General features: G+C 38.3%; 5 protein-coding genes across 5 annotated transcripts; 3 read left to right on the top strand and 2 right to left on the bottom strand.

Annotated features, from left to right (window-relative positions):
- Positions 1–50520: 50520 nt before the first annotated feature.
- Positions 50521–79852, top strand: LOC139740133 (S-adenosylmethionine decarboxylase proenzyme-like). The gene is made up of 12 exons (XM_071650715.1): positions 50521–50559; positions 51464–51694; positions 55665–55751; positions 57372–57495; positions 62286–62388; positions 64093–64135; positions 64741–64795; positions 66212–66292; positions 68630–68722; positions 71967–72041; positions 75411–75491; positions 79546–79852. Exons 2-12 carry the CDS (start codon positions 51516–51518, stop codon positions 79678–79680), a joined length of 1056 nt encoding a protein of 351 aa, XP_071506816.1. The 5' UTR covers positions 50521–50559; positions 51464–51515; the 3' UTR covers positions 79681–79852.
- An 11413-nt stretch (positions 79853–91265) lies between these two features.
- On the bottom strand, positions 91266–98263 carry LOC139740132 (uncharacterized). Its single transcript, XM_071650714.1, has 4 exons — positions 97766–98263; positions 96600–97004; positions 94290–94914; positions 91266–93380 (listed from the first exon to the last, which is right to left on the bottom strand). The coding sequence occupies exons 1-4, from the start codon at positions 98099–98101 to the stop codon at positions 93106–93108; spliced, it is 1641 nt and encodes a 546-aa protein (XP_071506815.1). The 5' UTR covers positions 98102–98263; the 3' UTR covers positions 91266–93105.
- A 3393-nt stretch (positions 98264–101656) lies between these two features.
- Positions 101657–105413, top strand: LOC139740131 (LYR motif-containing protein 2-like). Its single transcript, XM_071650712.1, has 3 exons — positions 101657–101701; positions 103858–103998; positions 105325–105413. The coding sequence occupies exons 1-3, from the start codon at positions 101657–101659 to the stop codon at positions 105400–105402; spliced, it is 264 nt and encodes an 87-aa protein (XP_071506813.1). The 3' UTR covers positions 105403–105413.
- Positions 105414–109462: 4049 nt separating this feature from the next.
- On the bottom strand, positions 109463–118411 carry LOC139740120 (zinc metalloproteinase nas-6-like). Its single transcript, XM_071650702.1, has 7 exons — positions 118102–118411; positions 115913–115975; positions 115223–115426; positions 112315–112435; positions 111291–111411; positions 110360–110678; positions 109463–109756 (listed from the first exon to the last, which is right to left on the bottom strand). The coding sequence occupies exons 1-7, from the start codon at positions 118409–118411 to the stop codon at positions 109479–109481; spliced, it is 1416 nt and encodes a 471-aa protein (XP_071506803.1). The 3' UTR covers positions 109463–109478.
- A 6113-nt stretch (positions 118412–124524) lies between these two features.
- On the top strand, positions 124525–126147 carry LOC139740119 (uncharacterized). The gene is made up of 3 exons (XM_071650701.1): positions 124525–124892; positions 125724–126020; positions 126143–126147. Exons 1-3 carry the CDS (start codon positions 124625–124627, stop codon positions 126145–126147), a joined length of 570 nt encoding a protein of 189 aa, XP_071506802.1. The 5' UTR covers positions 124525–124624.
- The last annotated feature ends 18032 nt before the right edge of the window (positions 126148–144179 follow it).

Here is a 144179-nt window from a genome sequence, read left to right as displayed (position 1 = left end):
GCCGGTGGAGGAGGATGAGGAGGAGAAAAAGGAGAAGAAAGAGTTACATCTCTTCTGCAAGCTGAGTCAAACTCATCAACTGTACTGGGAGTAAACACAACGTTGAACAGAGGAAAACGGTGATTTAATCGATAAGTTTGCCGATTGCAACTTGATGACTTTAATAATGACGATGATGATGAGGATGATGATATCATATCATTGTTGTTAATACAACAATGAGCATAAACATTATCAGTGTGATGATGACGACATCGAATGATATGAATATGATAACCAACTACTTTGTGTATTACAACTCTTGATACAATCTATTTCCTTTTCTTCGATGCCGTTATCATTGCGCTAAGTTCAGATATTACTCGATCTTCAGCAGCGATTATCACTTTTTGGAAATACTGTCATTGGTCATGTTGGCATACTAGTCACTGTCACATCCACAATGGTTGCCCTGTATATCGTATACGCCTAGAAGAGATAAATATTGTTTGCGAAGCATACAATCTAAGAAAATAGAGCAATATCAGACACCTCTTACCATTTGACATAGTTATGATTCAATCGTGTGCAACAAAGATGCAAAGCAGAGTTACCTATAATGTAATATGCGCGTTTTCAACTGGTTAATTCATAACAAAATATTTTCTTTGGCAAAGTATCAGATGTAATTTGCACGTTTTCAAAACAATTTCACAAATTTAATTACTATAATTTGTGAGTGACTGTATAAAATGAAAGATGATCTCCAAATGATTATAGTAACCTGACCAAAATGATAATCACAGGACTTCTTTGTTGGTCCCTTGTAATGGTTTCATCAGCGCGGAAAATGATTTTTATTTTTATTTGACCTTGGTGCTCAATCTTTTCCAACCCTTAAAAAAAAAAAAAATAGCCATATGAGCCGTACTAACCCTTCACTGCAAGAATTTATCTCATCTCTTAAAAATTCGTCTTAATGAGACCATTATAGTGTTTAAAGGTGAGTAAAACACAAAGAGCTACTGAATAGTAGAATCCTTGTGGTGGACTGTCGCGACCATAAAATGTGGAAACTAATACGACAAACACAAATAAAGCGAAGGACTAAAACAAATTAGGGAAAATCATTATGGAGAACGAGAATTAGGAACAGAAAACTTGAAACTAGACATCTATAGACAAGGAAAAAGAAAGAGGAAGAGATAGAAATATAAAAGGAGATAGCATAAGAGCGAGAGGGGGAGGTGAAATAGAAAAATAAAGTGGTCATGCAACATAAAACGGAGAATGTTTGGTAAATGGAAGAGCGAAATCCAGAGGACGGCGCCGAGTAGAAAACAATGTGGAATGCACGGCTAATTTTTCTCGATTGCTTCGAGTGTTGTTAATAGGAGTTTAAGGGAATGTGAAGTGAATTTTGAAGAACACTTGAGGGCGATTAAGGCACGAGGGAGAAACGGTGGCATTCAGGTTGACTTCTTTTTGGAGTTTTTTTTTTAATGCGAATGACATTTACTACCGTATCGTTTTGCCTTCTTTTCTAAGACCTTTAGGATAGTTGAGTACATTTCACCTTTTGTTTCACCTACTTCCTGTTAAACGTTTTGTTTTTTCATAATTATGTTTATAGTACTTTATGACTTCATGTGAGGCAACGTCTATTATTTTAATCTGCATTCAATTCAATTACGTCATCTGACTGACTGTTTCTCCAACCCATGTTTACAGAAAACCTAAAAAAAGTTATAGAAAATTACGGATTGGAAAATGCACAAAATCAACGATTATGGTAACAGTATTCTTATGTTATAAAGGAGGGGAATTGCATTACCACCAGGTAAGAATAATCACAATTCTTGTGTGCAAATCGTTATGGACATCTATATAAGGAGTTATCACTGCTGCTGCAGAAATGTCGGAGCGCCTATATATATATATATATATATATATATATATATATATACATACATATACATATACATATATATACATATATATATATATATATATATATATATATATATATATATATATAAACAAAGAATCAAATAAATAAGATGATTGAGTGACTGATATGAAATTAACAAATAAACATCCCATATAGAATTCACTACCAAAAACCTTTTGTTTATACACACAAACGCGTGGACAGTTACATTTAGCATGTTTTGGGACAAGTGTTAATGTTTCTTATTCAGTTATATAAAAAATATGTAGTTATTTATTACTTCTTTACCTTTTCACTATTCTCTATTCTGATGTATCCATTTATTCATGCAAATTATGAATTTCATTACTTTTGTATTCCTTGATTATCTCTTTTTACTGCTTTATTCAGATTGGAAATTTTTGGAAGTATACATGAAATATATTAAGTATTTGAAACTTACACATACACACTAAAAAAAAAATCTGCACTCTCAATATGGCCATTTTTTTTTTTTTTATTTGAGCCTTCATCTAAAACAACACACATGATGAGAATATATAAACATAAAGTTATATCTTCTTACACCCACAGAATATTTTTATCATATAATATTTCTACATGCATTGCGCAACAAATCTCTAACACTGTCTTTTATGACTGAACGGAGAGTATCTTTATGTAAAAGTACGTTAGGACTATTCAAAATCAAGATGATCCTACGCAGTATATTGCATCATAACTCTTAAAGACTTATTTGCCTCTTAATAGAAGAACAATGACTGCTCTTGAAACAAAGGAAAGGGTGTTTTCCCCTCAATTTGGTGATTTTCACAGAACTGTGTGGTCGCTCGGTGAGAAACATAGTCCCTCGTTAGACTCTGGGGTTTAACTCACGAAGTAAAACCAATCTTAATAGTACCGCGGACCTCTGCTGATGAAAAGACGTACGTGTATTCCAGCTTGGCCATTCAAAACTGAACATCATAAAGACTTAGTTTTTCATTCATTCATTCATTTATTTTTCATTTCCAACAAAAACATATAAATATATTACAAAAATTGAATACAGTGCATAAATTTCATCATACAAAGTAAAGGATAAATTTACAGAAAACTTGTAGGTATAGGAAAATGTTGGAAATGGGGAGGAATGCTAAAAAGCTGAGCTTGTAGGCTGCATTCCCCCCACACGTAATACAAGAAATTATATGATCGATAGACTGATAAGCATTGAAAATGGATGAAACAAAGAAACTAAGACAAAAAGACCTATAACCTAACTTATCCGAAACAAAAACCCTGAACAAATCCCTACACTACACTAAGTCGCTGTCATGCCGGAAAAGAGAGGAGAGAAACAAAATAGTATGTGTGTGTGTGTGTGTGTGTGTGTGTGTGTGTGTGTGTGTGTGTGAGTGTGTGTGTGTGTGTATGAGAGAGAGGGGGGGGGAGAAAGCAGCTTAATGCGTGGTGTGAAGATAAGAGACAAAAAAAAAATAGAAGGACACGAGAGGTAGTGGATGGATGGAGCCGCTTAGCTGTAATTCCAATAGAATATAAGGTTGGATTTTACACTTCTTTGCAACCAATAAAGAATCAACAATTCTTATAACTGTTCAAAATATTTTTCTTCAGAGTACTCTTAAAGGAACTTAAACTTGGAGATGTCCTCAAACTGTTAGAAAGGTTGTTCCAATATTTAGGTCCAGCAAATGTAAATATAGAATGTGTAAACATTGTTCTAGTTAAAGGCAGATGGAATTCATCTGAGTGACGAGTTGGATATTTATGGAACGAGCGGTTTCTCGCAAACATGCTTGTGAAGACAGACGGCAACAAATTATTAGAAAGTTTATACATAAATTGGCCAAGACAATAATAATAAATATCAGTTATCTTTAAAATTTTGTTTTCAGAAAATAAAACATCGGTGTGGGCTCTCCAAGAAACATGACAAATTATTCGAAGAGCTTTTTTCTGGAGACGGGACAGTCTGTCGAGATATGATGGATGTGTGTTCCCCCAAGCTATGATGCCATAATTCAAATAAGGTAAAATCAAAGCTGAATATAACATTAAAAGGGTGGGAATAGAAAAATAATATTTAACTCTATTAATAACACCAATATTTCGAGATATTGTGTGACAAATACTATCAATATGTGACTTCCATGAAAGTTTATTGTCAATAACCAAACCTAAAAACTTCATTGATGCAACTTCATCTATAACTATATCATCTATTTTTATATTATTAGGAAGATTATTTAAAGTATTACTAAATAATATACATTTAGTTTTAAGAAGATTTATAGACAATTTATTTGACCTTATCCAACATAACAATCTCTTTAATTCAGAATTTAACACATCCACCAAAATATGAGGATCTGAATGAGAAAGAAAAACATTAGAGTCATCAGCAAAAAGTACAAAAGATAAAATATTAGAAGCATTTATTATATCATTTATATACAAAATAAATAAAAGAGGTCCCAGTAAACTACCCTGAGGTACACCACAGGTGACAGATTGGTTGCAGGAGTTTTGACCAGATAGAAAAACATACTGTTTACGATCAGAGAGGTAACTCCTGAACCACTCCAAGGCCTTGCCACGTATACCATAGTGACATAATTTATGAAGTAATATTTTATGATCAATGGTATCGAAGGCCTTGGAGAGGTCCAGGAAGACACCCACTGTGTGATGAGCCCTCAGTAACAGGACTATATTATATTCGTTAGTATATATCACGTGAGCTATACTGTGGCTCCAAAAGCATATGATAGATACTGAGTATTTGGACTACAACTCTACTATATCTTCCACGTCTTTCCCATACCCAGAGAGACGCGTTCAGATTTTGTTTTAACTGCTGGGAATGACATACGTTAGGATGTTCTTTGTCCCCCGGATTAAAGGACTGACTGAAATTGAGTAAGGGATTAATTAAAACATGTAAGAAGGGGTGAGCGCGTGCCAGTGCTCAATACCAACTTTTTTTCCGAGGATGCATCAATATACTTCCCTGCTCCCCATTGTCTCCAGATTACCACTAAAACGGGGGCACGCGACTTTACTGACCCGTGTGTAAAGCCCATGTCTTTCTAACAATAGCTCCATTCAGTCCCCTCCCTGAGAAAAGACCTCTTCCACCACCACCTCTTCCTCCTCCTCCTCTCTCTTTTATGTCTCCTATATCATCCATTTCCCCTCATGTTCTGTTCATTGGTCCCTCTACTCACCAGCACGCAGCCCACTCGACTCACATCGATTTATCGCGTTACGTAACAATCTAAATCGGTATCGAAGAGACAGTCCATAGTAGACTAATGAGAAAGCGAACAAGTGAACACATTGACATCGACAAAGACCTTGGATTCTTTGTTTGATAGCTGAAGAAGACCCGCCCACACTGATGGACGCTAAAGGTATTGCCAAGCGCAAACTTTCCCTCTCAATGTTGTGAAAATTAGCGACCGTGTCATCAACGTAAGAAAGTACACAGTGGCATAAAAGGTGCGTTGGGTGGTAGCTGCCGTTTTTAGAGTTGTCAACTTGGTATCGACAAAGACAATACATTCTTTGTGTGTGTGTGTGCGTGTGTGTATGTGTGTGGTAGGATATCGTCACAAAGGATGGCACAATGTGCGTATTTCCAAGCAGGACAGTCTTGTCCCAGACACACAGGCACATACACACGCACACACACACGAACACACAAACATACACACACAAAGAAGATAAGGATTTTTCGCTCATGTCGATCACTATGGATGCGAAGTCATAATAGCTTGTTGGCCCTGATGACAGTAGGCCCTGTACTACCTGTCTGGTATTTTAAACTGATATTTCTCGATTATGATTTTTGCTTCTATTGTAAATTTTCCTGACTTTGACAATATCTAACATCTTTGGAATAACTTTAAACTAGAAATTCACAGTTTTAGATTTTGACACTCCCAAGCCAAACATCATCATAATACCAAGCTAATCATTCTTTCAATCTCTACTTCTATAGCTATTTCTTCCCAGTTACAAGCTCGTGCTATCTCCATTGCAGAATTTTAGAGTCTGGACTTAAAAAGGAGTAATTGAATAAAAAGTTATCTAAATCAGACTTAAGAGATTCGGAAGTGAGCGAAGCATGTCTAAAAATTTGACTCGTTCTCACGATGATTAATATACCGATATTAGCCGCAACCGCTCATGCAGAAACGTGGTTCATTGACGTCATCAGTCAAACATGGAGTGATATTTGACACTGATGTAAATCCTTCTCTAATTTGAATAAATCAGGAGTGTTGACTAACCATCATTTACAAAAGTCTACACAGTTGCATGGTTTTCATTGTCGCAGTTTAACTCATCTCAATATCTTTCTATTATGTCTATCTGAACGACAGCATTACACTCAATGTCATCTTCGATGGCTCATCATTACTTGTATAGGAATGACATGAGGTTAAACTAGATAGAATTTAGTCCAATTAAATGATGATAATAGTTGCTTTGTAGTGATGAATAAGAGAAATATGATAAATCTTTAAAAATATATATGTAGCAGTTAGAAAGGTATACCACTATTAAAAGGAGAAAGAAGTTTGGAGAGATTTTTTTTCCAACCGACACGTCGTATTCATTCTTTCGTGTACGTTTACCTCGCTTCGTGAGACATCAGATCAGCTTTATTTCCTTCAGTTTCTACCACGATGATGAACATCTTCGTACTATTTTTTTTTTTTTCGGAACGATCTTTCATAATTTAAACGAACACAGATAGAAGCAAACTTTGTTAATTATATGTATATATATATATATACATATAAATTTGAGTTGCTCAATAAACTCTATATTGGCGAAATATTGCATTACCGGTTTATTCTTCGTTATATATATATAATCGAACTCGAACTTTCCGTATCATGCAGCAAACAACATCAATATCAAATGGTACATGAACATGTGCATGCATGATGAAACTAGATAAATGGAACCAGAAAACCAGATGAATACTAATTGAGTCTCTAGCATACAAAAAATCATGCTAATTAACACTTCATTGATGTACATCTCAAGTACAATACGTTATAGCTACACCAATGGCTAAAAGAAATGTTTTCACATGGGCGTACTACTGGAGTGGATAATTTAAGTCAAACGTAATACTCCTAGTAATTTGAATAAGGAACGAGGAGATTGAAAAGAAAAAATGATATAAGTAGCAATGCGTAGATATTTTTTCATTTGTTTCTAAAGGCTTACACTCAGGCTCTAAAAGACGTGTATATTATGATGGCTTCCAATAATGACTGGAAGTTTGTTCCAACAGATGATCAACGAAACATTTCCTTTCTGAAGTCCTTATTTTTGGCACATATAAATCACAATTCTATCGTTGTCTAGTTTAATAGTTGTTTAATATCTGTGGTCTCTTAAAGAGTAGCGCGAGAGAACAGATGAGATAGTCTTATTGTTTAAAGGTTCATACATCAAAGTACCTTCGAGGAGAATAATGAAATTGGAAGATATTAAGAATAGTTGATGCTAAAGAGTGCCTTGGAATTCGTCACAACTGAAGAAAACGTGATAGTAAGAATCCCAAATTTCTGGCATAATAATGATGAGCATTTCAACCAGTTTAATACGCGCAATCTCATATTATTTTTCTTTCATACACCACTCACCTTGACAACTTTTTGCCAACTTCATTGTACACTTAAATACTAAAATAACAACTGTCCCAGGGTATGCCTTCTAGGTGTTGATATCTTTGTCCCAATTACTAACGAACCCCATATGTCACGTCATGTTATCGATGTTACAATCATCGACACAGTCGCCCAAAACAGTATGGGGTATATCATGTTCTTTATCAATTGACTACAGAATAATTATATGCTTCTACATCCACATAACATTGAAATACTCTTCACAGAAAATTACTGTCATTCTACTATTTCACCGATGCTCCATCCACAACGCTACAAACCTGATTGTCGGCCGTGAGATTTGAGAAATCAGTTCGTCGTGTCTGATTTTCAATATCGCCGCTCTGAAAAAGGTGACTGATGATAAGCACCAAAGTGCGGTGGGCCAAGGCTTTCTAGAGTGTGCCGAACGGGGTTACGTTTACCGCGCTCCGACTGAGTGATTATTGTCTATTACAATTTCTCCCCCTTTCTGTTTACACGTCTGATCAGAACACGCGTAAGGACTCTCTTGAAGAGCAGACAACGCGCTAAATATCGTGATCGCTCGATACGTCCTATCGATTAATGTAATGACCGCGGGCTGGGGACGGGGCACGATCGCCGGAATTCGAAAGTGTCGGCCCGGACAAGGTCGAAATTAATCGGCGGGTTAGCCGCGAAGAGACGCAAATACATCACAATTGCGCTCCTATTTGCGAGCTGTGCGCGTCTTTGTTTGCTCGCTTATGGTGCCGGTGAGATCTTAATGAAGCGTGTCCCCTTTAGCGCGCATTTTACTGCGTGGATAAATTTTCCGAGATATTCCCGTTTCGCGCGCTTTCCGCTCTCAGATGATCTATGACACTGCAATGATCGAATTGTAGTGAATTTTCATTCTGTAGTGAAATACCGAGTAAGGATATTCATTATACACTTCTATTTTCAATGACTTGGAGACTAATAACAGCACAAGTGCGCATAGTGGACATTATTGATTAGTTCCCTTATTCCACAGTAGCCCTTGTAATAAATATCATAATTAATTGGATCATAAGCCGTCTATCTCAAGGATTCGTCATTTGAAGACGTTTTGAAAACGACAGGAGTTCAAGGAACGTTTGGTCACGGTTGATTGATTTTAGCCATATGTAACAAGATTGGCTAGGCTATAAAATGAGTGAGCAAAATGCTAACCATTGCCAATATGATTTTTTTTTTTGAGGGGGAGTTTATGGCAAAGAAATATCTTTGAAAAGTTACAGAATAAAACAGAAAATTCATTGCAAACTGACATTGCTTTGAAGGAAATTAAAAGTAATGAAAGCCAAAATTTAGAACGGGATTTTAGCGAGATCGTATTAGTGTTAAATATTACGATACTCCGAGTATCCTGCTTTATCACTCTTCCCATCTCGCTCAAAAAAAAAATGCCTTTCGCTGTTGATTGTTCCACTGAAGTCAAGGACATTAAATTTTTCCTGGTTATTTTTGAAGTTTAAGTCCCTGTCGCAACTTGCTGGTATAAGCAAACCAAATTGTTATGTTGATCACGTAATAACAACTGTGCAAGGATGTAACATTGTACTTTTTGAGATCTTCAATTATGTAAGGATAAGACACAGGAATGATAATAATGACTTAACATATCTTCAACCGTGCAACTCGGATGTCACTAAAATTCTCTAAAAGCACTGGAAACAATCTATGAATTTTTGTTCATTTTTGTGCAGATTGCAGGTTTTAAAGAAGCTGTTAAATGACTGTGAAATAATGATACTTGGTGAAAAAAATAAAGGTTAAAGTATCTTTGTAATCGAATGTTATAAGTCATTCACAAAAAAAAGAAAAAAAAACAAGCAGTCAAGCTATGTCAGGAAATTTACACTGTACTTTTTCCTCATATATAAATATATATGAGATTCATAAAAAATGAAATAGGAAAACAAAGAGAACCAATGGTTTTGAGAACATCGTCCTGTTTTTCTTTTATGTTAAAAGAGAAATCTTTATAGTTACATCATTGTCGATAGGAGAAAGCTTCATAGCATGAGAGAATGTAAGAACAACGCCACAATCATAATGATTCGCGTCAGATAAAAGAAAATAGCAGGTTTTATAATCATCTAAATCTATTTATTGCCATAGGAACAGAATGTTCATAATCCCATGAGACCATTTGAATTGCATTATCAAGGCTACTTGCATTTAAGATAGGGAAACTAACAAAAATTAGTGTCATACTCTATGACTTGTACTTCGTACAAATAATTGTTATACTAGGTGTTACAAAAAAACATTTCCCACTTTTGATCCTTAATAGTTCAAAAACTATATATCAGATAACACTGACCTTGATATGAGCAATAGCAGAATAGTGTACAATTTCGTTGAAGGCAATTTCAAAATTACAGCATAATTCAGTTTCATTAAATTAAGCATTAATTGTTCAGTTAGGCTTCAGATTTTGATCTATTTTCAACCCTTTGTACTGAACTTTAACTTTGCACAGAAGTCAATTGGTGTGTATGGGAGTGTGTAGTTGACACCCAGACAATGGTCCTGGACAATGCCCAGGATTTGAATGTTCATTATTTATTCATAAGAAATTCCACTATCACAGCTAGTCTTTATTCATTCTGAAATGTGGTGTATGCAAGCACATGGAAACATGTGCTTACTTTTTTCATGTGCATGCATTTCACCCTTTGCTAGGAATTCAGACTAGCAGTGCCCAGGCAATCCATCATGAATAATTAATAAAGCATTCACGTGCCTTGGCGCAGAGCTCTGAACAGGTGATATCCAGGTCCATTGTTCAGGGTCATTGTTAGTACACACTCACATACACATCATTAGTTCCTGTCTTAAGTTCAGGTTTTTTACAGAGGGTTAAAATTTGACCAAAATCTGGAACCTAACTTTAAAATTAATCATACATTTCATGAAACCGATGTAGGTTTTCATATTCAAATCACCTTCAACTAAATTGTACACTATTCAGCTAGTACTCATATCAATGACAGTTTTATCTGATATATAGTGTTTGAGCTATCAAGCATCAAAAGTAGGATTTTTATTGTTGTAACACCTAGTACGATATGACTTGTCAAATGTAAACTTTGTATAATGTATTAATTTTTATTGGATGTAAAAGACGTTTAATTAAATTGAAAATGGTAAACCATCACCAAAACAGTCGTAGAAGTAAAACTTACACACACACACACACACACACATATATATAATTATATATATATATATATATATATATGTATGTATATATATATATATATATATATGTATATATATATATATACATACATTTACATACATAGAAATTATATATATATATATATATATATATATATGAACATAATTATGAAGGAGGTGTGCAGTGCATTATGTATCCATGTCTTGTTTTTTTAACTCATGTGATTCAAAGTTCCTTGAAATATTATATACTGTATATTGCTTTGTATTATTTCATGTGGAAATAAAATCGCTTGAATTGAATTGAATTGAATTGAATTATAGTGCTAGATAAGACGGAGGATTCATCATTGTGTATATGTAGGGTAACATCAAGATGATGGGGAATTCTCCCTCCCTCCCCCCCCCACACACACACGCACACACACACACACACACACACACACACACACACACACACACACATAAGCCCTTTACAGAAACGTCATCTTCCTTCGAGAGATTTTTCAGGGGGTAAAAGTGGAAAGAGGGGAAATAGAGATGGAAAAGGGGCAAGAAGGAAAACAGAGGTGACGTGGAAATTGTTGTTTGCCCCCGACGGTTCCTTCCATTGATTAGCGGAGTTGCAAAACAAACAGCGACTATTTACTCGCCCGCCGGCACGCCCGATTGCCCCGCCGTCCTACCAGGGCCCTCGAACTCTGAGAAAGGGAACGAGAGGAAGCTTTGCACACCGCGGTCTGAACGGTGTGTGTGCCACACCATCAGCGATTACTCGAGATATCGTGTAAGACGACGCACTCATTCGATGCATTGAACTATTAATTACTAGGAATAGAATCATCTCTTTGGGATTCCAAAATACAAAATACATATCTATTACCACATCATGAAAGCATAAACTTACATAATAGTGTATATATGTAAAGAGAGAGAGAGAGAGAGAGAGATGTACATAATACATAGATATTTATACATAAATGGATATGTTTGTGCGAGTGTATGTGTACATATATAAAATGTAATCAAATTATATAATTGATAATTGTGAGGGTACATTTCTAATACATATCAAATGAGCATGAATATAATAAATCATCAATATAGCATAACTGAGATGAGATCAGTGTTCTTTTTATCCTGATTGATGTTTATTTCTAGGATACACACAGGAGGGCAAAATGGAGCTAAAACCATTAGGAGAGGTATCCTGCCTGATTTGATCTTCTTACTCATTCAGGAACATGAAGAATTTTTGTTTTATTTCTCTAAACAGGTTGATATACACATATCCCTGTAAAGAATATCAACTAGCGACATGTATATTTTACACTTTCCCATTACCACAAAATACCACGGAAAGTTTATGAAGAAAAAGTAAAGTGTAAAGTATTATCATTGTTTATTCAATTTAATTTAATTACTGTATTTCCGACGAACAAAAGGCGATGCATGATAAAGAGTATACAAATAGAAAAGTAGAAAAAAAGTATACAAGTGACAAAATATTTTAGAAAACATACGTACGAACAAATGTATAGTAGAAGAGAAATAATGCATTCTTTCAAGAAAATGTGTGAGCCATTGAAAGGCATAGTTTCAATAGTAAGACGTGAATCACTCCATAAAGAATAAATTATGCAAATAACATATCTATCTAAAATTTTGTACGTTCAGCTTGAACATTAATTTGTAAACCGTTATGATGTTTTAATCTTTTAGTCATTCAATTGGTTGTTACTCACTTACGTATTTCTTCCAATATGGTCATGATGGTACTGTTGCATTTTCGTTGGTACATTGTATTTGTTTGTGGAAAAAAGTTTCAGAAAGCAAAAATGAACTTGAAATTTGAAGAAAAAAAATACCTACAAAATTCAAAGTTATATAACCAATGCAAATTTTGTACATTACATTGCAAGATCAGCAGTAGCATTGATTGAATGTACTTTACTATCATCACTTCAGAGCATCCGATAAAATCCAAAGGTAACGTAAAATGAAAACCCCAATTGAATTCTTGGGGAAAAATAAAAATATCTGAAATCTGAAATCTTAAGTTTATCATACAGTTGGTAACAAGACAGTGATTCGAGAGAATATCAGGCTTCTTGACTTTTACAGGCCACGTTAGTTCATCGTCACACTAAAGCTGCGTTTACACCCAATCCGGCACGGGTCACGGAACAGATTTTTGCTATGGTGCGCTAAAAGGACCATGTCTGATTCTGTTACAATATAACTTCTCCGCTAATAATTTTGTTACAAAATTATCTTCTACTGTTGATTTTGTTGCTTTTTCTTTTGACATAGGAATGACATTTTAGGTAATTTTGTACCGAATTAGTCCTACTGATGCTTTTTTAAACAGAACTAGACATGGTTCCTTTTGGAGTACCATACACATAACAAAAACCCGGCCCGTTGCCTGCCCGGTGTAAACGCGCCATAAGATGATCAAAGCGCTTTCGTTCACGCGTTTTTCACTGTGTTGACGTCACAGAGTGTGGAGATAATGGCGGGCTAAGCACAGTTTTTGAAACAGGAGAACTAGGCAGTGCTAGCCGGACAGAATCCGCCCCAATCCACTGTAAGCCGCTGAGTGGCCAGTAAACCACGTCGCATTAGTTTTCTTCTGAATCAACCACAATGTGTGTCATTCGTATAAATTCTGACCAGCTTAGAAGAATCATTTTCCGAGCAGAATCTAGATAGGTGATCATATTTAAAAGAAATTTACGTCTGAGAAGTTAGTACCAAAAAGGCAACAGTTTAGTACATTAATGCATACTTATGGTAGGTAATGGCTTGAGATTTTGTCAGCTTATGCATGCCAGTTTGATTGTTATCATTTTTATAAAGCAATTCTTTGCAGATTCATTTCCGTAAGAATTCCCAACCTTTATCTGTTCTTAGTATAGTTATCATTTCCATAACATTATGTGGTTCTGAACAAAAAAATCTACCACAATCAGAAAATATGTTTGAGAATAATAGCTGATATACATAAATGTATTTGTGTGTGGTGTGTGTATATACAATAATATGTACATTTGTTTTATTTAGGTACTTATACACGAAGCCATATATAGATATAGGAGTTATGGATATTATAGGCCTCCCTATTGCTAGATAGATTAAGGGAGAGAGGGAGAGAGAGAATTAAGAATACTAACGCATATATAATGTACATCTGTGTTTTCAAAGATTGTTTGAGTTGGCCCTTTGTAAAAATGTCTGCGCATGTGCAACAATATCTTGCCTTCGGTTTGGGCACAAGAACAACGACAACAAAACCAATGCCCAGTATTTGCGGACAACGACATTTTGACCATCTGTCAGCTGGTCACTTGTTCGGTCACTCGACCTGACCGCTCCAAATAATGTTTATAGTCAGTCGGGGTCGCAGTAAACAGAACAAAAGATTCTGGCCAATTTTCGCCGGGTATATGGCTATTCGCGATAATTGTGTCGGGGCCCATTTACCCCTCGTGGTCAATACGTCGAAACGGCCTAATACAATTAGCGCCTACTGATGATTCACCTCTTGACAACGGTATTTGAGAGCTACGATAGGTGATAAATTGCAAGAAAACCCGGCTAACAGAGAGTAGAAATACCCCATGAGAGGAAACGGGGGGGGGGGGGGAGAGAAAAAGAACACAGGTGGTGTTTGTTCGACTGTTTAAAATGGTACAGGGAAATACGGGATCATGGGTTTCAGTAAGTATTACATAAGTCAAAGAAAATTTATAAATAGGGTAAATCATAGTAAAATCGTAAAAAGACATGTGCCCCATTGTCATTCTCATTATGGCATAGTAACTACTACCGGGATTTTAAAACAAGCTTCAAAGGTTTGTATTCATGGAGTGTGATTACAAGTGTGTTATTAGCATCTAGAAATGAGTTTTATTTTTCTTTGCTTTGGAGAAAACAGCGAATAGTATGTCTAAATATTTGATAGTTATTGTCATCGCGGGAAGCTTAATATTTCATTTCCCGTTTTGGTCTGTCTTTTCCTTTTCCTATCCATTTTCGATATCATTCCTTCCTCTTCGTCGTCTTCTTCTCTTTCTTTCATTTTCTTCTATTTTTCATGTGCTTAAATGGTCATCAGATAAAACAGTTCAGACATTCACATTTTGGCGCAGAGGTTTTATCCAACGCCCTTGGGACAGAACAGGCAGACGCCAACGCATCGGTCATTTCAAATCAGCAAAAGGTGGTTTGTACGTCGCAACAACTCCAGCGCATATCCCGATGCGTGCCGTTGAAGAGCGAAAAATTTGCCCCCAGTCTACACCTATCAAAGCTCATGCAGCACTCGCGCGTCAAACTTCGTCACGTGACCAGAATGCGCGTAGGCTCTCATCGATCATCTGTCTGTTTGGGGTCAAAGGTTAAAAGCACACGCTTTCTCACTATCACTTTCTCTTTCTCTCTCTGCCTGACATAACTATGTACTCCTTTCTTTCCATTTCCCTTCACGCCGTGAGATGTCGTGTGAGTAATATCCTCTTCTCACACACTGTTGTTTGTCATTAAAGGATACTGTCACGCCGAGCCCTAAGTCGGGTGGAGGAAAAAAAAAAAACCCAGTTTGGATGGAAAAGGAGAGAGATGAATAGAGAGGGGGAATATATAAAAACGAAAGAAAGATACAAGAGAGATACATGTAGACATTAACAGGAAAAGACGTTGTACAGAGACCTAAACGGAAAGAGAGAGTGAGAGAGATAAAGAGAGACGAGGAACACAAAAAGATACATAGCTGGGCATGAAGAGGGGCATTTAGATTCTGCCAAACGCAGTCTCTTTGAGCTCTTGAAGAGAGAACTACTCAAAGTGTGATGTCCCTAAGGAGAGACATGGGCCTTATAACACTATATTTTCGGTGACAAGTTTTCCAAGCTGACTAATGGGGTATTGATAACATCCTTGTCAGTTTCTTGTTGATGAGTGCATTTAGTCATGGTTTTTGCCCAGTTACAAGTACTGCGCACAATATTATGAAGACGTGAGCTGTCTTGTTTTGCTTTTCATTTTCTCTTATTTTGTTTGTGATTGTCTTCCTTTTTCATTTGTTCAGCGTCTATTCAGACTTTGAATAGAATAGAATAGAATGACCAAGCACCGTGACGTGCTGGAATGGAGACCCAAACTATACAGGAAATCCCTCTGATGTCATTTCTTATCAGAGTCCGATGTTATAATGCCTTCTTTTATTGAGTCACTTTTACTCCTCATGGGAGTGAAACGAAGAATGAATCTTCATGGCAAGGTGTTGATTTTCTTAGAAAAGGAAGTCTTTGGAACAAGTTCATTTTGCTGACGTCTTAATAAATAGGCAGACAAGTAATATATCTTGGAATATTTAATCAAATACTCATCTTTGAATAGATTAATGGCTTTTTAAGTACCACTTTTTTGAATTTACCTTTCAAAGGTTCCCATTATGACTTGCCTATAAGACTTTCTTTATTGTTTGTAGTACCTTGTTGGGCAAGGGCCTCCTTTATGAATGTCTGTAATACCTGAAGGGGCAAGAAAATATCTTTTAAAAGCACTATCAAATTGATGTTTCATTCATATTATGAAGATTACTTTATTCGTATAACATTCATGTACAACATTTATGTATGCGCCTGGAGCATTTGATTGAACTAATTTGGGGCAATAAGAATTGCAACTATTTTTATCATTAAAAGTGTACAATTATCTATATTATCATGTGTGATGTGTATTCATGTTTGGTGATTACATCATTATGTACATATACATAGCATGCGTTGGGCACGCTCACGCATATGTGTAGATCCCTTCAACCAAGTTATGTTTAAAGGTATACGCATTTTCAAAATGGTCGTTTCTGTTACGCAACTTCCAGTTGTATCACTGAGATGTGGATTTGGAAGTTTTCAAAACAGGCCATGAGCCCCTCATACTTTCGCTCACTGGAAATCCACAGACATACATTTCTACATCATCGCATGATATATAGTACTGTACATTATTCATCTTAGCCCTGATGAGGACTATAGACAGATGCATAGAATTTGATTAAAATTTGATCAAATTCTAAATATAACTAAAATATATCTTTATCAATCAAATAATGATTGATAAAGTTATATTTACTTCGTGAAAACATGCTGAAATCAAATCGAATGTCCACAGTTGCAATCATTACAAACGCAAAGGTACAAACACACACACACACACACACACACACACACACACACACACACACATACATACATACATAAACGCACTACCTTGCATGTATTCAAGGAGGCACATGATTAGCAGTAATTTGCAACTAGATGGCTAAATTGCAGAATTTTGTACATTTCCATTGGGTAATAGCAATACTTCAATCAAAATATAAAACTATGCAGTCATCATATCAGTAAAGATTGAATGACGAAATACTGAACAAAATTTCAACATATATCAATTATACCTGTACATATGCATTAATACAACCACTACACAGGCAAGTAAAGCATATTTCACGATCATACATTCATACACATTGGTTCATTATAGATGAAGATATTTCAACTGAAGTGTTTCATGTGAATGACTGAATTATTTTGAATATTATTTGCCTCTTTCTTTCATTCGTCTTGAGTAACAGGAAATCATATGAGCTTTGTAGATTTCTCAGGGATTTAGAAATGATGAAATGATGAACAAGGGAGCTATGTTTTCTGGTTTTGTTTTTGTTTTGTTTTTGTTAGATACATAAAGGTGATAAGACATAGAATGATAGGTACCCATGCATGAATCTTCATAACTGGACTCCAGCTTACGACGTGTGCTTTGTTCTTATTCAAACATGATTTGATAACAGTATGAATTCACTGTCAACGACCATCATATGGACACGCCGGGAAAGTACTTAACGGAATGTGAAATGTCCCGACAATTAAATAACGCCAGCAAACAACCCTAAAAAGGAGATTAACATTATTGTCTTTGTAATATCGAGATACATGCATGCAGCGTACTTCTTCAATTCTAGCGCGCTCAGAGCTATCCAGTAGGCCTACCTCCCACGTTGATCATTGTTCTTCTTCAGATATTCTTTAATTTCTCTGCGAGGGGAAAGCCATCCACTTTCTCCCAAAAAGCAACCCGGTCCTTTAAGCCCACGGGTTGATGTCAATTAAAGATCAATACCCAGACACAGCTTCCAGTGAGGGTTAGCCTCGCCCAAAGACTTAAAGCTGCATTGTGGCTTAAGCATCAAAACATTTTTTTTTTTTTTTTGGTCCGGAGAAAATGTCCTACTTTATTTCATAGAAATGATAATCTAAGAAGGAGAAATATATTCCCACAGGACCAAATCGATATGGGAGTCCACTGAACTAACCACAGAAGCAGATGGACGAGATTTATACGACCGTGCCCTTAAAGGGTAAAGAGGGAAGAGAAATCCAAACAATTATACTTTATCTCCCCTCTCTCTCTCTCTCTCTCTCTCTCTCTCTCCTTTCTCTCCCTCTCTCTCCTTTCTCTCTCCCTCTCTCTCTCTCTCTCTCTCTCTCTCTCTTTCTCTCTATTTATTGAATGTATTATCATATATAAATATCGGTAAACGTCACATTTGTTTTCAGCAAAGTCTAATATCAAATAAACTTTTAAGATACATGTACATCAAATTTAGAAAGGAAGATGACTTCGTAAAGACACGTTATACATTCAAGTAAGTTACACAAATTTTTGTGCATATATATCTGATATGGAAGGGGGAAAAAGAGACAGAATGAAAAAAGAAATGAAGAGAGTACGGGAATTGAAGATATAATTCACAATGAAAATATAATGAATAGCGTTAAAATCCCTTCTATTGCTAATCCTCTGTTTATAGTTCAAGTTTCGTTATATTATCTTATTCAAGAGAGGGGGGGGGAGAGCATAATTCTTTGGATTCTTCTGTTTTCTGGCTTATCCTGAATCTAAATCTCTCTGTCCCTTTATCTCTCCCTTAATGCAGCTCGCTATATTCTCTGTGTTTTCACCTGAAGGTTTATCCCCTTCCCTGTGTGCAAGGAGATAGAACAAGAGACTGACGAGTGGGATGAGGAAAGAGGCTGGGGGATAGGGAGGGAGAGAGGGGGAGGGGGGAGCTGTACTGGTGGGGTCAAACACCGCCCCTAACAACACACCACCACACTGTCTAATGCGGTGTGATTCACGAGTGTAGGTAGGGGGCTAGGTATCCCACCCCCCCTGCTTTCTTTTGTCCTGTATTTGTTTTGACAACCCTTTGTTCACAATCTATAATTAGACACTCTTTCGTAGAAGTCCGAGTTGATATCATATTAAGCAAGTTATTGTTTCGTGTCCATTTGATTAAGATATGATGAGCAGTGTCCGCTACTTTAGTCTTAGTGAAATTGAAGTTCTATCTTATCAACAACGATCTGATGATGATAATAATAATAACAATAATAATAACAATGATAATGATATTGATAATAACAATGATAATAATAATAATAATAATAATAATAATAATAATAATAATAATAACATCAATCATCATCATCATCATCACAATCTGATCTTCTTTATCCAGGGTAGCCTCTTCAATGTTGCCACTGCTCTACCAGAGGGCTCTGCCATTATTATTACCCGGTACCTATTTATACACCTGGGTCGAGAGGGGCGTGGTGAGTAAAAACAACTTGTCCAAGGATGTAAGCATTGGGCGGGAATTAGCATATCATAGAAGTAGCAATGATGAAATAATAAGTGTGTGCGTGTGTGTGTGTGTGTGTGCGCGCGCGCGCGCGTTTATTTGTAACAGAAGCCTTTGTCTTCTTCCAAATGCGGTTGGGTTTTTAATGTAACCGTTTTATATTATGTTAATTATGTTTATCTAATAACATACAATCAAGAAATGCACAGGTAGAATGACTGCAGCAGGCATATTGGATATATTGTTGTTTTGTATTCTTGTCATATCATATACTGCAATTAAATGTTAAAATGTAGTCGAGGGCTCACTACTGAGTAGGAGTAGGGACACGTGTTACGGATATAATGTGTTGCTATCTACTTTAGATGCCAACGTAGTTGTGACTGTGTGGGCGTATAGCTTTACGGTGCTTCATGCAATCGCAGAGAAAGGTGCGGACTTGTTTCCCAATGGGACCTTTATTCCCGGTGCCGGACGCCAAATCCAAGCGGCTTTTGAGCACCATTGATATTCCGAGAGGGCCACAGTAATAATTGGCTTCCAGGCATGGCAAAGAAAGTCCATTACGGACGAGCAGGGTTGGGTTGGAGGGACAGGCTCCGCCCAAGCTTTTATCCACCGTGCCTCATCTTCCCCTCTCCGCCGAGAGTGAGACGTCGAGGTGGCGACTCGCACGTGCTGCGGGGTGATCAACGGTCACGGCCGATACTGGGGCGAGGTTACGTGCGCCTCCATCGGAGCATCGATCGTCGACCCACGGCCAGCCGTCGGCACGGGCATCACCCGGCCGTTCGATGCGACGCGCGAAACCCGACACGGCCTAACCACCTCAGCGCGCCTTTCCAGAGAGTAAAATGAAGAAAAAGATAAGAAAAAAGTAGAGTAGAGGAAAAAAGCAATAGACGTGTGGCGAAGGCAGGAAGCTGCCTTATTTACGGGGTCTGTGTGTTTGCTTGCTCGAGTCTGGGTCACCATAGGGCGAAGCTATGCCATTCCTTCACAAGTTTTCCCCTCCCCAACGCCGAAAGGTGATGTCAGTGAAAATCTTGTCAACAGCCGAATATCATGTCCTCCCACTCGTCTGCGCATCCCCTTGGTAATTGTATGGTCAAAAGAAATGTAATCAAAAGATGAAAAATGGTCCTAAGAATGAATACACGTCAGAAACGCTTGCCAGTATTCTTACATGACGTACTCTCACTGAGAAATTCGCAATGCCATATAAAACCGAGCACCAAATGTTTCTTTATCACGATGACAAAGAACTATTAAACAAACGAGATGAGTTTCCATGGGGACAAAATATCGTGAGACTGTTGAGTCTAGCACTCATCATCTAACAGTGGTAGAGAAGCCTTTAAGGGAGTTAATAACCCTTGGCTGTGGACCAATCGAGGAGCGATGCCAAGTCTAATGGACACTCATACCACAACACAAAGAAGGAATGAAAGTACACGTTAGGCAGTATCAACAATGAAAATACAGAACAGGAGATGAGAGAGGAGAAACTATACAGGCATGTGTGGGAGGGGCAGAATAGATGACAGAGATTATAATAAAGATAATAATAATGAAAATAATAATAATAATAATAATAATAATAATAATAATAATGATAATTATTATTATTATTATTATTATTATCAGTATTATTATTATTATTATTATTATTATTATTATTATCATTATTATTATTATTATTATTATTATTATTATTATCATTATCATTATTATTATTATTATTATTATTATTATTATCATTATAATAATAATAATGATAAGGTCTTATTTACCCAGGGTAGCCTCTTCAGTGTTGCCACGGCACTACCAGAGGGCCCTGCTATTATTATTACCCTATAGCGTTGCCAGGTACCTATTCATACTCCTGGGTGGAGAGGGACATGGTGGGTAAAAACATCTTGTCCAAGGACGTAAGAACTGGGCGGGAATCGAACTCGGGTCCTCCGATTGGGAGTCGGGAGTCTTATCCACTATGTCACAGCGCCCCTACGATTATGAGGGGAATGGGTGTGTTATTTAAAGCAAGAGAGAGGGAATGCATGGTGGTGGGCTGAGGTTGGAAACCAAGAAGACACGTTTAATGAAGGATAGAGGCAGATCGTGTAATCGGTATAGATGCTACCAATGTCATTGAATGGGGTGAGGATAGATTCTAGATGATAGGGGAAGGAATAAAGGGAGCAGGAGACAACGGGTAGGGTTTGCTGACTCAAGAGAGAGGATGAAAGGGGATGGGACATTGATACCTTCGAACCTTGTTACAGGGAAATTAGAGAGGACAATAATAATAGCGGAATGACGTTAATGAGATTGGATCGGGCGCGGGATACCACATAAAAATTATCAAATAGATTGGATGGAGATTACAGAGGGAGGTTTTGAGGGTATCGGAAAGACAGGGTGGGACAGCGGGTACTTTGAGAGAAAGTTGTGTGTTGCAGGAAAGATACAGCCTCGAGAAAAGATAATCATGTTTTGTCTGTCCTGTTTCACCTTGATTTGGGGATCTCTAAGTATACCCTCCTGCAGACGTTTTTGATGGAACATCGTCTCTCTTTCCTGATATTCAGCACACGGGCAAACAAAAAATGCGGAGGACTCGATTTTCTTAGAATCAACATAACAAATCTTGAACTACAATATGCTCCTGTCCACGGAAAGTCGTGTGTAAGGTGAAGGTAAAGATGTACTTGCGACGTTTTAGTCCTAAATTGCCGTGCGTCCAACAGCTCTGGTGGATCATCCTTTAATGTCTGTTATTCTCTCACTCCTTTTCATTCTCGTTGGTTCGTATTCGACGTCTAAGCGTGATCGCCAGTCTAGCGTGTGGGGTGAGAGAAAGAGAGAGGACAGAGGGGGCGAGGGACAGAATAGAGACAGAATAGAGGCGACTGCGAGATGGAATGGGTTAAAGGTGGGATGAGGGGAATACAGACGGGAGAGAGATATGATACAGGTGGAAGAGGGGAAGAAGTAATGGGAGGGGGAAGATGTAGGGAAAGGGGGTATAGAAATTGGAAAGAGTAATGGTAGGATGTTTTAAGAGAAGGATGAATTATATGCCTTGTCGTACAGACTTATTGTCAGTCTTTGGATAACATCAGCTGCAAAGAATAGAACAAGTTCGTGAAATAATCGCTACACCTCTGTTTCCGATCCAAGGCTTTCATCCCACTTTTGTATTTTCAAACACTGTAAGTTCTGCAAGTCATGTTTCGCTTCCCAAATAGCAAATGTTGCCTTATTGTGCATAAAGAATGTTTTCTTTATATAATAATTCCTTGTTGTTAAAACGTCCTGTATTCTTTATTCTATTCTTCTTTCTATTGAAAGTTCTAAAACTCATGTCATTTGCCTCCTCTAACTAACCGTTTTTTAAACCATTACCCTCTAGCTAATACTTCACGTTTATTTATTAGGATTAATAATAAATCAAGAAATGAAGGCAATATAATCCTACCTTTGCATAACCTCGCTCAATCATTGACTCGACTTCTTCACTTTATGCTTTCTACACACTAATTCACAGGCCAAGAATGATCCAAGAAGGGAATTGCCAGCTTAATTGTACAATGAATTAACATTCTGAAGAGTATAGGTAATACAAGAATATGTAGAGGCATGTACGGTGCATGGCTAAATGGTATACAGAGGACTGACGATTGGGAATCATGGGTTGCTGTAATCGCTTTATGGCGATGCTGTCAAGACGTGCGATAAACACTTTAGACATATATTTGAATAATGTATCATAATTTAAAAATGTCCAAAAGTTAACATTGTTGTATTATATTTCTTCAAGTCAGAACGCCAGTATCAAAAACCTTCGCTTTCGGATTGATGTCATGCGTCGTTACTTTCCTCACAGCTCGTTTAAATTCAATGTCAACCACCAGAAAAGTTTGGCCAAGGCCAAAAAGTCTGCGATACCTTGGATATCGCTTCCGCGATCAAATTTGGTAAATCGATTTGTATCGGTCTCTGTCGTCTGCCGTTCGTGTTTCTGGAGATTAGCTATTGAGTGAGGGTAGCAAGGTCGTGGTGGAGGTCGACGAGGATGGGGGGGGGGGAGGGGGGGCAAGGAATCCTAGCGGGGGAGGAATGAACATCACGTGATCTAAAGCTCAGCTCACATAAAGAATGCTACGTAGACTAGGTGTGACTGTTAGTCCATGAATGCCACAGATATGTAGTAGATGAGAAAGGGAAAGAACATGGAAAGAAAATAGGAATAGAGGGAAAGAGGAGGATACAAATACTCAGAGATAGAGAGGAGAGAGAAAGCGCTTTAGAAAACTACTACAGAGTGTGTGTGAGAGAGAGAGATTGAAAGATAGGAATATATAGAATGATGCAAAATGATATACCTCACAGACAGAGAGAGACAACTAGAAAGATATGGATAGACACAGAGGGAGAGATAATAAAAGAAATATACAGAGAGGTAAGGAGAGAGACAAGAGATGCAGGAACTGGAAAAGATACAGACGGAGTGAGCAGATACAAAAGAAAAAGTTACCAGAGAAAAACGTGGCGATGTAGAGAGATGGTAAACTATTACAAGATGCAGCGGGTGAAAGAGTTTGAAGAAGGAGAGATAAATATATATAGAAACAAAGAAGCAAGAAACAAAGGGCGAGTAGAGAGAGGGAGAGAGGAGAGAGAGGGAGAGAGGAGAGAGAGGGAGCGAGGGTGAGATTGGGAGGGAGGAGTGTATTACGAGAGACAGTGGTAGAGGGGAGAGAGAGGGAAAGAAAAGAAGAATCCCGAGCTAGAGAGACTTGTCACACTGATTAGTATATTATGTTGTGTGTCTATATGTGTGTATTTCCGTGTAAGAAGGCCACAACAGCCTTCCAATGAGAGCATTGGCAGGTGTTATTGAGTGTATGGCAATCATTTCATATTCTATAACCTGCTCTTTTATGGCTGAGTATTGTAGTGCTTTTTAAAACGCGATGTTTTGAACAGCGTTCAGGGTTGAAAAGTTTGCCTCCCCCATACGTCATCTCGACTCTGGCGATGACAGATTTGAATTATTACCAAATCAATCTTGGCACTATAGATTGTAATAGACGTATGCCGAAAAAGAAGGGGAAATAAAGACAAATTAAAGAAAATAAAAGAAAATGGAGGAGGTTTGCGCAAATACACAGTGAAATTTTATCTGATAGTGACTGCCGAGTTTGGTATATAGCATTTTGTATTTCTACTCGACGCCACCATGCAAAAATTTGATAAATCTCTCATTCCTCATCAAGACCACCCATAATGATAATCCGACTTCTGACGATGGAACGGAGTTATTTCATATCTATATTTCATAATATCATTTCATACCTATATTTATATAGTAAATGGGTTGAGTGAAATTTGCGTTGTGATTGGTTGGATAGCATCACGTGATTGTGGGGGAAAACAGCACTCGGGACAATTTAGTATTTGTCGTTCTCTAATTCAGTATAGTGCATCATAGAGCATGCACTCTTTGTATAATAAATAAGAGCTCTTTGTTTGCCCTCCCCCTTTTTTTCTTTGCTAGCGTAAATCAAGAATCTAGAGGTACATTATACGTCCATTGTTCAAATCAAAATCGTGACGTAATGGGGAGAGGATCCAACGATTGCTTTCTACCGCCTAACAAGAAAAAATGACTATAAAGCATGGGCTGCTAATGTACTTCCCCCACCTATCACTGTGCTCCGAAAGCTTACTGTAGCATTCAAAACTGTCTGTGTGAAAATGCCCACCTATCTACCTAGCTAGCATGGCTAGAGTGAATTCAGATTCAAAGTAGGTTAGTAAATGAGGACAGTTAATTCCTGCAATTTCCCCCACTGTAGAAAATACACACATGCATAAATAACCTCTTTACAGAAAGGATAAGTCAGGATTTGAAATAGCGGCTGGATTATTTCCTTGAGATCGTCATAAACGTCTGCAGATTAGTTTCAGACAGTATAGCTTAGTACAAAGTTCGATGTACGCCTTTTTCTCCATGTTCTCATGCAGTCTATTTTTCAGCAATAAATGCGACAGGAAAGATCTAATAGATCGATCAACGCCAACATTCAGTTCTACTTTTGTTTACTTGCAATAATTGCGCCAGGTCAGTTCCGAACAGAGCAGTTGCCGAGAAGATCGTAAACATTGGTCAAAATTTTCTCGGGGTTACTTCTATTCCTCTTCATTATAAACAATTTAATCCGACAAAACACATCAATTCTGCGTGGTTGAGCAGTCAAAGCGAATTTGGCTCTGTCTCTATCTCTAGTGCTGCTACCTGCGGGGGATTCGGCGCACACTTAAATCCACTCGTTTTTCCCGGAGAAAACATGCTGCAGTATTGATCAACTTCCCCCAAAGCTCGCGGGGTTTGGCTGTTTTAACGGAGGGCCCATTTTTGCCTCTTAGCGCAGTTTCCATCATCCATTGATCGGGTGAGAGCGCCGCTGAGGGGTAAGCTATCCGACCGGGGGACGTTGGGGAAGAAGAGGATGGGCGAACTGGTCAGAAGCAAGAGGAGAGGACTCTAAACACAGAAATGGCACGGAACAATAGACAAGAGCTAACAACAGAAAAGTTAGGAAAGAATTGGTTCATGTGAGCAAAACAGGAGGGGGGGGGGGGAGATAAAGAAATGAATTGTGAAGTTGAAGCAATCTGAGAAGATAGAGGCGTTGACCCCCAGAGCTCTGCAGAAATTCATAGCTCTGGAAAACATCCGGACCTTGCAATGTGCCAATATAATGTAAAAAACATAAAGGAACAACTTCGACTGATTGGATAACAGAAGAGCGAAGAAAACACCGAATATAAAGCATCATGCGTAGAGGTACACACAGTCGTTTGTGGAATGTTCCGTGTTAGGTTGGACCGTCCAAAATTATTGTGACATCACTACTCGAGACTTCGTCAAGGAAAAGAAAATAAAGACTGTCCTGAACTCTTCATGTAAGACCACGATCACGCTATGTTTAATCTTGACATAGATGTTGATTCAGCCTTGGCAGCAGTGAGGGCCGTCTTCTTACTTATAAGCATATAATAACAGAACAAAACCAATCAGAAGAAACTATCCACACAATATACGTGGGTAAATGGGCACTGCAAAACAGTGGGCGTAAGGTTCGAGACCCTGTAAGAAAAGAATGGGGGTCTAAGACTGCCCTGTGCGAACATTTGACGGCAAAATATTTTACCCATGATGTCTCTCACACAGGAGCGTGAATAGTGAGTTGATAACAACGGTACCCCTTCTTGGAAAACAGTGCTTACATTAAAAAGATTCTTATCTCTTATACCAGCACAATATGATATAAGTTTGTTCGTGCGTGACACCTTAAGACATCGGCAGTCTTTTGATGCAGTGTTTTAATAGATAATTACCACTCAGCAAGTGTCCTGGTAAGATACGAATCGATGTTTCTGCATGAATACAATAATACTGTTTATAATTCATGCTGGAGTATAATAATGCATTCAAAGGCTTATGACAGTCATATATGCCATATGCAGAAACATTAGTCAATTTCTGCATGTTTCTGAGATAAAACTTTGCAAAAAATTTCCGTTTGCAGTCGAGCATTATTCTAATATTTCGACTTGGCATTCATGCTCCGCCCACGTTATTATCGCGGTCTAATTTCCAAGAGCGGGTCATAATTCGCCAGGAGGGGGCCACTGGACGAAAAATCGGTGAGCATGTCTCCTATTCTTTCAAACCTCACGTTCTCACTCGCGAGGAGGGGAAAGGAAGAGCATGACTAAAACGCGAGAGAGAAAGAAGCCTTCTGGCTCTGAAGCAATGACGGAATCTGGTTATTTGCTAGACGGCTAAACACCTTGCCTTACGCCTTCGATCTCGGGTCTCGGCACAAGCCAGCCTCGGCTAATTGAATAAATATCCTCGCGGAATTCAGCCCCAGCAAAAATGGTTTCCGAAGATGTTTTCTGCGATCAATTTCTTCGATTTGGAATCACTTCAAGTTAGCGAGTAGCGATGGCAGACGGGTCGCTCTGCGCCGAGCGAGGCTCGCTTAGGTATCGAATGCGCCTCTCGCCAGCACGCACAAACCCTACAAATAGCATGGCGTGGAGCACGACGCACCAGACGGGGAGCTCAGAGCGCGCGAAAAGAGAAACCTTTTTCACGACCATCACAACTCGAGCGTGCGACAAGAGACATTTTTTTTTCCAGGGTTGGCTCCTATGACACATTCCATTCAGCGCTAGATGATTTTTCTTGTTCCACGGTTATCTACAAATTAGAAAAGGAGCAACTTGGCTTGTCCCTCAACCCCTCTCTCCTTTGCATTCTCAAACAGCCTTTTCCAAGGTCATTCAACCTCTTTCGTTTGTTTAGAAATCGTATCATCTTCTGCAATCTATATCGTACGTACTTGCCTAAAATTTCTATCCCTATTTTGATCTTAAACACAAGCTAACAGAGGAAAAAAGTGGTTACAGACTAGACAATCGACAATAATCCAAAAGCACATCGCACTACGAATGTTTGAACACATTAGAGAGGTTTAGTGAGCACATGAAACTAACTATACACAGAAATTCAAATCTAAAGGTTGTTCAGTAATGTCGAGTAAGGCGTTTTGTAAATGGAACTGGTCCTAAGAGGTAGAAACAAAAAGACTTGTCGCTTGTCTGTTTGCTTTAAAAAGATGGTATAGTTTCGTTTGAGATGGGGGGATTCAGATTTTAACTTTGTGCGAGATAATTAGAAACCGCTTATAAAATATGAAAGAGTATAATAGTATATACAATGCTTAGAGGAATTCAAAGTTTATTTGAGGAAAATCGGTTTCGATATGGCTGATATATCGAAAAACAAAGTAAAAGGTGGTCCTAATGAAAAGTGGCTCACACCTGTTATTAGAACTCTTTGTTGTTTTCGTCTTATTTTTGGGATATCTCAGCCATTTCACAACCAGTTTTCATCAAATAAATTTTGAGTTCCTCTTTCAGAATTGTATGCTCGTTCATTTCATTTCATAAAAGTTTCTCATTATCTCACAGACAAGTGGGAAACCTGAAGCCACATCTCAAGCAAAACTATACCATCCCTTTAAAGTGTCATAAGAATGTGTTATCTATCCCTTTAAAGTGTCATAAAGAATGTGTTATCTATCCCTTTAAAGTGTCATAAGAATGCGTTATCTATCCCTGTAGAGTGTCATAAGAATGTGTTATCTATCCCTTTAAAGTGTCATAAGAATGTGTTATCTATCCCTTTAAAAATCATAAGACTGTGTTTTCTACATCCGTGATATCAACATAACACATAGTAGAGTACTACGAATGGTCGTGATATAGGACAGAACTAATCAATTCAAAAGTATACCACTTTAACGCAGCCATTAACATTGAAATCCTTTCACTTTCACACTCACGACTAAGGTACAGTTCAGATTTAGAGATTACTTTTGTTTGATTTCATTTAGTTTGATGTATAGATTCTGGGTAGAACTGTGATGAATATCTATGTAGCACTAGTTTTTTTATTTGTATTTTCAAGTTCCAAATGGACTAACTGCTCACTGCCTCTGAGTGAAAAAGACTATAAAAATATGTAATTAATTTCTTCCCTCGATGCAATTCAAAATCTACCACAAAAGACTACAAGCGTGTCTACGCTTGAGAATGTTTACAATATAAAAAATGATGAAGTGTTAAACTATATTGCATATCTCATTAATGTAATGATGTTGTAAAAGCATCGTAATTGCCTCTGATGGACACACAAACATACAAACAAAGCAAACAAACAACAAACACACACAGGGGCAAATTTAAAGCATGCTGATTCCCGCTGGATACCTTTAATGAATGTATCAATCAACAAGGAGTTGTTAGACGATCTTTCCATGCATAAGTCTGGCTGTGAAAAATAGAATGACAAACAGCGTATCTTACGCAGATATTGACTGAAGGATTGAAAGATAGAAATGAAAAGAGAGGAGAAAGAAAAAAAAAGAAAGCGAGATGGAGAATGGGAGGGGGGGGGGGGGCTTGTCTCTCCGACGTGAGTTTCATGCCGTAGCATGACTGGGGTCCTATCGGGACCACTTCTCAACAGCCGAGATTGACAGCTAAAAACGGATCACCCGGTCGGATTTTGCCAAGTGGACACACTCGGCGCTGTTACCATTATTGCTCATCTTCTGTAAGCTCTGAAAAAAGACGGGTGAAGTGGCGCGCTTTTCTTGGTGGAGAACAACGCAATTTCTGTGGTTGATCATGTTTCCAAAACTATGTAGAGACAAAATATGGGGAGAGGTTATTGCCCCGTGTTTTTGGAGGAGAGCGAGAGAAAAAAGGGACTGCTTCTTCGGAGAGGTGAACACGGCAAAAGGGGATAAAGTAAACTGGAAAGGAACGAGAATTACAGTTTGGTGGTAACCATACGATGATCTAGACAGATCGTTGCAAAAATAGATTCATTGGACTGCTGCCTTAGTGTGACGGACGCAGAGATAACGTCATGAGTGCTGAAAAATATCCACATAGCAATATATAGGTGTTTCATACGTAAGGTCTTTTCTTTCAAATTGAAATTCTCTCTTGAGCAGACTCTATCGAAGTTTGGATTGAAGTTAATTCATTGCTCTTATAGAAGACAAATCATTGGAAGAACTTCTAGCTAATGCAAATGTTGTTAGATCTCTATCTTTTTTATCCACAAATTTGCAGGAGATTGAAAACATAGTCAATGAACAGGAAAAAACTTTAAAAGCGTTAGATTAGGATGTGAGAGCAATGATTTAGTGAAACATAATTATAATGTGCAATTTGGAGCCTGTCTTCTATACAATAGTCATATAAAGTATTGTCACCAGAATAGCAAAGGCTATCCCTGTGTTTAAAAAAGGATCTGGATATGGATATTGGATCTGGGTATATCCCATTGCTCTCTTCTGTCCTTTAGATTCTTGGGGGATAAAAAATTGTCATACGATCTGTTTCCTTCTTGATGCATTGTAATGTTTTCCTCAAATTTTAAAATTGGCTTTCGTCAAAAACATGATACATCCCATGCTATTGTAAACTTTGTTCATAAGATTGCCCGGGCAATTGATAATCATCTATACATCATACATACCATCGGCTTATTCCGTGACCTGTTTGAGGATTTAGACACTATTCTAATTACGGTATTTTACACATTAATGATCTTTTATAGATTAATCGATTTTTTTTTGTCTCCTTATATTATTTGCTGATGACTGAGACATATTTTTCTTGCGGTTCTGCAGGGAATGATAAATACCTAACTGATTTCAGTTGGAATGGGATACGGTCAAACAAACTTTCTTCGAATACAAAAACAAAAAAACAAAGAACAAGTTTGTGTTTCGTAGTAACATTGTTTCCTCTTTACATTTATTGTGTTTTAATAGTGTACGGCTTGAACTTTTTCATTCAGCCAAATTTCTTGGTTTAATTACAAAATAAGATGATAAATTGTCATGGAAACTTTACATTAGTCATTTAGGCAATAATTGTTATCAAGAAATGATATAGACATTCTTCATGGACTGAGATTATTTTTTCCTTCTAATACAATATCCGTATATCTACTTTAATTCTCCTTTAACTTGTTCGTGGTATTCTTGCCTTGGGGAATACATTTTGCAATTATTATCAAGAAAGCGATAAAGATCTTATGTACTACTAATAAATAATCCCCATGAAATATGTTATGTTTTTGTAGTAATAGTTTACACTTAAGATAAGTGATCGACATAATTTCAACATTTGTACTTTTATGTTTAGATTGCACAAGCAAGAACTTTTACCATCATTATTTATTTTGTTTGTTAGAAGTGAGTTTTCTTCATTACCCAACAATTTTCTTCATCTCTTAATTTTCCTTTGTCTCTGTCCTTGTCTTGTCCTTGTCCCTTCCCTTATCTCTCCTTTGAATCTTCATCTATCCCAATTTCGTATGTTACTGCATAATATGCATTTATGTCTAGGCCACACTCGTCTCAAGTTTATACTTCTAGAGATGTGCCCCAGCAAGTTAAGAATATCGCATTGTTATCTGTACTTCTGCATTGTTTGCTGGAAATGATTTTATTGAACCAAGCTGAAATGAACCTCCGTTGAGAACCCAATTCATCTTAAGGACATTAGTATACTCTGGCCCATTATTTTGGAATTCCTTACCACCTATATTGTAAGCTATGTTTTTCTCAGTTCCCCTCCATTTTAAGTTATTCGCATATCATTATCATTATTATTTTTTTTTTGCCAGTTCAAGAAGTACTGGTCTGATTATGTATTGTCTATATCATGTTTTTGTTATTGCTGTCAGTATGGTTATTTTATTTCACTTCATGTGGCTTGTACCCCTGGCAGTTTGGAAGGTCCATTGACTTCTTCGAGCCTTCAATATCCTGATTATCACGTGACTTATAACCAGTCCCGACTAGATATACCTGAGGGCCGCATGTCCCTACTATCCCACGGGTAATTCGTCTACATTTATTTCTCCTCTGAATTCAAGTTCAAACTAATTACATATTGGCACCCACGTATATGCTCCAAATCTCCCTCTTACACACACGAACACACACACACACGCACACACACACACACACACACACACACACACACACACACACACACACACACACATTATATGTATATACTCTTATAGAGGAAAATAGTTTGATTGTCGAGGGGAAAATATGGAAGGGATCTTAGAATGAGGTGCCCGGAAAGTCATCGTCGTGTGGAACACTTTTCAAATTTTCTCTCACTAAACAATCAAAGTTTGATTGCAATTGTGTCGAGTTTGATTCATTCTGGTTTATTTGAGTAACGTACAATTATAGCTGCTATCCATATAAAAAACAAAGAAAATAAAAAGAAATATGGGATCTTTTATCATAACTTCAAAAATATATTTTGCTATGTAACAAGACACTATAGTGAAATGTCAGTGGAAAGGTTTTGTTTTTGTTTCTTTCTGATGGTGGATTTTCTTTAAAGTGTTTACAAATGGCTCTTAACCCTCTTCCATAACGAGTTGTCCTTTACTCTTATTTTGCTGTCATACAAAATTAGATATTGGACGATCAATTTCTAGCTGTAGCTACACAGTAGTTGAGAACTTTCTTTATGATAGTGAGATGAATCTAGAAAAACAAAGAAAACAAACTACTATATAGGAAGCGACTTTATTTTCCGCAAGACGTAATTATGGAATACGAGAAAAGTCTGAGACGTGTTCTCTGTCGAAAAGACGATGAGCGTGTGGGATATTGCACACGACGTCGAAGTTAATTCGGATCGTATCTTTTGTCGCCATTGCTTATTCCGAGCGAGAGATGTAGACAAAACATGTTACGCTTGGCCTGGTTCCGGCTGAATTAATGGACCTCTACTCCTCGAAAAACGACGACAATGTCATGCCTTGTGGTCAACGGAATCGTGCTGACGGTCTGCTCCATCTCGCCCGCAATGGGCTTGTTTCTTTCGGGATCTAGTTTCCTTCCTTCCTTCATTCCTTCATTCCCTCTCTCCTCTTCTCTTCTTGTAGGGAGTTTGAGTTTGTTCTATACTCACTCCTTCCATCTCCCTCTCTGTGCACACTTCCCTTGCAGTATGCACACACAAACACGTAGATTCTATTTTCTCCAAATCTTTGCCTGTTGTTCCACTCCAATCTTCTTCCTATCTTCTAGAAAATTTGGGAGCATTTCACTCACACACACACACACACACACACACAATCATGCAAAGCAAGAACGTAAACTCGAACATATGCTCACTTTGCCCTTGTGTAAAATATTTTTTTCTCTTTTTATCTGATTTCTATTTTTTATTTATTTACTTATTGATTGATTGATTGATTGATTGATTGATTGATTGATTGATTGATTGATTGATTGATTGATTGATTGATTGATTGATTGATTGATTGACTGATTTATCTATTTATTGATTTGTTGTTTGTTTGTTTGTTTGTTTCCTTGTTTCCTTGTTTCCTTGTTTTTTTTTATACAAGCTGGACATTTAAGAGACGGAAATTTACAGTGCCGAGTTAATCTATCAAAAGCAAAAATTATCAAACATAAGTTTAAACTATCAAAGGTAAATAATGCCAGGAAAGAGAGAAAGGAAAAACTACGAAATTTGCAATGCGTGCGATAGTCAGAAGGCCTACATCAAACTAACAAAAAAGCAAACAAAAAACTTGAAATAATAACGGTGAGGTAGTTATCTCACCATGCATTTCCCTGATATGCAGTCTTCTAAACATCTTCCATATTTATATGTTGCTTGAATATTATATCTATATTTATGTGTTTCTTTCTCCCTCATCTTCCATATTATCCTTCCAGGCCATCGCCTCAAATTGGAGGAACTCTTATGGTTCGGTGGATAGACAAAGAACTCTTAAACTTTGGGTTCTTGGTTCGAGCCATTTCTCCTGTTTAAGTCTGGTGCACATCACGAGTTCGACACCCACGAATAATACAGTGCGCGATTCATAAATACAGCCCACGAGTAATAAAGCACCCAAGAGTCATAAACAGCCCATGAGTTCGACACTGAGCAAACAAGTGAGCTGTTTCTATAGTGTCGAACTCACGGGCTTTTTGACTTGTGGGTTGTATGACTCATGGACCTTTTTTTTCAATGTCAAACTCGTGGGCTGTATGACTCGTGGGTGTCGGTCTGGTGGAATGACCCCAGTTAAGTCCAGTGCCCTTAGACAAGGTAAGCTAAGCTCCTTGTCTGGCCCTTCTGAGGGAATCACATATGTCATTGGTTCTCGATCTCGTTGCTTGCTCATAAGAACTTGATGGCTTTCGTTGTAGCCGCTCGAAATGAATCCAAACTAAATAATCAAACTCAGGTAATCACTGATGAATCCAAAATGCCAAAATCCAAAAGGGTATATATATTTCATTAATTGCAGCATCTAGATATACTGACAACATAACAGAAAACACATAGCCACTATCTAGTGCCTGTAGAATGACAAGTTTCACTTTTTTGTAGAGAGTGGAAGGGTTCCTGCGGAGATTGAAGCCAATAATGCGCGATATTTTTAGTCATCTGATCAGTATACCTGTAGGGAAAATCAACCCATTAGACTTTTTAGTTTGTTTCTCTGTGTTTTGTTGGTTTTTATGTTTAGCCATCATCTTAGCATGGTAACTCATCATGCACATTTGGGGCAGGTTCGAACTTCTGACAATTTGATATTGCAAATAAATGCTTCATTACAGGTATCTGGGTTGTTATTGATCCTGGTGCTGATAGAGAAGTGTACGCCAGAAACTTAATCATTTTTATATATATATGACAGCAGAACGAAGGATTTAAACAGCATCTCAGAATAACGATCTAAAATAATCTGACATAGGATTCAGGCTGCCAGACTTATCCTGCGATCAAAGCCGGATTTTATGCTTTCGTATATATACTCAATTTCTGGACCAAAACGAGACATCGGTTCAAATTGAAATTGCCTAATTCCACTCAAATTTGACGTCAAATAAGATTCTTTGTCATCTAAACTGTGAAAATATTTTTTTCTTGGAAAAGATATAATGTGTAGAGCATCATGTCCGGTGCATACTTAGAGAGAATTGACAACCTGATTTACAAAAAGCGTCCTAGACATTTGCTAGAGCGTTCAGACCCAGATATTATAAAGAGGGATAACTCAATGCATGCTGTTTCTTTATTTTTTTTCTTTCTCGATACAAGGATATCTTCTAGTGTGTGGATTGAAAACAGGGTACTCACCTTTACGCAACTCCTTCTATTATTTTTCATCAACCCAGGTTTTTACATTTCACAATGTTTTTTATTTTGTATGTATAGATATATTACATATATATATATATATATATATATATATATATATATATATAATTACATATATTATATTTATAAACATCAACATAAGTCATAGTGTATTATGATATAACAATATCTTTGTGCATGTGACAAAAACCTAAAGTGACATACGTAATATTGGCCTACGTGTATTTGTGTAATATTATGTGTGTATACATAGTATATTTATTTATATTTATATTCATATCCGTATCTATATCTATATCTATATCCATATCTATATCTATATATCTATATCTATATCTATATATATACATCTATATCTATATCTATATATCTATATCTATATCTATATCTATATCTATATCTATATCTATATCTATATCTATATCTAGATCAATATCTATATCTATATCTATATCTATATCTATATCTATATCTATATCTATATCTATATCTATATCTATATCTATATCTATATCTATATCTATGTCTATGTCTATATCTATATCTACAACGCGTACATCTATGTCTATATCTGTATAATAGATGCTTATCGATACCTATTAGGCATTTTCTTATTCATCGTAATATACTCCGGTTCAACCAACCTTTTATATTTCATACACAGAAATGCTCTTACTCCACCTCTCTATGCTTCATCCTCCATCTTAACACCTCACACAGTGCATCTTATTGTGATGAAGGACGTTTACTGTTCAAGGGCCTTCACACGCCGACAGAGGGCTTGGAATTATTCATCAACTATGAAAAGGTGCTCTCGCCACCCCAGACTTGCGAGAAGGAGTGATTCGATACGTGAGGACTCCAAACCATATAACACAATGCACCTCATGCGTTAACACACCAAATATGGGTTACCTATCTTCTCCATTGGCCTTACTGCGGTCCGTGTTTTGTCCGCAACGATGATAATATTTGTAGATGATCTCACGCAGCTCCCCCTCTCCTGACGTAACTTTACCTCGATGCAAACCGACCGTGGACGCAGCGAAGAGCGGTGGTGAACTAAACGGGAGGTAAACTCTTACGAGCGTAGCAAGGGACGTGGAACAACTTTGGCGTTCGTTTTCGCCTCTTCACCATCCCTTTCCATCCAGGCGTTGAGGTGTAGATTATCCGAATTGTCTCTGCCATAAATTCAGCTTCCAGAATGTCTCAACTGTACTATGTCATTTTCTTTCTTCTGCTTTACATTCGTAACGACGGACGTTGAGAAATGTGACACCACTTGTCGTGGCGCTGAAATTTTCCTTGACAAAGTGCTTGATAAGTGGTAAACGGATCCCACCATTTTACGTCTTATTCAAAAAACCAACAAAGTCATGGTAGTGTGAGGAACAAAGGTTACTTACGCACGACTTCCGTTGCCTGGAGCCATTTTGCTGCATACACCAAACTACATCCAAAAAAACTTTTGCGATTATTGTATGTTCGTTTATGCACATTCTTATCATGATTATGTTCATTTATGTTTGATAGTTTTATAAAACTCTTGAGTTCTTTGTTCCTTATTTTCTCTCTTGTCAAAAATCATATTTCCAGCATCGGTCTTATTTATGATTTTTATTTAATATTTCATATTTATGAAATGTCTCTATTGACATCGCTCAACAAAATAGCAAATTATGTACTGATCTGTTTCCCAATCCATGTATATCTCCTTCCCTCGTTCTTTTTTATCCCTTTATTACTCTCTTCCTCTCTCACTAACTTCTCAGCTCCTTGGCAAAAGGTGAACGAGTTCTAGTCAGAAAATGAGAAGATATTCGGGACACGTAAATGCCTGCATCTTGAGGTAATGCGTGTCATGGCCCCATCACACGGACCCTCTCGCGTCCAGTATCTTCTTGGCGAAATCTGACCCTCTGGCCCGCCATCAACCCGTCTTATGTCCACCACTTCAAACCCACGTCCTCCATGTTTGCCGGAGAGCGCGATGAATTTTCATTCTGGCAGTTTCGTCTTTCGCGCGCTCGGCTAAATTGCTTTCTCTTCGCAACGGATGACATAAGTGTGTATTTGCTCAATCATAGCCTCGAAGGTACCCCCTCTATCTTTTCCCACCCCACCCCACCCCAATATATACACACTCCTTGATGTCTTCCGCCTAATCTACCTGCTACCCACGTACGATTCTTGAACCATTCTTACCCTTGTCCTACCAGATCTGTTCTCAAAAAGAAATAGTAACGCTCTATACTCTTGTCCAGGACTATTTATGGGCACTGAATATTTTCTGCTTCGACAACCAAAACGGCATGCCGCTTACAATGAGCCGACAAACCATTCATGACAACTAAACGTATGGATGAAGAAATCGGGACGGAATTAATTTTGGAAATGGAAATAACATTTCAAGTTCATGTCAGCATGAAGCCCTTTGTTTGTTTGTTTGTTTGTTTGTTTTGATACGATTTTTATCACTGAAGAAAGAGTGATGTATGTTATGTTATTTTTTTATTGTCGAAAAACGGAATAAACTTGAATTTGAATTTGAATTTGAATATGTCAGTGATATCGAGTCTTTCAGAAACGTAAGAATCATAGAACACCAACTATAATTTCAACTTGATTTGACATGTTGATTTGGTTTGGTTGATTGGTTTCTCAAATAAGTCAGTTTGTTAACGATTCTGTTGAGCAAAATGAGAATTGATACCATAATAACATTACCGCAAAATGATTATAACGCTAGAAAGTATACATTATTTTATTTTGCTCATATAACTTAATAATCTGGCATTTAAGCGAGCATTTGATTAATCATTCGGTCCCTTTTCACTCAAGATTATTTTCGTACTATTGCATTCGCATCACTACAAACTTTTACCCCGGTAACTTTCTCCTGTATGATAGTGTTCTCATGAAAAACCGGTCTCTTCACTGAAGCCCCAGCCAGCAATATATTTATTATGTCATAATAGCACAACGCCCTCTACAGTTCAAAAGTAGGAAGATGTGACTTCAACGAAAATATATTCTGTCTTAAAAAATCATTATAACCATAATTACAGAACTCCGGAAGAGATATTGATAACTATTGCATTTACTATTATGATATTGCATTTTTACAGAGACTATGTTAATACAAATTAAAGTCAAAACATAGTTCTCGTGTGTTTGCAGAACTGTCAATTTTTGCTCTCTGTACACTTACGTACATGTGTGAAAGAACGCGATGATGATACAACTGTGCGACTACCTTTGGGTAAAGACGAAATGCAAAATATTAACCAAAAGGTTCACCGGAAGTACTACAGTTCTAGAACTTACCCGATCGTGGTCGCTACGGACTGTTTTACATTCGATAACATCGATTGCAATTAATCGGACCATAGCTATGATAGCAGCATCCATTGCTCGCGAGAGTGAAAGTAAGCAATTTGTTCTGCGTGCGATTCAATAGCGACCTTAGATCTGCGACACGAACGCTAAAGACGACGCTATTCGGCTAAAATGGTGTTCTGTACATGCGCGAGACATTCTTTTCCCTTGCTCAACACAGGAGGCTGCGTCGTCTTAGATCTCAAGCTCGCTAATACAACTGATAAAACACGATACAAACACCTCGTACTCGCTGCGTTCTTCACAAACACTACTGAACGGGGAGTGCGCTTCCGGTATTACCAAATTGTATCGTTTCACATTCTTTGATCTAAAAATACTACTAAACAACTCAATATCCTGGCAAACTGCGTCAACCAAACAAGTTTCTTGGTTGATCTTTATATATATACAGCAGGCAAGTTCAAAATGATGGCAGATGAATGTTAAGATCCTGCCGAGTACTATGTTTTAGCTTTAACAAAGAGTTAGCTTTGGTCATGTAATTTGGTACTCAACGTGACACTGACCCTTTCAGGCCCGAAATTTGGGGATTTTTATGGAGGAGGGTTTAAAATTTGAAATCGTTGACCTTTCTGATGGGGTAAAGAAATTGAACAGGGACACTGAGACATAGTAAAAATTAAGACTCTTGCTTTCAGTCGAAGGTCCGGAGTTCGAATCCCGTCTAGCGCCTATGTCCTTGGACAATTTCTCTTAAGATGTTTTATAGACCTACACCATGTCCCTCAAAAATTGACCCGGGTGTATGGGTACCTGGCAACGGTAGAGTAATAAAAATAGCAGCTGGGCCCAGTTTCCTGGTATAGCAGTGACAACGCTGAAGAGGCTGTCTCAGATAAAGAAAACTAAATAGTATAGTTACTATTATAATATTTAGAATATGACTAACCATTAGGCCAATGCATCGTCTTGTAGAGAGAGCTCCAAGGGTAATTTTGATTGCTATGATGTATTCATGTTTAAATTCAATGCTCAGATTGAGATATCAAGACAGAAGAATTCCGTCGCTGTCGGTAATTACCGTCCTCAACCTTAAAATTGAGGACGAATATGAAGAATGAGTTCCTGTACAAAGTGGAACTTCAAAGAGATTCGTTCTTTCGGCACAGCTGCTGAGCACTGGGGTGTAGCCTCTATTACGGGTTGCAGCAGGTCAGTATACCTACCATGTTGTACACCTTGCATTGTGGTGTAACCCACATACACTCCTTTGACCGAGTATCACCCCTTCATCGATCGCTATGAATTCTGATACACGCCCTCTATGATTCAACCTCTGCCCTACTCGACGCACCGCTGCCTGGACCCTCGAGAGAACAGCATGCGTATATTGACTTCATCTTTCTCATTACAGCCACAGCTACTCTCTGCAGGTCCCTACCTCTTCCATCTTTCCTTCCTCTCCCCTCTCCCTCCCCATATTCCTTTTCCTGTCTCCCAATATCTTCTTCTCCTTCTTCAAGATTTGCTCTTACACCTCTTTTTTTCTCGATGATATTTTACTTATTTATGATGAAGACAAAGAAAGCTATACCTTTTCCAGAAAAAAAACCCAACCAAGCACATATATTATAGATACTAAGCAGATACGCTCACACCAGAAAGCACAAAACAAGATGGGATTTCTGATCCCTAGAATTCATTATTATTTTCGCCAATTCGCATTTGCTTGTAAGCTCGAACGTGGTCTCCATGGAAAATTGCGCTCTCTCATTCTATGCGTGGTGGATGATGCTTCTAATTATACATGTAAATATAATAGGAAAGTCTCTTTTTTTAACAGAACGTGAAAAGACCGCCAGTGCTAAGTATGATGCATGAGAATCATTCGGCAAAGATTCTATGGAATTTACAAGCATAATAATGATTAGGCATACTAACGCTTCACCATGACCACGATCATTTCAGTTTTCTCCTCGGCATAATATCCTCGATGAAAATATGATAGGACTCGACACTTGGTGCATACTTATTTTTTCTTCTCTCTCCCTCTCTTTCTCTCTCATTCTCTCACGTAATGTATACAATAGATATAGATAGATAGATTTACAGATAGTTAGTTAGTTAGTTAGATAGATAGATAGATAGATAGATAGATAGATAGATAGATAGATAGATGGATAGATAGATGGATAGATAGATAGATAGATAGATAGATAGATAGACGGATAGATGAAATAGATAGAAACGATAATACCTGTAAATCATAAACGGGCAACGAGACACACACCCTTTGATTACAGAGACTCATAGTCTTATGTATTTACTCTTTGTTACTCCATTCATAATCCACAATGTTCTCATATCGTACCGCTTCTCTCTCTCTCTTATTTTTTTTCTCACATTTTGCCTCCACACTCCCTTACTTCCGCGTCTCTTTTCTTGCTCTTGTCTCAGAGATCCTTTTTCTGCCAATGTCTTATTGCTTTTATTTGAAGACACCAGAAAAAAAAATATAAGAAGATGAAATAAGGGGTTAATTCATAGAGAAACACGCCGGGGAAACGTCGAGGGCTGGTTGAAGTAAGCAACTAAATCTGCTCCGAGTCGAATGCAATCGCTCCAGCCCGCCCCACTGAGGTTTCCAAGTGCAGTCTGACACAAGGCACCTGGCCCCTCTCGACGGGTCGCTACCCGAACTCGACCGGGGCGGTGCGGGCCCCGGGAGGTGGTCGAGTGGTGTGTCTCTACGCTCGCCCATCGCCACATCCCAAGTGGTATCGATTGATGGTATCGATCGAACTGCTGGATGACAGCTCGAAGTCACATTTGTTTGAATCGGAGTGACGAGCTGAGAGAAGGAATGATGATTTCATACAGGATGAGGGGAATGGGGGCGTGGGTTGCAGGGGGGCACGGTGGTCAGGGTCCGTCAGGGGCGCTCTCCACGCTCCCAACTCACCCATTTAGTGACACAATTTCGTTAAATGCATGCAGCCGTGTAGAAGTTGCAAAACTCCATTTTCCGGACAGAAGTGGGCAAAGCGTCGTTATTAGGGTAATGAAAGAAAAAATATGCCAAAGTTGATGTTCAAAACTAAAACATAAAACAAAACAAAGTGATCTATTTACAAGACGCCAATTTATAGAATAGAAAGTGAGTCACCATAACCAAAATTATTCGTTCAGCTCGAATCTTCTTCATCGTGACAGCAAACAGGACGATTATCAATGTTGGCAACATTCCTTTGATTTGATTGTGTTTTTCATCATTCCTTCTCTATTCCGATGAAGATTACATCGAAGAAAAAAAATATCTCAGAATCTCAAAATTTAGGCGAAAGAAAAAATACCAATAAACATTGTCAAGAGTTCACGTAGGGACAAAAGATTTGCATGTCAAAGACGATCTATGATCATTTTTAGTTGGATAATTTTCTTTGCATGCAGAAATGAAGATTCACTCTCACGGATCTGACTCTGTGAGGTCAGGTCTGGATTGATTAGCAGCCAACACAGAAAATGAATTTCTTTGTCTTTCGAGCAATCCTCTCGTAGCCGAGGTGACGTCAGTGTGTTTTTTGTTTTTATCTCTTACACGTAAAACTCATAGCATGATGTCTTTCCGCACAGCGGCATTATCGTCATCACTAACTGTACCTGAAGATAGCAACTAAAGAGAAATGCATACATGTACATGTAGGCCCGTACAAAAATGATGTGTCCATTGTCTCTACACACATGATAATGAAGAGTAAGATAGATAAATTTGTACAGCAAGAATTGGTTTCCAAAACTTTGATGTTTACCAACCAATGTATAGCAAGTAATTGATCATCTATTTGTGGAATAGTGGTAATCCGTCTACACTTTACAAGTGCCTACGAACTGTCCTATCAACAAATAAACACGAAAAGGTTCAGCAATTTTGAGGCAATTTCTATCAAAATCCAAAGTGAAGGAATAAGCTAATGCTATCATTTCTCTTCTTTATTTTACATTTCAAGCCTTGAAATATCATCTTCTCGACTGCAGTCTCCTCTTCTCTACTTCTTCATCGTTCTCGGTCTACTTCTTTTCTTGTCGGAGTCCGCGGCTTACTTGTTTGGCCTGAGATCGAGGTTGTCGAAAAGGGGCGAGAGTCGAGAATCGAAGGAGCTATTCACTACTTTCTGACTATATTACTACAGTGGAGTTAAATATATCGATAAAAGAAAAATACGCTCCTTTTGCGTCGTGCGTGACCATGCTTTCCCCCGATGGTAAAAGGAGGAAAAAAGAAGAAGTTGCATGTGGGGGTTTCGACGACCCCTCTTGCCCTATTCTCGGCCCACTTCCGTAATAGAGTACCCCCATGTCTTACGCCGATCGAAGGACAAACCTCCCTCCCTCTCTTCCCTCTCTATCCTTCTTTCTCTCTTTCTATATCTGTCTGTCTCTCTTTTCACTCTCTTTCATTCCCCCCCCCCTCTCTCTCTCTCTCTCCTTCCTCACCCTCCTTCTCTTTCTCTCATTTTCTTCCTATTCTTTTCGTGTACCCCCCCCCCCTTTTATGTATCCCATCTTCGTTTCCTTCGTCTTCTAGGCTTTGGGAACTGCTAGGGGATGTTCTCCTAGACCCTCTACCCCCATCCCACCACCATCCATCCCCACCACCAGAACACACTTACGCTCCTAATCCTTTGAGGATGTTACCTAGTTCAGTCTAGGAGAGACCATCCCCTCCTATAGAAGCTGGTGATACTTCGTCTTCTATGCATGCTTATTGGTCAAAGGCCGTATCGGGAAGGAGACAATGGAAAAACACACCGGCATTAATTTGGCTATGCAAATTTGATTAATAAAACTTAAGAGTGAAACCGTGAACATTATAAAATTTTCTAAAAAAACAGGGCCCACAACGCTATAGTCATCATTTGTGTTCATCTATTTATCTATTTATTTATTAATATTTAAGGATGACCTTCATGAAAGTAAATCTCAAATTAGAGATTGGGATCGGCAATGAGAAGTAGGAGCACAACTAGCCCATTAGATGTCCTAATCAGGTAGTTTTCAGTTCAATACGTTTTGAGTGATCGACGTATTACGAGCCCTGCTTTTCAGTAATATTATAAACCATTTTTTTTCCATAGTTTACTTTTTTGTCAACCTTGCAAAGTGTGCATCGCTGGATTTAATAATGCTACTTAGTTGTACATACATTTCTTTATATTTTGAGATCCATACAGCATTACGCATTTCTTCATTTTGACAAAATCATATGATTTGACAACTTGCAATGTATCGTGTTTTATTTCACTCTTGTTGGATGGAAATAAATGATAATTGAATTGAATTATAAACCATACGATATGTCATCAGTACACGAATCCACAAAAGCGGATTATCATATTCTATTGATAAACAAGACTAGTTCAAGTTTCAAATAGAATATCTACTTATCCCCCCCCCCCCCTGATTCTTTGATAGATAATGCTTGTATCCAATTAACGGATATCATTGAGCCCAAGTAAAGATATTCTTTACTAATTTTTAAGTACCTATTATACTTATCCCACCGAGTGTACTCTTTTGTTATTTGAAGCACTTTTATTTATTGTTACTTTTCCTTCTGTATACATAAACAGACTTTGAATATCACATAGAAAGTTTTCACTTTTTTCATGTTATAAATGACTTATTCACTTGCTTCACCCAGCTGTTACCCGGCAAGTAGGTGAACACACCTATCGTATTCTGGTATTAGTCACTTTACAGTGAACGAGGATTCTTTCTATTACTAATCATTCTGTTAGTGTCGCTTAGCGTACCAGTAGTTCATTAAAACTATTTCGTTTTCTGGTTTTCTCTGGGTAAGCTTTGCTTACTGGGGAGTCTCCTGCAATAATGATAACTTGATTTTCTTTATGTCTCTCTGTATGTTATCCCGATGGTTATATCTACAGTCTTCTCTCACGAGCGAAGTTATAGCCATAAAAACTGGAAAATGAATTTGTATGTTTTGTATAAGCTCATAAGTGATTTGTCAATTTGTACCAAAATGAAATTAGATGGAAGTAAAATGAAGAATTAAGTGGATTACCGGTATGATGCATGGTACATTGTCTGAAAGCTGGAATATAGTAAGTTGATGACGCAGTCTTATGGAATGTGTGCACCAACGATAGAATCACTTAATATGCCGACAACGTGTACAGATCTACACAGATAGAACGTACTTTTCGCGCTTAAGGTAGTACTGTGAAGATGAATGCAAATATGTCGTGCATGTTGAAGTCGGCTGTGAGAAATGGCCATTAAAGACGAGTTTGGCGGCCTGAAAATTGTGCCAAACATGCAGACAAATGTTTGAACAGCGCTTGAGATTCTGCAGCATTGCTAAATTTGAAGGAGTGCTACGCGGGTCGCTTCGCCCTGCTCAAAATAACGATTCCCCTCGAATAAAGATTAAAAAAACAACAACAACATGGATATGGTTTTCAACTACATGCGCAACATCTGAACTTACTAGTATTCCTTACGGGAACCTGGTTGCATATGTATTAAGTCTATGGAGATTTCAAAATTCATTATGGAATGGGTTGAAACAGCAGTTCGGACACAAAGAAAACAAAAATCTACCCACTTATTGAATATGCGCGTACAGTGTATTACCAGGATTACGAGTAGAATCTGAAGACGAGTGGTGCGCCCCCATTGGTCAACGTGGTTGTATTCTTGATTTTTAGTTGTTGTGCTCCTTCCGTTCCATGCATTCATTTTCATTTTTGTTTTTATTTCCAAACAATGAACATAATATGCTACAGACGACAAAATAATGAAAGCATATTCCGTGTAACATGATTTCACACAGAAACACAAAGTCATCTAGAGCATAGCTCTCTATTATGCTCTAATAACATGAATAATACGGCCAGGAAATGAGCCGATTCAATACAAAATAATGTAAATTTAGATAACATTAATTGGAGTAAATGAATTTTTCAGCGTGTGTCTGTGTGTGTGTATGGGTGTGTGTCTCATTGTTGTAGTGAAGTCCGTTCCATTGAGAGAGTGAGTGAATAGGGAATAGTGTTAGTGAAATTCCTCACCAACAGAAATGACGACAAAAGATTCTGTAGTCCATACATCTGCCACACTGGGTCACAGTGTCGACATCATAATCCCATCAAACTACGTGAGATCGATAGAGCCGTTTAGGCGGTCCATAATCACTTCACGGTCTAAATCAGCAGCGATCATTAGGCCTGGTACCTGGTCCCTTACGAACCGCGAAGTGCTAGCCAGGGAGGGGTCTATGGAATACAAACAGTACTGTATGAACGATTGAATACCCCCGCTGATTACCGCGGTGTTTGTCTTTACGTGTGCAAGTGGAAAAGTCATTATTGAGAATGCAGAAGTCATTATTCACCTTATTATAGATAATGAAAATAATAATGAAAATAATAATGGTAATAATAATGATAATGATAAAGATAATCATGGTCATCATCATCATACTTATGATCATAATCGTAAACGCAATCATAATCAATTTGATATTTTTATCATAATCAATTCTATTATAATTACTGTGTATTAGTACTATATACCGATGGTAGTAGTGCTACTACTCTTACTACTAATGTAGTAATAGTACTAGTACTGCTCAGTTATGAATATAATAAGGCCCCTATTACAACATAACAATTTCATAGCAACAGAATAGAGTTGTATACATTTTAGGTTTTCCCATATGATTTCATCATACAAAGTGTATCTACGGATTATAATAATACCGCATGTATTATAGAGTCCTCTAGCTGGACAGACGGTTTGTTTGAAGTGTCTATTTATTCGATTTTTTTGTTTGTTTGTGTATTTTTATGGATTCTTCCTGATGAGTGTCTGTACGGACAAAGTTCAAAATTTATCATGTTTATATACACTGCATGAAATGAAACGTGAATTCATCTCAAGATGATTTATTGCGTGATTCTTGAATCGTGTGGTCCAATCTATATACCCACGGCAAGCTCCTTTGTTATCGTGACTCTGTTCTTCAAGAGGGCGCTGTAACTCCAATATTACCCACACGGCATCAGTCTATCGAGAATAGCCTGGAAGGACATCTTGGGGAAAATGCATTTCCACATCAGGTTCAAGTGCTTTTAATAGCATTTTTTTTTAATGCAATCAGAAGGCAAGATCGCCAGACGTCGCAGTAAAATCGGATCTTACTCGAAAAAAAAGTTATCAAACTTTATGGTTTCTAATGATTTCGGTTAACATTTGCGGCAATAGATTTTTTTCCGGATGTGTAGTGTGAAACAGCTACTCGTCGGAAATAATTATTTTTCTGTCAAAACAAGGGAATTTGACTAAGATTTATATCTATTGGGAAACTTGCGAAGTAGCCAAATGACCTTATGAACTTCATGGAATTCTTCCGTCGAGTACGAATACGTAACGTTGTGTATCATCAACTGCTCGGTGCAACGACGTAAAGCAAGGTGGCGCTCTGTATTACTGTCTGTCAGATCCTTCTATAAAGGCTCTGCTGTCTGTGAGCAACTTTAAAGGGAAGGTAAACCCAAAGAGCGATGTGGATTGAGTGAAAGCAGCAACATTAGTAGAACACATCAGTGAAAGTTTGAGGAAAATCGGACAATCGATGCAAAAGTTATGAAATTTTAAAGTTTTGGTGTTGGAAGCGCGCGCTGGATGAGGAGACTACTAGAGGATATGACGTATGAGTGGACAACAATACAAAGAAAATATAAAAGAAATTCAACAAAAAATCACTTTTCTAGAATTATGAAAGAGCAATGGACCAACCTCTTTCAGAAAGCAGGGGGAATAATTGCCACCCTTAACATATGTCAATATCAAGTTGATGGAATTTGTAATTTTCATGAAAAATTGATTTTTGTAGAATTTTCTTTATGTTTTCTTGGTATTGTTGTCCACTCATACGTCATAACCTCTAGTAGTCTCCTCATCCAGCGGTTCCAACACCAAAACTTTAAAAATTCATAACTTTTGCATTGATTGTCCGATTTTCTTCAAACTTTCACTGATGTGTTCTACTAATGCTGCTGCTTTCACTCAATCCACATTGTTCTTGGGGTTTATCTTCCCTTTAATGATTATGGTTTCTTGTAGGCCTAAGTGTATGACAGGATGAAAGGAACAAACTGATATCAAACATGATGGCGCTAACTGCCTGGGAGCACAGTACAAAATACGATAATTTTATTGTGTGAGTATGGCTGGAAAAATGAAGCAAAATATAATCTTTAACAAAGGCACTTCAGCGCGGTCGGACTCACCCTGGTGAAAGATCGTCTTCGCGATCGTTTGTCGTCCGGTAAATTGTCTGGCAGCCAAACTTCTCGATCTATTTTCTCGATCTTTGGATCAAGAAGTTTGGCTTTAGTATTAGTGCAAGGAAAAAAGAAAAGAGCGTGATGGTTAGTGACTGTGAGTGTTTGTGACGTAACAATAAATGCCTGTACAACATAATAGCCGTGATCTTCTGAGGCGCCGCTGCGGCTACTCGCAAACAGGTGGTGGACTGGTCACGCGACAAAAATCACGAAGTGTCATTTTCTAGAAGTCACGCTGGCCAGATTGAGAAGTTTGGAGGGGGGAGGGTATCCCTACTTGAAGCGGGAAGTTTTGAGAGAAGTTTCGCGGGGAATTTGCGGTCACACTGATGGCAGAATCAAAAATAAACTTCTCGATCATTTGCCAGTCTGTAAGAGGCGACATTCCTCCCTGAGCGTGCGGAGTGGGGTAAAATAATTTTAGGGCCAACCAAGATAGGAAATTACATTGCCCTACCCCACCACACGCTGATCATTTATTTTGAACAGAAGTTGTCCCCCCCCCCCCCCCCCGGGGGGGGGGGGGGGGGAGTACATAAATCATTGAGACTTTTCCTCAGTCACTGAGTGTAATAATGGGGTATATTCTTGAAAGTATTTTGTGTCCCTTTGAGCTCGTTGGATATAGTGTAATGTTATGGCTAGAGGAAAGAAACATAGTTTCATTATAAATATACACACAAATTATTTTTGGCCAAGAAAGTAATAGATACTGTGATACAGACACCTGCAGCTACAAGGTATTTAGATTAATTGCGTTTCAGCTCTAGTGGGGATTTGAAATAATGATCGTCACCCTGGGTTTAGACTAAAAGTCCCGGAGTCACAAAGGCAGTATACACAATGTGCATCGAAGGACAATGCTCAGCAAAACAGAAGAAAGATTATGATACATGTTTTGAATTATTCCATCGTGATCGGATTAAAGATACGAAAAAGTGACTTGATTATGAAGTTACACATTCATGTTTTCACCTATCGCTGATTTTGATCACAACCACAATAAATTTGCAAATAAGCTCAGGTAATAACTGCTATCCGATCCCCTCTCTCATTTATTGTCAGTACAGACACACAAGAATTTTTCCTTTAAAAAAATATATATATGGCAAATACTAACTATACGTCTACTTCTTTCAAACCTATAAAACAACATTGCTACGTTTTTACGACATGTTACATTCGATTAGTTGATTTGAAGAATGCCAGTTATGTTTTGTTTTGTTTCAACAGAAAATAAATGCGATGAGAATTCGTCTATTTTATTTGAGAGGCGATAAAATTTGCGCACACGGTTGTCACAAAATTGATAAGCCCTGATCGATGTTTCTGAACTTGTAATGAGAGTAATACATTTCGATTGTATGGCTTCACAAATAGATGGCTTGGTTTGGAGACTTGCTCTATACCCCTCCCCCTCTCTCCATTTGTCTATGTAGGTATGTATGTATGTATGTATGTATGTATGGATGGATGTATGTATGTATGTATGTATGTATGGATGGATGGATGGATGTATGTATGTATGTATGTATCTATCTATCCATCTATCTATCAATCTATCTATCCATCCATCCATCCATCTATCTATCTATCCATCCATCCATCCATTTATCTATCAATCAATCTATCTATCTATCCATCCATCCATCCATCTATCTATCTATCTATCTATCTATTTGTCAGTCTGTTAACCAGTGACGTCTATACTAGTATCTCTCTCCTAACTTTGCCTTTTGTGCGGGCTGCCATACACAGTCTGATACGGTTTTAGCGGATTTGTCAGCTATAGGGAGTGTTCTTTTCTTTCTTTTATTTTTCTAAAGATGTGTTTGACATGTCACGAGCCTGAGAGCCGAGTCATGATTTGTATTTTGTTAAAGAATTCATCCCTTCAAAGAAAAGGCCATAATAGAAACATTCTTTCCTCTCTGAGTTTAATGCCATTGATTTCATAATTTTTCTGCGTAGTAAACATTCAAGAACCTTCACTTTTCACATCACACAACGAAGTATCAAAGGAGACGAAATTCTATGGAATGCCATACATTTTATTTCATTTTATTTGTTTGTTTACCAGTATTATTATATTTATTTGGTTATTTATTCATTTCTTACTTTGTTCTGTTTGTATTGTAACCCACTAGTCAATCAATCTACCTATGTCTATTTGGTTTTTGCGCATTCACATGAAATGATCAGCTTGATTCCATAATGGTAAAAAATACATTTATACCTGTCCACCAGGCTTTCTATCTCATTTGCGTTCCATACAATTCACTCGGGAGAGGCGCGGTACTTCCTGTGTATAAAACATTGAAAAGACACGTACATGTGCGTGCTTCGTGTGTGTGTGTACGCGCGATATAGATAGCACATGCATGCTGCTTGCTTGTAGTTATCTCACTACTGAGTATCTGGCGCTGGCGCTGGCCTATGCGGCACACCAAACAGCCAAGAAGGCTGAACTTTTCTTACCAGGTAAGAACTACCTCTCTATTGGAGAAAACAATTACTACAAGTTATGAAGGTGTTACGAATTTTTGTGCCCTTTTCTTTATAGTTAATCACACATATGTTTATCTTCCCATAATGAGGTATCGAAAAATCCACCCGCCATGCGCGTCCATGCACATGCTGACCTTTCCCTGCATATGGTGCTTCAAACACGGTGCCCAGCCCAGTGGCACGGTACGCCGCGGCGGTCCGGCGGTGGTAACCCCGGGGCGCTGGTGTGGTTGGGTACACGGACGGTAAATTTACACTTTATTCGAAGCGCTATATTTTTACATTTCTCAGTCATTTCAAAACCGGTTTTCGTAAAACAGACTTTGAATTCCCCCATTTTTCAGTGCTCTTTCATATTTCATAAGTAGTTTCTCATTATCTTGCAAAAAAAAATTCATTCTGATGTGCCATCGCCAACCGAATGTCTTGCGTTAGACGTCTTATTCCTGTGACGAGTGTAATACTAATTAAGTCATGTGAATACTGTGATCATGTGCCATGGACATGGTCTATGCGCCAGTCCATTGGGTTGGCATTCACTGCTGCTTATTTTGTCTGTGTACACCACACGATAGTAGACACTACTTCACTAGAGTAGACCGATTAATCTACCTCTTTAACCGTAACGTCGGTTATTCGGTGGGTTCAAAAAGACATACATTCATTTTGTCAATCTGATGACAATGTCCAACCTAGAAGGGAGATAGAGATTTTGACTTTGTGTCAAAATTTCAGCCTGATGTGTTCGCTGTTGGTGTTTGCGGGAATTGTTTTGTTATATTCTAAGTACCGGTATGTTTGTGTTTTTTTGCTTTTTATTTCTTATATTGTCATGGAATATAGATGTAATATCCCAAGGCAATCTTTGTTCCCATAGTATCTCAATGCAGGTTTAGATCCTCCCTGGTGGTTCTGAGTATCATGCTAGAATGGATCTTGGCAGCCGTGAGGTCAACGATGCGTGCGGTCAGCTGACACACTACGAGGGAACTGAAAAGCTCCTGGAAGTCTGGTTTGAACGCATCCCAAGGGAAGGTGGGGAGGGCTGCCCCGCCCCGTCATCGTCGGAGGGAAAGGACGCCGGCTGTGACCTGAGGGACATCCCAAGGTAAGAGACAACTTTGGGTTAGCATCACTGAGGGGTTGCCCAACACTGGCGACTTTATCATTCTTAGCAACACTAGTCTACAGTACCATTGTCAGTTTGCCACCAGTCGTGGATATTTCTTAGTGTTTAGTAAAAGACTTCAGCCCTACTTTTGTGCCATGTTCACCATCACTAAATGTGACCCTGCACCTCAAAACAAACAAAAAGTCGCCAGACATGAATTTTTAGTTAAGACAATATTCTGAAAGAGCAGACTTTAAGCTTCAAAATGATGTATAACTCAAATCAAATGGACTCTCCTAACCTATCTAAATATTGGAAAGAAAGCACAAACTCAGGAAAAGTGTGAACTGAGAAAAGAGGCTCTGAAGTACAGTGTCTATTCAAGCGCTTAATCTTTATCAAACTGTGCTGGCTGTGCGATGAATGGGACAAAAAACATTAAGTAAACCACAAGAGTAACAACAATGAAGGGATTATCAGATTAAACTGAAATTAAGCATGCCTCATTAACACATTCTGTCCATAATTAATGCCAACTTTCAAAGCAGTAGCACTATACTTTCAAAAGTTATTAGAGTTGGAAGTGAAGAGTGTGGACAAGGTTTTTCAGAAATGAAGAAGGGATTCTAAAGACACACCTAATCACACTATTCTACCAAAAATGTTCGAGATAAACTGCTGAAAAAACACACTTTTCTGCCCGTTTTATGATACCAAATTTTAGCATAATGTAAAAGAAGACCTGCTCTTTCAGAAAACATGAAAAAGTCAAGTTCGGCTAGGTTGACCCATTTCACTTATTTTCAGTCCTCACGCAAAATCAGTATGTGCGACTTTATGTTCGTTTTGAGGTGCACAGTCACAAATGTGTGATGTCTTATACTAAGTACTTTTTAACAAGCTCAATGACAAAAAAAAACAACAACAAACAAATAGTAAATATAACATTGTGTAATGGATTTTAGGGATTACCAATATTCCAACTCATTCCAGAATCACTAGTTCATGTCCAAACATGCATCGTGTGAAGCTAGACTTCATCTGTGAACTTAATCAAAAAAACAGATGCAAATATCCTTCCTTTACAAAGGAAACTGGCTCTTTTGGCAAAATAGCCTCACTGTCTGTTTCTCTTTCAAAGCAAGAATCTCCAAGTTGATAAGAAATCAGCCGACATGTTCCTCTCAGGAAATAACTTATTAGCTTCCCTGTCCTTGTCCTAGACGTCTTTTCCTGCTGGCAGAATCCATTAAAGTCACATTGTCCTTGACAAGCAAAGAAGAGCAATGTGGATTGAGTGAACACTCAGCAACATTGGTAGAACATATCAGTGAAAGTTTGAGGGAAATTGGACAATAGATGGCAACAGTTATGGATTTTTAAAGTCTTGGTGTTGTAATGACTGGATAAAGAGACTGCTAGAGATTTTGATATCATGTGTGGACAACAATATAAAGAAAATAAAAGAAGAATTCCACAAAAAATTCATTTTCATGACAATTACACATTCTATCAACTTGTTATTGACATACTGTATGTTAAGGGTAATATCATTCCCCCCTGCTTTCTGAAAGAGGTTTAATAGTCAAGGGCTCTTTCATTAAGCTAGAAAAGTGAAAGTATGTTGAATTTTCTTTATATTTTCTCTATATTGTTGTCCACACATGATGTCATAATGTGAAGTAGTCTCCTCATCCTGTCATTACTACACCAAAACTTTAAAAATCCCTAACTTTTGCATTGATTGTCCGATTTTCCTCAAACTTTCCCTGATGTGTCATTTTGTTGCTGCTTTCACTCAATCCACATTGCTCTTTGGGTTTTGGTTTCCTTTAAGAGCAGTGTGAGGTATATTATACACAAGTTGTCATGCTGAATCAAATTTCTCAAAACCCAACCTCAGCCAGACAATCCAGTAAGGTCTTTAAACCAGTGAGTGTTTTGATGTCACAAAAGGTTTGCTGTTTCCTGTTCTCTAAACTGGAATTGTTGTGTTCTCCTGCTGATAGGAGGGTTTGGCATGATAATCATGTTTCGTGACACAGTAATATCGCGTACTTATTCCTTCTGAACAGTATCATAAATCATATGCAACAGATGGGCAAGTTGATTGAATTTGCAGTTACCTGATTATAAACCAAACAAAACAAGAAAGGAAATGACATGCCTGCAGTAAATTTTATTTGATAATTAGCATTAACAGCTTGCAGTGTAAAAATACCAAACATACAGGCAGGTGTGCCAGCTCATTTTCAAGAGATATAATCCAATTAATCATCTGTCATTTGGAAGCAGAAAATAGTGATATAAGATCCTGGAGCATTATCCTTTAAATGACAGGAAAAAAGTTTAGGCTATTTGTAAAGTGCCATATATGTACAAACTGTGTGAATGTTATTGCCTGGCTCATAGTGCACAATGTAAATGATGAATATGTTTTCATCTTTCCATGAATAAGCCAGTTCGCAGTTCCACTTCGCGCATGAGCAGAAAAAGGTCATTTGTACCAACAGGCGTGTTGGTTTTTAAATTCACTGAGATAAGCATTTGTGATGGAATGATTATTCATACAATCCTTATATATATGGTGCTTGCCAGCATGCCACTTGACAGAAAAAATTGGTATTTGGCAATATCAATAGAAAGAGATTGTTAATACATTCAGTGCAAAGTAATGAAATGGATGCTTTTCCACATGTTATTTTAACGGATCATTCTGACCATCTGGTCTACACAAGTTCATTCTTTGTTTGAACAGGATTAATGAATCCCATGAATTAAAGCTTATGCGCTGAAAACAAGTGCAGTGCCCCTAACAGACTCAGAAAAAAGAAAGGTCATTCATACCAATGTGCCCATGAGCTAACTCTGAACTGGCTTATTCAGAATATTTGCGAGTGTGCCTGTGTGAACAATTTTTAAAGTACAACATTTGTCTTTTGAACATTGTAGTTACCATACAGTTGTAAATGTGTTTGATTTGTTCATCATACAATGTATGAGACAGAGTTTAGTCATTCTAAACAACAAGACTTACATGTACATCAATATGAACCTCTAAACAATTCTATTCAAAAGGTAAGTGCTTTGTTCAAGTCGATGAAGTTGGAAGGAGACTGTTGAATTGATTCTTTAGTCTAATGATTTCATTGTCCTTTGTCATTTCTTTTTCTATGCTTGGTTTCTTCACACTGCTTCTTGGCAAACATTGCTACAAGGCTGAGGCTGTACTGATATTGTCTAGGAATTTGAACAGTGCCAGTGTATCAATTTAATGATAATGATAGTGCTAAATCTGTTTTGCACTAGCCCTGCCTATTAACCCGTTGAGGACGAGTCCCGAGTATACTCGGGCAGGTGTCTATGGGAAATGTGTGTTGTAGCAAAATCAGTCCGTCCTCAACGGGTTAATCTGGAAAGATCCTTAAGGCATGGCAAGAAAATGTTAATACACATGGCAAGCAAAATGACCAAAAAAAAAAAGATAGAAAGAGAGAGAGAGAAAGCAGGAAAAAAAAAGAGTGTGAACTATTTAAAGCAAAAGTACAACTGAATGAACATCCCGTGGGGCAGATTTTGACAAATTATACTTCTTCTTTTTTTCAAGGAGTTCTTTCCAGAACCTGCGTGAACTCCTTGTGATGTTTATTCTTCTGTCCTTCAAGCAATTCTGTGTTTCAAAAGGTCTTGCAAGATGATATTGTTGTATGAAATGGATGTTATATAGTTTGAGTGAAGAGTTACGAACACTCTGAAAAGTAAGCAACAAAAAGTTTTGAATGTGATAGAAACTCAAAGATACATGAGTAATGAATAGACTGTGCACAGTGCTAGGGTGATGTCACTTACATTGCAATTGATGTGTATTGCAATTTTTTGTGATTATTTACAAGAGATCAGAGACCTGATGCTAAAGATGTCTTCATTGTATCTCACATGATATTTGTATGGATATTTTCCTGTTTAGACAATGCTTGGCAGAGATGCTAGCTCTGGTCAAGTGTGACATTGTGAGTTTTGCCGAGAGAGAGGACCATCATGCCTACATTCTGAGGTGAGGCGGATCTGATTAACCCCAATTACCATGCCACATTCCTGTCAACTCAGCCACATTGGGATGGGTGGGAGAGAGGTCTGTGTTAACGTTAAAAAATGCAGGACGTGTTGTGTTGATCTTTCCCAGTAGTCACACATCATATAGATTGAATCTTAAACTAGGTAGACATGTTGTAAGCACAAGTGAGCCCAGTATATGATTGTGCAAGCATTTATTTTGTTTCTTTTCTGCGGCTGAGTACATTTAGTGAAGCAGTAAAAAATACAGGATGTGTTTCATAGTGGGTTTAATAGAAGTTTATAGATTGTATCTTTATGTTTTAAATAAGCCAGACATTCATGATTGGTGCCTGTGTACCAACCATGCCATCTTAATTTATTTTTTCTCACCTGTGCATCTATTTTAATTAAGTGTAAATTTCAAAAAACAGTAGTGGAAATGCATTTTGTAAGTAAAATACACACACACACACACACAGCAAGATGACAAAAAAGTACCAGCAGTAGTGCCAAATTTGAAACACTGAGCACATTTTACGACTATCTGGAAGAAGTGTAACATTGTAAGAAGAGTTATGAGCCAATAAGAAGGCAGAAGCTAGCCATGAGTGTATGTCACTTCCAGCACAACTATGAACAAGTTCAAACAAATTTGTGTACATGATAGTTACTAGGGAGGGGGTAGCGTCATAAGAGATTAGCGCTGTAGACATTTAGTTGCCAACTGAATTTTGCAAGGTACTTGTAATATACATCACACATATGTCTACTGCATTCCAAAAATATATCAAATTCCGAAGGTCTTAAGACTGCTGACTGTACACCTCAATCGTAATGCAGTACAAATGCTATGAATTTGTTTTCTTTTAGTTTCGAAGATCATTTTGGTTGGACCCAACAAAGGTCGTTCATGAAATTCACAAAACTGGAAACTAGAAATGTAGGACCATAACAATGTACTGACAGATAGGGCTCCCCCTAGAGTCTGCTACTACTATTCATAATGAGCATACCAGTGGATACCTACAAAACAAGAAAACTAAGAAAACAAAGATCATACCAAATCTACTGCTTGTTTTAATTTTCATGTTAGTCCCTTGTGGACTAAAATGCGCAAATTTTTTACCCAGTAGATGTTTTATTTTTATTTTTAAGCATATGAGCACAGAGACTCCAACTCTCCCGTTTTCGACGGGAGATCTCCCGCCGAAAGCCCATTTTTGCAAAATCTCCCGTTCTCCCGTTTTAGAGTTGATTTCTCCCGCCCTGGCTCTGTGTCTCCCGATGGAAAGGATTTCTTACTTATTGCTATCAGATGTTGAAAAAATAAGCCTTAGATAGCACCAGAGAACATCTAGAACCCTAGGAACTTCGCGCTTCGCACACATCAACTTGAAGTCTCCCGTGTGCTATGGGGTTTCGGGCGGGAGAATCTCCAGATCAGAAGGTGCCTGGGGTTGGAGTCTCTGTGAGCAGTGGGAGCTCAGTGTTAGAAAGCTGTGTGAGTTGTGCATTGATAAAAACAGAGAGATCCATGGTTATAGATATGTGAGTTTGGCATCACTAAAGACTCGAGATTGATGGTCCCTTTTTGATTTTATATTGGTTACCATGGCAGCGAGAGCAGCCTGTTTATCAGCAAGAGACGACTGATCCTGAAGACCTGTGGAACCACCACCGTCCTGGCTGCCATGGAAACCATCATCCAACTTGCCAAGGAGCACTGTTCCTCCAAAGTGGTGGTAGGTAACTTTAGCAACAGGAGAGTCCAATGATATTTAGGGTTTCCTTTTTACTACACTTCTTTGAGCTAATGGATTAGATAGCTCATTTTAAGAGTATAGCTTGTCATCGTTTATTCTTGGTAAATGTCTGTCCAAGAGATTTGGAGCCTGCCGTTTATACATATTACCGCACAAAAAAATCTGAAATTAGGAATGCTTAAGCATTAACTGTGAAGCACTTTAACATCTGATAACCATTATCAACTTTGAGAGTGTGAGTGGGTGTTTGTGTGTGTGTGTGTGTGTGTGCGTGTACTTGTATGTGTGTAGTCATTGTATTTTAGCATCCTTATAGTAGAGCAGATAAGCCGAAAAATTGTGCAAAATTTGACTAAAGCATGAAACTTTCACCAGTGTTAGTACATGTTATAAGATTCATTTTAAGATCGGGAGGAAAGTCTGAATTGACCTCTGATGACCTCCAAAGGTCAATGACCTCAAAATTTGATAAGAATTGATATTTTGTGTCATTGATTAATGTTAGATATGGTAATGATGTACTAAAATCTCATTTTTGTTACAGTGGAATTGTCTTCATGCTCCATAGAACCCTGACAGGTTTCTACCTTTGACCTCTGATGACCTCCAGAGGTCAATGACCTAAAAATTTGATAAAAATTGATATTTTGCATCATTGATTAATGTTAAATATGGTAATGATGTACTAAAAACTCATTTTTGTTACAGTGGAATTGTCTTCATGTTCCATAGATCCTTGACAGGTTTCTACCTTTGACCTCTAATGACCTCCAGAGTTCAATGACCTCAGATTATCAGAATTTTGATATTTGGTGCAATTGAATGATGATAAACATAACGATGTCCTAAAAATTCATTTGTGTTACAACTGAATCGTTTTCCTATTCCTGCCTTCGACCTCTGAGGACTGACAGGTCAATGACCTCAAAATATCAAAATATTGATATTTGATGTATATTCAATGGTTAACTGTATACTTGGTGTGCAATCATGCATTAGGCTATTAGCATTTATACCACAAGAAGTGTCTTCTCATTCCACAGAACATTGGTCATTGCCCTGTGTATATATACTTTTAGAATATCAAAATTTGTGTAGGATTGCAAATATACTTGTAGATGTTTGGCTTCATTGGTTTAATCCTAAATGTTTAATCATGTACAAATCACGCCTTGACGTTATACTAGTAATCAAAGTATGTATGCACATTCCACAAAGCATTGGTTCATAGTAACAGGTCTCAGGAATGTGAGCGGTCAATTACTTCAGAAATGAAGCTTAAGTGTCTTCAGTGATGGCAGTGACCTCAAATATAATATTTATATTTGGGTTAGTTATGCAGACTAGCTTGCATGAAATTACTGTATGTGCAACATTATCCAATTTGCACTGGACAAAATTTGTACGCTTAAACATGGAAGGTAGGGTGAGGAGTACCATATTTTGGGTTGATGCTTAATAGTTTGTGAACAGGCATATGGCAAAGTCCCTTGAACTGGATGAAAGGGTGACAGATGCTAACCAGAAAACAACACGCCCACCTCATCAGATGTATGTCACGAGTCAAACAACCCGAGTCGTACAGCCCATGAGTTACGCAGCCCACGAGTCATACATCCCGTGACCTAAACACTAGATGAACAAGGTCAATGAGATCGACATCAAATATGATAGGCCCACAAGCTGTGCGGTCCTTGAGCTTGACACTCGAGGAAAACAAGGCCCACGAGATTAATATATGTATTACATCAGAAAGCTTAATCTATTCAGTGTAGGTCTTGTTGACCTCCCCCTCCCCCCATGTGTTGGACTCTTATGGGCCTGGTTTGCCTAAGTGTCAGGCTCATGGGCAATGCTACCTAGTTTCGAGCTGGCAGGTCTGTGTGGTCAGTGTCAAGCTTGTGGGCTGTATGGTTCCGTTGAATGACTCGTGGTCCTGGAGCATGCAGTGACGTCATGGACCATCTGGAAAGTGACATACTGTGAGGCATAACATGCATTCCACATGAAGCAACCCTGTGTCTTGCAACTTGCTATTGTCATCCAATTAAGTTTGGGTCATTACGTCAGGCAATTTGGGGCATTTTTTCAATGATTTGTTTAGGTACCTCCATTCCAAATAGGAGTGGAACTACTTTACTCTAATTGTCTTCTTTATGCTCGATACTCCTTAACACTTGGGGCTGATGGCCAAGAGTTGTGCCCCCATGCCCAAATATGTGACCGGCGACAACGGTTTCAGGCAAAAGTCAAGAATTTCGAAAATTCATTTTTTCACTGAATCACATTGCCCATTTCCTAAGCTTTGCATTGATATAAAACACTTCTATTCTTCGGCACCATAAGTGGGCATAGAAAGAGAAATAAAATGCACTTTTTAAGTTGTTAGCCTGACAAAATTGCGAGAAAACAGGCTTTGAAGATTCACCTCTTTCTCAAAGACAATGTCCGAGCGGCGATGCGAGGGGAGAATCACCCATCCGTAGGATGGTGCCAATCAATGTTAAGCCCCGCCTCTAGCAACCACATCGCCTTCTGATTGGCTCACTGAGAGAGTCAAATTTCCCGGGCACCTTCCTCGGAGCTCAGCGTATGGAGCCGAAAAACAATGCGTTTCGCTTGGGTTTGTTTACCAGTACGTCTTTCAAGATGGCGAATACAATAATTGCACGTATGGTGTACATGTACATGTGTATGGTGCACGCATTACGCAATGGCATCCACACGCCATGACTGTGTGCATGTAACAGGAGTGGTGGTGAGCTGAACACTATATCAAGTATACGTGTGTAATGATTGCATGTAATGATATGGGAAAAATGCATGGAAAAATCAAAATACATGTTTATGTATTTTACATGGAATCAGTTCCTGTCTGTTGTCTTGGCAGAAATGCATCAATCTTGCAATGTCGTTTATTATTTTCCCTCTCCATCATGAGTATATATGGAACGGGTTGATCAAAGTTTTTGTGATGTCGGAAAATGCGAGGCTGTATTGCAAGTGGCCTATTGCAGGTGGCCTTCGATATGTTTTTCTGGCATGTTTAACAGACTGTAACTCACCAAGGTACCTCTTGAAATGTTTTGAAAAACTTCTGCTTGATTTCACATGAGCGGATGATTATCAGTTGTCTTTCTGCTATAATCTTGTGTGAAACAAAGTATTGTTTCTCTTCAAAAGATAGCGTGCCAATTAATCTGCACTTACTGTTGGTGCTCTATCGGCCCTATAAGACATTCAAACCCACCTTCAGCCTAGACATCCGTAGGCATTGTGGTGTCGAGCGGGATCTGAACATCTCTCATGAAGCGAGACTTCTCTTTTCTTTTCTTTTCCCCACTAACAATGTGAAACAAAGATATCCGTAGGCGTTGTGGTATGTGGACGTGGTAGAGCGAAACTTCTCTTCTCTTTTCTTTTCTTTTCCACACTAACAAACAAGTTTAGCAGGAAACATAGAAGCATTCGCACATACTGTACTATTTACATTTCCTATCACATGCTTTTAACATCGGAATTTTCATGTACAAATTTTGCCTGGAAAAGAATTACCAAGAACTTTTCAACACAATACATGTTCAAAAGAAGCCATTTGGTTCATATATAATTTACTCGGCCATCGGTGGTGCGATCGCAATGAAATTTTGCGTGCGTGAGACCCGCGTCATAATCTACAAGATTGTGTCAGAAGATTTTTTGAAACAATCAATTTCTAATTTTAATTAATTGATTATGCAAATTAAGCTCAAGATGATATTTTAGCCTAATTAAAAGCATTGAGAGTCTAATTTTTGATCTGTAAATCTGTTTTAGCATATTCAACAATTGTACATCGCAAAAACTTCCAAAACTCATTTCAATTCTTATGTATTTTATTGTTTTCAGAATTTCTTATGTATTTCTTTGTTTTTCAACTTTTGTTTTTTCTTTGTTTTTTCATTGGAAATTGCCACTGACCACTTTTCTACCATATTTAGCACAAAATTAATCAATGAAAGTGATTAATTATAAAATAATCAGGTTTTTATGACTTTCATGACAGAGCACTGTTTTCCATAGGAAATGTACACAAAATCACAAAATTGTGCAAGTTTTGGGGCGACACTCCGTTACAAAATGGGCGTGGCTTCGCAAAAGTATGCGCGGACGTTGCAAATTTGGTCTCAAAAGTTGCGCGAGACTTGAACAGAGAAAGTCAAGAAGCCTCGCGACAAGACCTTCTCGCGTTACAGAATTATAGCACGAAACGTCGAGGGGGGCGGATTCCGCCCCCCCCCCCCCGGCCCTTTTAGGGTTAAATGATTACTCTCGGTCGACGAATGAGGTCCTCGTCTGCATGTCATTGTCGATCTCGTCAGTGTGACTGGGCCGTCCGTTGAGCGAGAGGTCAGAGGTCAAATCAGACTTGCCTCCCGATCTTAAAATGAATCTTATGGTATGTACTAACACTGGTGAAAGTTTCATACTTTTTAGATAGTCAAATTTTGCACAATTCTCATGATTTTGAGGGCTTAACTGCTCTACTATTATGATTATTGCTGTACTCTGCAATTTGATGTACAGCAATGGTGTGTCATTCCTTTAGTATGTACACGTTGATAGTACACAGAAGCTCCAGTTGTTGAAGGGGTCCAAGTGAAATCCCTCTCCATGTCTGATGTAATTTCCACATGGCAGTTGAGTCGCAGAAAGGCATTAACTCTGTAGACATTTGGATGTAGTTAATGACGTTCTTGTTCTGTCTGACGTTTCTCTCTCATCAACAGGACATCTTCTACTCCCGGAAAAATTTTGTTCGCCCAGACCTCCAGCACTCACTGTACAAAAATTTTGAGGATGAGGTCAAGTTTCTGGACTCTCTGTTTGACAGTGAGTACATCCATTATTTGATAAACTTTGTCACACAATGTCAGAATTTATCTTTGATGTTATATTATAGAGAGGAGAACCTTTTTGCATTGAATGGAACAGTTTGTTTAGAAAATTTCCTCAGCCAGCATTGTTGATAATTGTACGAAAGTGTTGTATGAAGTTTAGAAAATGTATGATCTTTGTTTCTGATGGGTTAGCATCAGACGAGGAAAAAGGGGATCAGAAGTAACAAGAATTTGGTGAACATCCAAAAAAGGTTATGCTAAATAGTGAATGTACGATGAATGCTTCAGGCAGTTATACTAATGTTACTCTCTTCCACTGAGTAAACTTGTTATTTGGGAACATACAATGTAGTTATCAAACTTTGGGTCTTTTGTTGGTAAATTTCATTTTCAAACATGTTCTTGTAATCACAAATATGACAGTTGTGACTTTGGTTGTTAGATAATGTGGAAAAATCACAGTAGATTGATGGTACATGTGTACCATGTGGTAGACATCATGATTTGTTGGCATAGTAGTGTGCAAAATTGGACTTTTGTAGCAAATTTCATTTGTGATTGAGGCGACAGTAACAGGCATGGATGTGGTAGAGTTGCGTGTAACTAATTGTGTGTTGCGTAGGCAATACCTACTGTCCTTTCATTTGTATGTACAGTGTAATATTTTTTACACATTGCTCATTGTGCAAATATCAAATATTCCTTCTTCAGTTTTCAGCTAGTGGGAAGGGGATGTAGGCACTCGCAGAAAACCAAAATAATTTATTCAATGCTTACATTTCTTTTAGCAATACATAATACCCGGGATATTTTTTCCCCTTATTTGAGCCATGGAGTGATCAGAAGCCAAGATTAAACAATATTCAGGATTTTGTTCCTCACAACCAAGCAAGGTACAACTTTGTAGTTTGGAAGCTGTGCCTCTGTTGTAGCCAGGGTATGCATGCTGGCTATTTGGCATGCTTTATGCTGAAGATACAACGTCTGGACATGCCTTCTGTACCATCTGCAGTTGTGTCATGTGTAGTATTTCCCATAAATCCCAAGAATACTTCTCAATCTCAAGAATGTCACTTAACAGCACAGTGTCACCCATCATGGTGCGAGGGTAAAGTTAAAGGCATAATTTACCATTTGCAGATGAAATAAAACCCAGCATTAATGCTTCAAAATAGTTCCAAAATGTGAGGTGGGAATAAAAACAACAAATGTGAAAGTTTGAATTAGTACAATCAATGTTAAGTATTGTTAAATACACAAAATGTGAACAATAGTTATAATAAAAACGTTTCCAGACTAAACCATCTACAGTTACGGTTTATTGAGAAAAATAGTGATATCTCCTTATGTTTTATGTTCTATTGCAAAATATTTATATGTAGGATGTTTTGTGATACAACTGATCTACACAGATACATCAGATGTGATATCTTGAACATTTTTGACATCGCTACCCCCAAAGGTAAATAGGACCTTTCAGATTCCAGTGTGAAGGATCCAACAGGTCGAGTCAATGTTCAGTGCACATCATGTGGTTGACAAACTGGTGGATAAATGGTGATACTGGAGTATGTGTTTCATATGATAAACTTATTTTGTATTATTTACTATTAATATTGCTAATCTATCAGAAGAGTTGGATCTTTGTGTCTTGAAGCTCAGGCAGATTCTTTTGATCTTTTTTCCAACTGTGTAGGAGGAGCTGCGTATGTCCTGGGTAGAATGAATGGAGACTGTTGGTAAGTTTGAAGTCTGTCTGCAGTATCTTCCTGTTCTGGTACTTGAAGTATTTGCTTTCTGTGTGTGGGTAATTCTTTCTTCTGTAAGTCTACATAAACTAGACAGATGTTTATCAAGTGGCTCACCATGATCGCATAGAAAAAAAAACACTATTTTTTTTTTTCAAATCCATGAAATTCTTCCATCTTGTTTTTTATCCAACTGATGGACAAATTGTCCTATGTCGATGTAGGGAAATTTGTCAATCAGTTGCACAAGAAACCTTTTGTTTTTCATCTTTTGAAGGGAAAATTATATCGGTACTCCAAGGCAACCTTTTCTATTTCCTCTTCCTCTTCTGCAAAGTTCATTTTCATCTTGATTTTTTATCTTCATTCTCTTCCCCATTAGTATCTTTTGTACTCTCCTTCTCATCTTCATCTTTTCCTGAACAGAAGGGACTTTGTTTTCATAAACTAAAACAAATTTGGATTTGGGTATAAATTAACACTTCTACTATTAAAGCCTCAAGAGACTGATTAAGGAAGATGAAGGATGATGAAAGGAAGAAATGTTGATACTAAAGTTATTCACACAATGTTTGACTTTTTCTGTCTATATTTAGGTACCTCTACACCCTAGATAACTCCACCATCACCCAGCCAGACCAAACACTGGAGATATCCTTTTCAAGACAGTCTTGCCTCATGCTGTTAACCTGTTGAGGACGGACTGATTTTGCTCTAACATCCATTTTCCATAGATGCTTGCCCTACTGTATTCGGCACTCATCCTCAACGGGTTAAAACGGTTTGTAGAACTCAGACTTACTGGTACAACCAACTTCATGGAAATCTTTTTTTCTCTCTCTCTTATTTTTTTTTTTATGTACCTATTTTGTTCAGGGAAAGCACCATTTCATAAAATGAAATTAATTTGATGACAGATTGTTGGTAAGTTTCAGAAGCAACATTTAGAATTAAGTCACTGTTGTCAATGCAACATCTATGGAAAAAAAAGTTAGCCTAAAGATAATCAGTGAGTGCAGTGATTACTGCAGTTATTTTTACTGGTAATGATTGTAAATTTCCTCGTAATACTATTTTCCAAATTAGTATTAATACCATATATTTGTAACTTTTGAAATCTCATGAAATGAAATTCAGAATTGGGATTTAAGATACAACTCTATATGATTATTGAGTTATCTAATGTATGATTGCAAGTATCTATCAAAATAAGTTATATTTCAAATTAGAATTAGGTATCAATGAAAAATAAAGTAGCAATTGATAATAGGATAGGGTTTCTTGTGTGGTATCATATGTGACCCAGCATCACAAAACCAACAAAAAGTCGCCAGACATGGATTTTTAGTTAAGGGCAGATTCTGGAAGAACAGACTCTAAGCTTTAAAATGATATATAACTCAATTCAAATAGACTTTTGTAACTTATATAAATATTGAAGTACAGGGTCTATTCAAGCACTTAATCTTTACCATACTGTGCTGGCTGTGCGATGAATTGGGCAAAAAACAGGATGTAGACCACCGGAGCAACAACAACGAAGGGATTATCATATTAAGCTGAAATTAAATATGCTCTATTAACACATTCTGACCATGATTACCACCAACTGTCAAAGCAGTAGCATTATCCTATCAAAAGTTATTAGAGTTAAAAGTGAAGAGTGTGCAAAGGAGTTTCAAGGAAAGAAAAGGGGCCTCTAAGACATACCTGATCTCACTAATCTACCAAAAAAAGGGTTGTCGAAAAATAGCTAAAAACACACTTTCCCATTCACTTTATGATCCCAAACCTAGGATTAATGTAGAAGAAGACCACTTCTTTCAGAAAATATGAAAAGCCCAAGATTGACCCAGGTGACCTGTTTTACCTTTTTTGAGCCCCGACGTAAAATCAAGGGGTGCAACTTTTTGTTCGTTTTGTGATGCACGGTCACATATTGAATGAGAGTGACTGAGTGTAAGACTGATGGAATCCTTGAAAATCTCAAGCTAGAAGGGGTAGCGGATGTGGGGGATATTAAGTTTGATGAGATCTGGAAAACATCTTCCTTGACACGAGCCTCACATCCTGATGACGGAGCTGGACAGTGACGTGATGGCGCACTTCCAGAATACCACTGGGAGAAAGAGTGAGGAGGTTACTGAGGTGAGATTACCCAGTGGAGGCAAGAATTATTGAAACTGATTGACAAATTGCCCTTCATTGACGTAATTAAGCACCGATCATTCAGTGTTTTGAGTGACAGCCATAATAAAAATCATGAGCATACATACTCTGGTTGTATATGTATATAAATACAAACTCACAACCTCTTGATTGCTAGACGTGGGTCAAATCCATATCCAATACTGTAAAAGTGGATATTATCGCACAACTAATTTTTCCCTCTCAGCGGAGTTAGAAGAATTTTGCGTGTTTTTAATTCAGCGGAATCGAGACATCAACTACTGGAACATAATTATTTATGGGAAGCAAAAATATTGCTTTTATTTTTTGGTTGCGCGAAATGCGCAAAAATTTCCAATGCAGCAAAAATTTCCACCTGTACAGTAGGCTACTGTCTTATGGCTGATAGCCAGTGATAGTTCTGATTCTTTGTAGCAACAGGTACTGCAGTGAGTACTACCACCTAAGTATGTATGCTCTCAATTTTTTTTTTTTTTTTTTTTGATGGCTCTCACTTGAACACTGACTAATCTGTGTTTAATATTTGCTTTGATGAAGGGCAATTAGTCAGTCAGTTGCAGTAAAAATGCCTTGATCCAAGAATCATTTATATGAATAAAGACTGAGAGGGATGTAGGAATGCTCTGAAATGCATCTTGCTCTGTAAAATATCAGCCAGTTTCCTTGAAGAACTCACATGTCATGTGTCTGTGTGCAAAGGCAGCTGGGACCATTTTCAGATGGAATTACAGCAATTGAAAACCAGCATTTGCTCTTCCCGAAAAAGCATTAAAATTTATGTGGCAGGTGTAGTAAAAAGACCAAGCGTAATGAAACTAAAATAGTAAAGACAGTAGTGTTTGAATATCAGAGTTTATGAGCTGTTAATAGTGTCTGGTTGAAACACTCCAGGGGCAGCCATGATGGTGTCACGTTGAGTACTGCATGACATGTTGATGTTTTAGACGCACTCCCCCCCCCCCCCCCCCTCCCCCGCAGAGTTGTTTGTTCTTTTTCTTTTTCTATTCAACATAGCAAGTATGGCATCCTGTCCAAGTACCGAGGTTAACTACTGGAAAACAAGAAATGTTCGCGTGCATTTTAATTTCGCAAATTTCATGAGAGCCAAGATTCATGAAATTAGAATGCACGCGAAAATTCTTGTCTACACTGTATGCATTGAATGCCAGTGACAATTCGCGAAAATTTCAATGCTGCAAAAAAAGGGCAGTCAGCTCCAATTTACGAAAATTTTATGCTGCGAAAATTTCATGCCGTGAAATTGTCTCGCTTTACAGTATGTCAACATGAAGTCTTGAGTACAAAGAGACCCTAGTACACATTGTACTTCTCTGACAGTACGGTGCTTGCAGATAATTAGTAACCTCTGTGATGCCTTAATACAGGGATCGTATAGTTTTGGTTGAGACACCTAACTTCAGGTTTCTAAATAAACATTTTTTGTGAGATAATGAGAAACCTTGTATGAAATGTGAAAAGCATGCAATTTCAAGAGGAATTAAGTGTTGATTTGATGAAAATTGGTTTTGAAATGGCTGAGATATCCAAAATAAAGCAATCCTAATAAAATGTGGGACCCACCTTTTATTATGATTGCTTTGTTTTACTTTGTTTATTAATGTCTCAGCCATTCCAAAACCGATTTTCATCAAATAAACTTGAATTCTTCTTAGAATGGTATCCTCTCTACTATTTCCCATGTGGTTTCTTGGTATCTCGCAAAAAGTTACGTGCTCAATCCTCGTCTCGACCAATACTAAACCATCCCATTAACGCCTCAAGCCAAGAAGTGCTAATCTTTGTTCACTTCATAGATCCCATTGTGATTACACAGCTTGGTCCAAAACTTGAAATTTGAGCATGTTGCAAGCTCTGAATGTGAGACTATTGCAAAAATTGTATGTGCCCCACGTGCACATTGCGGTTATGTTACTACAGTACAGTGCACAATATTCTAAGACTTATTTCCTGTTATGGTGCGCACATTTAATGTTCTGTTTCATGTTTTGGGCACACTTTTTTGTAAGTACCAACTACAAATGTATGTTAGTTTGATGTTTGTCAAGTAATGCACATGCTTATGGCATGTTTAATTACATTTTACGTACGTATTTTGAGCATGTCACCAATTCTTTAGAATGTTGTGTTGTATGTGGCTGGCTTTTGAGGATGTTGCATAAGAATTTGAGCATGTTGCAGCAACATGCTCCAACCCCTCGTATACCACCCTGCGTAAGCGTTCTATGTTTTCTTGCTAAAATAATTTTTCCCTCTTCTGATGTCACCACCTGACAGGAGAGTGGAATCGCTAGCCTTCTTCCAGACTGCAAGATTGATGCCCATCTCTTTGAGCCCTGTGGCTACTCCATGAACGGACTTCTCAAGGATGTAAGTCTTGGTTGCCATGGTATCAAATTGCACTATTTCTACACTGTCATAAGCACACTACCCCCCTTCTTCCTATTCTCACTCTTTCTTTACTTCTCTCTCTTTCTCTCTATCTATCTCCTTTTTTCTTATTATTTCCTGTAATAAATGTATATCAACATTATTTGACAGCTTCCATTTTTTATTACGGAACATCAAATTATTGCCATTCAGTGTTGATGTGAAAGAGTCTTATCCTTGTTAAACCAAACACACATAAACTATCCTGAGCTATACACATAGTCCCCCCTTAAATTGTCAAAACCTTCTTGTCCAAACTTCCAACTTGTACAAAATGAATGAATTCCTACAATGTCTTGTTCATTCCCACAAATGGCTTGGCTATGAAGGGGTGACTGCTATCCTATGTCAAGAACCTTATTGCCCCTTTTAAACTTATTAGATAACATTAAACCTTCCTTTACACACATTTTATCACTAAAACTACTGTAAAAGTGGAAATTTTTGCGGTGTTGAAATATTCACACATTCTGCATAACGAGAAACTAGCTGGAAAATAATAGCACACAAATAATTTTGCATGCCATATATTCCAGTAGTTGATGTCTTGATTCCGTGGAATTAAAAACATGCAAAACTCTTCTCACCCGGCCAAGCATTAAAAATTATGAAATTATTGAAAATATCCACTTTCACAGTATCTCGATGTAACCCCTTCCTTTCATAGAACATGTGCACTCATCTGGTGTGCAGGAATATATGTAGGATACCTACAATGTGCTAATACCTCTATATATAAAAATGTGCACGTCTCATTTTTTGAACAGTCTTTTACTTTTCCCACTTTAAGATTTTGACCTCTCTTTCAAATAATTCTGTTTTCTTCTAATGTAATGAGCTCAAAGCAAATCAATAAACTTTTCATGTCAGCTCACTGAACTCACTGTTTTAGAATATAAATCATAAATCTGTTCATAACACATTTTGGCCACTGAAGTTTCTCAGAGTCATATTTCTTTAGACAGCGCCCTCTTGTGATATCTGGTTGATTGAACAAACTTTGTTACGACTATGACATGATAAATAGCGTCATGATTAAAGGGACTATACAGTACTAGTTGAGGCGAGGATTCAGGTTTATAACATTTTTTGGTGAGATAATGACAAACCTCTTATAAAATATGAAAGAGCCTGTAATTTCAAGAAGGATTCAATGTTTATTTGATGAAAATTGGCCTTTAAATGGCTGAGATATCCAAAACAAGAGTGATCTGAATTAAATTGACAGGTCATGACTTTTATTAGGATCTCTTTGTTTTACCTTGTTTGTAGATATCTCAGTCATTTCAAAACCGATTTTCATCAAATAAAATTTTGATTCCCCTTGGAATTATGTGCTCTATAACATTTCATAGAGTGGTTTCTAAATATCTCGCAAAACGTTACAAGCTAAATCCTCACCTCAACCAGTATTGTACAGTCCCTTTAATAAGAGATCAGTCACTTTCACCACCGACACACATCTTTGATTTTGTAGTGAATGTATTTATGCAGTTCTTGAAAGGAATGTATGTAGGATTTTCACTGGTTCTTACAAGCAGTGGGAATGTAACCATTCATTTGTTTAAATAACATCAAACATAGCATTCTATGGTTATTTCTATCAGCTGTTTCAGCTGGAAGCACTTAGATTATAATTCATGTGAAGTGGATTTTTCCTTGCCGTTTCGTTTTCATTTGGTTATGTTTTGACAATTGAAGGTCACTCCATGTAGAGAACAAATTTCCCCACAGTACATCTACAGGACGGTTTTCCGACAAGCCTGTGTAACACACTTAATTGGTTGAAGTATTTGACAAGGCCATATACTGATAGTTATGTCACGTTCTGCAAGAATGTGAGACCCGAAACCTAGCAAAGTGGCAAACGTGGCTCATTAGTAGACCTCTTAGCTATTATTTACAGAAGCCCTGTCATATCAACAAGTACGCGGTTGTATTTTTAATAGTCATTGGCAGACTTGTGCTTGTTCAAGTACATGTATCATCCACTGGTATCATACAATCTGTACTTTCCAAACCACAAACCACACAGTGTTGTGCATAAACGTTTGTACATTTCAATACTCCTTCAGAATAATGTATCCTCTATGTAGACATTTAAAGGGACTGTACAGTACTGGTTGAGGTAAGGGATTCATGTTTTGAACATTTCTAAGTGAGATAATGAGAAACCTCTTCTGAAATATGAAAGAGCATGTAATTTTAAGAAGGATTTAATGTTTATTTGATGAAAATCGGTTTTGAAATGGCTGAGATATCCAAAAAAGTGATAATAATAAAAGGCGACATGCCACAACTTTATTATGATCTCTTTGTTTCACCTTGTTTTTTGATATCTCAGCCATTTCAAATCCGGTTTTCATCAAATAAACTTTTGATACCCTTTAGAATTGCATGCTCTTTGACATCTCATAGAGTGGTTTCTGAATATCTCACAAAATGTTAAAAGCTAGATCCTCACCTCGACCAGAACTGTACACACCCTTTAATTGCCAATTGTTGGTGATTGGCTTTGGAGATTATATGTACAGGTGCTTGCACAATAATTTCAGTCTACATGTATGTGAAAATGGAGTTTTGCATTCACAGGTGCTGTACACAGTTTTGTCTCTTGATCAATTACGATAGCCTGGGTAACCCTGTAGTGTAGGGATACCATGGAGTGGGAATGGATAATCCCTGCAATGAACTGTGTACAGCTTTATCACTGATATCTGTGTAAGTACACACACAGCTGGAGAATCTCACCTGGAGTCGGCCATTACCAATGAGCATATGCTTTGATTCACACGCCGACCAGTGCTGTTCTTGGTTTTGAGTGTACCCTGGTGGACAGAGAATTTGATGAACTGGGCCACCCATGTATCCCCTTATTACCAGGCTTTTAAAGTCACAGCCCTCTCACCATCCCCACCTCCCTCTCCCTCCTCCCATCCCTAATCCTCCCCCCCCCCCCATATCCACCTGTTCTTCAGCCGTACCTCTGCAATACTCATCATGAAGTCTTATTTTAAAAGGTGTACTGAAGCAAAAGCAACAATATAGTTCTCTTCATTGCCATTGTTCTGTGCACTGGACATTTCTCCCTACTTGATCTAAATGTGTGTCATTCTCATTTCTTGCCAGCACATCTACAGATCGTCAAAATAACACATTTATTATTCTTTTTTTTTCCCCCCAGGATGGCTACGTGACTATACACATTACTCCAGAGAAGGAATACTCATATGTCAGCTTCGAAACCAACTACCCGATGGTAAGCCCAGATGTTATTTCTTTTCCAATCCAATCTCTCATTTCAATTGATGTGGTATGAGAGCTCCTCTATCCGCTCGCTCTCTCACTCTCTCTCTTTCTAAGAACAAGATCCTCCTAAGAAAAGTGATGTTCTCAAGCCACCATGCATGCCAGCCACTCGAGTAACACAACCTCTGTCCACATAATTTATCTCCTTTGGTCAGTGTTTCACTGAATGCAGTGACCAGCAGCAGTTTCAGGATAATACCTACTCGGGGTAATTCCTTATGTAGCTCTATAGGTGTACTGAGTTTGATTTCTTTCAGCCAGTGCAGCTAATTCTTACATAGCAGTTCATTTCACCAACATCATTGTTGACTAAGATTCATAGAAAACCAAACCAGTAAGTTTGATGCCTCCTCGCCAAACAGCATTTGAGGCATTGATGATTTTTTATTTTTCATCTGTTTGATCATCTTCCTGTCCATCCATGCAATTTAAAGAAAAAAGCTCTTATAGACTTTCTTGATACCTGGCCGATGCATGACTCATTAGGGGAAGATGAGCTTATATTACAGATTTTTAGGCCAAATCCTTTTAAGGTTGAAGGTCAAAGATTTTTTGTGGCCAAATCCAAATGTGACCCGCTACAACAAAATGATCCTAAAGTCGGGCGAGGTCGATTATTTGAAAATTGCATGATATAATCCCCTAATCTTTCTGCTTTAAATTGATATATAACACATTTTATAAAAATAATCGGCTGCGGAGATATCGATGTTTAAAAGAGAGCATGTCGAGACGTCTGGAAAATCACTGTTTCGAGAAAAGCGCCCTAAAAGTCTTCCTTTCGACGCAATCGCGATCAAGGGACACGCAAGTCAGTTTTCACCTCTGGACAATAGAAGGTAAGCCCTAGCAACCCCCGAAGAGTTCATTCAAGCACATCAGCGTTGGCGGTCTCCTCACCAACCAATCAGTGACCAGGATGTGAGAAGCGGCTGAGCATAGCGCACCCCGCCTGCACGCACCAGTCGACTGGGCAGTGTGCGAGCTTCACGCTTCGGTTAACAGCAAGCAGCAAACTGACCAATGAGATCACTCTGGTCGTTGTTAGGGGCGAAACCTATCTGTGGCGCTCAATCCAAGTTTTCGAACCAGTTTCTGCTTCATTGAAATGCCCAAAAAAACATGGCTCAGAAAAACGCTATTTTTTGGTCTTCCCTTTGATCATTTTGCTTCAAAATTTCGACAGATGATAGAAGACATGTTAGACTCCAATATTGTATATCAAAATCAGAAAATCGTAAGTTTTGACCAATTTTAATGCTCTGACTTCAAACTCGATTTTCACGGCTTCGACCGTGCGCGACTTTAGGACCTTTTTGTTGTAGCGGGTCACAAATGAACTGAAAGAAAAAAAATAATAGAATGTACATTACAAGAGCTTGATATACATGCCATATTGAAGGATTATAAAGGATGTGTGTTGAGATGTGCTGGAAGTCTGAGATGGTAGTGGAGTGTGGGGGAAATTCCCCAAATCCCACCTACTACATCAGCAGTGATAATGATTGTGTTTTTGAACTCTTTTGTAAACCATGATGTAAACAGTCTGTGTGCCACATTATCATGAGACAGTGCATGTGCGCTTTTGGATTGCATTTTGTTTTTCAATGACATGCAACTTTTTGTACAGCTGTTTATGCTAGAACTGAAATACAACAAAGTTGTAGAGCAAATTACAAGCTTTGATGTGATGTAAATATGACAAAGCCATCAATATTTTAGTTGTTATTTCTTTATTTCATTTTATTCTTTTTACATATGACCAGTATTCAAAACACAATCCCCAAACAGACTGCACGATTACACATACTTTTATGAACAGGCCTGAGAGGCATGACTTCTTAAAGACACAAACTGGACAGAAAATCAGAATTTAACTGAATTTTTTTTATGGAACATGTCTTTTCTGTCAACCCACTGCAAGCTATATGAGAAAGGAATTGTGTGTGATTTCGTCAGTGTACTGTAGCATATTGCGATCTGTCTATTGGGTTTTGCTTGGTTGTCTGAGACCCCGTTTACAGTGCGGGGCTGGGCCGAGCCGCGGCCGAGCCGCGGCCGAGCCCAGCCTCATTGCGAGGCCAGGCCCCGCAATTTTGTCCGTTTACACTGCCGGGCTCGGCCGCGCTTTTGATTCAAACCTTTCAATATTTTGTGGTATAGTGGCGCTCTGTTTATAAACAAACGCAATTTGGTATTGTCTGGTTTTCAGACCCTTTGCCAACTAAATTCCGTGGCAACAAAGTCGCCGTAAGGGCAGAGGCCTTTGCAGAAGGAAAAAAATCCTTTGCAGGACAAAACCACCTTAAACTATACTAGTTTTCGACGTTGAGGGGGATAATATCCTGAATAGCGAAAGACACAGGCAGAGGGTTTGGAAGCCAGACTAAACTTGGCCGCGCATTTGGCCCAGTTTGCGTTTACATTGCGGCCGCGGCCGAGCCGCGGCCGAGACCACCTCCAGAGCGAGGCCAAATGGCGAGGCCAACGCATTTGGCCTTTTGCACGTTTACACTGAAATGAAGGTAGACACGGCCGAGTCGAGGGCCAAGCCTCGCACTGTAAACGGGGTCTGAGAAAACTGGTTTCATGACATTTGCTCCCGCAGCAATTGCTCCCATGAAATATCTGCATACTATTATAAAGCCAAACATAAATTCTACCAACAAAAATAACTCTGGTCCTAATTCTAATTATCACATCTAACTAAACCTAGAACTCTATTACAGCTATTTCGCAGGAGCAAATGTTGTGTCACCGAGCAAAATATGCAAAGTTGGCGAGCCATTAACTTTGTCAAGTGTGTAAATGTGGTGCACAAAGAGATTAAAAAAAACAACTGATGCCTCAAGATACTGCTCACTCCATGTTATACATTCATTAGAGATGTGATATGATCTTGTTAGTACCAGCATGGAATCTTATTTCATCGTTGGAAAAGGAATTAAAATCTACACAGCACAAAGTAAACACGAATGATATGTTTAAAGCCCATTGCCCACTGTGCAAAATGAGTCTGCGAGCTGGTGCAAGCTGTATATGACGCCAAGTGTGGCATGGCCTATTTCGTTACGAAATCTGTCATTTCGTCGACGAAATGACGACTTTGTTAAATGTTAACGAAATGATCATTTCGTTTACGAAATATTGTCATTTCATTAAGAAATAGGCCATGTGACACTTGGCACCCCATAGCGCTCGCACCAGCTTGCAGGCTCATTTCACACAGTGGGCATTGGGCTTAAGACTAGGCATGATGGCATGAGGTTGATTGGTGTAGGAAGTAAAAACTTGTCCTTGTTCCCTCGCTGTATTTCAGACGGATTACAAGGAGCTTGTTCAGAGAGTTCTCTCAGTCTTCAGACCAGGCAAGTTTGTGATGACCCTCTTCGCAAACAAGGTGGGTGATATGTTCTCTACCAGCAATCCGATGTACAAAATAATAAGAGTACTGTAAAGGTGGATATTTCGTGTGACTAATTTTTTTTGTGTGTGTGCTTGGCAGGGCTAGCAGAGTCTCACGTGCTTTTAACTCCGCAGAATAAAGACATAAACTCCTGGAACATATGGCAAGCAAAAGCATTTGCGTGCTTTTATATACGCGCTGCTTTCTGGTCATGGAAATGTGCAAAAATTGCAACAGTTTCATGTGCTTTTACCTCCGCAGAATCAGGACGTGAACTACTGGAACATATGCAAGCAAAAACATTTGTGTGTTTTTATTTTCGCACTCGTTTCCAGTCATGGAAATGTGCAAAAATTTCAACACCATGAAAATTTCCACTTTTATAGTAATCAATGGTGCTTTGGTGGGGAAAAAACAACAACAACACACAAGCAGGTTCTATGCTTGTTGGTTTGGTATCATGGCCACAGTTTGTTTGTCTGTTACTCCTAGCACATTTTTTGTGGTTACTCCATTCGTTTGTTTTTTATGTGCATTCATACCCGTTGATGAAATTGTCAGTGCGTTTGCCCATCTTACCATACCATGCCGGATTGGGAGCATTTGAATACTCTGAGGAGATAACCTGTCTCATGAGTTATTTTGGGACTTGAGTCAAAAGGGTCACAGGTTTTATAGCAACAGGCTTATTCACCTCACATGCCTATACTACATAATACAGGTGTCCCTAGCAAGGAGAATCAACTCTGAACTAGAAAAGCACTCTGAGAGTGCAGACTACCGCCAAGCAGCTACTTTCCACCGATGATCTTGCTCTTCTGTAGAGATCAGTGATTTCCACTGATATGTATGCATGCTGAAAAATCGCCCGATTTCCCAATGTAGAAGCCTTTGTACCACCATAAACCTTCAGCTGCGCAGAAACTATAGAGCACACACTTTAGTGTGTGTATGAAAACCTCAAAAATGCGCAGCTTGATCTCTCAAGTTCATTGACCCTACCTGCCAAAATATTAAAAAATCCTTCATAAAATCCATAAAAATTTCCAGATCACTACCAAAATTTAATCATCTGTTCCTTGTGTCATTCTCAATGTTTCGTGCAAGTTTCATCCAAATCTGTGCACAACTTTTTGAGTTTTTTTTTTTGCACACAGAAAAACAAACAAACAATCAAATAAACAAGCCAATGGTAATGAAAACATAACCTTCTCCCTTGGCGGAGGTAAGTGATGTAGTGGGTGTTACACGTATTCTCCTCACATCAACAGCTGGTATGGTATGATTTTGGACCTCTTTGTGTTCAAGTTCTCTCTGGCATATGGTATGGTACAGTACGCGTTGGGAGCCTTCGAGCACTTCTCTGGTGAGGGTACAGTATTTTATGGTACTGTATGCTTCAGGAGAGTGCTCAAACGCACCCTTTGTCTCTCCTTTCTCTTCTCTTCTTTTCTCCCGTTTTCTCTCAAATCCTTGCATTCAACTTCATTCCTAGTACCAGGGGTCAAGGGTCAAGGTAAACCGTATAGTCCTTACAATACCACTGAACCTAGTACAGGCATGTTTGACAGTGCATCAATTCGTACTGATAACACTGTGGTGTTGATTTGTCAAAGTATGCACTTTGGTCAGCATTGTTTGACTTTCAAGAAGGATGAGAAAGTGATGACTGTCTACCAACACAGTAAATTTGGCAAGGCTTGAGATATTGACTAATAATACTATGGAGATTTCCTTTGAGCATGATTTTGACGGAATTGGGTATTTCCTCATGTATTTAAAGGGATGGTACAGTATTGGTGGAGATGAGGATTGGGTTTTAATTTTTTGCGAGGTACTAAGAAACCACTTATGAAATAGTACAGAGCATATCATGCTAAGACAAATTCAAAGTTTATTTGATGAAAATTGGATGTGGAATGGTTGAGACATCCAAAAACAAAGTAAAACAAAGTGATTGTAATAAAGGTGGGTCCCACTTTTTATTTAGATCGCACTGTCTTGGATATCTCAGCCAATTCAAACCCAACTTTCATCAAATAAATGTTGAACTCCTGTCGGAATCACGTGCTCTTTGTTTCACATTTTAGAAGATGTTTGTCATCATCTCATCAAAAAATTAAAAAAAAAACTGTTGAAAGCCTGAAGTTAAGTCTCAACCAAAACTATATGATCCCTTTAATATATGACAAGATTGAACATTGCAGGCAACTTGATAACACAATAAAGTCGGTTGTACAGGTTATTGTAAAGTGATATGTTAATTATCTTTTCATTTTTTTTTTTTACAAGGATTGTGGGTAGAGTGAACCACAAGCTAAAATTTTCAGTTTCACTATAAAAGTTTTGATGGAGTGCCTTTCTACTGTGCTATTGTGCTCCAATGTCTAGACTTGCCCAAAGGAAGTCCAGTTTATTCCAGCTTTTCATTTCATCTTCCTGCAGTTATATTCTGTAGGTAACATTGATGGTAATTTGATGCACATTAGTGGTTTGATTTATGGGTTGCAGTGAAAGTAGCGTCATTGTTTTCTTGCCTTCCATTTTATTTTTCTTTTGTCGGGGAGAAGAAGGAAATGCCACTTCACTGAATATCTTTCCTCATTGTAAATTTCTGGCATGTGGTTATGCTCGAGATCATTGTAGTCACTTCTATGTGTTTGTGAAAGGGGAATGATATTAGAGTCTATCTTTTTTTTTCTTTTCTTTTTTGGGGGGATACCTTTATCACCCCCATACTTTTTTCTCACAACTCATTGCAATCTGGTTTCTATTGTCCAGTACTGTTGTTAAGAAGACAATGGTGTCATTAAAAATGACAGCTTTTTAGAAAGGATAATTGAGATGATGCTGGTTTCATCTAATTGTTTTCTAGAGTCCCTTGACAATCACTTTCTTTAGTATGCCAGTATTTCATCAGATAAGATTATCTTTGTTCTTAACATGTTCTGAATTGCGGAACAGATTGAAATCAAAACTGATATTAAAGATGATCTTAAGGCACCACTACAATGGCAGATAGGGTAATAATAATAATAATAATAATAAATATCATTTATAAAGCGCTTATTACAATGTTTCTAAGCGCTTAAGAAGAAATTGGAAAGATAGATTCAATTATGGAATATATACAAATGGAGATACGATGAAACGCAATACAAGATACAAAATATATAAGATAAACATTGTAAGTTATAACTTATAGATCATGTTCTGTAGTTATTTGAAGAAAAAAAATGCTTAACATGCACAAAAATACACAGGGAGGGAATTTGTAAGAGTACACGTATGCAAGGACTGCAATATCAGTGAAGAAGGCCAGATAGTAAAGATGAACATGAAAAATGTTGTTATAACATGTAGTTTGAGCCATCTGTTAATTCTTCTAACATGTCCCTACCTGAAGAGAACCCTTTCCAATGTACCTCTGTCTACTATTTCTCTGTTTTATCTCTTCTCACAAACTACTCCCATCATTCTATCACGCTGTCCATACAGCTGTAGTTCCCATGATTTCTGTATGTGCTTGTCAAGTTTAATATATATCTACCATATGTCCAGAAAGAAAAAAAAAATACAACGGTACCCTCCGCAAGATAACTTTAAAGATAGTGAATCAGTCCAAACGAAATTTCAGGGTATGAAACTATAACTCATTGCCCACATCTTACAGAAAACCCCATTCGATTTGCTTCAGTGGTCAAAGATAAATTAGGATTTTTGTAGAGCATGTCAGGAATCCCATCCCTCCAAGTTCTGTCTATTTTGTTTACACATTAATATGCAGTTCCAAGAGCATCCAAGGCCTAAACTTAGAAGAATCAGACTCATGGCATGCTTTACAACAATCAACATTTCTCTGTGACCACTTAACAAAATTGAAAGTGGTTTTCTGCCAAATAGAGCTAAGATGTTATATTTCAAGACCCTGAAGTAGCATTTGGACAGTTTGTAAATTATATTGGGTGTTATCAATGCAGAAATTTGATTGTAATTTGTTTTGTTTCGTTTTGTTTTTTTGACCTACTGTATATCCACCCTCTCACAGCAAGCGGCCTGTGGATCCAGTCGCAAGGCTCTGAAAGATTCATTCCTGGAGCAATACAAGCGTCAGGATCGTCAGTACTCCGAGTTCAAGAATTACGACCTCACCTTTGGCCAGTATATTAGGGACAAGGTTTAGTGTGTCGAGGTAATCAACTCAGAATGTTTGAATGATCATGGAATTCCTTTTACACATTTTGGTAAAGGCTTTTGGAACTTTTCTGATAGATTGTAGTACAGGGCATATATTTGTATTACGAAATTCCTTCTGTGTCAATGACGTAAAATTATTGTAGTGAATTAATTGTGTATCCAGCATTTTGATGAAGTTTGTAGTGAATAGAGCTCATGTACACTGTATGCCAGTTTTCATAAGACTTTTTTTCACCATGTGCTATACTGTATTGGTGAATGCTTTCTTTGCTGAAAAATAAAGCACAAGATGTTCTTTCAAAACCATCATTGAAATACATGTATTAGAAATGCAAGTATTTATTGTATGAAAAGGTAGAATGTCAACTCTGCATTCTGTGGTGTATTAGTATGTAGCAAACATGGTTGGCATGAAGTTTGATAAGTCAGTTAAAAGAATGATTATTATATAATGCATAAACATTTCCTTAGAGGATTCTAAGATCTCCTTAGACTTATCACAGGACCAACTAGGTCTTGGTGGGCAATGGGTTGAATTCAAGAAAACTGTGAGAGATTCACTCCTGTAAAATCTTTGGAATTATTCTTTGGCTATGATATGAGTTGTTTCACCGTTTGTACAAATTGATGAAAATTCTTGACTTGTCCAATGCGATTGTCTTGTATTGCAAGGGAGAAATGTTCTTTGATATTAATTACCAGTGCGGGGGAATGCCAGTACAATGAGGTTATCAAAACTACTGTAAATGTTGATATTTCAATGCTGTTAAATATTTGCTCTAAGCGGCTTAAAAACATATTCGTGGGTTCTTAAATTTGCACTGCACATTTGCTTACTCCTATGTTTTCATCCAATTTACTAAAACCACAGAAAAGTGGATGTGCTACAAAGTACTGTTTAAAGGTACTGTTTACTGGAGCAGTGATTTTAAAAATGTTTGAGATATCAAATTTGATACATATGGTGTGTAGGTCAGTTTTACATTTTTCACAAAACACCCTAACATGTAAAAATTTTGCGATATAGCCTCAAAGATAAGGAGATACATCACTGTTTTTCTTACTAAACCATAACTGTATACGGTTTAGTCTAGACACAATTTTATTATAGCCATTGTTCACATTTTGTATATTCAGCAATACTTAACATTGATTATACCGACTAACTTCTTTACACTGGTTGTTTCTATTCCTAACTCACACATTTAAGAGCTATTTTGAAGCACTAAAGCTGGGTTTTTGTTTCATCTGCAAATGATAGGTAATGCTTTTAATCTGCGCAACATGCATACCAATATCATGTCTCCCTCTTGAAGATTGCACATGGCACAATTACTGCATGCACACATTTGATTGCAGTATAAACACAAATAATCTATTTAAATGTACAACCTACACAAAGCTACAACACATACACATACTCACCACTCTACTACTGCTATTGCATTTGCAATAGTATTTATCAGTTGATGAAGCACACAATCGTTTTTGTGTGTATTTTAGAATTTGTTTAACCAAGAGTAGTGCAAAATCAGTGAAAAAAATAAATAAATCTGAGCTGTGAATGTTTTTTGCCATTTGCAGTACTGGTACTAAATTTTTCTTGCTTGCAGGTCTATACATCCACATAGTCACGGATATTAAGAAAACAGTGGAGACTTCCAATACGCCTATACTAAAGCTATTAGAAATGCAAAATGGTTAATGGTGGTTTGAAATGGTGATATGTAGCAAGATCTCACATTAGTACACTGTACATGTTAGACCTAAGGCAACATTATTTTGGTTGGGTTACTCCGTAATTTGCAAAGATGTCTGCAGTATACAGTAAAATGAAAAACGTTAGCAGCATGAAATTGTCACGTATTGGAGCTGACATCCTTTTTACAGCATGAAACTTTTCACAAATGGTCACTGGCATTCAATGCCTTGTGTTTGACAAACAAAACCTTGCACATGCATTTTACTTTTGCGAAACTTGGCTCCTCACAAATTTGTCAAAGTTTCTCCTCCCCACCAGTTACTGGGGAAAATCTCTTTGTGTATACAGTACTCCGTCGAGCTGAGTTTGGCGTTCAGACCGAAGATTACCATAACAATTAGCGTACGCATAATGAGCAGAACACGGCTGGGAAGAGTTGTGACTCGGTGACGTAGGACTCTCCGCAAAGACTTGCTCATTAGCATATTCACCATGCAGATTCACACTTTTTCAACAAAAAATTACGAGCTTATCTGGTGATTTGAAAGTTTGTTTTTGGTGAAAGTAGTTCATTTGAGGTACCAACAACAACATTTTTTTTTTTAATTCGTGAGGACTGCCTCACTTTAATGACTTACTCCCCATAGATTCTTTTGATACCAGAAAATTTGCCTCTTTCTTTTCATTTTAAGTCTTCTTTCTTCTTTATCTGTGGTTCTGAGAATGTAGCTATAGTAACAAGAGAAGGGATTATATTGTATATGTAAAAAATTCTTACCATTTGGAAGGCAATTTGAGCCTGAGAATTATTGCTACAGTTGGAGAGGATGTTCATGATATCTGTAGTCGGGGATTCCCCTAATATTATATTACCTTTTGATTGCCAACAGGATGCATTCAATATAAGCTACACTCGGAAGAAACAAGAGTATTATATGCACTGCTATTCCTGTTACATGCATGTCTTATGGATACCCAAGTCTGGTTTTGAATCAAAACAAGACAAGATGAAATTACAGTGGGTTTCAAGAATACCGACATTGCTTTTTTTCTTTAGGCAAATTGCAAGAACTCTGGTGCAGTCAATATGTTAATGTGGTCACTGACTAACCATAACATTTTATCACGTTGGTCATTCTTGAGGTGCTACAGACGATACAGATATCAACATGCTTGTATTTCTTTGATAATGCACAATGATAATCACATGTTTGTTTTGATAGATGATGCTAAAGGGTTGACAGATTAATTGTCTAATGAGGCAGATGGGTTTTAGTGATACCATAAACCTCTCTCTCTCTCTCTCTCTCTCTCTCTCTCTCTCTCTCATATCCTTTCTCTCTTTCTGTCTATCAGTGTAATAAATTTCTCTCATTTTCTTTCCCATTTCAGAGGGAGGGGTGGTTACAGGGGATAATAGAACATATATGCCTTGAAACCTCGAGTAATGGTGCTCTTAAAAAAAGTTAATTACCAATATCAATCATAGTTATGACAGATAGTTGTTTATCATCTTAATATGAGAAGGTAATAGAGAATACATGTAGTTACACGCGACAATATAGCTTTTATATAATAATTATGAGATACAAATGATTAAAGTATGTGTGAAGGAAACATGAACTTCCTTTGCGTAAATCAATTTATTAACCGTCATGCGATATCGTGGGTACTACTGCGGCAAAAGAGGGTATAACTGGTGTTTGCTTGTTATATTTGTAAGCAATATTGTGTCATCTATTTATACTGGTATTGAAACATGCAGTGAACAATGTTGCATGCATTTATGTCATTGTGCTATGGGCTGACTGTCAGTTACCTTGGTGAAATAAACATGGAAGAGAAATACCAAAGTGGTGGTATTTGTCAATTTGGGTTGTTTAGGAGTCTTGTCATTCATCTAATATGATTCATTTCTTACAACCACAAGCTACCACAGCTGAGTGAGTGAATGATTATGTGCCCAGGGCCCTGTTTTATGAAGAGGTAATTGGTTACCATTGAAGGGGTCGGTGCAATACAGTGCTAACCCACACAATAGTCATTTTGAGATAATCGCTGTTGAATGTTTGGAAAGTCCATACATTGTACATTAATAAAACATGAATACAGGCACTCTTTACCGTCTTATTGATTGAATTCAAATATGATATTTTCACGGAGGTTAGAGTGAAGGATAAGGATTATGAAAATGCTTGTAACTCAATTTTGACAAAAGTGTGGGTTAGCACTATATTGCACCGACCCCTTCAATTGTATATAGTTGATTTGTGGTAAGGGAATATAAAATCGATTCCATATCTGTTGATAAAATGGGGCCCTAGTTTCTTGCGAGATACATTTAAATACATGTACATGTATATCAAAACCAAGTGAATACACAATGATATCGTGGGTAACCAGCACGTGGAAAGTTGTTTTATTGTTGTTTTGGTACACAACAAATACAGTACATGTATTTGTATTCAGGTTATAAATTCTATCATAGAAGAACAAAGTGAAATACTGTATAAACTCCTGTCACTCATACATATGACATCATCCATACGGAAATCATTGCTTTGATGGCGATATGAAAGTTCCTGTTGTACCTCAGTGACAGCCAATTAATTCTCTAGACTTGCCTACTGATATCTTCAACTTGAATATTATATACTCAAGTAGGGTTAGGTACTGTATTCAAAAGGACAATTTTTTAGGTGTGCTAAACTCAAATCCGATGCGTTATTTTGTATCTATCTAGAAGACTGCTGGAGAAAGGAACCTGAAAGTGCGTAACTGAATGCTTGCGACATGATACTTTAAGGCTTAAAGCCTCAAATGATATTTGCACAAAATGATAACACTTCATTATGAAAGAAAGAAATGTAGATGTGAAAACCAAGAATTGATCCTCGTTATAGGCACCCTTGTATTTATTTTGAAATCACTCACAATCATATCTATCACAGTGTTTGGAATGTGACGTATTAGGTAGTGAGACCAATGAATGACGTATTTATCAACTTTATAGCTTATCCAAATACCATCTTGATGAATCATACTCAAATTACATGGCTCATTGTACAAGATTGGCTTACAGAACCCTGCTCTATCTAATTACTCTCACTACATGTATGTGCTGCTTGGTATAAGCACCCAAGTTTTTGATCGAATTTCATTGTACTCGAGATGTATGTAGCTCTTGTGTATCAAACACTGTTAGTGGTTCATCAGCTAGTAGGCCCTATTATCTTCTGGAGCACTTGTATACTTCATTTCATTACCAAAAACAATAACTTCATTGAATTTAAATGCAAATGTTACAGACCTTCACAGGGGCATTATAGAGTGTGCCACAACCCTGGATGTATACAATGATATAGGTCTTTAGTCATTACTTTGTCTTGATAGCTAGGTTTCATTTAGTCTAGTTCAACCCAAGTTCATTTTGTAGTGAATATGAATGGTTATCTACACAATGGTTTATTTCAACATACAATAAATATCGTCTTGAAAGGAAATTGAAACTACCATAGTGTTATATTAAATACCACTTATAATTTGCAACGCAACACATTTATTTTAGTCTGGGTGCCATAACTGAACCTTGCTCTACCTCTAGGCCATTTTTTGTGTTTATGCCTCCGCCACGAAGTGGTGCCGGAGGCATTATGTTTTCGGGTTGTCCGTCCGTCCGTACGTCCGTCCGCATTCGTTTACGCGATAACTTGAGTAATATTGACTGGAATTTTACCAAACTTGGTTCAAGTATAAAGTATGATGGGGCAATTACTTCATTAGATTTTGGGTAAAATCGGCCAAAGGCCAAAGGTCAAAGGTCAAGGTCAAATCATGAAATTGTATCCGTTTACACGATAACTCAAGACTGGATCAAGCAAATTTCACCAAATTGTGTCCGAGGATGATGTATGATGGGACAATTACTTGATTAGTTTTTGAGTGAAATTGGACAGAGGTCAAAGGTCAAAGATCAGGGTCAAATCCTAAAATTAATCTGTTTACATGATAACTGAAAACTGGATGAAGCAGCTTTCACCAAACTTGGTCCAAGAATGATGTATGATGGGGCAATAAGTTGAGTAGATTTTAGTGACATTGGCAAGAAGTCAAAGGTCAAAAGGTCAAGGTCAAATGCTAAAAATGTTGCTATTTCCCCCATATCCATGCAATGCCCAAAAGTATTTTCTTGAAACTTAGTGTAGACATGTACTACTGCATAAAGATTCTCCAGAGAGAGTTTCATGTCATAAGGTCAAAGGTCAAAAGGTCAAAGGTTAGGTGAAAATGTTACAATTTCACTTTTCTCGCAAATAGTTCAATGTATCTTCATGGAACTTGGTACATACGCATGTACTGACTGGCAGGGATTATGTAGGGAATGTAGGGGTCATGGGTCAATAGTCAGGGGGTCAAAGGTCAAGGTCAACTCCTCTAAATTTTGCTATTTCCCTTTTATACTAGTGTATGCAATGCTTGCATTGTTATTTTTAAAACTTGATATGTACATGTATTACCATGGAGATTCTCTGGGACATTTCCAGCCAGAAGGTCAAAGATCAAAGATTAAGGGTTAAAGGCCAGGTTTATATGCAATATATATATATATATATATACATATATATTACTGTAATCACACTCTTTCTTGAAAATTACTCAATGCATAAACTTATAAAAGGGTAGGTCAGAAGTCAAGTAAAAATCCTCAATTCCCCAAATACATGTACCTGCACTCTTAGACAATTGTAGCAAACCTAGTTCAAGGAAAGTGAACATTCAAGATATTTCTGACAAACCTGTCATTTCAATATTTTGCCAGTCATGTGAAACTGTCATCACACATTGTGAAGACATTGCACCATGCACCTTTAGGGAGAATCATGCATTATCGCGTGATGGCGGAGGCATCAGTCGCCATAGCGACATACAGTTGTATCTAGTTTTTATGCCTCCGCCACGAAGTGGTGCCGGAGGCATTATGTTTTCGGGTTGTCCGTCCGTCCGTCCGTACGTCCGTACGTACGTCCGTACGTACGTCCGTACGTACGTCCGTCCGCTTTCGTTTACGCGATAACTTGAGTAATATTTACTGGAATTTTACCAAACTTGGTTCAAGTATAAAGTATGATGGGGCAATTACTTCATTAGATTTTGGGTAAAATCGGCCAAAGGCCAAAGGTCAAAGGTCAAGGTCAAATCATGAAATTGTATCCGTTTACACGATAACTCAAGACTGGATCAAGCAAATTTCACCAAATTGTGTCCGAGGATGATGTATGATGGGACAATTACTTGATTAGTTTTTGAGTGAAATTGGACAGAGGTCAAAGGTCAAAGATCAGGGTCAAATCCTAAAATTAATCTGTTTACATGATAACTGAAAACTGGATGAAGCAGCTTTCACCAAACTTGGTCCAAGAATGATGTATGATGGGGCAATAAGTTGAGTAGATTTTAGTGACATTGGCAAGAAGTCAAAGGTCAAAAGGTCAAGGTCAAATGCTGAAAATGTTGCTATTTCCCCCATATCTATGCAATGCCCGCAATTATTTTCTTGAAACTTGGTGTAGACATGTACTACTGCGTAAAGATTCTCCAGAGAGAGTTTCATGTCATAAGGTCAAAGGTTAGGTGAAAATGTTGCAATATCACTTTTCTCGCAAATGGTTCAATGTATCTTCATGGAACTTGGTACATATGCATGTACTGACTGGCAGGGATTATCTAGGGAATGTAGGGGTTATGGGTCAATAGTCAGGGGGTCAATGGTCAAGGTCAACTCCTCAAAATGTTACTATTTCCCTCATATACTAGTATATGCAATGATTGCATTATTAGTTTTAAAATTTAATATATGTACATGTATTACTTAATGGAGATTCTCTTGGAAATTTCCAGCCAGAAGGTCAAAGGTCAAAGGTTAAGGGTCAAAGGTCAGGTTTAAATGAAAAAAAGGATATATTTTGTACTGTAATTACACTCTTTCTTCATACCTTGAAAATTATACTCAATGCATAAACTTATAATAAGGTCGGTCAGAAGTCAAGTAAAAATTTTCAATTCCCCAAATATGTGTACCTGCACTCTTTAATAGACAATTATAGCAAACCCAGTTCGTGGAAAGTGAACATTAAAGATATTTCTGACAAACCTGTTATTTCGATATTTTGCCAGTTATGTGAAACTGTCATCACACATTGTGAAGACATTGTACTATACACCTATTGGGAGAATTATGCATTATGGCGGAGGCATCAGTCGCCATAGCGACATTTCTAGTTAAATAGGCCTATGTTTTTTACCCTATTTCAAGCCAAGTACTGAATCTGAATCTGGATGATGTAACTCTTGCATCCTTGAAAGTTTTGAGATATTGTATTGAATGACTGCCCTACTTTGAGTGTGCTGAATCCGAATCTGAATGATGCACCTCTTTCATCTGTGGATGTTCTGAGATATTTGAGATGACCGACAAACTGGCCACTAACATGGCCGTGAAAATTGCGTCAATATATGAAATCCCTCCTTTTTTTGTATAAATGGTGAAAACTGAAACAAATTGATGTTGATTTTTTTTTATTATTCCTCCTCAGGGGCACTGAATCCGAACCTGGATGGTGTAATTCCATACTTGTGAAGACTTCAGATATTCAATTTCCTATGAATAGTGAAAAAATTGTGCTCTGATAAAGTGCTTCAAATATAGGATAATAGAGCAAATAATTCGTGTTTTATTTAGATTCCAGTTTAGCCAATTCATCAAATCAGCAAGAATGGTATCCAGTTGGCTTCCACATTGGAACTCTATACCAAGATATCCCAGTAAGTGATTTCTGAAAGGATGTTTTCACGCGAATACTGAAAAGGCTGATATTAACATCCTATTTGAGAGATGAAAGTCTGACACTTCGTGACACAAGTGTATTATTGAAATTCTTTTCTTGCTTTTCAAGAAATTTGTCTTATATTCTAATAATACCATTAGAATTAGTGCGGGGGGGGGGGGGGGTTGCTGGAGACACCGAAAGTGATACTCTTAACAAAAAGATACAATGTATTTCCCACGCGGGAAAATAGTGGCCGAAGATTATATGCATGGATTACTTGCGTGCCAACTTTGCACCAAAGAGAATCTGGCTTCCGCGCCAATTACACGGCCTCTTATTATTATGTTGACTTTTTTTTTTTTGGTTGTTGTATTGATAGGAACATGAATGAAAAGTGAAATATTGCGTGTCTGCTGTATTTTTGTTGGAAACAAAAGAAGACACTTGTCCCCACGCGGGAAAATAGTGGCCGAATATTATATGCATGGATTACTTGCGTGTCGCCTTGGCACAAAAAAAGCAACAACAAACAAACAAACAACAAAACAAACAAAAAAAATCTGGCTTCCGCGCCAATTACACGGCCTCTTCTTATTATGTTGACTTTCTTGTATTGATAGGAACATGAATGAAAAGTGAAATATTGCGTGTTTGTTGTATTTTCGTTGGATACAACAAAAGAAACTTGTCGTGCCCCACTTCAGTAGTTTCGTTGTTGTCTAATGTTGCGTGTCTGGTCTTGTTTAGGGCTGCAGATACCGTTACTTTGCGTGTCACGCTTCATCAACAGTTTCGCTGTTGAGTTTTGGCACGTGACTGTATGTTGATTTTGATGGTGGGAAGAATATGAGTTTTATTATCAGGGGCGTCACCAGCTTTTTTTCAAGGGGGGTGCGTTTTGACCCTAATGTAACGAGATTTGTTTTTTTGGACAGACATTTGGAATACATATAGGAAGCTTTCAATCCCTAGACTTTTACTGTTTTTGAGGGAAACCAAGCGGGGAAAGGGCACCGGCGTAGCTAGGATTTCATCTTGCGGGGGGGGGGGGGGGGGGGGGGAGGGGTTTATAGTATGCGAGGGAGCGAGCAAGGGGAGGGGGGGCGTGTGAGTGCCTGTTGTCCCCCCCCCCCCCCTCTCCCACGGTGAGAACTGTTTGCATTTTGATGTTGTAAATAGTGCAATTTGATGCAGGCTTTTTGCGTGTTTTTATCGACTTGAAACAGTCCCACTTGTTTAAGGGCGCAGTACATTTTGATGGAATTAGTTGTTGAACAATGTGCCTATAAACTATTTCATTTCAATAAACTTCTTGTATTCGACAATGAAATGTCATGAACGCGACCGAGCCCGAGCAAGCGGAGAGAGCGAGGGGGAATTTACGCATGTTTTGCTTGTTTTATCGACTTGAAACAGTCCCACTTGTTTAAAGTAAAGCATATTTTGATGTAGACTATTATCGAACAATTTGCCTATAAAATGGTATCATCCAAATAAACTTCCTGTTTTAATATTTACACTGAATATCATGAACGCGGCCAAGCAAGAGCGAGAGGAGTGAGCGAGGGGGAGGGTGTGGGAGGGAGTGTCCCCCTCCCACGGTGAGCACTTTGTGCATTTTGATGTTGTAAATGGTGCAATTTGATGCAGGTACTTTGCGTGTTTTATCGACTTGAAACAGTCCCACTTGTTTAAGGTATCAGTACAAATTGTTTTTGAACAATTTGCCTATAAATGGTATAATTCAATGAACTTCTCGTAATAATTCTTACACTGATGTCATGAACGCGACCGAGCCCGAACTCCTATAGCAATTACTGGCAGCAATATCAGGAGAGCATAACGATTACATGCGAGCGAGCGGAGCGAGCGAGCTTGAAAATTTTACATTTTACAGTCCAAAAGCTGCCGTTCTTATAGCCATATTTTTTCGCTTTGGAAATCAAGGGAGGGGGGGGGGCGCACCGGGCGGAACTGCTGGCAATTACTGGCAGCAACATCAGGTGAATTGCATAACGATTCAATGCGAGCGAGCGAAGAGAGCGAGCTTGAAAATCTTGACATTTTACAGTAGAAAAACTGACATTTGTAGCTACATTTTTTCGCTTTGGAAATTAAGGGGGGGGCACTCCGGGTGCAACTGCAGACAATTACTGGCAGTAACATCAGGGGAATTGCATAAAGATTAAAAGCGAGCGAGCTTGAAAATTTTGACATTTTACAGTTCAAAAACTGCCGTTTGAAGCTATATCTTTTTTGCTTTCGAAATTAAGGGGGGCGCACCGGGCGCAACTGCTGGCAATTACTGGCAGCAATATCAGGAGAATTTAAATGCGAGCGAGCGGAGCGAGCGAGCTTGAAAATGTTGACATTCAGTCTAAAAACTGCTGTTTGTAGCTATATTTTTTTTGCAGTAAGGGGGGGGGGCGCACCGGCTGGAACTGCCGGCAATTACTGGCAGCAACTTCAGGAGAATGGCATTACGACTAAATGCCAGCGAGCGGAGCGAGCGAGCTTGAAAATTTTGACATTTTACAGTCCAAAAACTGCCGTTTGTAGCTATACTTTTTCGCTTTGGAAATTAAGAGGGGGCGGGGACGCCCGTGCGCCCCTCCCCCTGGATCCACCACAGGTAGTCAAGGGTGTCGGTTTTATGTTCATGACTGGGGGAGGTATGACCAGCGAGGTGGCGTCGAAGTGACCAAGCATGGGAAGGATGTCCAAAATCTATTATAAATAGTAAACACTTTATAGAATACACTAACTTGTACTAGTAGATATGTATAAAATCAGTGCTGCCAGAACCAGGGGTGCGAATTGTTTTTGCCCACGATTTTTTTTTTTTTTTTTTTTTTTTTGGTCCCCGATGCAAAAAAAAAAAAACAAACACCAAAACAATAGATAAAAGATAATAATCATTAATTTAGGGTCCGGCGTTGAGGTCGCTCGCACACTGATTTTTTTTTTTTTTTTTTTTAAGGGCCTGAAGGGGGGTGCGTTCGCACCCCTCCCTCCCCCCCCCCCCCCCTGGTGACGCCCATGATTATGGAGTTGGATACGAGAGGAATGTGAAGTGAATGTATGAAAGGTGAAATATTCTGTACATGTTGGGGCTAGGGATGCTTTGCGTCACGCTTTAGCGATTTCGCAGTTGGGATCGTGGTGGCGTGTGGTTGCTTTCTAGCTGGGCGTGGGTGTGGATGGTGGCATGGTGGTGGTTGTGTGCCGTGCGTGGTGTGCGTCCACTCATGGCGGCTACCAGGGAGAATTCCGCCCAACCATCCGGGGTGTGCATCTCTTTTATTGACTTTAGGTGTTCTGCATGAATGATTCCTAATTAGCCTAGTCTTTTCATGACAGCCGCTTTCTCTAAAATCTAGAGAGGATAGCGTCCTTAACAGCACAAGCAAATATGTTGGTGGATGTGAAAAGGTTTGTAGAACAAACCCTGTAGTGTAGCGACAGAATAAAGAATTAACCCCCTCGAAACCACAATCCTAGAGTTCCCGTAGTTCTATACAAAACAGCGGTGTGCATCTCTTTCATTGACTTCTAGGTGTTCTGCATGAATGATTCCCAAGTAGCCTAGTCTTTTCTTGCCAGCCGCTTTCTCTAGAATCTAGAGAGGACAGCGTCCATAATGCAGCTGTACAACCAAGTATGTTGGTCGATGCGAAAAAGACTTGGAGACCAAACCCCTTATTGTCCGGATTAAGCGCCCACATTGTAGTGACAAAATAAAGAATTAACCCCCTCGAAACCGCAATCCCAGAGCTCCAGTAATTCTTATACAAAAGGTTGTGAATAGCAATGGCAGTTTCAATAAAACTGTTGGTAGACCTTATCCATTGCTGAAAAGGAAAGTGTCCTTCCATACACAGTGTGTTCAAGGATTGAAGTTCAAAAGACTGGGGTGGATAATGGATAACGTACGCCGGGTTTTCAATGCAGGTTGCCTAAGAATTCCGCGCCTTTCTGCCCATATTTATTCTCTCCGCATTAAATGTAAGAATACTTGGTGGCACGCCCTTCCCATACACTAAACAAATACAAAGCAAGGCTCAAGTTACCCCTGTCTTAATTCATTACCTCAAGTTACGGATCTGATATACACCTCAAACTAAAACTCTATACTGTAATTAACAAGATGAGCTCACAATTTTGTTTATTATAGAATATATTGTTCCTGCTTGAATATCCACCTCTTGGCATTGTTTTGATTATCTTAACACTGGCCATTCTCCCTGGAACTCTTTGACACATTTATTTTCGCTCAAAAATCACAGTAGGAATAAAGGAATTTACACAGGCAAGACATTACTAGGATGTAATAATCATGTTCATAGATTCAATAATTCCTTTTAAGATCGTGTAGGCTATGGAAAATTTATTTATGTCCGTAAAGATACCATCACAGTCATGATAAGTTTGTTTGTTTGTTTGTTTGTTTGTTTGTTTGTTTGTTTTAAGTAGTTTGGCAGCTAAATAATCTAGAAGGATGCAAAAGTTTCATCATCCAGATTTGAATTCAGCACACTCGAAATAGGATACAACCATAAAAACACACACACACAAATAAAAAAAAAATAAATAAAATAAAACACGGTTAGGCCCCAAATCTGACTTTGGCTCCAAGACTATATCAAGATGGTTCTTTCTTCCAACTATCAACAACGCCAGCTTGCGTGTTTTCTTCTCTCTATCTCTATCTATCTATCTATCTATTATCTGTATCTCTCTCTCTCTCTCTCTCTCTCTCTGTACTTGTTCCTCTCTGAAACAGCATTGTGAATGATGGTGAATGTTTATTTCTATCTTTGCCATGAATATATAATTATATCATACGAACACAATGTCAACGCCAGCGGTCCGAAAAGACAAATCATTTACCATCTCCGTTTCCCGCCTTCTTGATTTCGTGCCGCTGTGAAGTACCGCAGCTGAATTTACTACGGATAGCGCGGTAGTCTGCTTTCAGCCGCGCCTTGATCCGCCTGTTCATGAGGGCGTAGATGAGAGGATCCAGCAGAGAGTTGGTGAAGCTGAACCACATGGCCGCCACGCCTGCCCAGTGGGGGACGGTCAGTGGTATGAAGCAGGATCGGATGACGGCATAGGGCGTCCAGCAAACCAGTGAGGTCAGGATCAAAAAAGTACCTGAGGGGAATCAACCACGCAACTTAGATCATCAATTTGTATTAACTCGTTGATGACGGACTGATTTTGCTAAAACATGCATTTCCCACAGACGCCTGTCCGAGTATACTCGGGACTCCTCCTCAACGGGTTCATTCCCAAGTCAATATTCCATTAGGATTCGACCATTAGAACTCGAATGGACCATTACAAAACCATAAGGCTAATGGTGTCAATAATATCATGGAAAATGAAGCACTTACGGACTGGATCATTAATGAACCATTTGGAAACTATGAGACATACAACATAATATATGAATCGCATTTACAAACAGAAAACCTTGAACATGGGCCTATTTAACCATTAGAAAACCATAATAGAAATGCAACTTACTGGCCCATTAGAAAACCATTAGGCTAATTGATCATAGGAAGTTTGGAGCAAACTATACAAAGGAACCCAAGGAAGAATTTAGAATACAGATCAAAATGATATTGAAATTGCAATTTGGACCATTACTATTACCTGATTATGTTTGACGGTTTGTCAGGTTGATGTCAATGTAAAGTTCTAATGGTCTTACTGTAGATCGTTAACAAACCATCAAGACAGTACACAACCATTAGACTTTTATTGGAATCACAAGGATTCTTTTCATGGTTTGTCATGGAATTTCGACCTGGAATACAGTATCTATTAATATTTTCGATATGTTCGAGATGTTCCAAATCCAATATTCCTATTTATCTTTTCACGCGCTCCTATATTGTGACAAGATCTCCTCTCCTGCTCTCTCCCTCTCTATCTATCTATCAATCTCTCTCTCTCTCTCCCTCTCTCTCTCCCTCTCTTACACTCTCAGTTCTTCCAATCAGTAAGTTGAAAGGGTTCCTTTTTAACACCTTTACTCCCAACAACCCAACCTACCCGTCAGAGCAACCTGCTTGTCAGCACGCAATTTCGTGAGCCGTTTCTTGATTCTTCTCGTCCCGCGTTTCGTCACTGCTCTCTGGTACAGCTTTCCCTGCAACCTTTGTCGGTGATAGGTCGAGGCGCTACGCTGACATTTTGTTGTCTTTGCCTCGTTGGGATGCCTTCGGGAGGACGAGAGGCAGAAGAAAGACTTCGACCGACCAAGTTTCCCAGGCAGAGGAGCAACTGAAGAGCGCCCTCTTCGCACGTCCAAAGACACTGACTTTAACGCCAAATTCGAGAGCCTCGCGTCAAGCTTGTCGGCGGGGCCTTGTGGAATGGCGGTGGAGTCTTTAGCGGAAGTGTCGTCTGCTGGAGTTATTCCATTGTCGGACCCTGTCGTAAACTCGAAGTCAACGTTAGAGAAAGTTACATTCCCTTGACGATCTGAATAGCGGCTTTTTCGTGAATCGAACTCGTCCTTGGTGTTCAAGTCGGCCAGATTCGACATCGACAGCGACACGGACTTTTTCATCTGCACTTGTCTCCATGTCGCTGTCGACGACAAGGCCTCTCCCGAGCTCCCCACTGTGGAAGCCGGCGGAGTACACGTCAAGTCTCCTGTATCATCGACCGATTTCTGTGTGGTAATGAGAATGTATCATTCAAATTGTAATATACACCCCAAAGCATCCCAAGCTCTTGATGCCTGTACAAGGAGATCTTGAAGCACACTGAAGGACAATCATAATCCGATCAACAAATTTACCGCTATACTTACAGGCATTTGGTGAAATATTATCATGTCACTGTTGGAGAGATTACTGAGTGTGAATGGCAAAAGTTTATAGCACGAGATATGATTATTGTAACTGATTTGTAGCTCAGGTCATTGCCGTAGACCAGTGCACACTTCATCCTCTACCTAAGCAGACACAGCGTGTACCAGTCATGCTGTATTGGAATACTACTAGCATGGAGAGATATTTACTACATACATAGTAATAGACTTTAATGGTCAGGATTTCCATAAGCGTTCTAGCTTTTATATGAATTTGGTGATTTATGGAGTTAAATTTTTATTCAACTTCACTATACTAGGTCAATAGTGTCTGGAATAGTAACGTTAGATTGCCACCTTACAATAATAAGTAAAAGGAGTTCGGGAGAAACCCTGGAATCCCCCCCCCCCCCCTCCCCGCTCAAGACGTGGCTTGAGCAGTGGGGTAATTTTTATCCTCATCGAGCGCGACTGTGTGAATAGCAGGTGCTAAAACTTTCTGTTACAAAGTCAGTTGGTGGTGTATATCTAGAAAATAACTGGGAAAGGCAGACCACGCCAAACAGCAGATTTTAACCTATTTTGTGATTTCCACCATACAATTCGGCCTTATTATTCATCTATTCATCTACATCATTAGATTCCTTAAAAATCAAAACATACCCTTTGCATTTGAAATCACATGTTTATTTACATAAGATATGCTGAAAATGGCCCTAAACAACTCTTTAGTGATAAAGAATCCTTCAAATATTCAATATAAATTTGTAAGTATAAATAGATACAACTCCTGGATCCCAATGATGATAATCAACACTGCTAAAATTTGATTTGATTTGATTTGATTTAATTAATTGTTTCTTGTGTCATTATCAGTATTTACTGAAATAAGCAAACAAACCAGCGCCGATAAAAACACACCTATGGTATACTTGGCGGAGGTAAAAATGATGCTTCTGGTGAGCAGTTAAGGAGTTTCAGAAGTTTCGATACTTGGGATATTTTGTAAAGGCAGCATTGCCCTAAATACTTGTAGCACAGCCTTCTTGAGCCTGGCATGTCGATAGTTAATCTGTGCAGTGACTTTGGATGAGATACATTGTTCCAGACCCATGATGTAATGGCTAGTGGAAAGAAAGAGTTAAAATTTACGTGCTTCTTCTTCTACTTATCATTACTATTATCATTATTATTATTATTATTATTATTATTATTATTATTATTATTATCATTATCATTATTTTTATTATTATTATTATTATTATTATTATTATCATTATTATTATTATCATTAGGCCATATTATTATCAGTACCATTATCACCATCATCATCATCATCATTGTTTTTAGGAACGGCACGGGCAGGCCTATAACTTGAAGTGGTGACTGCATGGGTCTGCCAATATAGTATGGAGCTTTATCGTGATGAAGAAGTGGAACTTAACACCTTGTTGTAATGGAGTTTATAGAACGTGGTGCAATTTGCAAAGAGTTTCGAATGTATGCAGGTGGCTTGGTGTTATGACAACAGCGGAGAGACTTACTTCAGTGAAGCTGCTACTGACTGGTGTTTTAACTGTACTGTGAGCCCGCAGCTTAATCTGTTTCTTCCAGATGGTGTAAAACACTACAAAGTAACAAACAATCATGACAGGGATCGCCAGCACGTAGTTAAAGACGAAACCAATGACGTAGAAGAAACATCCATCCCAAGCGGGCGAGCAGTGGTGAGTGTCCTCTTCGTACTCAAAGGAGGAGTGCAAGCGAAAGAGGGGGGCCGATCCAAAGGTGCAGGAAGCCACCCAGATGGCGACGATCATAGCGCACGAACGGCAGTGGTTAGGCGGGAATCGCGCTGACCAGACGACCGACAGGTATCGATCAATCGCTACACAGGTGATCGTAGCAAAGCTGGAGGCCGACAGAGATACTCCCAAAAATCCGGTAAACTGGTAATGAATGAGACGAATGTCAAGATGTAAAGAACAAATTAAATTTCAATACAGCAACTCCAAGAATCATTCAGATAAATTCAAGTTCGATCCAAGCATGAATATGCGGCCTAGCCACTTTCTGAAGATTTTGTTCATCCCATATGACCGCCACGACTTCAATAGACATAGACATACTTCTCTATACTCTCGACACATTGAGATGTTTCCAGCAGATTCATTTTGTCACAATTCAACAAAATAATAGCTCTGCATTTCGGCAGAAGTTTCGCGAGCAGGAACAGAATTGATTTATATCATTTTCTTTCGTTCTTTCGTTCTTTTTTACCTTTTTCCTTCAGACTAACAACGGTTAAATTCATTACCAAGCATACGTTTGATATGTTTATGGATAGCACAACAACAGATTGGAAAGTTCATAGTCATGTCTAATGTTAATGTAGTCGATAGCCATTTCTGTATTACTTGACGTTTTCGAACTTTCAAGAAAAACGTAACTTTTTATTACAGCCCATTACAGGGCGCCCACGGCCAGACTATCGTGTGTCATAATTTATACGCCATCAACATGATCAAGAGATAGGGCTTACACAGAAACACTAATTTCTATGTAACGGGAACATAATTATACTTCACACAAGCACACAAACTAAATATTCATGCACTACAGATTGCTTTCACAATCTTTTGTTCAACCTAATGAACACCTCCTGAAATCGTACTGCATTCTTTCCATTATATCAAAGTTTTTCACTTACGTCACACAAGACACGGTGTGTTATGAGAAGTTGACCATGGTCAAAGAGGGACACCATTGAGAAGACCATGCTGGTGACCGCAAGTCCCAGGTCCGTGATCATCAAGTTCAAGATTAGTAAATTGTGTGGATTTTTCCTCAAAAGCCTTACGCGAAGGATGGTTACTATGGCAACCATGTTGGCTACTATCGCGCCGAACATGATAATGGCGAGTGTGGTGATCTCCAGGACCTCCGCCCACAATTCGTGACGATGGTGATCAGAAGAATTGTTACTGACAGAGCTTGACATATCCATCGTGAGCTCAACGTCCTGCTCCAAAGTGTACATCTCCATACCAACATCAAGTACCTCAAACAGGTGTCAATAATACCTACATGTTCGTCGCCAAAGCTGGCGACTTCTACGTTTCGGCGAGATCGTAGATCCTCACTTTTTATTATCTTCCCAACATTGCCCAATGAGATCGAAACGTTTCCAGCCTCTCTTTCGCGCTCGCACAACGCTTCTCGGAGAGCGATGAAATCAGAAGTGAGGGTGATGCGCAAAGGTTTTGTCCTACCAGCCTCACAACCCACGTTACTTTCACTTAACGCTTAATGTCCAGTCGGATGATCACACTGATATATCATCGGGGAACTTCATGGTGTATTCCCGGAACGCTATTTCAGTTTTGACTTCCCTCACGTCAGGAAGATATCAAATAGCACTTCTTCCTCCTTCTGCTCTCATTATACATCTCAAATTTCTCAGCGGGAGTGTAAGATACATTACGTAGAACTCTTGCGTCAGTTTCAAGTTGCAATTAGAAAAATGAAAAAAAAAATCATAGTGAGACTTGAATGATAATTGTTTTCAAGACAGTCACACAGGTGCAGTGAATAAAAATGAAAAGTCCATGCCAAATGGTACCATTTTCCTTTCCTAATTGTCGTGTACCACCCTATGTATAATATGCGTTATGTATAGTTTTATTGAACATTATGTGTTTCGTATATATCTTGAGCTATTGTCTATAGTATTGTCTGTTTCTTGTTCAAAAGTAATGATAATGGTATGTGTCAAAGACATATACACAGACACACAGACACACACAAATACACACACACACACACACACACACACACATACACCCACAAATACACACACCACCCACAAACACACACAAGTAGGTCCTATACATACGCGAGCAAAGTGCACTGACGAAAAAGAAAATAATAAATTGGTTGCTGTGGGCCATCTAAGTGTGAATGATGCTCTTACTTTTGGTAATCGTAATGACGAAGCAAAATAAATGCGTTTTTGCGACACGTTATTCAGAAGTCAGTTTTGCTTGCAGTTTCTTATGAGTGTTGGTTGAACAGAAACTGTCACTACCTGTTTCCGTTTGGAGATTACGATCGCCTGCAGTGCATTGGCATACTTCCAAAGAGCTTGTAAATGATAAATACAATGCTCTGTATCATCACGTGTACATGTATATCGTAGGTGGAGGGGCTGGGCTAGTGAGAAAAATTTAAGGCTGAAAAAAAAAAAAAAAATAAGTGGGTACTATAGTTTCCGTAAAGGATTTTATTAAGAAAGTATCCTTTTTATCGTCTTCAGGATAGAAAAAAAAACCAACATTTAGTACCTTCTGATGGCTCATGAAAATAACTTTTACCGATCAAAAAGTAAGCAATAATTTGCTTTTATATTCATGCTCTTTCGTAATGCCTTTAATGCATCTTTCCTTTCATTTCTGTCATCAATTTAATTCAAGTAATTGCGGCAATTCAAACCATCTAGATCTATCTAAAAGATAAGGTGATCAATGACGTTGTGATGCGGTGACCCGAGATCATATACGGGAAGAATTACGGCGACCCGAGATCAATACGGGAAGAAATCCTTGCACTGCCAATTAATACTCTAGACTTTCTAAATATCTTGATAAACCAAGGAAAGTTATTTTATTCTATGTCTTATTTTGCCATGCTTGTGAACTTGATGACAGAGCATCTATCTTATGTAATCTTATGCTGTCTTATAAGTACAGTTATTGTGCCGTTCTATAATGGATCCGTGTGGTTTTTTTTTTTCAAGGCTCTTTATATTGTAACTTATTGTATTCGTGAGTGTAGCATATCTTTTGTAAAACCGTACCCCATGGAAAACCATGCGAAAGTTATTATTTTGTCTCTTCTGATGATAGGCCACTTGACGTATTTTCTTCACTTTGTCTTTTCTATTCTAAACAGCTTATCTCACTTGAGTATTCAAATCTGCATGATGAAATATATGTCAGACTGAAATAAAAAGAAACAAACAAACAATAATCTCAATTCGATCAGTTATGATAGCTCAGATTTTTGACAATAGATTTGATTTAATAGTGGTCTCTGGCTCAATGACCCATTGCTCACTGTAGGGAAATGCAATGATGTATTTGACAGCTGCATCAAAAGTATATATCGCTTTGTTACTTTATGACATTGTGTGTGGGATTCAACGTTACTAGAACGTGCATAATTATGCTTTTTGGCACAATTTTTGACGCTTCAGCATGACGTAGCATTATGCAAGACATGATTTTTACTTTCGTTTACTGCATGTAGTTCTAGCATAACCCATAAGTATAACTGAACTGCCCGAAACCGCCCGTCAGATAACTCCCTAAACCACCCAAAAGCGCCCTTCCGCTTTTTTTTTCATAGTTTATGCTTTACTATTTTTATTGTTTTCATATAGAACCCATGAGAGGTCAAAGGTCAACAAAAGTATGTCAGAAGTATTTCTGTGACACACAAGTCTCTTGGTAAAACCTTAATAACCTTTTCTTAAATAAACTTAACTTATATTGTAACTTATATATTAGACAAAAATAAACATGATAAACGTGCAGTGATCTATAGTTTGCACAGTTTAGAAAGTTGTTGAAATGAGAGTAGAATATTGCTGAACTTTCCAAGGAACAATAGGCCAATGGCATGTACGGAATCTTCGGTTGCTAAGTTGATAATTGTCACAAAAGATGGATTCTTCTGAAGGGTTCTTCTTTCTCTGGTTGTTTTTGATGTTTTGTCGAAAATCAGTACGCATCTTTTTTTGTTTAATTGCTTGTTTATCTGTCGACAGATGGCCAGAAATGCGAACCCATTATTTTGTTGTTGTTAGTTTCATTAACATGTACATTACAATGTATTCCTCTGTAATGTTCATTCTGGTTTTTGTTTCATGTTTGTAATGTTTATGATAATTATGTATCCTATATTCTTTACCTGGTCGAATAAATAATAGTAATAATAATTTCGTTTGTTTGTTTTGTTTTGCTTGTCAGCCAATTTCGGGGGAGAATTATTGGCAGCCAAAGATGTGAAGACCTTTTTATTTTCTTCTTCTTCTTTTCTCTGTTTTGTTTGTTTGTTTCTTTCTTTCTTTCTTTTGGTGTGACCTAATCCTGCTATGGAGAGATTTTTTTCTTCTTTTTTCCTTGTATAATATGACATGAATAGCAGAAATAATGCCAGTTGAATATAATTTTGAGCCGCCTGTAGCACAATCCCAATTTTTTACGCTGTCGAATCTGGTGGGAGTATTGATAGTCAATGAATCTGTTATTTGGGTCACGGTTTTGAATATGAGAAGAATAAGAAAATTCAATCAGTCTTGATGGATTATAATGGCTCATCACCTGGGCCCTGTTTCATAAAAGATGTTAGGATGACAACTCTTGCTGGAATGGCAACTTCCAATAGCAACAGCCAATCAGGAAGCTGGATTCTTGTCGTTACCATGACAATTGCCATTCCAGCAAGAGCTGTTATCGTATCAACCTTTTATGAAATGGGGCCCAGGATGACAGCATTTTGATGAGCGCCCTCTTCAGAGTGGTTATGTCATCTATTCAAAATGGCAGCTTCCAGGATCCCTCCTACGGCTATGAATTTGAAACAGGTATGAGTTCAGTGCAGTTTGTTTTCGTATTTTACCGCCTCTGAATTAATCTGATATGACTGTTTAGTGAATATCTTCCATTCTATATTCTAATCTTCATGCAGTCATTCGTCCAGAACTAGATACACCAATCCCAAGTTCTATTTTCGCTCTCGTGTGTTTTGCAGCTAGTCCCACAATGTGCCTTTTCATGTCATGTTTATCATGTTTATAAAGTACACATACTAGGGTGGCACATCCTATTACCGGACGCTTTTCTTTGTGGCTTTGAATTCCGTACTCATAGAATGAAATTTCGGCTAAAAATAACACCACTTATTCACAGACTCATCGAAATTACGAATTCAGCCAACTTGCGTCAATTCTTCGTTCCAGTTTTTAGAAAATATGCTTCAAACATACCCCTCTAAAAATAGTGGTTTTTTGCGCGGTGCAAAATCGCATTGTATTACCGGACGCGATTTTCGTAATCGAATAATCGAGGTCTTTCGCACCTAATCCTTGCACCAGAATCACAATTCATCCCACAAATCACCGTACACATTCTCACTGAGCGGATGACCCCAAAAAATATCGGCAAATGAGGCTCAAATTTCGTATTTTACAGTAAAATGTCTGTCTTGACCATTTCGAACAGTTCACGCAATAAAACCTTGTGAGAAATCGACAACTGGTTAGAGTATAGTTGCTTTGTCTATGGGAGCTGCACGCGTGGGTGATGAGTTGCGTGCCCCTTAGCGCACAACTATTCCGCATCGTTCGCGTTTGAGGCGAGGACGATAGCTACAAATTTCCGATATTGATCAGTGAACTTTTGGTTATAGAATCTTCAGCTTTTTTCCTGTATGTGAGTGGGATTTCATAGAATTTCAGTCGCGAAATGTGATTCAAACATGCATAAATATTAACTATAAACGAGGTGCGGGTCACTCAACTATAAATTTGAGGTAAAATGTGAATTTTTTCGTGTTTTTAAATTTTTTGTGGCGTTTTTTGCGATTTCGGTCCACACAAAGTTCTCTTAGGCTATTCTACGAAGTCTCGCGCGTACAGAATGTCATTAGTACGCAAAAATGTGCGTGTCCGGTAATACCATGCGTCCGGTATGCTTGCCCCCCACAAAATATTAAATGACCATGCCGATGGCCATGACAATACACGATGACAATCAATGTCGTGCTCCGCGCAAATTTACACCAACGTCAACCCACGTGAATATCGACATTAAATTAGGTATGAAAAATATAACCTCACGTTCTAGAGCCTTTCAATTATCAAATTGATTATTAAAAGCAGTTTTCGTCGTATCACTAATTTAAAGTTTGGTCAAAGAGCACAAATGAAGAGCTAACGACACGTTAGACCGAACCCACTGGCACTGCTTGAGTGCTAGCTCTTTGTTTTTTTGGTTTGGCTACTCTGGCACTGGGTTTTGTATAAATTCTGATCGACAGGATAGATGGTGTCTACATTCTACATGCTCAACATGATGCTATCCAGTTGCAATGTAGCCGTAGTCCTGTTTTGTGTTTTTTATTTGTGATAAACAGCCGTAACCAAGGCCAAAGCACTTCATAGGGACCAAATTCTTTTGCCAGGATAAGCACATTTAAACATGGACCTGATTTCAACCAAAATCATACTATAAGTCACATGAATATTTTTTTCCTTCTTTTTTAAATGTGTTATTGGCATTAAAAAGTTGTGAGTTTATTGTATTATGTTGCTGTAGAAATCTATTCCAAGCTTGCATTATGTTTTAAATGTAGAGTAAGACTGCAGTGTAGTCTATGTTGGAAATGAAAAGTAAATAGATTTTACCTCCAATGATAAGTACCGTAGTTGTGGGTAAACTCGGCCTAGTGGGTAAACTCGGCCCCCCCATCACGCACATTACAACTGTTGTATGCACGTGCTGGGGGGGGGGGGGGGGGGCGAGTTTACCCGCTAGCGGCTAGGCCAAGTTTACCCGTTGATGAAAGTAAAAACTGAGATTACTGACAGTATGGCATCCACGGTACATTACAAACTAATGTGTATTTGAAAGTGCTCATAGGCATGCTGGTAGGTTGACTCAAGCACACATTGGTAGACATGAAGGAGAAATTAGTTTCATGTCATGGCAATCATTGATGTTTGTTTCTGTCTGTGCCCAGTTTATGCTGCGACAGCAGGTATTATCCCTGTACCGTGAAGTGATGAGAGCTCTGCGTGCAATGCCTGATGATGCCCAGAGGTCAGATGTGAAGGCGTGGGCCAGAGAGGAGTTTAAGAGAAATAAAAATCACACTGATGAGGTAGGAAATAAATCATAAGGAATTTATATAATGTCTATAACTCTGAAAGGTAGATGATTTTCATTTTCATTGTAACTTTAAACACAGATGCACCCTTTTGCATAAAAAAGAATGAAAACGTGTGCTCTTTATATATGATGCATAAAATGCATACGTGTGCATGCATATATTTTGTGTATATTATATTCATATGTACAGCTTGTTCTTTCATTTCATATACATGTATTTCTGCTACAACCTGTATCTTTTCCTCGTATGTATTTCACAGCACAAAACCATCCTACTGTCTGCAGTTGTTAGAGAGAGGCTGTCATCTTGTTTGTATTACAGATATATACAACTGTATCTGTGATAGCCCCCAAATACAATGTACATGTTTTGTACAAGATGTGTTGGCTGCACATTTCAACAGATTTTTCAGTTATAATTCAAAATGGTTGGTGATGGATACCAATGAAATGTTAATTGTTATACATTCGTAGCTAAACAAAACTTTACGACAACCAACACATCAAGACAGTACTAGTGATCTTGAAGAACTTAGCGACATTATCTTGCCAGTCTCCATAGTGTGGATTCGTGTTCTAAGTACAGAAAACGGTATTCATATTATAGTGTGTCTATTCTACATGGGCTGAAAATTATCATGTCAGGGCGCAGTGTTGAAGACTACCTTACCACTTTCCTCAGTAACAAGAAAGTGACAAGGCAACATCTCAAAACTCACATACATATGTAGGTGCCACAATGACTCTTGCAGACTAGCTAGATGCCTGCTTTAGAACTCTAAAAGACAAAGAAGGGGAGAAGGCAATTTTTCCAAACTCGCAATACCACATTCCTTTTAACAAAGGGACAAGTGCCTTGTTCAGAACGAGAAGGTGAAAAGACCACTTCTCAAACTGGTTTGGATTCCTTGTTTGAGACCACCAGGCACCTGTAAGGTTTTGATACAATACACATACATGTCACCTTCTTATTCCAAAGGAAGTATTCAACCATCTTTTGAGAAGTTGCCTTTATGCCTCCTTTTCCCCAAACGGCTGCCATGGTGAGATTCTACAAGTTGCTTTCTTGCCTACATCTAAACTTTGGCCCAAGAAATACGTAATGCCACCCAGCATAAGATATCAATACCAGTCAGTCTCTTCCAATCATATGTTCTCAAATTAGGGAAGAAAATCTGTAAGCTATCATATGTCCGCAAAATGTTACTACTGTATGTGTATATTTGTTGTGTTGTAGACCAGCATAACAGGAGTGTACATACAGTACAAGATATTTTATTTTTCTGAATGTCTCAACCTCTTCCTCTTGTTGTAATAGATGGTGATTAAGATGCTTCTAACACAAGGCCGCCAGTCCCTCAGGGAACTGCAAAAGACTGTGAACATGACTAGGTGACGAAGGATAGTGGCCAGATTTACTGTGCTCATTGGACACTTGAGTTAACCCATTACTCACAGGAATGAGGTGTAAAATGGTCCAAAATGACAATTTTCGGATGTCAGTGGATGAAATGGCATGATATCTGATTTGGTTAAGGGTGCATTATCATCTTCAACTGGACTTCATTACCCAACCACTGGCACAAAGTGAGAAATTGACTTGATTGTAGCCTGAGAGTTACCCTACTATGCCCATGAACTTCCCAGTTTGTTTGAACTTCTCATGTGGGTGTGTTTTACAATGGCATGTGATTGAGATCTCAAGAGTACATGTGAAGGTAGTACATGTACTTGTTGATAGCCTCCTGTGTGTGACTATGGTATTGAGAACCCAGGGACAGCTGATACTGGACCAGGTGGATGCCAGCTGCAGTGATTATGTTTTCTGGTGGTTTCATTCCCCAAACTTCAAGAAATGGAGCTGGGAGACACGAAAAACTGGAGAACCTGAAACTACCATGAGTGGCTTTTTTGAAGAGAGCCAACCTATTTTTTAGTCATGTTTAAATTCTTGATCAAGTAATGATCCTCATTGTCATTGTTATTATGCATACTTATCAGATTCAGGTATTAATGTGTGGAGTTCTTAACTGGTTAAAAAAAATGGTATCTTAAACTCTATGTCTTTGTAAGTGTAATATTTTGTATACTGTAATGACAAAACTGGTTACAGAATATGTGTTCATTTGGAAGAATTTAGCCACAACAACAAAACAAGTCATGATGTATAATTGATAGTAATATGTACTATATGTATTTGTAATACATGTAGAAAATGTAACATTAGTGTCATTTATGTGCAATGCACTTACACATGAATTCAATATTTTAAACAGGTTTTCTATGAATACAAATGAAAATTGGTCTTCTAACTTTCTCTCGCATACAACAACAAAGGCCATTGAAGTTTTTGCCATATACACTGTATACACATTTTACCGTAGTGGAATGTTCACAATAAATTTACACTGCAAGATAAATACATGTCTTTATCAAAGTTAAGTGGACCACTTGAATTCTGTTCTATTATCTGAGCTCATAATGTATGCATTCTCATAGACCTTGTAAGTTGCTTGTTCATTTTGTTTTTTCCAGACTTAGAATGAGTGCATGTACACATGAAATGGGAAATCCAAATTGCATTTCTGTTTTATGCTATGATTCAAAGGAATGTCAAGTGAACAAGAAAACTTTTTATGAAAAAAAAAATAAAGAATGGCAAATGAATTAATTGTACAAGATCCCTTTTCTGTCATAATTTGCATATACAGTTGTCACTTGTACTGTATTCTCAATTTCAAAGTCAAATTATTTGTCTTGTCTACTTAAATGCTTTCTTACATATGTTTGTGGTTCACATAAAAAGAAGCTTGCTATTCTTAAAGGACAAGTCCACCTTCATATACATAAGGATTGAGAGAATGCAGTAGTATTAGTAGAACACATCAATGAAAGTTTGAGGAAAATTGGGCAAGCCGTTCAAAAGTTATGAATATTTTAAGTATCTGCGCGTCACTGCTGGAAGAGAAGACTACTACAGTGTATGATGTCACATGCGTACAACTATATAAGGAAAATAAAAAGAGAATTTCACAAAACTTTACTTTTTGAATAAAATGCACATTTCTTCGACTTGCTACTGACGTATGTTAAGGGTAATATTATTCCCCCTGCCTTCTGAAAGAGAGAAGTCGGGTGTTCTTTTGTTATGTGAGAAAAATGGAAATATGTTGAATTTTCTTTATTCTTTTTTTATGTCGTTGTACTCATGTGACATCACAAACTATAGTCTTTTCATCCAGCCGTGACTGAGCAGAAACTTAAAAAATTCATAACTTTTGAACGGATTGTCCGATTTTGCTCAAACTCTCACTGATGTGTTCTACTAATATTGCTGCATTCACTCAACCCACGTGTCTATGAAGGTGAACTTGTCCTTTAAATATGTTTGTACTCTTTTTCTCTCTATTTCTATTTCTTTTAGTCAGTAAGGTTAAAAGAATAGTATACACCTGAAAATTAACCAAGGAATGATAGTCTTTGGGTTCTAATAAAGACCTACACACTTAAACTATTTTATAAAATGCTTTTATGTGTTTTTAACTGAAATCTTGTTGATGATGCTTAGACTGATGTCTTTTTTTTTTTAAACTGCCATCTGATCATTTCAGTTTTAGTTGTGAAGAAATGCTTAAAATGTGAGAAATATATGAAAAATGTCCTGAAGATGCCTTTATCATTAAAAATTGACAGTCAGCAATGTACTTGCCCTAATACCACCCACACGCATACACATGTGCACATTTCAGTTCAGTGTACATGTATACATACAAGGTGTATATGTATATCAAATATGCAAAATATCATGTATCAGAAAAATTACTCTGTAGCTATTTGGTATGAGATATATATCCGTAATATATTTATATATAATATATGTATACATTGTGTATATATGTATATTACATATATATATATATATATATACTTATATATAATATATGTATATATGGTGTATATATGTATATTACATATATATATAATCCTAAATCCCAACTCAGGTGGACTTGCTTTAAAAAGGCACATTACGTGGACTTTACTTTTAAGTTGTCTTTTGTATTAAATTCAGCCCCAATTTAAATTGTTCTATGTTGAAAAACATTGGTCTAAACTTCAGATGGACATGTCCCACTATTGTAATAGACCTCGTAATATAAGTTTCTGAGGCATGTAAGGTCCATCTAAGGTAGGCTTTGTATATATATAACTAATTAACATGTATCTATATATTGTATAGATATATGTTAATTAGTTGATAAAAGTGGTATATTTCTTATGACTTGATGGAAGCAGGAGTTCCAGTCATATCACCGACATCGACCTCATAGCTGGATATTCCAGGATTGATATTCCTTTTTGTTTCACACTGGGAGAGTACTTCTACTGGCCTCCTTACTGCGCTACAAGCCAAGTAGCTCACATAATGCTACCTGACAACACTCATGTCAAACGTTTAAGAAAATTAATTCAAAGCTTATAAGTACTGTACATACCTTGGAATTATTCGGAAAGTATACTGAATCGTGTTTTTCAAATGTTAGTCCATTGAAAACTGCATAATAATAATTACAGAATACAATATACTTTAAGAATATGAAATTAATTATAAACACTTCTATGCATACTATTTTATACGTTGCAGATGTCCCCCCCCCCCTCTATTGCATGAAAGGTGTTTTCAAATGATAATGCATTGTATTCACAAAGAGTTGACAGCTCTACTAGGGTTGCATGTGTTCCCATGAACGTACAAATAACTTAATACATGTATAGCGCCCTCCCATGTTATCCATACATGGGATGAGAACATGGAGCCGTCTAAAGGCTCGAGCGGCAAAACAAATTTTTCATTGGCCAAGACGCCATTTATGCACCTTTGCTGTGATATGTCTGAATTGATCCATCGGCCTTTTTATTGTGTGCGTACACGTATATAATACAAAGTAGTACCTATTCATGAAGATTGGTCCCACCAAAAGTAAAAATGAACGATTTCAATATTGATGATTCAAATATTGTTGCAGCAACGGGATATTCGGACCACAGTTGACACAGTTGTTTCCTTAACTTTTTGCAAAAGACTGAATGACTACATCAAAACGTGAAGTGCCTTGTTTTCTTCATTATCTCACACCGTAGAAGTTATAATAGGCCTACATTGCATTCATGATGTTACTCAGCTGTAGAATGTGCAACGCAGGGGTCGCGGGCCGATGCGGGGTCAAGAATCTCCAGGCGGAACCCTCAGGCGGAACCCTCAGGAGTCATTGTGTTTGTTTATTTATTTTGTGCCACTTTATAAAGTAATGTGTTCGATTTTTGTTCGTTTTTTTTTTCTTTAAGTGCAGCCCATAGCCCCACTCCCCCTCCGATCCGCGGCCCCTGCAACAAATGCAAATCAGTCAGACGCAAGACTGGGTTAAAGAGTCATGAAGAACATAGTATGTAGGCCTGCTTCCATTCACTACTCCTTTAATTCTGAGTCGAACAGAGTTTGATGTCACAGTATTCCCAGATCTTTTTCTTGAGCGTGGTAAAACACCACGGCCGCTCCCGTCTCCCTCCAGGGTTTCGGCATTTGTTGTGATCTCCTATGCCGCGTCTCTCGTTTCGCTCATCATCGTCCGTGACGTAGCCGTGTTCGTGTGGGTACTGCGATGTCCACCGCTGACAGGTCACGCCACTCTCCGTGTAGTCGACATCTCCGCGGTATTCACGACCGTCTCCCGCCTCGCTCTGGAAACATGGATCTGTGACGGAAGGGAGTTACACAAAATAATCATACACTAATACTCGGGCGGTTCTGTAATGGAAATTAGATCTTTAAATCTGAACGGAAGACTTATCTTTTCCAGCAACATTGTGAATGATGTGTGACACAATTTGGGAGCCGGGCGCCTGTGAATGTTTCTACTAGATAAATGGCGCTCTATAAAAGCTGTTTCATCATCATCATCATCATCATTATCATAATCATCATCGTCATCATCATCATCATCAAGTTAGGGGGTCATATGATTTTGGTTCGCACAAAAGCGGATAAATAATGACGAGCCAAAATCGTTAGAATATCATAATATTCCTGAACTATCTTATGTGGTCTTCCATATAATAGCCTTGCTAAAATTCCAGCTTTCGCCCAACATCCACACCTACTACAACGATTACTGGTATATAATTATCATGATTATTATTATGCGTGTATTGTGACGTAACGAGAACCAAAAAATAACAGCGACATGCTGTTTATGGGAAACAACACGCACACGTAAGCGCGGAAAATGACCTCCGTCAACAAATTCAAATGTTTTATGGCAATTTTAATATATTTTCAATAGTCATGCACACGTCACCTCTTTTCCTCTTCCTAGCGTCCTTCTGATTGCAGTGGTACATGTTTCTGGTCTGCGCGACATCCAAATCGCTCAAGCCCTCCTCGTGGAGACCCAGCCGCGACAAGGGCAGCACATGGCGATACTTCTTTTTCATTCTGATGGTCGGCTTGCCGTTCGTGCTGAACGACGTCGAGGAGTAGTGCATGATCGAATCGAAGTCGTAAGGATAACCCTGTGACGTCACGTTCACGGCGTCGATCTTGCCGAAGTTCTCCTCCGTTCCCGGGGCGATGTTACGATGTACGATCTGAACGTACATGTCTCGATCTCGTCTACCCTGTCGAGTGATCACCAGGTTTAAAATGATAGCGAGTAACCTCCGGTGAATGATAATTTTCAATGAATAACAGAATGTACACGAGTCCTTAATAATTAGAGTAAGTGACCTGCAACGTCGCTGACGCTGGATTTCGTCACTTAGCAACAGTTTGGGCTATCAATTTGGTAATTTTGTCGCCCTCATATTGTACCAAAGAGATCATGGACCACATAGTTAGCGGAAGCTTTCGGCTGATAAGCGATGACGAAACATTCCACAACAAACTGCAGAGAACGAGTGGTATAACCACCGAGACCTTTCGTGTAATTTTTACTTTGACCATCGCGTTCTAAATCCGCCAATTTATGAACTTATTATGAGAAGACAATACGCATCTAGTCTCGAGTTCACGTCAATAGGTTCATCAGCAATCTTGAAAACTAACGTAGAACGTTACGTAAGTTCTTTGATGCATTGTTGCTCTTTTCACAATTAAGATGTTATTCTCGTAGTCACGCGTGTCAGTGTAAATGAATAAACCATAGACAATAAGTGAAGCTAAGTGAATTCCGTGATAAACTAGAAAGCTCGTCAAATTTTGATATCATGCACGAGTTTTTTTTTTCTTACCTGTTCATGCCAGAAGCCGATGGCATGGCCGAGCTCGTGTACGATTGTTCCAAACACACTACACCCAGGACCCATGGAAATCAGCTGCTCACCGCCATGTTTCCCTACAAATGACCAACATCTGGGTGGGGGGGGGGGGGGGGGGGGGGCGGGTCAAAGAAGCACGAAAAACATAAGCATCATTTTACGATCACATCATTATCTGATTACAAAGCATTTTTTTTTACTTGTCTTCTTGTGTTAAGTGTCATCATTACTGAATTGCGCGTATAAATATATAACATACGTTTATGATATTACGCCTAGATTCTTACATTTTTAAGAAACCGTTTATCGGACACTGTTAACTTTTCGAAAGAAAATCATCCGATTATAAAAGTCGTCTTCGTTCATCTTCAATACGAAGGGACAAGGGAGCAGCAATAATTCGGCCCCTAGTCTATTCAGTCTCCGCTGGGGGCATTTATTATTATTATTATTATTATTATTATTATTATTATTATCATTATTTATTCGGCATTTGCGAAACAATACAAGTGATAACAGAGAAACAAAATAAACAAACAAAACACAAGAAAACAAAGTGTCAAGCTTTCCCTGTTGAGCTTCCCTAAGGAGCCGGGCATCAACGAACAAAGTGCAGTTACCATGATGGATACCATGACCAGTGTATAACATCCGCACAACCAAAGGATGCGTTTCTCCGATGGAGTCATTTCCGAGTTTTGTACATGAACAAACCGCCTGATTGAACGGGCCTTAATCACCAGACAGAGTACGCATAATTTTTGCGTGCGAGAAACGGACAACTTGAAGAATAGCATGCGAAGGGAGGCGAAAAGATGAAATATTCTTCTCTCCGTCGGACGTTATCCGGCAAGTTTAGGTGTGCATGTTGCAATCTTATTACAATAGCGTATTGGAAATAGTTTGCCATGACTCGGATTGACGCTTCAGCCCTTCAGATCAAACCAGGTTATCTCATTTCTTCTAACAGCTTCCTAATTAAACTCACAACACTTACCCGGGGAAATAGCCGAATCGCAGATAATCCCGATCGGATCTTTTCTTCGGAACAAACCGGATACACGTTCGGTTTTGCCAGTGCCTCATGGCCGACTTGAGTAGTCTGATGACGTCATTACCTGCAAACACAGATAAGACATGAAACTAATATAAGTAAGACCATGGGGTACATCCTCATCCATGTATACATTACGTAAAAAGCTATATAAAGTAATCATGATAATCCTATGTGAACATACGTATGACATTTTGTGACTGCACGTTATGCTATTATGTCACCTGCAGTTATCTTTCTTAGTTGTTTCCTTTTCTTCTTCCTCTTAATCATGTCTTCCTCTTTCCTCGTCTTGTTCTTCTTAATTCGCTATTTCTTATTCTTTTTGAACACGACCTTCGTTCGTACTCTTAATAGACGGTGAAGATACGTGTTGGGAAAATGTTTACGAAAATAATGATATAGAATCCGTTTGGAGTTATGTTTTGCAAAAAATCACCGCATTGTGTGATAAACATGCACCTCTGTTTCAGTTTAGGAAAAGGTCGGGAAGAGCACCCTGGATAAAATGAGGAGTACATTGCATTAGTACGTCAACGAGATTATATAAAGAAGAAGTTTGATGAAACACACCTTGATTCTTATTGGACTGAATATCAGAAAGTAAGAAATAAAGTTAATCATTTGAATAAATAAAGGTCAACGAACTTTAAGGGCCCAAAGTTAAGTTTTTATGGCACGTTTCTTTTTTGCCATAAATTTTTACCCTTGTATATCTCTTTTTTTTATAGCTGTTACATTTGTATATCCCATTCGCGTACAATTTCTTGTATGCGAATGGGCGAGACGCATTATGGCACTTGCCTTGTTTACTCGTGGGGTTAAAAGTACTCGGATAGACTCGTCTCACCAGACCCCTTTCACTAATAAGTCCTTTATTTTTTCGGATGTTATATGTGAATTTATATAGAGTGAATTGCTCAAACTTGATAGTGGTAAATCATGTGGTCTTGACAACCTACACCCGTATCTTTTAAGATTGCTTCGCCCTTTATTTCCAAACTGCTTACTTATTTGTTTAATTTGTCACTAGTCTTCATTCATCAATTATACCTTCTGATTGGAAAAAGGCTAAAGTCACACCTGTATTTAAGAGTGGAAATAAGGACAATGTTAGCAATTATCGACCCATTTCTGTTATATGTCACATCATAAACAATTTTGAAAAAGCTGTATAAGAGCAAGTGTATGATTATTTCATTTCAAATAAGTTAAGTGATCGTCAATCTGGATTTCGACCAATGCATTCAACAACAACTGTATTACTGGATTTAACGAATATATTCTAAGGAATATTGACGAAGGTTACGTAACAGGATGTTTGTTTTTAGATTTCAAACGAGTTTTTGACTCAGTCTCACATATCATTCTATACTCAATAAGTTATTAAGATGTGGTTTTCATGACGTTGAACTGAACTGGTTTAGAAATTATTTCCTTGATCGCCAACGCGTATTTTTCCAGGGAATATTGTCAGAATCTCGGAATATTAAAGTAGGAATCCCACAAGGGTCAATATTGGGACCTCTGCTTTTTTCTATATTCATTAATGACATGTGCAAATTATCATTTTTACATAGTACAAAATTGTGTTTATATGCGGATGATGCTGCAGTTTTTTGTAAAGACAGAAATATTAATGTTGTTTCTAAACTGTTGCAAAAGGAAGTTTAAGAAGATACGTAAATGGGTGGAATTTAATGATCTAGAATTGAATGTTGAGAAATGTAAGTGTATGTTGATTGGTACAAAACTGAGAGTCAATGATGCTGTTTTAGTTATCAAATACGATAAGGAAATAATTGATCAAGTTCATGAATCTAAATATTTGGGTGTTGTATGGGATGAGTGTTTTACATGGAATAAACAAATAGAGAAGGTATATGTGAAGGTTTCTAAAATTATTGGGTGTATCCGACAGTTAAGAAAGAACATTCCACGAAATATTTTAATTAAGTTATATAATGCATTAATCTTGCCGCATATTGATTATGGTCTTGTAATCTGGAGCAGAAGTACAAAGTGCAATATCAAGAAAATACAAAAATTGCAAAATAGATATGCTTGTTTGGTTTTATATGCTGATTTTTCAATATCCAGTACTACTCGTTTAAGACAATTAAACTGGCAAACGATTATACAAAGGAGGCAATACCAAACGTATCTTATTATGTATAAATTGATCAATGATATGGTGCCAGTGTATTCAAAAGAAATAGTTGTTTTTCCTAATGTCAATTTGCGTACTCGATTTATGCACTCTCTTGCCCACAAAAATCAATATACCCCGCAGGGAATATTATAAAAGATCTCTGCATTATCAAGGGTCAAACCTTTGGAACGACTTACCTCGTTTTATGCCAGTTTTGTCATCTTTTCCCATATTTAAAAAACAGAGTAGAATTTTATCTCTCAAGTTTTAACCCTATTGTAATTTTTCACTAGGAAAAACAGAGTGCAATACATATTATGTTTATTTCTATGACACCGGGAACTGACATATCATTTGTTCTGTTGTTGTTGTTGTTGTTGCTGTTATAGTTGTTTTTTAACTCGCGTTTTATATTCTCTCGGTTTCTTTTTTTTTTTCTTATTCATGCTGTATTCTTATCATAGTATACTTTTTGTTACATATATATTTTTTCCTTTGCTATCTGGTTGATACGTTTACGTTTTTTTTTAGTTGTAACGTTGTGCATTCGAATATAATGTTTTTGTATCTTTTTATTGTGCAGGGCCCCTTGGTAGAGCAGTTTTTTAAACTCAAAGGGCTACCCTGTTGAAATAAAACGGAAATAAAATAAGATAAAATCATCATCATCATCATCATTGATTCATTAATTCCACGTACTAAATTCCTCGTCGATTGTGTACGGGATGACCCCATTCGACCAGCGTAAATTGTTGCCTTTGACGATTGCCCTGCGTCTACGCGGACGGCGATCGCGGATACGCAACGACGAGGCCTTCATATTGGCGAGTCCCTGACGTCGTCTATCTTCCCAGTCGAGAACGATATCGCCTTCGAAGAAAGGCGTGACGAAAGTGTCTTGCACTGTGTGTACGAAAGAAATAAAACACGGAGACGCTGTGGATAACCTCCTTCTAAACCCTTTAATAGTCACAAGGTATGTACAGCAACTTTCATTCAAAGTTGTCATGATTTCTAATTATGAAAATGCCAAGAGCATTTTAAAAAATGGAAAACTATTGTTAATTCACAAAGTACAAGTAAGGTGTAGTACCTAATAAGTACATTTTGTAGCTTCTTTCGGTGAGCTCAAATCACACACACACACACACACGCACACACACACATACACACACACACACACACATACATGGTTTTTCTCTATTGATTGGCAAAGGAATAATTCTCTATGTTCGTATAAACTCGTCTTGTTGACGAGCAAACGCCACATTCTTCTTCAAAGAATGAAGAGCTGTTTAATCACAATTTACCCCGTCTGCATGGTATTATAGATGTATGTATAGGCCTACAGGAATGATCTGAATAAAGTTACATAAATATCATACTTACTTCGTCCATTTGGTCCAGGTACACTGATACGACATAGATGAGCTAGCGGTGGCGGACATAATCCTGGGAAATAATGAGATAAAATAAATGTAGTTAGATTAAGTAAAGCAGTCAAAACAATCAATAGTCATGCACTGTTAATTCGTGTATGATTCCATGTGAAAATGCAGACATAAATTCAAAGAGATTTTGAGATATCTTATGTATAATCACTTTGCATTCACACCTCTATTTGTCAACACAATGTAATATGGTGTTCAAGTGTATAGCAGGAGGGGGCCTAGTCTAAAACAAAGATATAAATGGAGAAACGTGGCGAGTGTGGTCAGTGGGCATTGGGCATTGTCCACTTTCCAAATGAACCACTGCGTCATGGAGTGTTTCCAAGAATTCAAAGGAGGGATAAGTGGCTGAAGTACAATGTATACAATATTCATACGTGACAATATGAATGAAAGAACACCGATGGTCTTACTTGACCTCGCTGCAGCCGGGAACAGATTCTAAATCTGTCATGTCTACAGGGCCAGATCAAGGAATTCCGTAAAGGGGAGGCGCCTTTGCAAAATTAAAGGGGGGCACACGCCCCCCCCCCCCCCCCCTTCATTTTTTTTTCTTTGGTTTTAACCAAAGAGGTTGGGCGCGCCCGGTGCGCCCCTCTGGATCCGCCACTGTGTCTAATATATAATAGGCATAACAAGGATTTGGTAGCTATGTTCTTAGTACAATCACTGATCTCCAAGAGCTGAGCCCTACCATTCTCCTTAGGCATGATAACCGAGTATACAGTCAGGTGCATATCTACCTGGGTCAAAAGGGAAAACATCTTGTATAAACAATGTCGCACCAGGTTGGATTAATTCAGTGAGGAATGAACCGCACTCGGCGCTCCCATAAGAGAAAGATACCCACTTCATTGGGAAGAAGAAGAGTAGATGGGAATGATAAACTGTCTTGACATTAAAACAATATGCTCTGTACGTGTGACTTGACACAAGTCTGAGAAAATCCCCCTGTAATGATTAAAAAACAAACTTTGCCTATATATGGTCGAGTTCGCTATGTCGTGCAAACTGTAGACAGACCTTTAATCTTTCCCACGCTAACCCGCTGTCGGCGCGGTCGTGACATTTGACAAGGGGTACAATCTTCCTATCAATAATTATTCTTTCTCTGCGTGGCGCCCTCAACCTTTCTGCACACATCCTATCATAGCATCATAGAGATCCCCCCCCCCCCCTCCCCCGGTGATTTCAGAAAGTTGCCCATGTATTGTAGGAAAGGTTGAAATAAGACGATTGCTTTGCAAACAATCATCTGTTTATATGAAGGTTAAATGAAGGAGGAAAAAAGTGGGAAGAAGTAGCTGTGAATGAAGGGAAAAATGATATAGAGATGATCAGGAGAAGGAAGAGAAAAAGACCGAGCAGAGGTATTAGATATATGACTGTCTGTGAATGAACCTCATAGGGACATTTCGTCAGTAACAATGACGTCATGACGTCAGCGTTACCTTGGATTCGGATGGATGCAACACACCTGGTCATGAGCTGTTGATAACATGTCGGAAACGAAGCTGATAACCCGATTTCTGTTACGATACTGCTAGTAACCTATACAGGATCTGTAGACAAGACTGTTGGAATAACTGCAGATTGGAACTGCATGGTTTTGTTTTTCAAATTCAGGACACAGAAAACCTTCGAGAAGTGAATTATATGAAGGATAACACCTATGTTGCGAATGTTGTCCTTGGTAGAGTGTAGATAAACCAAAGTCACGTCAGAAAGACGTAAGAGGCGGTGACATCACTTTAACACCCTGTATGCGTTCAAGCCATGCACATGGTTTCAATATTATCATTATCCAAACTATAATATCATCATAATCACCAATATACGTTAGTACACCAAGTAAAACCAGTACACTCTGTTCAGGATTATGATTATGAGCATAATACAGTTGACATTATGGTGATACACGTAGTAGTGACAAAAAGGAATAGTATATCAATAAATAATTGATACCGTAATCAATGCATGTTCTAGTAACCCGTTAAAGTGTCATTGTCGAAATGACCCTATCTTATACAATCATTCATAGCATGCATGTTCATCATCGTTACCTTACAAGTTTTCATGTTATGCATACGAGCTTGGAGGCAAGCAGGTGTTCTTCCAACCCCTTACCTTGATTGATCTCCCATGGTTCTCTAACCACCGTCTCTTCACCATCCTCCGCCCCCGAGACTCGCCCATCACCTCCATCACTTCCTCCCCTCCTCGGTACAACAGGAGCAGCCCTTGCCATCCGGCGTGAACCATCAGCTTCCGGGTGGAGCTCCACGCCCAGCGCTAAGTCACCTGCTACCAACGCCTCGTCGGCAGATCGGTACATCCCTGCTGGAAGAGGCTTGACAACGCCCACCAAGATTGGTAGGAGAAGCAGTCCGTGTTTCACGGGAAGGCATCGTAACCATCCTCTCTTTGAGGGAGCCATCTCTTTCACAGATTTCATGATAATCCACAACGATCCTTGAGAAAAAATAAAGTCCTCGTTTTCTTCAATTCCTTTTCAACGGTGCACGGTGATTTCAACGGTAAATTTTGAATAAAATGTGATGACAATCAGAACTTCGAGTTTACATTGGCAACCTGCTTACTCTCCGAAGCAGAATGGTAACACTGACTCTTCTGTGACTGATGGCATGTCATATTTATGCTAGTCTCTTAGCGGCGAACAGCACAGACATGTCATGCTCAAGGTTTGCCAACTATTCTCACCTGACAATTACGCTCTTCGCCTGAACATTGTATTCGTTGGGAAATGTTGTTTTTACCTCTCGAGAATAAGAATCCAGGATTTTCCCGACGATTAGATTATGGTTTCCATGATTTTACCTGACTCATTGAATGCGGACTTTAACTAACAGCAGCTGTATTTTGAATTTGGTGAGAAATTGACGCGTTGTCATCCAAGTCGAATGCGAAGCCCGGAAACTCGTCTGAACATAATGATCGCCACGAAAATTAGGTTAGGGCTTCCTTCTAAGCGTTGACTGATGTTTCGAAGGGAGCCAATGTCACTGCACTATTTCAAACCCACGCTCTCGATGATCATCGTGACAGTACCGAACATAGCGATCACGTCATCGGCTGACTTGAGATCTCCGTCAACCATCTATGACATGATGTATGAGATAGGGAGAACAACATGGACCTCCAGTAACGAGACTCAGAAGTCGGCTGCACTTGCAATCGCTACGAGCGCAAACCCAGAGTAAACGTGTAACCGTGCTGCGATATCCCTCTCAGTGGAGAAAACGATGATGTTGAAAAAGAGCGATTTACCAAGTTTGCCTTAGTACATACTTCAAATTCATATGCAGCTGTTTTTGATGGGATTTTTCGTGACCGTTGTTTGCCCTGCTGTGTCCATGGTTTGTAGAAGAGAGGAGGTCAAAGTTCAAAGGGACGGGATGTTTTGTTAAGTTTCTAGTCTGTGCAGATATAACAGAGGAAAGGACTCAATAAAGGGAGGGCAGAGAATACCAGCACACACAAACAGCAAGCTATTGTCCAATCACGTACGTAGGAAATGTGGACATCATAATAAACGATTCGTCGAAATTGAGGGTATTACTATATATTGAGGTGCAAATCTTGCTTTCAAGCAATGCCATTATCAAGTTAGCCAACTGCATTGATGAGGCTAGCAGCATACCACAAGATTTGTAGGTTTCGCCTACTCAATGACGTCATCCCCCAAAGTATAACAGCATTTTGTATATTTTATTTTCAAAACGACAAAGAGCTATTGTGTGATATTAATATGAACATATTAATCATAACGATCACTATTCGAAAAAAATAATAGTAACCAAGGGAAAAACAAACAACCCCCCCCAAAAAAAAACAAAACAAAACAAGACAAAACAAAACAAAACAAAACAAAACAAAACAAAACAAAACAAAAACAAAAACAAAGCAACTAAGATGATATGCCCAAGCTCTGCCAAATCACTGTCGGAATGACAATAGTATGGTAGGTATTAGGTACACAGCTGGATGAATTACAAGCCAGCATGTGAGAGTTTCTCAGCCACACAAGCACAAAGGAACAATACCTTTCTTATAGCTAAAGTCTTTCTGTTATGATGTCATAATGAGACGTATAGAGAGTTTAGATGACGAGCCATGTTTAAGAGGCCCATAATGCTTGGTGGATGATTATTGTCTGTCAACAGTATTTACCACAAAAAGGAACATTTTCTTGATGCGTCTGAGCACACTGATGTGATCCGTGAAGAAAGCAGTCGCAAAATAGCAAAGTGTGATGTCACAATGCCGTTTGAAATGTTTTAAGTGTTTACAAAATAGATTTGTCAGTGGCAACTAATTGTTTGTGGCAAAAACAAAAAGTCACAGTGAAAAAAAAAGGAGCGCAGTTTTTCAATAGGAGTCCAGTACGGTTTATCTATGCCTGTTATCAGTGATATTTCACGACAATTTCCTTCCCTCCCCCGCCCCGAGTTTGACATTTTCTGCCACGAACCGTTGTATACTTGACCTTTAACCTACATCATCAATAACCCTCGAATATGTGGAACAGAGCAGGTGGATTATTTGAAGAACACCTGAGACAGTTGTAGGTCCTATGTTTTTGAATAATTCAAAGAGTGTAAAGAATAGGAAACCAAACTTACAATGTTTACATGGGATCGTGACATAATTGTAAAAAAAAAGTTAGACATAATATAAAGACATGAATTGTTTGGGTGGAGGAAGAGAATCAGACTGTTTAATTTTCCTAGCAGAAAATGTTATCTAACAATGACTTTATTCCTGTTGGTATACAACCATGTTATGGGAAAGAAAAATGAACACATTATACAAATATGATACAAAGATAAACGAAAAGATGAATTACCAACTGATACTTGAATATCAAACTTGAAAGTCTATCATACAGATAAAATGGACAAAAAATATAGTTGAATAGAATGATTAAAAGTTGAAAACAGTGAATGGGATACTCGCTTTGAAACAGAGAGACGTAGGATAGCATAGTGACATGCACTGTGACTTAACAACACTGATTGAGCTATTATTACACCTAATGAGTAAATTAGACTGAGAATTTAGCGCTTACTTCGGAAAGAAAATACAGTGTTTATTTTGACGGTGTAACTATGAGATGCTTTGATAAGTATACGTCATTCAGACAAGACAAAACAACATCAATAACTTTCTTGGTCACTGTTTCTAACTATACTGAAGAGTTATACGAGCCATGTTCTATAATACCAATTCAATCTGTGCCTTAATGAATAATAAACAATTAAAATGCATACCCAATATGGCGTCATTTTGTGATCCATGGAAAACTAGTTATCCTTGTAAATCATTCCTATATGCAATCAGGGTATCAGCATAGTTTTGTCAGGTAATGTATATAGGGACTAGTTGTGGGGTCATTGTGACCACGTTTGACTCAGACAATGAATTGCCATTTCTCAGGCATTCAAACTGATGAATGATAATAAATCGGAGGATGAACGAATGCAGTATATAGTGTAATGTATAAAAAATTATGATTGCTTTCAAACTGGAAACATAAGGAAAAAGAATAGTTCAACACTAGTGCAAGCAAGACATTAAATTTGCAAAGAACTGAGAAATTCTGCGGGACAAGAAAACTGAGAGGAACGAGAAGTGGTTGATAACTTGATACAGCAGCATCAATTTAACCACGAGAGCAAAATGGGCTTGAAAAATTGCAAAACAAACAATAATTGTCAAACACTAGAGATGCAAAGGCATGCAGTACAATATAGAATCCAGGGGTCGTGGAACGTTTTTAGGGCTGGAGGGGGGGGGGGGGAGGCTGTGGGACGAGGTGTCCAAAAGTACAAACAAACAAACAAAGTCTGGGTTAGCTGTTTAACGTATACTTTCGGAATTCATTGATGTTGCCATTTTCCACCGTTTCCCCATGTTTAAACCCTCAAGTGTTGGGGGGGGGGGGGGGGCTGCAAACTCTACCCCGGCCCCCATGGTTCCGTTTCCCCTGGAATCCATTATCATGGCAGATTGTGATTCAAGTACGCTGCTATGATCAAATCCACATACGTTATACAAAGTTATACAATATTCCAAGAACAGGAAATACTTGTGGGAACCGGAAGTAAAGCTATAGGGGGAAGTAGTACTAATGATATCAGAGAAGAATGGTCTTCAGAGGAATGGCAGCAGGGCATATCGTATATTTTCTGTATTTAAAAAAAATAACAACGGCTGGATTAGGTCAGTTTTATAACAGACAATACAGGCCAAGCTGTACAGCACAGGTCTTATATAGTTGACTATAAGACAGGATGTTTCAAGTTAAACGGAGCGCTGCTCCAGTATCATAACAAAGAAAAACAATTAGTGCGTCCTCCGGATCGAGGCGAGTGCTGGTGGCTGCACTCAGCTGAGCTTGCGAGACACTTCCTGTAGAGTCAATGGAGGCCCTGATTGGAGAAGAACAAAAAAAAAAAAAAATCAAGGTGTCTAGATCAAGCTATATTTCCTGGTTTACATTTGGGCGTAAATATTCACAACCGAACGACACACGCCTTAAAAAAAAATAGCAACAACATTGTAAGGTACATGTGACTATATACTCTGTGAGATAATGATACCAGCTATATACCACCACCAACAACATAGTAAATTTATATCAAAGGTAGATGCTGATGACTTGTATTGAACATAATATCATACAATGATAGGCTAATCATATTAATACCGACAATCGTTGGAATCATTATTTTGCAGCTGAAAAGAATGATAACCACTTTTTTTTTTTTTTTACTTTGATAGATTAATAGTGTTCAACTATTTGCTATAGGCCTATAATACATGACAATGATTAAACTGGATACGTTCTAGTTTATAATTTAACGCGTTATCTATAACGCCTCTAAGATTATCACTTAGGACCTATAATAATGACAGCCTCCCGACGATGGTCCATGTGCACCATGCAGCATAGACTTTATAGTTACCTTGAGTATTTTACCTTTCTGTCTTAAAACAATCTCGTTTCACTCGATTTGACTTGACGTTTTCTACATAATTATAGTATCTGAAAAGTAAGGAAGAAAGAATTTTACACAAAAGCTTATCTATATCGGGCCCTATCTAATTCACCCTGACCTCTATGTATCATCGAGTAATTTTGATTTCTATTTCATCAATCAATATTCCATTTCTTGCAACTTATCTTTATGCATATTTCAGCATGCATCTTCGTGTTTTTATTGTAATATTATAGTGCAGCTCATCGAATCACGGATGGTGGAAGATTAGTCGCTCATCATAGTGACAATTACCGTAACGATGCTCCTTGGAGAATGACTTGCCATTCTGCAATGAGACGTCCCACGAATTAACACTATCACTATCTTCCCTTCTGTGATGCAGATTTAGATTTACACACACAAATGCCCTACTTTATTATTGAGTTACTGTATAGCATCAAAGTGTTGGTTCGAAACATAGAGCTGTACTATATAAACACAGCTCTATGGTTCGAAACTGTTGTGGCGCCATCTCTTGAACCTTGTGTATTTTGTACATGTGGACATGTTTACGAGGCGAGCGAGTGGTCGTCATGGCGTACGCACTCGCACGTAGACAACCCGCGCGAAAATTTGACCTATCGTGATCGTTCGTACGTACATGTACATTGTACCGCTGTACGGCTTTATACACACATGTTAGTTGTGTAGGAACTCCAAAGCCCACCAGCAAGAAAAAAGCTGAGATAATAATACTTAATAGCAGAGATCCTAAGATCTTTGCTCATAGTCTGGTACAGTCTGGCACACTCAAGAGACTAACGTATTCTGTGCGGAGTTAAAGTGAAAAGGTAAGCAGTGCAGTTTCCGAGATTTTTCGGGCTTTTTTGGGGGTGTTGTCTCACTATTGAGAATGAATGAGATAACTGACCGTGATACAGATCGGCGTGTGTACACAGTGCCAGTGCAGTCTACGTCTCTAGCTCTGTGGACTGTGTAGTATACAACATTGACTTGTAGCCCGACCCAGGGCTGCCAACATTGGAAACTACTACTAGACACTAGTTCTAAGACTAAGTGTTACTAATTCATATCTAATCATAGAGTAGCGTTTAGTAGGAAACTCAATGATGTGTTTGGTAGAAATGTGCAGGATGAAAATCATTCAAGAATGTCTTCAGTTATTAAGAACATGAGCGTGTCATGAGTAAGAAGAAGTGCTGATGCTTTGTTGTGGAGAGACACAGGAAAAAAACAAACAAACATTACGTCATCAGTATCAGTAACCAGGGGCAAATCCAGGGAGGACCGCAACCGGCACACGCCCCCCCCCCCCTTTAATTTTTTGTTGAAACAAAAGAAATAAGAAAAAAAAATGGGGGAAGGGGTGTGTGCGCCCCCCCCCCCTTTAATTTTGTAAACGCATCCCCTCTTTACGGAATTCCTGGATCCGCCCCTGGTAACACAGAGTGACTTACAACCTTTATTACCTCACTGGCATGTAATCTTTCTGCCCTTGCTTTTCCTGTTTTTATTTCAAGTCAAGCTGCATTCCTTTGTTTTTGTGGCTTTTTAGGCTGTGGCAACACCTTGAAGGCCTCTACATTCAAGTTACAAACTGTATTTGAGTGTGTTCCAGCCTCAGAATGCCACCCAAACGACAGCGTGGAGGAAAACGTCGTTCATCAAGGCACATCAGCCCAGGATGGAACTGTACACCTCGTGCAGGAGAAAGGGCCACTCTCATCGGTCACTTGATTGATTTCATCGAGGAGGACGACAGAGGAGATGAAAATGATGATGGGAGCAACAAGGAGGAGGAGGAGGAGTTTGAGGACTGTGACATGGAGGATCAGAATGCTATCCTAGCGGGTGCAGCAGATGGGAGGAAAAGACAGTGTCCTACAAAGAAATGTGAGCATCATCTTTGTTTATTTCACTCAACATGACATGACATGGAGTAGTTGTTCTATGCCGATGTGACCTATCGTGGTTATTTTTAAAGGTGTGTGAGCCATGTAAAATTTTGTTCATGTGAAAGTTAGTGTATAATCATCAACCTTGAAATTGAATTCCTTTCAAAAGCTGGTTAATCTAAGACATCTCGGTTTTTCAGAGCTGTCATCAAGAACATTAAAACTAGACACTTCTAAGTCATAGAAAGGAAACTAACACTAACGATTTTGAGTGAATTCATTTGGGTTCCAAAAAATTCTAACTGGTATTCTGGCTACGAAAGGTGAGTGTATTTGCTGGTTTTCTTCTTTTTCTTAAAGTTTTGAGGTGTATGGCTGAAATTTCAAGCATGTAGAATAATTTGATGTTTGCAAAAGGGGTACGACTTTTAAAACTTGAAGTAAACTTCGATCACTTTGTTTCTCTAATTTCAAGATCTGTAAGTGTGTTATTGTATTGAATGTAGCCTTTTTTAAGCTTTGCAGATTTGGTATTACAGTATTCTCTTTTACTCCTAAAAGAGTGTAGGGAAACCATCACAAAAGAAACTTATGAGAATGTTATTTTTTGGACTAATTGCACTGAAGGGAATCTTATTCTGACAGTGGCATGTGTAGCGAACTACATGTAGCACAAAGGAAGACAATAAAATACATGTGTATAGGGAAGACCTGAATGTTAATGTTCAACATGTCTCATTATGCCCTATCTTCTCTCCATTGTTGACTTTTATCATTGAACTTAAATGAAAATGCTTGACACTGTCTTTTTCATCATGAAAAAATACAGGTCATATGGAAGTCAAGACTTGTAATGGAACGAGTCGTGTGAAGGTTAGAGGGAAATTCATCTTTGATGGTCCATGGTGGTGTATCACCTGTGATGCCGTCAAGGACAGAATCAGAGGCGTGGAGAGTTACACCATTAAATCCCCCTGCAGCGCCCCTACTTACTCTCTCCGAAATGAGGGTGACATGAAAACCCTCCTCACAATGCTGGTCAGCAGAGTCTTCTCCAACCCTAATGCAGAGAATGCCGAAAACCAGATGAAGGCCTCTTTCCTTGACTACCTCAGATGCAGCAATAGTTTGAGGAGCTTTGCGGCATTCTTCGAAGCAGTTGAGGCCGCCAAGGAGCAAGTGGATGACCTAGCCCTACGGTCCCTGGCAAATTTTGTGATGAAACGTTTTCTTGAGGTACCACGTAAGGATGATGACGGCAGTAGCAGTGAGAAGCAGAAGAAGAAGAAGAAGAAGAAGAAGAAGCAAGCAGGTACATAAAATCATGACGGCAGAACTGTTGTAATGAAATGCTTACAAACACAAAGGAAAGTGCATTTACTTTCTTATGAGGGTCTTGTCCTTTTAATACCCCACATCCAAGAAAATTGTTATCGTACAAGTAAAGGAAGAAAGAAGTGTAGACTTATTTCTCCTCCAACTCATAAACTTGCTGTAAATACTTAAATGACACACAAAGGTGGGGTTCTATATATCAAGGTGTGCTCAAGCACACACTTGTTACATTTATGCATGCATATGTTGTATGTGTCCTTGTTTTTCATTACAAGCCTATTGCTCAAATTCCCAGCAAGAGAAGAGAACCAAAATTTAAGCAATATTCGTCATAAAGCAAGGGCATTTGTATGTATTCATGATCTATGTATGTATAAAGGTACAGTATCTACATAGGTACAGTAACTATCACATTTGTGGCATTATGGTATCGTGGCATCCAGAGTATCCCACCAACACTCAAATCTTCAGTTTTCTTGTGCATCAATATTTTAGCTTTTGTTATTTAATGGAATGTTGTATTTTGCTAGACATTCAACCTCAAACATGATGAATGGGAGAGTTTTCAAGTTGATAACAGCATCATAGCCGATTTGCACATACTGTATGCAGTAATGACCGATGTTCCAATGTGGCGAAAATTGTGTAAAAAAAAGTGAGATTCCATAGCTTCATTTTTCAAGCCTTAGCGTCATGACACTACCATTCTTTTGTTTGATTACTTTTTAAATTTGATTTGAACGTGGTATGGAATTGCAACGATCCTTTACATTTATGTGCACATATTTTTCTTTTCTGCACTTGCTACATGTAGATGATCTGCGAGCAATATACCGCTGCTTCAAGTACCCTGAGCTATTCAGAGTTTTACCTCGGCTGGTGGAGAGGAGAACTTTTTCGATACTCACAACTGAAGACGTCACCCATCTTGAAGTCCTTGATAAAGTGTTGCGAGAGTCACCTGAGGACTTTGGTTTTGAGACGGTGAGAAAATTGATGAGTTGTGTCACTTACCTGCCCACAATAATGTTATTCAGCTTGCTTAATTCCACCCCCTTTTCACTAACTTTGTATATTGATGATGATTTCCATGTTATATAATTTTGTCATTTGCTCATATGTAGATACAATCCTTTTCAAATCAGTTTTGGTTTAGATGAATGAAGTTGAGAGTAATTCAGTGGTTCAGTGCCTATACCTTACTTGTATCCCATAGATTGAATATGTTCTACATCAATTCCTTACATGAAGAACAGTTGGCAAATTTAAAGTTGATAGATACTGCTTCTGTACTGTCTCAAGCTGTTATTTCGTCAAGTTGATCCAAATTCCTATCTTCATTGTTCTCCTCAGACAATGAGGAAGCATGGCTGGCGGCTTGTTGAAGCCGACTATCAAGGCTTTGTAGATGCTGGTATCATTCCTCGGCTCAGTGATAGGATGCTGCTTGCCCTGCAGTACTACAACATTGTAAAGGACAAGTGTCACCAGGACGGTCACACTTTTGTCCACCACTACTCAGCTGACCATGTCTACATGAAAAGGAATTATGGTCTACAGAAACCCGAAGAAAAGGAGCGAATTTCAGCCTTGAATGAGCTGCAGAAGAGAAACGTCATTGAGGTAATCAGTCACAAGTGGCACTGGGTGAAGTACCGTAACTCTGAGCGGAGCATTGCAAATGCCCTGTCCCGTCTGGTGAGATATCACCAGCTACAGCCGTATGTCATTCCGGATGGAGATGACAGCGATTGTAACTTTGACCCGTTGCAGCAGAAGGCAGCCACAAGCATCCGCAAGAAGCCATTTTCTGTTATTTTGGGCAAAGGGGGCTGCGGTAAGACCCATGTGGCGTGCTCAGTCCTGCGCCAGCTCCCCAAACGCTGGACACCTGGTAAGTCAATCTTCTGCCTCTAAACTCTTGGTACAGCCCAGGGGTATGATATGTTGCAAAGGAATGCTGCAGCATCATTTTATTCTTGGGCTTGATAATTGCAAGATAGGGTATTATTTATGATCATTTCGTACCACATTCATTTCCAAGCCGTAGATCCTCTGCAGTACTTGATACATGGTTAAACATTTAGAATTGTTGTTCTCCTTATAATGTTTTAAGCGAGTGAAAGCACACTGCAATTATAATGGGAATGTTAGTGTATTTTCTATTCTTCATGAGTTGTATCATACGCTACATAATTTTTCGCTAATCACAGAGCAGTGTTGACTAATGATCAGGAATTCTCAACATAAGTTTCATGCTTAATACTAGCCATTTTGCATTTACAGAATCTATCGAATTGAACTGAAGTTGTGTTTATAAACTTTCAGTGTTTTAAAACCCTGACTGAAGCATAATAAACTGTTTCAATTTTTTTTAATAGGGGTGGCATGTCCCCTTGATCTTGTAACTTGTGTGCTTCTCTGTTGCTCTTTAAGAATTGCTAAATGTGTATCTTTCTCATAATTCTTTGTGAATGCGATTGTATTATTTGTGTTTGATTTGGTAGAAAATCAGGCAGAAGTGGAGGAGAAATCAGATGATGAAGGGAAATCGATGAGTAAAGAGAAAAAAGGGGATAAAAAGGAGGATCCCGTCGAGCAGCCCATTGTCCTCCTGACAGCACCGACAGGCCGAGCTGCCTCGATTCTTGCCCGTCGGACTGGAATGAAAGCCAAGACCCTCCACAGTGTTACGTACACCGAGTCCAACTGTGATCCTGATCCCAAGAAGTTCCCGTATGCCAAGGTGAAGGTCTTGGTTGTAGACGAGTGTAGCATGGTTCCCGTTCGGGTTCTCGCCCGCGTCTTGTGGTGCCTCCTCGGGTACAGCCTACAGAAAGTCATCTTCCTTGGTGATGAGCACCAGCTTCCATCGGTTCAACCTGGTAATTTCCTCCAGGATGTAGTCAAAGGTGAGACAGGAAAACACTCACGGCAAGATCAGTTTGGTTTGCTGGAAAGAATCTTTCTGTATAAGCTATTATTTTGGGGAGTGTTTAATTTGTGTGAATTATGCAAATTAATGTTGGACGGCAAATTTAATAACACGCATAAATGCAGCCATAGCGCACTTGCAATAGTCTTGGAACCAATTTGCGAAAATGTCCTTGACCTCATTTGTGAAAATATCTGTTCTTGGAAATATCAGCTTATACAGTAATGCATTCAGCTTTACGCTAGTGAAAATTCACAGCAAGCAAAGGAAGTTCTGTTTGAGGGTTGTAACCCCATAGGATATCAAGGGTTAAACTAAAATGCAGGTAGAACCAGTTTATTTGTACAGAGTTCTTTATATTCAGCACAATGTTGATGTACCCCTTCTGCCAAACAGTGAAAACAGAAAACAAAACAAAAATTGGAAATATTGTGAAACTCTCGTCTCTTTTTTCTGTCACGTTCTTGAAAGCGCATTTAACCCTATTTTAACTGGGCTATTTGAGACCAAGTTTATTGGGGGGGGGGGGGGTCAATTTGATCCCCCCCTTCAGATCTCAGCCCGCGATCGCTGCGAAATTTTTCCTAAAGATAGAGCCAGATGTCAGCTACAAGATTACATGGTCATACAATAGAAAAATATTAACTTTCTATTTTTGATAGATTAATTATGCAAATTTATGCATGAAATCATATTTTCACCTCTAACTCCATTAAAATGACTGAAGGATTGCTGAATTTTTGTGTCAGAATTCCTCAAGACACATCAATCAATTTTGTTGTAAAAAAGTAGCACAATCAAAATCAATTTCTTTTGTTTTTTATTGTTTTGTTAATTTCTTACGTATGTTATTGTTTTTTCGACCTTTTGTTTTCTTTTGTTTTTGTTTTTTGCCAAAATTTGTTGCAGGCACTTTTTCAAGCTTATCTACACTAGAATTGATTAATTTCAATGGTTAAAAGTTGAAATGATTTAATTTATATCGATTTAACAAAAAAAACACACAATTTGCATTGGATTCGCACATGATTTCATGAATTTGAGCTGTTTTCGGGTTTACATGCATATGCAGAACATTACATCATTTCAGAATGGTTTACCGGGACATCGCAAATTTGGTCTCAAAATATGCAGGAGACTTCAATGAAAAAAGCAATGAAATGAGGTGGCAAAATCTTTGTGCGTTGCGGAATCATGGCGCGAAACGTCGGGGGGGGGGGGGGGGGGGTCAATTTGACCCCCCAGTTAGAATAGGATTAAAGTGTACTACATTGTCAATCAAAGTAGTGTCACTAATTTGCTCAAGGTATGTGTATTCTGTGACGCCTTGTTTTAATTGTTCAATCTCTCTGTTGCAAACACCAAGCTGAAATATGTGCCATTGTAAACATTTGTACATGTACCAGCTGTTCTGTAAATTCAACTTTCAGGCTGTTAAATGAGATATTCATTCTCAGTACATGTTTATACTTTGCCATGATACCAGACTCAGACGAGTCTAAATTCAGTTACTGTAAAAGTGGATATTTTTGCGCGACTAATTTTTCACACTTGGACGGGTAAGAAGAGTTTCGCATGTTTTTAATTCCGCGGAATCAAGACATCCCACAAGGAACATACGGCAAGCAAAAATATTTGCACGCTTTTATTTTCGTGCTAGTTTCTGGTTGCGCGAAATGCGCGAAAATTTCAACAACGCGAAAAATTTCACTTTTGCAGTAATAGAGACAATAGAAATGAAAGTGTTTCTGCTTATTTCTCTCCTGTCAGCCTTAGGAAGCATTGACTACATTACTCGCCTGACCACCAACCACCGCACAGATGCAGGTGGGAGGCTTATTGTGGAGAATGCTGAGGGAATCGCTGAACGCAACCAGGAATACCCCAGGTTTGAAAAGGACAGGTTTGAATTAGTGGAGCTGGACAATACCCAAAGGGAAGAAGGTGAGTGTGACAAGATGACTCATAAAGATAAAACACATTTTCTGTTCATTTGTAAGCACTTTCAACTCATGATGTTTGAATGCATCATTCCCCTTACTTTCTATTAAAATCAAAACTTGATTGAAATATTTCATTTTAGAGTATGTTTTGTTCTTGCAATAGATATCTTCGAAGTGATGGGTCACCAAATATACTTTTGATATCATGAATTTCTTCCCAACATCTAAATTTGACATGAATCCTCTCGTGCAGCTCCATGGTTCAACTTGCACCACAGTGTAAATTCAATTTGTGTGGCTTGTAGAAACTGAATGAAAGTTATCAGCAGTGTGTTGATGCATTCAGTTGGATACAAACTACTAGATTCAGTTGCTGTAGTGTACTTTCTGTATTAAAGCTTCTGTGTTTGATAAATCATGTACAATTTTGTTCATTATGGTACGCAGACAATAAGCCAGTTCGAAATTAGCTCATGTGCACATTGGTGCAATGACCTTTCTATTTTCTTAGTGGGTTAGGTACTTCACTCATATTCAAAGCGTACTGGTAAGTTTGCCTGGCGTAACAATTTATGGAATTCGTGTTCAACGAGAAATGATCTTGCATAGCGAGACCAGGTGACCAGAATGGTCCATCAAACAACCCTCGGGGGAAGCATCCATCTCTTTGTTTTCTATTGAATGCATTAAAGCATGTTTATATTCGTATCAAATTGCCAAATACCAGGTTTTCAGTCAGTGGATGTAATGGCAAGTATCATGTACAAGGATTGCATGAATAATCATAATATCACAGAACATGCTTATCTCCATGAATTTAAAAACCATCATGCGTTTTGGTACCAATGACCTTTTTCTGCTCATGCGCAAAGTAGAACTGCAAACTGGCTTATATCATTTTATAGAATGGGTAGCGAGAATCCTGCGATCTGATTGGTCGAGAGCTATGTGTTCATTTTTACTGGCCGCACGCTGAGTCACAGTGGTAAACATGTTATCGCGCACTTAGCAAGAGTACGCGTACTTGTAACAAAGGTTCGCGCACTAAAGCAAGCGTTCGCGCACTCGGCTTGGCCATGCATCCAGTAAAAACTTATGCATGGCTGGCCATGCATCCAGTAAAAACCGTAAGTACGGGTATGCATGCCCTTTACAGAAAGCCAAAAGGAAATGCATCCAGTAATTTTGTCATCGGGTAACACGATAGAAAACTGGGTTTTTGACAAGAAAATTACCCATTCTATAAATCAAATGACGCACATGTCTTTTCGTGCGTCAGTCGGAATATAGTGTGCATGCGGTAACTATGGAATTTAGCCTAAACCCACTCGGCTTCGCCTCGTGGGTTAAGCATTCCATAGTTACCTTATGCTCACAATTCCGACTGACGCACTCAGACTTGTGCGTCATTTGTATACTAACACTGATATGTAAGAACTCAAGTCATATTCATATTTCCTAAACCAGTCCTCCCTTTTAATACTGAAATCAGTCCTCAGATTGTAATTCATATAACCCTGAACAATATTGATAATGGTTTATGGTAAGGATTGCAAGGATCTTGAATTCTTTAAACATTGTAGACAGGGTGATACAGTGCCTTTTTTTTCCTGTACATTTTTCTTTGACTAAATTCAGATGTGGATGCGGTGATCCGGCAGCTTGTCACCAGCAGAGAAGAGCTTCAGGATCCCAAACGTTCTCAGATTGTCGCATTCGTTGGGTGAGTTTGCACATCACACCATATTAAAGGACAAGTTCACCTTCATAAACATTAGGATTTAGAGAATGCAGCAATATTAGTAGAACACATAAGTGAAAGTTTAAGGAAAATTGGACAATCGATGCAAAAGTTATGAATTTTTGAAATTTTTGTGTTGGAACTGCTGGACGAGGAGACTACTACAGCTTGTGATGTCATATGAGTACAACAGTATTAAGAAAATGTAAAGAAAATTCGACATATTTTCACTTTTTTCGCACAACAAAAGAGCATTTGACTTGCCTCTTTCTAAAGGCAGGGGGAATAATATTACCCATAACATAATATGTCGGTAACAAGTCAAGGGAATGTGTACTTTTTTCAAAAGATGAAATTTTGTGAAATTCTCTTTATATTTTCCTTATATTGTTCTACGCATGTGACATCGTACACTGCAGTAGTCTTCTCATCCAGGAGTAACTGCACAAAAACTTCAAAAATTCATAACTTTTGAACGGATTGTCCAATTTTCCTCAAACTTTCAATGATGTGTTCTACTAATATTGCTACATTTTCTCAATCCTTATGTTTATGAGAGTGAACTTGTCCTTTAAGTGATGGGCTAGCAAAATGTAGCAAAACTGTGGACAACTTCCAGACAAGATGCAGTAACAGCGGTACCAGTTCTTAAAAAAAGATTACCAAAAAAAGAAGAAAAAATAGTCCTTTTGGATTTGTATTATCATTTGTTAGATTGTGTCATGCAATAGTTTTGACAGTGTTACAGATTCAGTTCTAAATAGAGTATATTCAGTTTGAAAACTGAAATGTCTTTCTGCACTAATTTGTTCCCCAAAGTTGATGCGATTTTACAAAGCCCAAACCTATTAGAAATAATATATTTGAAACCATGACAACTCCTCCATTCTCTATGTACATCTTTTTTGGTTCTCACTCCAAGACCACTACAAGTATTAACCAAATCAGTTCTTTAACTTTGTGTGCCATGTCACACATTGGACTAAGTTGATGGCTTGCTATCTTGTCACATTTTGCTTCAAAGCACAACTGCACACAAACCGTTTGATAAATCACTATGTGCCACAGTACTTTGAATTTTGAAAGCATCATACCCATAGCTTTGTCTTAAAATTTACATCACAGCAAAGCTTACAATTTTCTGTACAACTTTGCTGTACTGCATTTCTGGGATAAAAGTTACTTTAGTTTTGAAAAACAATGCTTTCAAGCGCTCATATGTTATGGTCTCAGAATAATACAGCACACAGGAGGTTCATACCATGGCATACGAAGAGTTATGGGTCCAATTTACCTTTGGGAGCAGTGATTAAAAAAAAAAAAATGTCCAGGATATCACATTTGATGCATACATGTAGGTCAGTTGTATCACAAAACATCCTACCATATAAGATTTTTACAATAAAGCTTAAAATATAAGGAGATATCACTATTTTTCTCATTTAACCATAACTGTAGACGGTTTAGTCTGAAAACATTTTTATTATAACTAGTGTTCTTATTTTGTATATTTAACAATACTTAGCATCGATTATACTGGTTCAAATTTTTACATTGGTATTATGGTTGTTTCTGTCCCTAACTCACATTTTAGAACTATTTTGAAGCACTAATGCTGGGTTTGTGTTTCATCTGCAAATGGTAAATTATACCTTTAAGCTTCCAATATTTTCCCTAATGTCAAAAAGAAGAAGCCAAAACTTTCATGTAGGAAAGTTTTCTCTTTGCTGATTGTTCCTCTTCTCATGTGCTTTGTCAGGAAATGTGTCAAATGCATCAATGACACATGCTGCCAGTGTTACGCCGATCACAAGACATTTGACAAGAAATCATACTCTGTGGTTTACCAGCCGAAAGATAAGATATGTGCCAAGAAGAATACTGTAGTGCAGGAGCAATGTGAGGAGACACAGAAATGGAAAGAGAGACGGGTCAACAACGGTGATATTTTCTTCATCAAAGACGTAAGATTACTCATTTTCTTTTCAACCTTTTTCCTGCCTAACACATCAGCTGTAAGATTTCTAGAAATATTCCATGATTATGAATGTCAGTGCAGTATATACTGCTAGGTGATTTAGTTTTCTGTATGGCTTTTTGAATTTTGGCCAAAATTAAGAGCATTTGTTCATTTCATGCCACATTTCATCAGTGAAACTAGTCGGTGAAACATTTCTTTAGCGTCCATTCCAGAAAAATCTATGGCAACAGATTATGTGCTTGGACACCCACAATGCATTTGCGATGTAATGATGTAGACTTCCATAGTTTACTCCTCAAATACACATGATAGTGGTGAACAATGTGCTAATTCAAAATAACCTGTCGTCTGTGTGTAATGGTGGTATGATACAAGAATAAAGCAGTCTGTTGATAGCAAGGTGTGCTCAATTATCGCAAAGGAAGTAGAGTCTGTCATACAATGGACTAGCATTGTACTGATACACTATATAACACATTTTCATCATGATAAGTAATTCCTCTACTAGTCCTAATGAATTTGATATATTGAGAGCAGCCACTGTTTTATGAAATGATGATTACCTATATTGACATCTCTTTTCTTTTGTCTATATTGTATGTACCAGTATGTGCAATTGATTATGTTGGAAGATGAAAAAAATAAACTTGTTAATATTTGAAAAATTAGAATGAATACTTTCAGAAATTTATCAAGAATTACATGTAGCAAACGTTTGCAAAAGTCCTCAAATGCATTTGAATTCTTATTCAGAGGTCATTGAAAAAAAAATTATTGCTAAAATGTGACCAGGCTATTTCATTTGCGCTAAACTCGTTTCTCACATCCACCCATGTTATAAAAAGCTTCTGCTATAATGCTTTATTCACATTGATCAAGATGTTTTTGTATTATCTTGAAGATAGTCCTGTGCTGTGATTATTAATAAATCTATGACTTGTCTCTTTGGCACATGAAGATGAAAACTGTAGAGGAAAGTGATGGAAAGAGAAGAGAAATCGCAACTCTTCTGTCAATGGACGATGATGACTCAAAGACGTTTGTGGTGGACTTTGGAGACATGAAGCGGAAAGCGAAAGTCCAGTTTGCTTGGGCCAGGACCATCCACACGTTCCAGGTCAGTATCATTCTAATTCATAACAGTGCATATTTCTCGCTTTATGACTTCCTACTAGTATCTCACGACCTTGGCCGTTGTTGATGAATCAGAATTTAAGGTTGTCAGATTTTTTTTTTGGTCATATAAATGGGTACATCTGGTCTTAAATTCACATTGAGATAAAAGAGTCGTTTCCAAATCTGTGATTCTAGTATTGCAGGACAACACAAGAAGTTAGAAATCTGAAACTCTGTCAAATATTTTATTTCTAGACAAGGCTGTTTGAAAATTGAAATTTTTAGCAAGAAGTGATATAAAAAAAATCTATGTTTGTCCTATAATTCAGAACTGCTTTAGCAGGAAGCTTGCTTTACTATGTAACCAATGTTTGATGGGATAATTTTGTCATGTGATCGAAACTACAGTCTGTTGGCCATGTTTTGTTTAGGCTCAGATACTACCCCTTTCTTACTATAATGTACCCAATTGATGACTAAATCCAAACAATTAAAAGTAGTTTAATTATCTGGATCACAATTGGTTTTGTTGCTGTTTACTAGTTAGTGGCCTTCTTACAAGTAGCTACTTGATAGTGGGTTGCAGTTTGCAAGACTACACAGTACATCTGTGTTTTTGGTGAGGATGATAACATGCTTTAGACCCATACATTAGTCAAAGGGATTGTATAGTTTTAGTCGAGACCTAACATCAGGTTTAGATTTAGATTTTAGATTAGGTTTAGACATGACATCAACCTTATGTGTAAGATGTTCTCTGAGGGGAATATTGTTTCTCTTTACACTTTGACAGGGGTCTGAAACTGACTATGTGGTGTATGTTTTGAGTGGCAATTTTCATGAGGACTGGAAGCACCTCTACACAGCCATCACCCGTGGCCGCAAGGGCTGCTTCATCGTAGGCAACGAGGACCTCCTTCGTAGGGTTCTGCGCCAACAACCGATTCCCAGGAACACAAGTCTTCAAGAATTCCTCTCGGAGCTGCTGACACAACTGCAGCCACCTCGAGTGAGTATTCAACAAATTCTCAGGAGTGTTTTGTTTCATTGCACATATCCATAGTTTTTTTACACTGAAAAAGTATGAAAGGCATGTTCTCTCTAAAGGGGGGGGGGGGGGGGCTGTGTGTGTGTGTGTGTTAGAAAGAGAAGAGAGAGTTCCCAGCACCTCCGTATAAAACCTTACTGGGCTGTGATATTTTTTACTGATTGGCATGTCTACTGCAGTACTTTCTCTGCTCATTGGCAAATGTGTTTGAAGATAAGAATTATGTATTTTTTTAAATACATTTTTAGTGTGTCACCATAGTCTTCCTGCTGAATTGAGGGACATTGCTAGGTTGATTGGGCTAACTAACTTTCATATGGGCTGACTACACATATAGTCAATCTTGTAGGACTTTACCAGTAACTGATGATGGGTAGTTATAGATCATTGCCTCAGCACATAAAGATGTGTAAACCCCCATCAAAGATATGATACTGTATACGCTATATATTTCGCGGGGGTTTTATTTTCGCGAATTTCGCGAGTCGGGAGCTATTCGCGAAATTAACAACACGCGAAAATATTACCTTCCAAAATGAATCCCTTGCCTTGATGATACGAACATTTCAGTACTAGTATACCATGTCACAGCTTACCGAACAGACCATACTGGCTAAGCTTGTTTACGCACGTCCACGTCTACTTACGAATACTGTAGAGAGCCAATCCATTATCGCAAGGGGACCACTCGTCAGAAATCTAGCGCGATGGACTTAACCACTTCAAAATGTTGAATTCTAACTTACTAGTTCGCAGAGTTTGGTAAGTTTTTTTCATGCAGTGTATAACTAGTATCATTCTTATTTGCTAGTAAGTTGAAAATTCACACTTTCTTTGCCACTTCATATTTTCTCTGGTCCCCCAATCGCGAATTTAACCACTCGCGAAAATGTGTGACAGCGGCAATTCGCGAAAATTTATGTACGCGAAAATTATAGCGTATACAGTAATCTTAATGATGAGTTATCATTCTTCTCATTGCAATAGCAGGCTGGTTATAGTAAATGTGTATGGCACAAAGAATCAAGGTCAAATGGGGGGGGGGGGGGATGAACTGGAAGATGACACCACACCCATTTCTGGTTCATGGATGTTGTTATGCCACTCTGTGCTGCTATAGGAAGTTATTTCAACAGCAGCCAGACAAAGACCCAACCAAACATATCTTACCCTTTCCCACCAGATAATTCACACAAAGATTCCAATTGTAGTCATGTATTTCTTGTTTTTGTTTCACCAGAGAAGATACCCGTCACCTCTGGCAAACTCTGTTCCATCTTGCAGTGCATGGAACAAGACATCACAGACCAGAGGGAAGTGTGTCATGAAAGGTTTGTATATTGTTGTTTGTTTGTGTGTTTGTTTTTTTCCTGATAGGTTTCATACAAATCTAGGGATGAACCAAGGTAATATGATTCCTTCTTCAAAGAAGTGACATAAGCTGATTATGGAGCCTTGAATGAGCAAAAGTACAGATTTAATCAAACTTCCTGATAGTTGAAGATCATATTTTGTCTTACAAGTGCATGATTGAGGATCTCAAATTGGATTTTTAGTTGGTAAATGTATTTAAACGAGAAGAGATAACTCCTTCAAGGCAAATATTTCAATCAGAGACTATTGTGAAATCCAAAGTGAGTTTGTATGTAACACATTGATAATGACTCCATGGTAATGACATGTTGAATGAGATAGCACTACAAGCTTGGGGATAAAAGGGAAAAAGGGCACTGGGAAGGAAGAGGGTCAGACTCGGATAATGCCAGAATTGGAGACTTTGAAGTGAGTTTACTTTGCAAAGCTGACACTTTGTCTAAATAAACGTGTGTTGATTGCTTATAAATTTATTGATCACATACAAATGGTCCACCTGTATTTCAAACTGTTCACATTTTCATCAGCACCCCCAGTGAAGAGTCACATGAATGGAGACTCAATGATCACAGACAGCAGAAGTTTCATGAGAGCTGTGGCTGTCCCATCCTGTTCATCAGCATCATCGGGCGTGTTTCTCAAGCCCAAGACCACAGCTGATGCCACGGCAGATCGAGAGCAAAGGTCTTCATCTTCCACGTGGAACCCAGTGGCCGCCAGACTAAACCAGCAGTCATATCGTGGCAAGGGTAATCCAGCCTCCTCTTTGAAGTCTGGGGCAGGTTGTGAGAGACCCAAAATACCAACTCTGTCCAAGTCCAGTGGACCATCGTCTCTGGGATCACTTGTGACATCTAGTGCACCATGTGCACCATCTTCCTCTTCCATGATTGCTCCAGGAGCTCCTGAAGGCAATCCTGGTAGTCTGACGACATCACCCATGTTTTCAGACAAAGGTCCTGCACCATCCCTGGTGACACCCACCTCACTGGACCAAGCTCCAGACAAGAAACCAGATGGTAAGCTCACCCTTGCTTCTCCTTCCAGAGTATAGTGAAAACATTTTCATACCAGAAGACTGTCCATTACCAACAGGTTTAAATTTCTTTGCTTTTTATATCAGTAATCCTGTTAAGTGGTTTCTTTGTTTGATGAAAACTTACATGCTGCAGACTACATGGAAGAGCCTCAGAGATATTTCTGTGTGCACTACAATGTGCCATGTCTCTCATTCACATGGAAAAAGACATTTTGTGCTTGGAGGAAAGACAGTACGCTGGTAATCACTGCTACAACTTTATCCTTATCATTAACCCTATTCTAACTGGGCTATTTGAGACCAAGTTTTTACTGGGGGGGGGGGGGGGGGGTCAATTTGACCCTCCCTTCAGATCTCGGCCGCCGATAGCGCGATCGCCGCAAAATTTTGCCTGAACATAGAGCCGGATGTCAACTAAAAGATTACATGGTCATACAATAGAAAAATGTTGATTTTATATTTTTTAATAAATAAATTATGCAAATTTACGCATGAAATCATATTTTCACCTATAACTCCATCAAAAAGAATGAAGGATTGCTAAATTTTTGTGTCAGAGTTCCTCAAGACACATCGAACAATTTTCTTGTAGAAAGATAGCACAATCAAAATCAATTTCTTTTGTTTTTTATTGTTTTGTTAATTTCTTATGTATTTTTTTGTTTTTTTGACTTTTTGTTTTCTATTGTTTTTGTGCCAAAATTTGTTGCAGGCACTTTTTCAAGCTTATCTACATTAGAATTGATTAATTTCAATGTTCAAAAGTTGAAATAATTTAATTTATATCAATTAAACAAAAAAACACAATTTGCATTGGATTTGCACACAAAATCATGAATTTGAGCTGTTTTTGGGTTGACATGCATATGATATGCAAAACATTGCGTAACTTCAGAGCGGTGTACCCGGACGTCGCAAATGTGGTCTCAAAATATGTGGGAGACTTCAATGAAAAAGGTCATGAAACGACGCGACAAAATCTTTGCGCGTTGCGGAATCGTGGCGCGAAATGTCGAGGGGGGGGTCAATTTGACCCCCTCCCAGTTAGAATGGGGTTAAGGCTACATGATAATTTAGCTCATTATGGCGGTATGTGCGAGATATTAAGAACACTTCAGACATGTGGAAAACTTGATATTTAGGCACATCATGGACAAGGACAAGTGCAGTAGATACTTTTATTTTCCCTTCTTTTATTGTAGTCCCAGGCAGAAGAACCAGGCTATCAAGGAAGAGACGTCAAAACTCTGCACATCAAGCCCCCACTGATGCACAACCTGCACAAGAGATTAATGCTCATCGAGCAAAGAGGGGTTTGTTTGAGGACCCAGCATCAAACTCCCCAGGCAAGCCACTCGGGGAGAAAAATGATCAGGAGCCTGGGAGTTCGACTTCTGGCAATCCTAGCCCTGACTTGATAGGAGGAGACAGCAATGTGCGTGCAGAGTGGAGCTTGTATTCGAAACTGATGCTTAATCAGAACAATCCTGCATCTCGGCTTCCCAAGGAGCAAAGTACACTGGAGAACAGGAACTCTCCTCAAGGGTTGTTGAAGCCAGCCCTTTTACCTGAAGGATCCCTGAAGCCAGCCCCTGGACTGATGCAGGAGAATGCTGCTCAGCAAGCTATCCAATGTTTGCATGTACAACCAAAGCCCAACACCACATCCTGCCTTTCCAGAGGGAGAGATGTGCAGAAGCCTACCTGCAGTTCAGCCCAGACTTCTGACACTTTCAACCCTTGGCCTGCACTAGAGGATGATAATGATGAGCAGAGAAAGGAGATTATGGTGCTCAAACAAATGGAGTGCCACTTATCGAGGCTTTCAAGGAAGAAGAGGTACAGGGAGAAGTACAGGATCTCTCCTCTCTGTGACTCAGGCCTCAGCCCAGTACAGGAGAATGGTGGTGAGCAGACCGAAGAAAGCTTGCGGCGTGAGCTGAGCAGCGGTCAGAAGGAAGAAAATTTTGGATGGTTTGACAGTGAGAGTGAGAATGAGTTATCTGAGTCTCTTCTACAGGTACCCATGACCTCCCGTTAGAGGCCAACCCTAGGTGTCATAGGATCATTCCAGTGTGAATAGCCAATCCCCAAGATTCACCTTACTTGGGAAATCTCTTCCATTGTATACAGGGTACTTCTGAAAAAGACAAGAGGTATACACTAGATATGTGATTCCTGTATGTGGGAAAGATGATTTTTCCTGTAGCAAGTTGAAAAGACAAACCCACTCTAATCTGTATTGTTCTTGATTTTATAGAATGTAATACATGTATATATTGATTTTGTGTTGTTGAAATGTACAATAATGATGTGTATTTCTCATCATTCTAAATACATACATCACATCATGTCACACTGGATAATCCCATTACTCTGAAGTTGATAAATTTCTTGTATGTTTCCTTGTTTTTACAATCAGGTTGTATCACGTCAAACACATGAAATAAGGTTTGCCTGTATGATGTACATGTACCATGAAATGATTCATTCGATTTAAAGGTGGAGTATTGTGCATGAAGAAAGAATATATCCAGATCCCTAGTATTTGGGAAAGCAAGAATTGTGAGATGTATGGACACTTGTGCAATTAATGTATTTTTTTTTTTTTCAAAGCTGTGATGTCTTGAGCTCTTACGGGATTATTGGTTCATTTGAGTGCAGAACATTTATACTGCTGCAGTACTCTGTAAACATATTGTATGCCTTACTAGATCAGTGTGTATGATAGTTACTAGAAATAGCTCTTTCAATTTGTACAGTCAAGCAAGTATTTTATTGAGGTTATGCCTTCATCGTACATTATCCTAAATTCTGTGTCCATTTTACTTGGTAGGCAGAATCTTAATATTAGCTTGTTTTATATATACTTTATGAAAATGTCTGGAAAAAAAAAGTGTCTTAATTTGAGCATATCGCAGCCATTTATTTCACTTGCCCTCAAGGGTCACAAGTGTACTAAAAAAAATAATAATAATAAAAAATAATGAAAGTTAGTCTACCCATTTCACCTTGACTGTCTTACCATGAAGATGTACTGAACTGCTTCTACATGTACTACTCAGTCAGTTTGCAGCAAAAACTGAGAAGTGGCCCTCCAAATCATATGAGTGGAGCATTTCTGCCCATGAATGCTGCAGACAATATGCAGTAGCATCGCATACAATGCTACACATGCTGTAATAGGTAGAACAGTAAATTAGCACAATGGGATGATAGGAGGAAAACTAGCATTTGTGCCATATACACGTATGGCAAACTACCTGATGTGATGTTAACTGCAATAAAGAAGCATTGCATCAATTCTCATTAGTCTCTATTTTTGTGCAATTCCATTCTTTAATATCTGAAATGTCATTTTAAAACAATTATGCTCATTTATATCCATGAAAAGTATCAGAAATTGTATGTGTGTACAAAGCGAAATATAGGAAAATCATGGACACAAATTGAGTCACATCTTCTTCATTCCATGTTCATATTGTTTCACATTTTAGAACATTGTAATTTTTCAATTGCAAATTTTATTAGACTATTATAGGATAATGGTAGTGGTAATTGAACACTTTCCCCATTGATTTTACAGGAAGTTCCTGCAAGCATTAGTTCATGGTACAATAGCAAATGCAAGATTTAGTATTGTATAAGTGGTAAAATTAGACACATCAAGAAGACTTGATGAAGAAATCAGCAGGTGCAATGTACAAATTGTATGTCACATTCCTACTGCACTACTAAAAAGACCCGAGAGCTCTTTCAGATGATAGAAAAAAAAATCTGTTTCATAATCATGTTTACAAATTGTGATTGTAATCTGGATTTGAGTTATAATGCACCATTCAGATATTATGCACCAGAGTTATGCACCATTCAGAATATAGAAAATGAGAGCTCTTTCAGACACAGAATGTTATCTTTGGCAATCATGTGTACAGTTATGAATTGTGATTGTGGTCTTGATTTGAGTTACGTAATGTTCAGCTGCTTTAATGTAGACCTCTTCAAGACAATAGAAAATTGTCTTATATGATCATGTGTATGAATTGTGATTGTAATCTTCAAGTGAAAAGATAGTTCTCATATGTCTGCAAAACTGTTCATTTTTGCTCTAGAATATACCCATATGCACTCAAATACCGTATGTGTGAAATAATATGTGAAATCAGTGCATATCAGGGGACCGTTTCATGACACTTTTTGTCAGTGATTTACACTGACAACTGTTAAAAGCTACTGAAATCCTTGCGTCTGATTGGCTGATAGCAAATTTGTCGGTGAAAACCTCCGACGAACTCGTTGATGAAACGCCCCCCAGATCATTGTTGCTACATAGTTTGCATGCATCTGATAAAATGATTATGATTGCTAGGGCATGATCAAGTATCGTGTAGTGGCCTACCCACCTACCACTGAATGGGGGAGGGCGCTTTGGGAATGAAAGTCACGTTGTACAATCAAAATCATTCTACACCTGTAATACACCAAAACATCTTGGTATCGTGGCAAATCGAGTCAGCTAGAAAAGTTTCTTGGTCATCCTTTTGAATGTATTGCAAGCAAATACTAAATGGTGGAAGATGAAATTTTAGCCCTTCTGAGAATTCTTGTTTGGATATGATCTGTTTTTTCTTGTCAATATTTTATTATCTAATGTATACATTTTAGATATTGTCATACATGTGTTTGAACTTGGGAATTATTGCTTATTTTATGGTGTTTGTACAGAATAGAACATCTTGGTGTAAGAGTACATTTAATCATGAACTACAATTT

Source organism: Diadema antillarum, unplaced genomic scaffold, assembly GCF_040938485.1.
Source record: "Diadema antillarum isolate AM-2024a unplaced genomic scaffold, OU_Dant_1.0 seq00000836_RagTag, whole genome shotgun sequence".
In the NCBI taxonomy this organism is placed as follows: domain Eukaryota; kingdom Metazoa; phylum Echinodermata; class Echinoidea; order Diadematoida; family Diadematidae; genus Diadema; species Diadema antillarum.
This window is presented reverse-complemented; position numbering and strand designations above follow the sequence as displayed.

Bases quoted from the DNA above. Each gene is read 5' to 3' on its own strand.
- LOC139740133 (XM_071650715.1), top strand. From the start codon at position 51,516: ATGGATCTTGGCAGCCGTGAGGTCAACGATGCGTGCGGTCAGCTGACA. The intron at 57,496-62,285 runs GTAGGTAACTTT...TCTCATCAACAG, and splicing joins ACTGTTCCTCCAAAGTGGTG to GACATCTTCTACTCCCGGAA. The intron at 68,723-71,966 runs GTAAGTCTTGGT...TTTTCCCCCCAG, and splicing joins TGAACGGACTTCTCAAGGAT to GATGGCTACGTGACTATACA.
- LOC139740132 (XM_071650714.1), bottom strand. From the start codon at position 98,101: ATGGAGATGTACACTTTGGAGCAGGACGTTGAGCTCACGATGGATATG. The intron at 94,915-96,599 runs GTAAGTCTCTCC...ATTACCACACAG, and splicing joins TCAGTAGCAGCTTCACTGAA to AAATCGGTCGATGATACAGG. The intron at 93,381-94,289 runs GTAGGTTGGGTT...GATTCCCCTCAG, and splicing joins CAAGCAGGTTGCTCTGACGG to GTACTTTTTTGATCCTGACC.
- LOC139740131 (XM_071650712.1), top strand. From the start codon at position 101,657: ATGGCAGCTTCCAGGATCCCTCCTACGGCTATGAATTTGAAACAG. The intron at 101,702-103,857 runs GTATGAGTTCAG...GTCTGTGCCCAG, and splicing joins CGGCTATGAATTTGAAACAG to TTTATGCTGCGACAGCAGGT. The intron at 103,999-105,324 runs GTAGGAAATAAA...TTGTTGTAATAG, and splicing joins ATAAAAATCACACTGATGAG to ATGGTGATTAAGATGCTTCT.
- LOC139740120 (XM_071650702.1), bottom strand. From the start codon at position 118,411: ATGGCTCCCTCAAAGAGAGGATGGTTACGATGCCTTCCCGTGAAACAC. The intron at 110,679-111,290 runs GTAAGAAAAAAA...ATCACTCGACAG, and splicing joins TCGGCTTCTGGCATGAACAG to GGTAGACGAGATCGAGACAT. The intron at 109,757-110,359 runs GTGACGTGTGCA...CTTCCGTCACAG, and splicing joins CGCTAGGAAGAGGAAAAGAG to ATCCATGTTTCCAGAGCGAG.
- LOC139740119 (XM_071650701.1), top strand. From the start codon at position 124,625: ATGCCACCCAAACGACAGCGTGGAGGAAAACGTCGTTCATCAAGGCAC. The intron at 124,893-125,723 runs GTGAGCATCATC...GAAAAAATACAG, and splicing joins ACAGTGTCCTACAAAGAAAT to GTCATATGGAAGTCAAGACT.